At 42.8% G+C, this 121,762-nt stretch overlaps 2 protein-coding genes across 5 annotated transcripts; both read left to right on the top strand.

The window, feature by feature from the left end:
* Positions 1-11,825: 11,825 nt before the first annotated feature.
* Positions 11,826-53,042, top strand: LOC148479008 (uncharacterized). Its single transcript, XM_088455104.1, has 9 exons — positions 11,826-11,992; positions 16,017-16,846; positions 17,219-17,570; positions 19,993-20,119; positions 21,997-22,068; positions 26,183-26,251; positions 26,521-26,595; positions 46,457-46,525; positions 51,414-53,042. The coding sequence occupies exons 1-9, from the start codon at positions 11,826-11,828 to the stop codon at positions 52,950-52,952; spliced, it is 3,300 nt and encodes a 1,099-aa protein (XP_088311230.1). The 3' UTR covers positions 52,953-53,042.
* Positions 53,043-56,053: 3,011 nt separating this feature from the next.
* Positions 56,054-107,631, top strand: TRIOBP (TRIO and F-actin binding protein). Of its 4 annotated transcripts, none has more exons than XM_088455038.1 (14): positions 56,054-56,308; positions 59,925-59,981; positions 60,642-60,710; positions 64,197-64,286; positions 66,917-67,026; positions 70,318-70,741; positions 71,442-71,540; positions 73,838-73,985; positions 78,533-78,647; positions 79,008-79,167; positions 92,231-92,344; positions 97,970-98,056; positions 103,876-104,039; positions 104,185-107,631. In XM_088455038.1, the coding sequence occupies exons 1-13, from the start codon at positions 56,303-56,305 to the stop codon at positions 104,035-104,037; spliced, it is 1,641 nt and encodes a 546-aa protein (XP_088311164.1). In that variant the 5' UTR covers positions 56,054-56,302; the 3' UTR covers positions 104,038-104,039; positions 104,185-107,631. The 4 variants fall into 4 exon arrangements, with proteins under 4 accessions (XP_088311164.1, XP_088311163.1, XP_088311162.1 ...); XM_088455037.1 differs by having other exon boundaries at positions 59,883-59,981; XM_088455036.1 differs by lacking the exon at positions 56,054-56,308 and adding an exon at positions 58,883-59,717.
* The last annotated feature ends 14,131 nt before the right edge of the window (positions 107,632-121,762 follow it).

Below are 121,762 nucleotides of genomic sequence, written 5' to 3'. Positions count from 1 at the left end.
TAAATGAGCCTGTGAATATTATCTCTGAAAAAACTGCCAGTTATATATGTGCAACAATTATGCTTAAAAGTGTATACTCCGTAACGATTGATTTAGAAAAAGACGTGGCTCATTATATACCATTGTATAATACAGCTCTGTACTCATAGATATGTGTAATGTCCTTATCTACCTGTATGCAGGAGTCAAGTTCTTATGACTCTCATAAGATTGTTATAATCAATATTGAGTTACATACTGGCTACATATAGATATATATGACAAATTATGTCTACCATTCAGCAGCAGATGTACTTTTTCCCCTCTTCACAGCATAAAAATGATAAATTAGCAACCGGACTGTGTTATAAGTATATTTTTCCCCCTCTTCTATTGTATGTAATTTGGAGTGTGCAGACCAGGTGTGCTGCCTTAATGATTTATATAAGGCTTACATTTTGGAACTTATTCTGACTGACGTACATACTTTATTTTAATATGTTTACATTTGAGACAACAATTAATGTGTGTCACAGCTGTATCCCTTTAGGTATTTGACCTTATACTCACTCCAATAAGGGATTCAGAAACTTTTGCTGCAATATTTGCAATTATTTTTGAGATTGGACACAACTTTTATGTTCAATCTATAAGTGATTTTTTTTCTAACATATAGACCAGATGAATAGGGTGTGATTTTGTCAAAATTGCGATTTGTTTTTGGTAAATTCGCACATTTAGAACAACTCGCAGATGTAATAGGGTGCGGGTACCGTCCAAATCGCAAGTGTTCAGCCTCTACTAAAAATCGCAAGGGTAAAATCGCATCGAGATGTTTTCCAATAGAAAGCAATAGTGAACGCATATGTAAAAGGGTTCGATTTTACACATCGCACACAAACCTTACCAAAAATCTCCAGAACAAGAGACCAACTTCAGGCTATTGAGTCTAGTATGAGCATGTCGGAATAACACAGAAACACGCACATAGCTATGAGATACGTGCATGTTTCTGTGTGTTTTTAAAAAACTTAACATTTAAAAAAAAAAAATGTGGTGTACCCCCCAAAAAAGAAGCATAACCAGCCTCAGGCTCTGTAATGTACAGCCTGTCTTGGTTCTTAAAATACAGGGGATAAAATGTGTAGCGGTCCCCTGTATTTTAAGAACCAGCACAGGGATTTGCTGAGCCAGTCCTGGTTGTGGAAATACAGGGGACAAAATGAGTGGGGGTTCCCGGTATTTTCCAGAACCAGCACTGGGCTCTTTCAAGTGGGAAAGTAATGCCACAGCCAGGGGAACACTTTCACCGGGTCCTCCAGCCAAAGCATTACCCCTGACCGCTAGTAAGCCCAGGCCGGGGATCCCTGGGGAGGTGGTGACCCCCCCAATAAAGTGTCCCCCTCTCCAAGGCACCCCAGGCCTGTGCTGATAGCCCGGGGCTATCCCCGGCACCCCTGGATGGTGGGTGCCAGGTTGATTATGTATAGTGTAGTGTTGAAAATAGACAAACTAATATTGTCTTTTGCTGGTGAACTACAGGTCCCAGCAAGCCTCCCCCGTATACTGGTACTTGGATAACCACAAGTACCAGCATGTGAGGCATTGTATCCTTTGATGGCAACCACAAGGTTAATTGAGGTGAACCCTGCAAAGGCTACAATGCTGCGGTTCCCACCATAGACTTCAATGGATATTTCCCACCATTGAAGTCTATGGGGGAGTCAGGCTAACCCCTTTCTGGGGTCTGTAGTTTGCCAGCACATGACAATATTAGTTTGTCTATTTTTTACACTACACTACACATACTCAACCCGCCCAGGAGTGCCGGGGATAGCCCTGGGCTATCAGCCCATGCCTGGGGTGCCCTGGAGAAGGGGACCCCTGCACATAATCACAATACATATAAACAAACATATAACATTGAAAACACAACACACTATACGCTTAATGTGTTGCGGTAGTCACATAGATACTGCAACTATTACAAATACATATAATGTACTTAAAGAGATTTTTTTGGAATGCTGGGTCACTTGACGTTACAAAAGGGAGTCAATTGAGAGTGCCAAACGATTATTTTAAAGTAAATATCTACACAAACCAATGGAGATTAACCTAAAAAGGCAGAAAAAGTGAACTCTTCGTTTAGTCCATGGGGAACCATGGTTCCAAGCTTGTAGATCCAACTGCATTCCTGCCTAAGCAACATCCTGTGTCTGTCACCTCCTCTTTTAGGAGGAGGCACATGATCAAAAGGCATAAAACAAAAGTCATTGATGGAATGTGCACTGGCAACAAAATGTCTGGCCACCGGAGGCGTATTGCTTTCTAATTGTATATACGCTTTTTTAATCGACGAGCGATGCATGGATATGCGCTCCTTTAACATACGTATTGTTTTGCCCACGTATAATTTTTTACATGGGCATATTATGATATAGGTCACAAACTTGGTATCACAACACATCCTATGTTGGAGATTAAATACTGTTCCATTGGATGGATGTGTGAAAGTACTGCAAGTTCTCATAAATTTACAGTTGACACATCCTGTGCATCTGAACGCTCCGTGTTGTAGACTAAGCCAATTGGCTTTGTTAACAAGCCGGGGGCCAACATCAGCAGTAGTTACTCTGATGAACTGAGAGAAAGGTAGTCCTCTTTTGAGAGGCATGGGATGAAAACTGGATGCTTCCAAAAAAGTGTTCTTGTCCGTTGGTTTGGTGTAAATAGAAGTTGCAAACCTTCCTTCCTTAATGGTAATGCATACATCTAAATAATCAATCATATCTGTGCTACACTTATAAGTGAATCTAATCGACCCTGGTAGTCGGTTGAGACTCACAACAAACTGCTTGAGAGCCGTCTCTCCTCCAGTCCAAAGAAAAAAATAAATCATCTATATATCTAACATAAAAAGAAATGAAATGTGAAAATAATCTATTTTGCATAATGTGTTCTTTCTCAAAAAAATACATATAAATATTGGCATATGACGGGGCCATGTTAGACCCCATCGCTGTCCCCTTAAGCTGTAAGAAAAACACATTATTAAAAAGAAAGTAATTTTTATGTAGAATGATCTCCATTAGAAGCAAAATAAACTCAATGGGCGGACCTGTATAATGAGGACTGGAGGAGAGAACCTCTCGTGTAGCGTTCAAGCCATCTGAATGTACAATATTCATATAGAGACTAGTGACATCTAGTGTCACTAAGATGCAGTTGGTGGGAGGTGGACCAAACTTGTTAAGTTTGTTCAAAAAATCAGTAGTATCCTTCAGAAAAAAAAAGGAGTGTTTTGTACAACTGACTGTAAAAAATAATCTACATACTGTGACAGACTCTGACATAATGACCCCCTTGAGCTGATAATAGGTCTACCGGGGGGCTGTACAAGTGACTTATGCACTTTCGGCAACAAATAGTAAAGTGGTGTTCGGGGGAAATCTTGTGTCAAAAAACAAACTGTATGTTCATCAATCCAACTATTATTGAAACCAAGGGTTATAACAGCATCAATCTCTATTTTGAATCTGTCGGTGGGATCAAACTTCAACTGCTTGTAGCAACTGGAATCAGACAGCTGTTTCATAGCCTCACAGACATAATCATCATGATCCCACACAACCACACCTCCACCCTTGTCAGCGGGTCGGATGACTATCTGCGTATTATCACGCAGTTCCCTGATCGCCAAATCTTCCTTAACAGAAAGATTTGATCGAAAGATCTTAGCTTTCCGCACTAGGGGGAGTGTGTCATCCCTGACTAATCTCATGAAGGTCTCAATTGAAGCGTTACTGGAAGGCGGATCGAAAGTATTAGTCACCCTAAATGGACTGACCTGATCCGACGAACTCTCTTTCTTAGCAAAGAAGTCTTTCAATCTAAGGGCTCTATGAAAATTATAAAGCTCTTTTTCATAATCAAAAACATGTTGTTTGAAAGTTTTAACAAACGTTAATCCCTTGGATAAGACAGATAATTCGTCAGAAGTCAGTACATGCTTAGAAAGATTGAACACTGTCATTTACTCGTGTTCCTGGGGCCTCTGCCTCCTCTTTTTGTGCCGCTGCCCCCCTCTCCTACAATAAAAGTTTGCAGGCTATTACATATGCGAGTTCCGGCACCAGCTCAAGTTGTTTTTTTTACTGAACACTCGCACCCTATTACATTCGGCCCATAGTGTGTATATTATATATATATATATATATATATATATATATATATATATATATCAAGAAAGAAGAGAAAGGGCGCTCTAATGTACAAAATATATTAAAATACAAAATGTGTAAATAACACAAACTGAATAATTAAAAAAATCAACAATTAATGCAGCAATGAAGCTACTTCAATGATCAGTCCTAGATGTCGACACAAAGGATGAATCTCCCTTTCGTTTCACAGTGAGTACATTTATTGAGTCCTTTGTTGGTCTTTAAATGATTTTGTAGAGGTCATAAATCCTGTTTTCAGGGTTTAGCAATGATTCCTTGTAATGTTGCTGAAAAATACCCTTCCACCAAAAATACACCCAAACAGGCCAAAAGGTCACTATTATTTGAATAAAACACTTCAATCTCAATAAAAAAAGAACACTATTTATTCAATAAAATCAGTGAATCTGATGAGCTCACATCAAACACTAGTCAAAATACGATGGAGACCCAACGCGTTTCGTCCCCACATGGGACTTCATCAGGGGAACATCTTATAAAACATAAATGGGTGCATATAAGTGAAGGGTAACAGCACAGAAATCAGCCTAATAATCATCTTAATTGCTTATAGTTTGCATATTGACACATACAGAGACAATGATTATACATACCATCAAATGACTGTATTATCAGTCCTATTAATAGTCAGGAAAATGTGAACACTGATTAAACGATCCTAAGATCTGTTTGCGGAGAATAAACTGGAGTAGACGCACTTTATATAGTGGATGGATTTATACTCCCAGGTAAGAATTGCTCAGAAGCAATAATCCTCTAGAAAAACACATAAATCAGCTGTTAATATTAACACTAGCATCCAAAACCTATAGCATGATAATATGTAAATGTGTAAATAACCAAGAGGATAGTCTCTCGGTATATACATAAATAAAATAGTGACTCATTAGCAAACATGCGTAAACTTCCAGATAACTAGTTACTCTGGTCTCTCCACAAATTCACCTAAAGTGCATTCAGCATGGTAATTCTAACATTCATATAAATGTAAATAATCAAACAAATAGTCCTATAACATCCTTTTCTATAATCAATTCTACCTCATTCTATTAATACAATTTATAAATATTATTCAATTTTAGAAACAGATAATGACAAAATCTAATGTGTAAAGATATAAAAGAGCATATATCTGACTAACTTTAACATGGTTAACATGCAGCATAAGCTTTAGTATAATGCTAACATTGATAGTATAAATAATACATAAACAGCATTGTCTATCTTTTTTAAGTCAAATCCTAAATGGGAAGTCTCAGAGTGAGATAGCATAATAGTATAGGTTCAACTCACGTTCCACTCCTGCAAAATACTGCTGACAAGTGTTTCAGTCTGCTGCAAAAGTGACTTAATGCCTGACTGTTCAGCCTTATAAACCCCTTTCTGGGACGTGATGTCATGATTAGCCCTTATTAGTAAAAAATCTTAAACCAGTGCATAAAATGCACTAATCAGAAAATAATTTTTATCGCTATACTTCTAAATTTATCTATTCTAAATGCCATATGTGAGCAAACTATAAAATATTTTAAAGAAGACCTTATTATAGAGAATAATTGTTAAATTGGTGAACTAGAATCACCTGAAGAAGGTAATCTTGAACAAAATACATCTGTGCACAATGTCATTACTAATGCCTGACTATTCAGCCTTAAACCCTTATTAGCTAAAAATGTTAAACTAGTGCATGAAATGCACTAATCATAAAATGATTTTTATCGCTATACTTCTAAATTTAACTATTCTAAATGCCATATGTAAACAAACTAAAAAATATTTCAAAGAAGACCTTATTATAGAGGATAATTGTTAAAATGGTGAACTAGAATCACCTGAAGAAGGAAATCTTGAACAAAATACATCTGTGCACAATGTCAGTATTAATGCCTGACTATTCAGCCTTGAGCCCTTATTAGCAAAAATCTTAAACCAGTGCATAAAATGCATTATTCATAAATTGATTTTTATCACTAAACTTCTAAATTAATCTCATTCTAAATGCCATATGTGAGCAAGCTATTTTTGGATATAATGTTGGAAGGTGAGGTGGACCAAACGATTAGTACTAAAACTCATTTTAAGGATGTAGATGCAAATAGCTATATACCTACCGTTTGCTCAGTTTTTGAGATTGAGAAAAAATTGCACTAATATGGATCAATTTTTACTTCAATCACAAATGCTAAAAGATAGATTCATTGAGAGAGGCTATAAACTAAATGAAATCGAAGCAGCACGTATTAAAGCCTTGAATTTGGATAGAAATGATCTTCTGAAAGATAAGATCAAGAATGCAGATGATAGATTTTCTAAACATAGACCGTTTATCACACAATTTAATAGGGAAAACAAAGCAATAAGGAATATACTGGCCAGACATTGGAATATTTTACTGAAGGACCCAATCTTGGGCCCATCCTTGTCGACAAAACCTCAGTTGGTTTTCAAAAAGGCTATAAATATGAAAAACATCTTGGCACCAAGTAAACTTAGGTCTATAAATAATCGATCAATCACCCAATTAAATAAAGGTTTTTTGGCACCTAAAACAGGTTGTTTCCCTTGTAAAAAGTGTATCTGCTGTAAATTTATGGATAGACTATCTTTCCATTGGACAGATGACAAGGGCAAAAAATATACAATTAAGGATAAAATTACTTGTGATACTGAATTTGTAGTTTATAAAATCACATGTGGAGGTGGAAAAAATTATGTAGGAAAAACTAAAAGGTGTCTTAAAATCCGTATCCAAGAACATCTAAGGATTATTAAAAATAAAGTACATACTCACAGCCTGCCTAGACACTTTCAAGAAATACATGGGTCTGATACTAGGGATTTTCTGTTTACAGCTTTGGAACATATTAAACTAGACCCTATGGGGAGTAATAGGGAATTGGCATTATCCAGAAGAGAATCCTTTTGGATCTACTCATTAGATACCCTTCACCCTAAAGGTCTTAATGAGAATATAGATATAGTGTCCTATTTGACAATTTGATGGGGGTCACCATTACTTCTATATTAGAGTTCCTTAGGTCTTTGTTTCTATCAGTTCATACTATTCCTTCTGTAAGATTTTGAGTAAATGTATATGAATCTTGTATGCTTATTTGTAAAAGTTATGGTCCTAAATGGGGAGTTTCTATCCATTATCTCTCTCAGGGTATTATGTTTATGTATTTTAGTATATCATTCATAAGAATTCAGGATAAGGGTTATATTCATCAGTTAGGATCTATACATCAGTCAGCTTCTACATAAGGGGCTTTTTTCATTTCATTTTTACATCTGTCATCAGTGACATTAAACTATTAAGTTAATATTTATTATCCCCACAGCCAGGCTCATCAGGGCGCCGCTGACTGGTTGCTGTATACTGCGTCCCACTAGTTGGTACGTAAGTTGTAGTTGCATAGCAACTGACTGCTGCGAACTGGGTTCTGACTGCTGGTTGTGTATGCTGACTGGCTGCAGCGCACTGCATTCCAATAGTTGAAACGCAAGCTGTAGTTGCATAGCAACAGAAGTCTTCCTTCACTTCCGTCTAACCTATTGGAGGGCGGATGTTACTCCTGAGCATTGCGGTTCACGAGGTTGAACGCATGACGCCAACAACTAATACTGGCGGAGATCACCCGGATCTGTTTGCCATCGGCCGGTTTATGGGCGGAGGCTGTTTAGCCTCAGGCTTATTGCTCACATTGATGAGCTTGTGTTTACGCTCAGCTACTTGGGGCGTTTGTTTACTTCTGGTATGCGTTCCAAGTGTTGGAACGCGGAAGTAATATTGACATTGTGCATAGCTGTATATTGTTCAGGATTACCTTCTTCAGGTGATTTCAGTTCACCAATTTAACAATTATCCTCTATAATAAGGTCTTCTTTGAAATATTTTTTAGTTTGTTCACATATGGCATTTAGAATAGTTAAATTTAGAAGTATAGCGATAAAAATCATTTTATTATTAGTGCATTTCATGCACTAGTTTAACATTTTTAGCTAATAAGGGTTTAAGGCTGAATAGTCAGGCATTAGTACTGACATTGTGCACAGATGTATTTTGTTCAAGATTACCTTCTTCAGGTGATTCTAGTTCACCAATTTAACAATTATTCTCTATAATAAGGTCTTCTTTGAAATATTTTATAGTTTGCTCACATATGGCATTTAGAATAGATAAATTTCGAAGTATAGCGATAAAAATTATTTTCTGATTAGTGCATTTTATGCACTGGTTTAAGATTTTTTACTAATAAGGGCTAATCATGACATCACTTCCCAGAAAGGGGTTTATAAGGCTGAACAGTGAGGCATTAAAAGTCACTTTTGCAGCAGACTGAAACACTTGTCAGCAGTATTTTGCAGGAGTGGAACGTGAGTTGAACCTATACTATTATGCTATCTCACTCTGAGACTTCCCATTTAGGATTTGACTTAAAAAAGATAGACAATGCTGTTTATGTATTATTTATACTATCAATGTTAGCATTATACTAAAGATCATGCTGCATGTTAAAGTTAGTCAGATATATGCTCTTTTATATCTTTACACATTAGATTTTGTCATTATCTGTTTCTAAAATTGAATAATATTTATAAATTGTATTAATAGAATGAGGTAGAATTGATTATAGAAAAGGATGTTATAGGACTATTTGTTTGATTATTTACATTTATATGAATGTTAGAATTACCATGCTGAATGCACTTTAGGTGAATTCATGGAGAGACCAGAGTAACTAGTTATCTGGAAGTTTACGCATGTTTGCTAATGAGTCACTATTTTATTTATGTATATACCGAGAGACTATCCTCTTGGTTATTTACATATTATCATGCTATAGGTTTTGGATGCTAGTGTTAATATTAACAGCTGATATTATGTGTTTTTCTAGAGGATTATTGCTTCTGAGCAATTCTTACCTGGGAGTATAAATCCATCCACTATATAAAGTGCGTCTACTCCAGTTTATTCTCCGCAAACAGATCTTAGGATCGTTTAATCAGTGTTCACATTTTCCTGACTATTAATAGGACTGATAATACAGTCATTTGATGGTATGTATGATCATTGTCTCTGTATGTGTCAATATGCAAACTATAAGCAATTAAGATGATTATTAGGCTGATTTCTGTGCTGTTACCCTTCACTTATATGCACCCATTTATGTTTTATAAGATGTTCCCCTGATGAAGTCCCATGTGGGGACGAAACGCGTTGGGTCTCCATCGATTGAGGTGTTTTATTCAAATAATAGTGGCCTTTTGGTCTGTTTGGGTGTATTTTTGGTGGAAGGGTATTTTTCAGCAACATTACAAGGAATCATTGCTAAACCCTGAAAACAGGATTTATGACCTCTACAAAATCATTTAAAGACCAACAAAGGACTCAATAAATGTACTCTCTGTGAAACGAAAGGGAGATTCATCCATTGTGTCGACATCTAGGACTGATCATTGAAGTAGCTTCATTGCTGCATTAATTGTTGATTTTTTAATTATTCAGTTTGTGTTATTTACACATTTTGTATTTTAATATTTTTTATATTTTGTACATTAGAGCGCCCTTTCTCTTCTTTCTTGGTTTCCATTTCCCTCCATATCTGTATAACAGAGATATTAGGTGAAAGGTGCAGCCATCCACTCCATTAGATTTAAGTGTTGGTTACATATCAGTATCATCAATAATTTTAGCGCAAATATTAGGGTATCTTTGTGTGTGTGTGTGTGTGTATATATTTATATATATTTATTACCAGTCAAAAGTTTGGACACACCTTCTCATTCAATGGTTTTTGTTTATTTAAATTATTTTCAACATAGTAGATTAATACAGAAGACATCAAAACTATGAATGAAGACATATGGAATTATGTTGTAAACAAAAAAGTGTTAAACAAATCAAAATATGTTTTATATTTTAGATTCCTCAAACTAGCCCCCTTTTGCTTTGATGACAGCTTTGCACACTCTTAGCATTCTCTCAATCAGCTTCATGAGGTAGTCTCTTGGAATGGTTTTGAATTAACAGTTGTCAAGAGTCAATCTGTGGAATTACTTGCCTTCTTAATGTGTTTGAGAGCATCAGTTGTGTTGTGCAGATGTAGGGTTAGTACACAGTGGATACCACTATTTGACTACTGTTGTATCCATATTATGGCACCAACCACTCAACTCAGTAAAGAGAACCGACAGTCCATCATTACTTTAAGATATGAAGGTCAGTCAATACGGAAAATTTCAAGAACTCTGAATGTATCTTCAAGTGCAGTTGCAAAAACCATCAAACGCTATGATGAAACTGGCTCTCATGATGACCGCCCCAGGAAAAGAAGACTAAGAGTTACCTCTGCTGCAGAGGAAGTTCATTAGAGTTACCAGCCTCAGAAACTGATACTTAACAGCACCTCAGATTAGAGACCACAATTAGAGAATCACAATTTCCCTTGTTCACCCCACATGGAGGCAAGCCATCTCCAACAAACCGCAGACAACATACCCATCTGACTCACACAACACCACACGGCAACCACCCACGACCATTCAAAGCTGCCATCAATTCAACCTCCACGATACAACACTGACACCACCCTATGATCACATTCATGAGCATACAGTCACCGGAATTCTGTGGAAACAGTCGATCAGTACGGTTCCACACACAGTTCAATTGTCATTTACTAAGCCATAGTTACAGAAAACATTTCTTTATATACTGACATTGCGTTTAAACCAAGTAATCTTAAACTGCAAATTGCAAAATGTGTTTATACAGTGAATTTAATTCTCATACAGGAAGGAGGCTTCCAGCTGTGCTGTCGGAGCCTCCCTGTTTAGTCTGCCTGTGTTTGAGGAAGGCTGACTATGTACCTTTTGTTTACAAAATAGTGCTGTGAGATTTTATTTCTAAGATGGAGTCTTGGCCCTTTACAAGACAGCATTGCACAGATTCCAATTGCAAACAGATTCTGTCTTCGCCAATTATCCGGTTTTGACAGAAGGTGTGTCCAACCTTTTGACTGGTACTGTATATATACTGTGTGTATATATATATATATTATTATTACTCTTTTTATCATAGGCTTTCCTAAATAAAGGTTAAGTTTTATAATAATCATACCCATCATTTACCACTATTAATTTTTCATCTACGATACGAGTGCCCCCAAAAGGTTTTTTTGTCTTTTTCCTGCCTCTTGCAAACTGTGTTTCTGTGTCTAGGAACGCTGCTGAGTTCCCAATCGCAAATCAAGTACTTCGGAGGCCATATTTAGTCAGATTAGAGGAGATTTGCAAGCATACACTCCATCGCACCGTCCTGCACAAAATGAAGGCTGAGATTAGCATTTGCATATTCCCGCAACCACTATTTCAAGAGCGTCTGTAACTGCGGCTGTATTACCAACCGTCTCTGAACCAGGCCCTAAGTGACTGAATTACTAGCATGGTCCATTAACAGAGTTTAAACAGATTGAGGAGTTATAACTGTAAATGTATTTAACCAGCTGCTTAGGATGTTTTTATTGTACATAATAAAGGTGATTGATTATTTTCAATTAACAAAAATTAAAACCTTACTAGACATGTGACAGATACATGACTTTCACTTGCATTCAGGGCTCTGCTGACCCCTCTGACATCCAAACCCTATATTTTGACGTTCTTGCTGCTTCAGACAGTTGTGACCTCTCCAGCCCCTTATGCATTGTGTCCCCTGACTGTGAGCTATATACATGGGAAGAGAAAAGCAATAAAGAGGACAGGTGAGTTAATCATACAAGTAACCTTGTGGGAAATTGTAAAAGAGATTAAAAGGAAAGTACTAGTGCTGTTGTTTTTTATGTTCATGTCAACATGATATTTTTATTCTGCCTCCATTTCTTTTGTCACTTTTTTTAATTATTTGGCATTAAGGGGGAATTCACTTACAAGTGATACATTTTAACGGGTGAACTTGGGAGGTAGCCCTGGACTTTAGCGCCCGAGGCTATTCAATTAGGCTCCCTTGTTCACCCAATAGCTTTGTTAACTGCCGTTAACCTGTGACAATGCCCTTTAATATGTTCAGTTAACGGCAGTTAACAAACAGGATCCATGATAAGTTCACAGACTTGTGTGTTACCTGCCAGTTATCACCTGATAACTGCACAGTCAACAGGGATTTCTTTTTGAGTCTCAAGGGCTAATTGTATTGGGTCCAGTGTTCAATTAGCACCCATTAAGGTTCTAATTAAATTACCCATTATAAGTATTTCTGACATTTTGGCAGAACCTATGATGGTAATAAGTGTTAGCGATATGCGATGGGGATTAGTCCACACAGTAGATAACTTAACCAGGGGTTGGTATATTAACTTGTAGAAAGCAGGTGCACTGCTCGGTCGGGACACAGAGACGGGGGTGTGTGATGAGGCCACGCCCCAGTGTGACCAAACCATGCTCTGTCTGCCAAGGCCACACCCCCGTTCGATAAGACCACGCCCCTTTTTGTGATCGCTAGGGCCGATGCCAGGGCTGTTTTGTACTTTAACTGTAAGTTTCCTTTTTCCAGATCACTAAACCTAAAAGTTGAAGCAAAAGAAACATTCACTAATACTTAGAAGTTTCCATACAATGGGAGCTAAGAAGAAATACATTAATGTTTCGAATCAGTTGAAAATCCAGTCGTACCAGCCAAATGTGAAGCACTCAAGCTTTAGGTCTAACCATCTAACAAAATATCAAAATTGTTTTTTAATTCGATCACCATGGTGCGTGTATTATAATTGCTGCGTTGTTAACACAAATTCAAGTTTCAGTTCCAAATTTGAATTCACAGCTTGCATTTAGCTAATCCAACCAAACTATAAAATATTGTCGGTTCCAGTCTAAATGGAAAGATTTCATATAATTTTTTTAAAGTTGTTTTAATTCAAACTTAACTTGTAATGTCCTATTTTCAGATGGCAGGAAACATTTTCTGTAACCCATGTGACTCACACAGACATCAGAGATGGAATCAGTTCTACGGTAACACGAGAAGTCCTTTGTCTTATTCTATCTTAGTTTTTAAACTTGCCATACCGGCACACAGATAAATATAGTCTTAGGGTGCATGAACATACATTTTCCATGTAACGGTAACACAAGAAGTCCCTTTGTCTTATTCTGTCTTATTTTTATAACTTGCCCTACCAACAGACAGATAAATATGGTCGTAGGGTGCATGAACATACATTTTCCACACTGCTTTCCACCTGTGTTCTCCTCTATTTACCATTCACATAGTGTTGCAGAAATGCATTTTAGAAGCACCTCAGATGGAACTTGTAATATCCAAATGAGAAGTGCCTTTGATATATGTATGGGAGACTGTCGACAGAACATTGATATTAATGGATTATAATTGGGCCATTTAAAGCCGTAACCCAGCAAGTTAAAGGTTTTTTGTTTGATTGTTTTTGAAGCTTGAGGGGCTTGGTTCCAAATCGCCCTGTTCAGTCTGGGAGACCTTCCCCAAAAGGAAATGTTTCCCATTGTTCCACAACCCCATGAGCCATAAACCATTTAGGGTCATCTAGGGTCTTCAGGCCATAGTCTCCTAAGATAGGTGGGTCACTTTACTCCATGACCGATGTGTATAAAAATATTTATTGCCCAGCAACAAGGACATTGTCAAGAAAAAAAAAAGTTGCCTAAAAAAAACAGAAACAGTATGAACAACATGATACAAAAGTGACTTACAGTACAAAACATTGCAGAACATAGACAAGGTGTATAAACATTGCTGCAGCAGCAGTCATAATATCCAAATGAGCAGCAGGATGGCAAAACCCAAAGTTTGGTGCTGTTCTTGGCAGTGGGAAGGAGATAATGGTATAAGTGAGGGAAGGAAATACACATGAGGGGAGAGGGCACTTCTCATGCTAGCTTACCTTCTACAAGGGTGTGGGAGATAGACAGGGATGACATAGTGAGGAGAGACAGTGATCAAGGAGCATGGTGCGGTGGGTTAGGATGAGAGCATGTTAATTTTAAGAAAACACTGGGATTATTGGTGGAAATAGCAAAGAGATAGCTGGAGATGTGTGAGGAGAGAGGGGGAAAGGGTAGATCTGAGTGTCATCAGCATAGAGATGATATTGGAGGCCAATAGAGGATCTATAAAGGTAGAATAGAAGAGGTCTAGGAACTGAACATTGGGGGACACCTACCTAGTGGTAGTGGAAGTGGGATCATGAGGGGAGACAGAGAAAAAAAAAGGTCAGGAGAGGGCAGAATCATGCAGACCAAGGGAGTGAAGGATTTGCAGGAGATGGTGGACCACACTGTCAAAAGCAGCAGAGAGGTCAAGGAGAATGAGCAGAGGGTATTGGCTCTTGGATTTGCAAAATGCTTTATTACATGTATTAGTGTTCCTGTTCACCAGTGACAGTTTGTGCATTTTTGGCTTAGTTGGCACCTAGGGCATGCTTTACAAAATACAAACCTGCCCATTAGCCAGAGGAATATGTGATGACCTATTGCCTGCTGACCTCTAAACCCAACAGTGTGCATGGGCATCTACACCTGATCTTATCCAAAAGGCCAAGAAGTGATTAAAGGAGATTAGGCCTTTTCCATTCAAGCTCAGTAGTGGAAGTATGGTCTTGAGAAAAGATAAGGCAAGCTTGATTTGAGAGATTTATTACAATAAATATAGGGGATATTCTCATTGGATGTTGAAATTGTATTATCCAGTGAGGATATTAATGTATCATTGTTCAGACATAAAATAAACCCCAAAAGTATGTGGGATGGGGCCCTGTAGTTATAGCATAGCCAAGGGACCATTATCATTTTAGATTGTCACTAAGCAAAAAAAACACAATTTGTACAATTGTTTCCCATCTATCGTATTCCCTACTTAATTACAAAGAATAGACAGATTTATAACATATATCAAATATACTTTCATTTATCCACTCAACATAGAGATCTTACTCTCAGTGGAGGAACTAGAGAGTGGTGGGCCCAGGTGCAAGAATATGCTTTGGGCCCCCCTATGCAGTGCCCCCAGTAGTGGTCCCCCTATGCAGTGCCCCCAGTAGTGCCACTTATGCAATGCCCCCAGAAGGGGTCCCCCCTACGCAGTGACCCCAGTTGTAGTCCCCTATGCGTTGCCCCCAGTAGTAGTCCCCCCAATGCAGTGCCCCCAGTAGCAGTCCCCCCTATGTATTGCCTCCAGTAGTAGTCCCCCCTATGTATTGCCCTCAGTCCCCCCTATAAAGTGCCTCAGTAGCGGCCTCCCCCTCTATACAGTGCCCCCAGTAGCGGCCCCTCCATACAGTGCCCCTAGTAGTGGCAGTGCCAGTGTCAGTGCCCCTTACACACAGGCACAAAAATAAAAAACACAACTTTCCTGAATCCCTGCTCCTGCCGCGACTGCCGCTGTCCGCTCCTCCTGACCCGCTCTGCACTATGGCACAGACTCCTTACGTCTCTCCCATCACCCACTGTGGGGGGAGCCGGAAGGTGGAGCTCATGAGTGAGCTCCAGCCGGTTCCCTCCGTGGACTCAGCAGCCAATTAGAGTCTGTTTGACTCTCATTGGCTGATATAACAAACACACAGGCGCCAATGGCGGCGGTGTTTGTTACTGTGTGGTGCGGACCACTCTCACTGCAGTCTGCACCACACTTAAATACTGTGGGGCCCGTGGGACACTGACAGCGGGTGCAGCAGCTATGGGCCCCTGCAGCACAGCGGGCCCTGGCGCAAGCCACCGGCTGCACCGCCGCTAGTTCCACCACTGATCACTCTGTTATAGATCATATGACCATTGTTTTTTTTATACCTCTCAGGGATGGGGACTGAGAAGTATCTACAAGGAAGTGTCTGAGGTTTTTGAAGAACAAGGTGAAATGCAGTTGGCAGGAAATCATGGGAACTTTCCATCAAAATCTCCACATAGAAGTAATGCTCCTACACAGAGAAGCTCAACACCTATGAACACTTCTATGAACCAACAGAAGATGTCTTTCCATGGGAAGTCCCAGCAAAGGAGTAACTCTCCTTTGAGATCTCTGCATAGAAGTTCCTCTCCTGTAAATTTGTTGCACAGAAGTCCTTCTCCTGTAACATCTCAGCAAAGAAGTTTCTACCCTATGAGAACCCAGGAGAGAAGTTCTTCCCCTGTAAGATCCCAACAAAGTAATTCGTCCCCTCTAAGATTCCAGCAGAATGATTCTTCTGTAATGAGAACTCCACAGAAAAACTACTCTTCCATGGACTCCTACCAAAAGAATTCAACTATGAAAAGACAGCAAAGAAGTGCTTCTCCGATAAGACCACAGCAAATGAGTACCTCTCCTGCAAGAACCCAGTTGAGAACTACCTCAACTCTGAGACCACAGCAAAGGAGCAGCTCCCCAGTGAGAACTCAACCTAGGACTAACTCCCCTGTGAGAACTCCGACAAGAAGTGCATCTCCTGTTAGGTCACAGTCAAGAAGTTCTTCACCTTTTAGAGATCAGCACAGGAGTGTATCACCTCAAACTTTTCAGCGGAGCACCTCCCCTGCCAGATCACACCAAAAATGTGTGGCTGATGCTGGCCAGTCTAAGAACTTCTTCAGAAGATCTTCAGTACCAAAAACAGGTATTTCAGCATCTCTGATTTGATTAAAAATGTAGATACAATCATGTAAATTAATGTATTTTTGCTTACAGAGACAAGTATAGGTATAGAGAATTACTTGGTATTTACAATCTCTGACAAAAGTCTAACTTGCTGAAGAATCAGAGAGCTTTTTCAGACACCTTTCTCCCCTTGCCTTTATGGTTCATAGACTACATGCCTGATATACTATATTTCACATTTCAATTCTACAGATCTTTATTATGTTTAGCTTGCTAATTAGCTTAAATGTTAATTTTACACTCTGTTAGTTGTTGGCAATTCTATTATTTTGTGTCTTAGTAAAGGCTCTATGGCACCTATCATCACTCTCTTTACATGTTGAATTCACAGCCAATGCAGAACCATTCAATAAAAACTGTGCTCTGAGAGGACATGGTAATATCTCTCGCTATGGGACAGATCAAGATGCTTCCCAGTCAGTTTTCTCTAATCACATTCCATCTCGTGTAAGGCAAGATCCTCCAAGCCTCGGGGTCAGTCGTCGACTAATGTCGTCCACTAGCTCCCTTGACTCTGAATGTAGTCCACGAGGAGCATCAAGTCGAATGCATTATACCATGCTTGCAGATATACCACGAGCCAAGCTCATGAGACCAGACCTTAACCGAAATGTCAACAAGAAATCCCAAACACGCAGTCCTGGGAAAGCAGAAGTGGAGAGAATATTTGGAGAGGAACGGAGGTAGGACCAATGATGCATTAAGACATTAAAGGACGGTAGCAGATTATATTGGAATATTGTTTGGTATAGGGTTCAAACTATGGGCCTGATTCAGAGCCGCTCGTAAGTGGACGCTCGTTCGCTCCGAGCGATGTTCGCACATCTGCGCATGCGTATGGGTCGTAATGCGCATGCGCCAACCAGTCAGTGCGTTCGGAAAATGTGTGTTCGCAAAATTGCGAGTGCCTGCTAATTTCAGTGACAGGATGAGGCGTTTGTGGGTGGTAACAGGGGAAGGTGCTTGAAAACGGGGAGTGGAGATCCGAACGCAGGCGTGCCAAACGGGCATTTTAAGGGTTTGCATAATTAACAAAGCAGCGTCATCGACCATGTCACTTGGTTGTTTCTTAGCCTGAACTGTTCGCATGATTGCGGTAGGAAAATCCAACCACAAGCACTGCGAGCAGTTCAGACGCCTTTCGATGTACTCGATTAATCTAATAAATAGCGGAAATGACGTATGATGCGAGCGGCCAGGGGGCATCTTTACAAAATAGCGAGCGCATGTTTCATTTGCTCGCTCAGACATAGAGGCGTCAACAGACTCCAAAGAGCGAGCGCTCAATTTAAATAGCCGGCCCCTTTTTCTGAACGAGCGAGCGCAAATAGCGTCCGGCTCTGAATCAGGCCCTATGTTTGCTTATATTAGGTCTATGTAACAGGTGGGACTGAGGTCAGCAGGTTAATTTGTTTAAAAAATAAATAAATATATATATATAATCAGAAAACCCAGCACTCACCATGTTTAAACACTAACAATGATGTATAAATAAGTAAATAAATAATGGGGATTTGGTTCATGGATTGATCAATGCATTTAAGCCTGCAGCCCACATCACGGGACCCCACTTTTTGCAGGTCCTACACTATCCGTCACACTGATGGAAACCTGGTAGCTGCTATCGCATAGTTTAGACTGAAAATGTTTTACCTGGTTTAAAGCTCACCTGCCAGCTAATGGCTTTTAAAGGTAAGGCAGTCACCTGACATAGCTTCTATCACACTACCAAAAAGACAGCTGACACAGGTTAACTTAATATAAACGAGTTTGCACATAGGGTGCATGGGAAAGCTATGATCACAAAAGATGAATCAAAATTAACCGCATAAACAAAGTCAGAAATCCACTGCACTCGCCACTCCTAGATTTGGGGTGCAGACCTGCACTCGCCATTCCCAGGACTGGGGTGCAAGTGGCCTGTGACCACATGCTAAAATAAATATAATCAGAAAACCCAGCACTCACCATGTTTAAACACTCACAATGATGTATAAATAAGTAAATATATATACTGTGTGTGTGTGTGTATATATATATATATATATATATATTTATATATTTTGAATGAACTATCCCTTTTCCTTGAAACAACAGATCTATTGTATTCCAAGCCAAGGGGCTGAGAAGCTCCAATCCAGGTTCCAATAGGAAGGTCTAATGAATGACCTAGAACCACTTTTAGGGGCCTATTCATCAACACTAAAATAAAGTTTTTAAGGACATTTTCCTTAAATAACGTTATTTTGGTATTCATGTAGCCACTTAGCACAGGAGATATCACAGATACCTCCTTGCTAAGTTCCCCTGCGTTAATTTCCACACTCCCCATACATTAGTATGGGGATGTAGAAATTATGGTATTCATCAAATTCTGAAAATTATCAATTTTCGGAATTTGATGCAGTTACTATTCGCCGTGAGGTGGCGAATAGCAGGTGAAACTTACCTGTATCGGCGTGTGCAGGTCCCCCGACGAGTCCCTCCGGCGCTCTGCTCCGTCCTCAGGCTCCGGAGGCTGGTCGGACATGTGAAAGTTTAGAAAAATAATTTTTTTATTTTTTTTCTAATCTGTCATGTGGTCTGCTGGGAACCCACATGACAGACCAGCAGGACGGAGCCGGAGGCTGCTGCGCGGACAGGTAAGTCGGGGGGGGTACAAAACTTAACGCATCTGTAGGCAGTGCTGCGCATGCGCTGGTTTTACAGATGTAACAGCGCATGCGCAGCACTGTTTCCAGACGCGATAAGGCAGTGTAGGCAGGGAAAAGTATCTATTTCCCGAAAAGCTGTCATCGCAAAAATGACAGCTTTTCGGAATAGATACTTATGGAGAGGTGGAGTGATGAATTCCACCTATAATTAGCTAGAACTCCATGAGAATTCTAAAGCTAATTATCTCCAGAGAATTTTTATGTTTAATGAATAGGCCCCTTAGTCCTTTATTAGAACGCATTGGGTAACAAGTGTGGACAGTGTTTGCAATGCTTCCCTTCTTAAACTAAACTCTCTTGTGTTTTGGTGCTATTATGTTATTTCTGTCATGGTAATATCTCTGTCATTATTGGTTACGTTTTTTCTTTCTACCACTGTCTTGGATCTCAGAACAGCAGAAGTACTTGAGGCTTTTCAGGCCTTGGAGGCTGGACTAATAGAGGGTCTTTCTGGGAAGAACACAATAATGCAGTGGAGACGAGCAAGACGACAATCAACCCCTTGCCTGTACCCTGAGGTGAGAGATCATTGTGCCATGGATTTGCCAAATACAGTAAAACATTATGGTCATATATGAACTTGAAACAAAAATACATGTAGTGCATACATTTTACACAAAAGCACTTTGCTCCCCTACCATGGTTTTGAAAAATTGATCCTTAGGGGCAGGGCCGTAACTAGGGGTGTGCAAACGGTTCCAACACGCAGAGCCCTGTGGGCGGCAACGTTGCTGCCCCATAGCCCCTGCATCTAGAACGGCACCCTGCAGTCAGAATCGCTGCTGCAGTGCCGCCCAAAGCGTGTACAGCCACCCAGATAGTTTGAGTAGTGCTGTATTTTCTGGCGCTGACAGCACCGCCCCCTCGGCATGACATCATGCACTCAAGGGCGTGGCCAGCACAGGGCGCAATAAAGCCCTGTTATGGTGCTGCTTAGGGGGATATTTATCACATCTTGGAGACATATAAAGTGGAGAGAGATAAATTACCAACCAATTAGCTTCTGTCATTTAAAAGGCTTTAGTTTAGAAGCTGATTGGTTGGTACTTTATCTCTCTCCAAGATTTGATAAATCTCCCCCTTACTTCCTATTCTATGAAACCACTTTGCCACAGTTCATTAGAATTTAGATTTTTTCTTTTTCTTAGTACATATAGGGGCAGATGTATGAAGCTCTGGGAAGTGATAAAGTGCAGAGTGATAAATGACCAGCCAATCAGCTCCCAACTGTAATTTTTCAAACACAGCCTGTAACATGACAGTTGGGAGCTGAGTGGCTGGTCGTTTATCACTCGCTACTTGTGCTAATTATGCCCTCCTCATGGACTGGAAACCCCCTTTAGAAATCCTACATTTGCCACTGTAGGTTCCAGCTTTTTTTGTGGCATTGCTTGCATACACTTTAAAAATGTATTGTTCAGCTGATAAAAAATAAATCCTCATGAACGCTGCTGCATCCATGTCCAAATACTTTCAAATTTTAATTTTACTACCATACTGCTTGTTGGAGCCTCATATCTGTCCTGAACAAGTCATGGCCGTAATAGGACATTATGTCTATCTCTATTTAATGTGTATCATTTGAACTTTTTTTTTGTTTTTACATTGTTATTTGTACACATATAAAACCCTTACCAATATGAATTGAGTTTTGACAGTCTTGAACAGGGATGGGGAACCTCAGTCCCGTGGGAGATATAAGGCCCCCGGAAACATTTGGTCTGGCCCACAGAGCTGTTTTCTGCTAGCCTCATTTGGCTAGCAGGGTGCCTAGAATGGCATCCTGCAGCCAGAATCTATGCAGCAGTGCCGCCTGGAGCGTCCTTAGGAAGCTTCAGATGGTCACACCACTGCCATTACAGCTCCCAGGAGCATCCTCAGGATGCTCCAGGCATTGCTGTAATCACCGACGATTGTGGCCCCGCCCCTGTGTGACATCACATGGAGGGGGAGTGGCCAGCACCAGGCCCGCAAATAATGTTATATATATCAAAAATCAAAATGGCCCTCGGCAGAAAAAAGGTTCCCCACCCCTGGTCTAGAAGATGGTTCTGAGGTGGCATAAACACTGCCACCTCAGAGGCTCTATCAAAGTCAACTAATATTTCAAGATTGAAACTGTTCTGCAGGAATAAACTAAATTAGTAGCACTCCCAGAAATGTGCATTTCCCATCGATTGTTGCTTATTTATAGATCTCATCACAATCAGTTTCTCCCATCAGATGGAGAAACAGCGCTGCAGTCACCTCCACCATTATAACATAAATTTGTCTAAGAATTCAACTTTGCACAAGCATTTACTGTAATTAAAATAGTTTTTTTGGGTTTTTTACATTTACTTCGTTAATCCATTAATCGTTTCTAAAGTGACAGGCATTAATTTACTGTTTATAGGAGTCTGTGCGAATGCGCCAGGAGCTAAAAATGCGGAGAGCAAGCCTGCACCCACCTCCGAGAACGGATATGGTGAGCACACTACAGTAGGCACTGGCAGTGCTATGATCAGGTGTAAAGAGGGATTGGGCGGAGATTATTAGGAAGTTGTCTGAAGTAATCTTCACTATGCTGCCATCACTCCATTATCCTGTGGCCACAACCACCATAACATATATGAAGAGACCTGGAACTTTTCAGATCACACAGCCACTCCTGCAATTCCAGAATAAATGAAGTCTTCATTCATGCCAAACCATTGATTGTGGTTTAACATGTTTGTAACCTGATTTACTTGTGGTCTCAGGGCCTGATTCAGCATGGATCGCAATTGCAACAGCGTACGCAAAATCGACCAATGGTGCGTACCAGCAGAATGAAAGCCATCGCAGAGTGAGTGACAGGCTGTGAGCATTTGGGGATGGTGATGGGGGAGTGGTCAGTGAAACGCAGGCGTGTCTGTCCGTTTGAACGTCGTTGTATGGGCATGCATAAATTAACCACTGAGATAGCATATGCGCAGCTTGTGTACTCACTGCGTGCAACAAGACTTGCAGGTTACGCAGCAGGTCAGACCTGTGGTGGAGACAGACCAGGTACAGCGACTCCTGCTCTCACACCCTCTCCCTGTTCTCATACTATCAGCCTACTCTCACACCCTCTCCCTGCTCTCTTACTATAACCCTGCTCTCACACCCTCTCCCTGCTCTCATACTATCACCCTGCTCTCTCACACTCTCCCTGCTCTCATACTATCACCCTGCTCTCACACCCTCTCCCTGCTCTCATACTATCACCCTGCTCTCTCACACTCTCCCTGCTCTCATACTATCACCCTGCTTTCACACCCTCTCCCTGCTCTCATACTATCACCCTGCTCTCTCACACTCTCCCTGCTCTCATACTATCACCCTGCTTTCACACCCTCTCCCTGCTCTCATACTATCACCCTGCTCTCTCACACTCTCCCTGCTCTCATACTATCACTCTGCTCTCACACCCTCTCCCTGCTCTCATACTATCACCCTGCTCTCTCACACTCTCCCTGCTCTCATACTATCACCCTGCTTTCACACCCTCTCCCTGCTCTCATACTATCACCCTGCTTTCACACCCTCTCCCTGCTCTCATACTATCACCCTGCTCTCACACCCTCTCCCTGCTCTCATACTATCACCCTGCTCAGTGGCGCAACTATAAATTTTGCTCCCCCATGCCAAAAAAGTTTCAGGTGCCCCCCCCCACCCAAAGATCAAACACACCGAAACACTACGTTTAAGGTGTGTGGTTACATGATACAGCAACGTGCCTTACACATTATGACACACTATGTAATGCCACTTATAACAGTGTGCCACACCGGAATGCCCCTTACAACACATTATGCCACACCGGAGTGCCTCTTACAACACATTATGCCACACAGCAATGCCCTTTACACATCCCACACAATAATGCCACATATAACACATAATGACATACAGTAAAGCGCTTATAACAAATTTATGCCATGCTGTAATGCCCCTATTTCACATTATGCCACACTGTAATGCCACATACAACACATTATGCCACACAGTAATGCCCCTTACACATTATGCCACACAGTAATGCCCCTAATAGCACATTGTGCACACAGTAATGCCAAATACACATTATGCCAAACAGTAATGCCCATTACATCCCACCCTGACAGATCTACTTCACCAACCCTCCTTTCTGCTCCTGCCAGCCCGTCACCTCAGCTCAAGACAGGTTGCACAGTTTTTATGTCCGTGTAGAACCAGATTATTGGGAACATAGTTTATAATCTGTAAACTGTGTATCAAATTAGTGCCCCTTATACAGTGCCCCCTGTAGTTGTGCCCCAAAATGCAATGCCCCCTATACTAGTGCCCATTATGCAAGGCCCCCTGTAGTAGTGCCCCTTTTGAAATGCCCCCTGTAGTAGTGCCCCTTTTGAAATGCCCCCTGTAGTAGTGCCCCTTTTGAAATGCCCCCTGTAGTAGTGCCCCTTTTGAAATGCCCCCTGTAGTAGTGCCCCTTTTGAAATGCCCCCTGTAGTAGTGCCCATTATGCAGGGCCCCCTGTAGTAGTGCCCATTATGCAGGGCCCCCTGTAGTAGTGCCCATTATGCAGGGCCCCCTGTAGTAGTGCCCATTATGCAGGGCCCACTGTAGTAGTGCCCATTAAAGTAGTGCCCCCTGTAGTAGTGCCCATTATGCAGGGCCCCCTGTAGTGCCCCTTCTAGTAGTTAGCCCCCTGTAGTTAGCCCCCTGTAGTGCCCCTTCTAGTAGTTAGCCACTTGTAGTGCCCTTTCTAGTAGTTAGCCCCCTGTAGTTAGCCGCCTGTAGTTGCTCCCCCCCTCCGCACGCACACAAACAAACACACGCACACAAAAGAAAAAAACACAAACACTTACCGTTATCCCCGCTCCAGTGCTGCTGCCGTCCATACCCCGGCGTCCGCTCCTCGGCACTATGGGAGTGACGTCATTATATCACTTCCATAGTGCTCTGCGGGACCCGGAAGACGGAGCTCACTCCTGAGCTCCGTCCCCGGCGTCCGCTCCTCGGCACTATGGGAGTGACATCATTATGTCACTCCCATAGTGCCCTGCGGGACCCGGAAGACGGAGGGAGCTCCGTCCTCCGGCTGCCACCGGGGGTTTGAATAGGAGCCGGGCGCCCGCTGGTAACACTCAGCGGGTGCCCGGCAGATGGAGGGTGCAGGGGGTGCGACCGCACCCCCTGCACCCTCCGTAGTTACTACTACTGCCCCCGTTGCCCCCAAGCTACCCAGCGCCTCCAAGCCACTGCGGGGGCAGTAGTTACGCCACAGACCCTGCTCTCTCACACTCTCCGTGCTCTCTCACACTCCCTGCTCTCACACCCTCTCCCTGCTCTCACACCCTCTCCCTGCTCTCACACCCTCTCCCTGCTCTCACACCCTCTCCCTGCTCTCACACCCTCTCCCTGCTCTCATACTATCTCCCTGCTCTCATACACTCTCCCTGCTCTCATACACTCTCCCTGCTCTCATACACTCTCCCTGCTCTCATACACTCTCCCTGCTCTCATACACTCTCCCTGCTCTCATACACTCTCCCTGCTCTCATACACTCTCCCTGCTCTCATACACTCTCCCTGCTCTCATACACTCTCCCTGCTCTCATACACTCTCCCTGCTCTCATACACTCTCCCTGCTCTCATACACTCTCCCTGCTCTCATACACTCTCCCTGCTCTCATACACTCTCCCTGCTCTCATACACTCTCCCTGCTCTCTCTCACTCTCCCTGCTCTCTCTCACTCTCCCTGCTCTCATACTATCACCCTGCTCTCACACCCTCTCCCTGCTCTCATACTATCACCCTGCTCTCACACCCTCTCCCTGCTCTGCCACTTTCTCCCTGTTCTTCCACGCGCGCTAGGCGATGTGTTAGGAATTGCGTACGCAGTGACTACGCAGACCCATGGTAGAGTGATTGAAAGGTAGTGCCGTTTGTGGGTGGTGATGGGGGGAGGGGTCGGGTGAACGCAGGCGTACCAGTGCATTTCAACACCGCATTAATTATCCACTGCGATACCAGACGCTGCCTGAGGTCTCATAGCGTGCGCAGAAGTTAGCAATTCCTGAGTAAGGTCAGGGCTTCATTAACTGTCCAATGTTGCTCGATGTTACCGACTGTTTCACTATGTTGCCCTAGTATACGAGTAGAGTAAGGAGTATTCCCCTAGAGTAAGGGGAAGTGGGCGTCCGTATGTCAGGCTACGATCGCAATGCGAATGCAAACATTTACTTATCACCGCTGATATTAGCAATGCAGTTGAGTGCATATAAGCAGAATAGTGATCCATGCTGAATCAGGCCCAGAATGCAGTATTAATAGTGATAATAACAATTAATAATAGTCAATGTAAGCACACACAATATTAAACAAAGTACTTATTGTATTCGCTCAGGTTGTTTTATAGTTATACATATAATGCTATTAAAATGAGCCAATTAGCATTTAGAGAACTGTGGAAAAGTCAAATATAAAGTGATTCACTAAATAATATTGTAGCTGAGTGTGAATAACTTGGGAGATACTTTGGGCTTTCACATTAAGGATGTATTCTGGGTAATTTTTGTCTTTGTGCAGGAGTTCAGCAGTTCAAAAGCTAAAAGTGTAAGGAGCCGGGACACCTCACCACATCGGACAGGGGCACAGGTAAGGGTGTACAAAGAAGCAGCTGGCATAAGAATTTGGGGTTAATGAGGATAAATTGAGCACCTAAAGATTATTAAACATATTCTTTACATTACAATGTGTATCAAGATGGGACTCTTACCTCTTTATATTCCGGTTACTGAATTGTTCCAGTTGTATGTTTTATTCTTCTCCCTTATACAAATAAAGGAAAATAATTTACTATTCAAGCATCTTGTGTCATGGAAAGTATTCAGTCATATCTGATAATAACTTGGTACCTCCATCAGGGACGGACAGCATTCCCAGAGCCAGAGTGGATTAATCGGGATAAAATACTGCGACCAGTAGGAGCTCAAGATAAGGTTCTGTTTGTGTGTGATCATAACTGATTCAAAATGTGCATTTGTGATCCTCGTCTTTAAGGCTCTGCTCTAAAAGTTCAGCTAGTTGTGTTATACAGCTAATACATAGTTTTGAATAGCCCATGATCTCTTGGATCTGTTTGTTATGGTTCTGAATATTAGCCAAGTGCACAGTGCAACATTTCATATTCTGGATATAGCCGTTTATTTCCTTTTTATTTTGTCTTTTTCTAATAGTTTGACTTCTTCATAAGAGAACTTCATTATATTTGATTGTTCTCCTTAAATTAATTATGCCATGTTGTATGGATGTGGACACGTGATGAACACTAATTGGAAAATATAATGCTGTACTAACTTTCTCCATTTTGTACTAAGTACACCCCAATTGGGGATGCAATAGGGAAGCCGGCTGACGTAAGCCCGACAGCCGGCTTCCCGACTGCATTATCCCGGCGAGGGTTAAATGACAAGAGTCTAAATCTAGACGCCTGTAATTTTTCCGATGCCAGGAGACCGGCGCCCGGCATCCCGATCGAAGGGGTGCCAGGCGCCGCCAGTGGACAGCCGAGGGGGGGAGGGCTGGGTTTAGGGCTCCCTGGGGGGACTTAGGGTTAGGGACCCCCCCGGCAGGGTTAGGCCAGGGGGAGGGAGGGTTAGGCACCCCGGGGGGAGGTTAGGGTTAGGCACCCCCCCGGGGGACTTAGGTTTAGGCAGCGGGAAAGGGGGGGTTAGGGTTAGGCAAGAGGGGGGATTAGGGATAGGCACACGGGGGGTTATGGTTAGGCACCCCTAAGGAGGGTTAGGTTAGTAGATACTTACCTTAGGACGATCGGGATTTCCAGCGTTGTCGGGCTTCCGCTGCCGGGCTCTGCAGTTTTGTCGGGCTGCCGGGATTCGAACTCCCGGCCATGCGGCCGCCAGGATATCATACTGATTCCCCTTAATTGCTATGGGCCTGATTCAGAATAGCTCAAGTCCATTTTGCGCACAGATTTTGTGATTTCTCTCAGTACACATGCACCCGAACTGAGCACATGTGATTTCTCTCAGTACTCATGCACCCGAACTGAGCACATGTGATTTCTCTCAGTACTCATGCACCTGAGCTGAGCATATGTGATATCTCTCAGTACTCATGCACCTGAGCTGAGCATATGTGATTTCTCTCAGTACTCATGCACCTGAGCTGAGCACATGTGATTTCTCTCAGTACTCATGCACCCGAACTGAGCACATGTGATTTCTCTCAGTACTCATGCACCTGAGCTGAGCATATGTGATATCTCTCAGTACTCATGCACCTGAGCTGAGCACATGTGATTTCTCTCAGTACTCATGCACCTGAGCTGAGCATATGTGATTTCTCTCAGTACTCATGCACCCGAGCTGAGCATATGTGATTTCTCTCATTACTCATGCACCTGAGCTGAGCATATGTGATTTCTCTCAATACTCATGCACCCGAGCTGGGCATATGTGATTTTTCTCAGTACTCATGCACCCGAGCTGAGCATATGTGATTTCTCTCAGTACTCATGCACCCGAGCTGAGCATATGTGATTTCTCTCAGTACTCATGCACCTGAGCTCAGCATATGTGATTTCTCTCAGTACTCATGCACCTGAGCTCAGCATATGTGATTTCTCTCAGTACTCATGCACCCGAGCTGAGCATATGTGATTTCTCTCAGTACACATGCACCTGAGCTGAGCATATGTGATTTCTCTCAGTACTCATGCACCTGAGCTGAGCATATGTGATTTCTCTCAGTACACATGCACCTGAGCTGAGCATATGTGATTTCTCTCAGTACTCATGCACCTGAGCTCAGCATATGTGATTTTTCTCAGTACTCATGCACCCGAGCTGAGCATATGTGATTTCTCTCAGTACTCATGCACCTGAGCTCAGCATATGTGATTTCTCTCAGTACTCATGCACCCGAGCTGAGCATATGTGATTTCTCTCAGTACACATGCACCTGAGCTGAGCATATGTGATATCTCTCAGTACTCATGCACCTGAGCTGAGCATATGTGATTTCTCTCAGTACTCATGCACCTGAGCTGAGCATATGTGATATCTCTCAGTACTCATGCACCTGAGCTGAGCATATGCAATTATGAGTAACTACGGGCGATCCATATTTGTACAAATCTCAGCCACATCTCTTCTTGCAGCTGAATGGGGGTAATTGGGTAGCAGTGGATCATGTGCATGTGTGTCATGGGCATGTAGGCAGAGGGCCAAGTACAGTTAAGCATACACTCGCTCTGAATCAGTGCCCGCCTATTGTATTTTTAGAGCGGCCTCCTGGCCGCTCGCATAGCTGTGGGTTACCACCCACAGCTAGTGTGAGCGGCCAGGATGATGGTCGTGATGGTCAAGACCATCGCGACCATCGGATTTGCGACGAGACCCTTGTGGTTGGGTCTCGTTGACGCAAGTCCCAGTTGACTTCTTGCTCTTACAGAGCAAGAAGTCCACCCACTGACATCACTTGTGATGTCAGTAGGGCCGGCCCCATACGGAAGGCGTTCCCATGGGAATGCCTCAACTGCCCACCAAAGGGGGCATGCTGTCACTCAACATCGACAGCACGCCCCCTTTGGTATGAGACCAGGAGCGACGGTTTGCCCGTCGCTATCCGGGTCTCGCGCATGCGCACGACGGAGCCGCCGCCATCGTGCGCATGCGCACTGGGCCAACATCGACCCGCTTGCGAGCACTCAGCGCTCGCGAGCGGGTCTGAATCAGGCCCAGAGATCCATCTGATTCTATGGATAGGGCTGGAGCAAATTGGTACAGAAAAAAGCAGATGGATGGAGGTGGTGTGGCCGCATCCACGTGGCTAACTTTAAATACTGTTGAGGATCCACATTTATTTTTCAGCTTGCAGCCGGCTTGCATGCAGCTCTGAATCAGGCCCAATGTGAGAATTATGGAGGTATACATTGTATAATACATTGTAGGAACACATTGCTGCTGTGCAAGTGCATCATCTGAGTGTGTCGCTCTGTCTATAGAAATCTTCCTTGAATAAGAGAAATAGTACTGGGCAAAGTTTGTGCTATATTTCTGTATACAACAGAGGGCCTGATTCAGAGCCGGACGCTATTTGCGCTCGCTCGTTCAGAAAAAGGGGCCGGATATTTAAATTGAGCGCTCGCTCTTTGCGGTCTGTTGACGCCTCTATGTCTGAGCGAGCGAATGAAACATGCGCTCGCTATTTTGTAAAGACGCCCCCTGGCCGCTCGCATCCTACATCATCTCCGCTATTTATTAGATTAATCGAGTACATCGAAAGGCGTCTGAACTGCTCGCAGTGCTTGTGGAAGAGACAACCAAGTGACGTGGCCGATGACGCTGCTTTGTTAATTATGTACACCCTTAAAACGCCCGTTTTGACTGTTTGGCATGCCTGCGTTCGGATCACCACTCCCCGTTTTCAAGCACCTTCCCCTGTTACCACCCACAAACGCCTCATCCTGTCACTCAAATTAGCAGGCACTCGCTATTTTGCGAGCGCTCGATTTCCGACCGCACTGACTGGTTGGCGCATGCACATTACGAACCATACGCATGCGCGGTTGTGCGAACATCGCTCGGAGCGAACGAGCGGTCGCTTACGTGCGGCTCTGAATCAAGCCCAATGTGAGCATTTTGGAGGTATACATTGTATAATACATTGTATAATACATTGTAGGTACACATTGCTGCTGTGCAAGTGCATCATCTGAGTGTGTCGCTCTGTCTATAGAAATCTTACTTGAATAAGAGAAATAGTACTGGGCAAAGTTTGTGCTGTATTTCTGTATACAACAGTGTTCTGTAATAAATATCACTGTCCCTTGTGAATCCCTGTTGTGATTTATCCGGTGTTTATTGGTGTGATCTTTCATTAGAAAGTGTGAACTCTGGCCCTGATTCAGAGGTGCACGCTATTTGCGAGCGCTCGTTCTGAATCAGGGTGGGCCGTTTTTTTTTTTTTTACCCCGGCCTCCAGGCCGCTTGCTAAGCTGTGGGTGACTAGCCACAGCTTTAGCGGGCGGCCTAGCAATGGTAGCGATTATAGGGACCATTGGGCTTGCGACGAGACCCTTGTGGTAGGGTCTCGTCCACTGCAAGCCCCAGTGAACTTCCTGCTCTAATAGAGCAGGATGTTCACTACTGACATCACGTGTGATGTCAGTAGGGCCACCCACAAACGGCAGGCGTTCCTTCGGGAACGCCTCCGTTTGTCCAGCCACCCCCCGACCCGCCTACAAAACGAGGCAAGCTGTCGATCAACATCAACAGCCGCCCTGTCTTGTAGCACGCCCTGGAGTGAGTGATTTCTCACTCGCTCCAGGGCTCACGCGTGCGCACTGCCTGGCTATTGACCCGCTTGCGAGTGCTATGCGCTAGCGAAAGGGTCTGAATCAGGCGATCTATTTGTATAAAATGATTTCCTATGAAGTGTTCTGTGAGTTTTGGACTATCTATGCTATTGCATTGCATTCTTTCTCACCAATGATTCCCTAAACTTATACATAAAAGACTTACATTTTTGGTTCAGAAAGAAGAAAACTGGGATAAAACAACTGAACTTGCCTGGAAAAGTCGTGAGACCTTCCTAAAATCGGTGAGACAGTATCGGTGTGTATACATGTGTAATGTCCTCCTGTGTGCACCTGTGTTTAGTGCTTACACCTGTAGCTGACAAATTACTTCATGTTAATATTGTCTCCAAGAAATGCTCTAAAGTATTGTAGAGCTGAAAAAAAAAAAATTATTATCCTGATTAGTAAATTGAGGCTAATGAATAACAGATTTTGGCCCTCATTCAGAGCCACTCGCAAACAGCAGTACGCTCGTTGCGTTCCGATGTTGAATAACCGCGCATGCGTCGGTGTAACACTGCGCATGTGCGTACGGCAGATTGCGAGTTTTTTAGGTCTCGCTCGTCAAATACCGTACAGGAAGTGACATGTCAAATGTGATTGACAGAACAGGGCGTTTTTGGGTGTTGACGGGGGTGGAGATGGAAAAACGCAGGCGTGGCGAGGCGTTTTTGGGGCGTACATACATTAGCAAATGCGAGCGTAAAATGTGTTCGGACCGACTCATACGTCACTGGATGATCCTCTTTCCCTTCAAAATGCTCGCACAGCTTAGGGTCTGGATTACTCGACCACATTGGCGATGGCCTTCTCCTCCGTCCCGGGACTCCACGATGTTGCCATTAATCGCGGGAGGGCTGAAAAGCAATTAGTGTTGGATTGAAAACCGGCTTGGTATGTGTTTTGAAATCAGTTTTTTGGGATAGCACAAAACCGTACGCAGGTGGAACTCAGAGCTGCTAATGTCAGGATGACACAATCAATTTGCGTACATTTGTGGGGGTTTATTTTGCCCTCAATTTGGTGGTTAGGGCCTATTGTAACAATAATGTCATCATGTTTTAATTTTCGCACCATTTTATTTTTACCTCTTGAATTTGCCTCGTTATATGATTTTTTAAACGTTCCTTAAAGAGCCCATTTCTTTTTTTTTTTAATTTTTCTTTTTTTTTGCCTTTTGGTCCAGGATTAAATGTAACCCATTTGTACAATAATTTCACAATCCAATGTCAGATTTTTTGTTTCAATTTATTGCTCAAACAAAAAAATAAAAAATTAAAATATTGGGGACATCTTTTTTTGCCAAAGATATGTCCCAAAATCAAACAAATTGGCCCAACATAACTGTTGACATAAACATACATCCAAAATTTAAAAACATTTCACAAGAAAGGAGAGGGAAGTTTTGACCAGAAAGGAATATGAGCCAAGCACAGAAGGATTGTGGGAAAAGTCACCATTGCTGTCACCGTTTTTTCACCCGTTTGGATGGGGGAGGGAGGGCGCCAGACCGGGTCCGGGATGTCATCGGGCTGGCCTGTCCAGAGGCAGATGTTGTGGCCTCTGGACTAGGCACAGGGCTAGGCACATTTGGAGGATTGGCTGATGTTGTGCCAGAGGTGGAGGATCCTGATGTTCCGGCAGGAAGGGAGGTCGGCTCCACCATGTGCTGGCGAACGAGCTGCTCCAGGGCATTGGCGATGCGGATGTTGGCCCTGGTATTTTCCGCCAGGGCCTGACCAATGGTCACGTTGGCCGCAGCATTTTGCTCCAGGGCCTCAGCCACCCGTACCAGACTGGCGTCCATCCTCTGCAGAATCTCCGTATGGAAATCTGATTTGAAATTGAGTTCTGTGAGGAGGGACACTGCCTGCGAGGGGGATTGCCCTGGACTGGCTTCTGCAGGGTCCTCAGCCGGATGTACTGGTTCCTCCCCTGCCAAGCCAGCAGAAATTCGGCGGCCAAGGCTCCCCTCTGGAGCAGACTCATCCGCCTGTGTCTCTGTTAGGAAAAAAGAGAAAAGCCTCACATTAGAATCTACATATTGGCACAATAACATTTCAGAGTTGATGACATCAAAAGATTTACCTGGGACAACATGAGGAGCCGCAAAGTCTGGCATGTCCGTATCCATGTTGGACACGCCAAACACCTCCACAGGCTGCACACACCCCTGTGCCAGCTCTTCTAAATCCGTCAACTCCAATGACACAGGGGTGGGACCCCCACCTGTCCCCCTTGCATGCCTAGCCCTGTCCGCGAGTTTTTGCTTTAGGCGATATTTGAAGTCGCCCCATCTGTGGGAAAAAATGGAAGCCATTATCCTTTTGTTTAGAATGGTGTTTGTTTTTAGGGGGGGCAAGTGTTTACTTACCGCCGTTTGACATCCCGGGCTAGACGGACATAATCACCCACCCTATTGACAGCAACGGCTACCTCTTCCCACATTCTCCCCTTCTGGCTTAGACTCATATTCCTGTCTGCCTGTGGCAGGATGTCCACACACTTCTGTATCAAAACCTCCATCTCCTTTCTTGTGAAATGTGGCTGCCTTTTTTTTTTGGCAGCTTTGGCCGGAATACTGGGCCCAGCAGCCTCTTCCATGTCATCCTCCTCACCTATTTGTGTAAATATTCAGATTTCACAAAATCACAACTTGGCCAATCTTATGTTTCAAATTAATCATTGATACAAAATGCATGAAAGACTTACCGCCTGACTCTTGGGCATTGTTTCCCTGGTCTGTCGCCATGTCTGAGGTCCAAACAAGAAATACACCAGAATTTAAATGTGTTTTCGTGACGTATTTATGCATGCGTCCTTATTTTGCGGCCGCATCATTGATTGTGCGTTCCTATGATCCCTCCTTAATTTGTGCGGGAAACGAAACACTATTTATGGCTTGGTGTGTCTCGAGTCGAGGTGGCGTTTTTGGATTGTTGGCGGTTACCTTGGCTGGAGTGTATTGTTTGCGTATAAAGGAGTTGGCGTTTGGAGATTATTTTGTTTGGTAGATTTGCGTTTTTATTTTCCGTTCTCTTTTTTGCTTTTTATTTTTTGGACCTCGTTTCTTGATTTGGTAAGTTTTGTGAAGTCTAACTTTTGATCAATTGTTGTTTCATTGTGTTTCTTCGTTTTTTTAAATTTTGGATCCCTATTTTCATCTATTTTAGCTTTTGATTAATTTCGGACCCAAAGACCTTTTGATTTGGACTCTTATATATTTGCTCTTGGTAAGTCCATTTTTTATCTTGTATTTGCGAACTAATTAGCGCATTTTTACTACTTACTATTGTGACTTGTATTTGCGAACTAATTAGCGCATTTTTACTACTTACTATTGTGACTTGTATTTGCGAACTAATTAGCGCATTTTTACTACTTACTATTGTGACTTGTATTTGCGAACTAATTAGCGCATTTTTACTACTTACTATTGTGACTTGTATTTGCGAACTAATTAGCGCATTTTTACTACTTACTATTGTGACTTGTATTTGCGAACTAATTAGCACTTTTTAAAATGCTTATTAATCATTTTTATATTTTTGAGGTTGCCCTTTCGCTTTTTGTGCAAACATTTCAACCCATTTTGATGTACTGTGTGCAATGTCGTTTTGCACTTTTGCCAAATGTGTGTTTCGCATATTTTAAGTTTGGTCTAGCACAAAATTTAGAAACAAAAATGCACAGAGTGAAATTTGTAAAATAATTTTTGTGATTAATTTCAGTTTGGACGTATCATGACAATACCCCGGCATGTAAGCAGCAATGGATGGTATCATCAAGCTAAGTTGTTTTGAATTTTCTTTTGGGGTGGGTCCAAAGCCTTACATTCCAATCTTGCCATTTCAGGTTGATCTAGGGCGGATTCTGATGTTGTCTATTCTTTTTCACAGGAGACAGTGGATACCCTTGCATGCCCTGGCTGCTCACTCCTTACTTGGCTCCCACACCAGGTCCACAAAGTGAGTTTAATACCGCACTTACAGCCACCAGGCAAGTGGTGGAGCGCTGTATCGGCCTTTTAAAAGGCCGATTCAGATGCCTCCACCGCTCTGGTGGCGAGCTCATGTATTTGCCGGATATGGTTTCGAAAATTGTGGTCCTGTGTGGGATATTTCACAACATCGCCATAAGGAGTGGTGTTCCAATGCAGCCAGAGGATGCCTTACCTGAGGATGGCCCCCCCGAGGTTGGTCGGAGGTCAGTATGTGGGGGGGCCATACGCGATGATGTGGTGGCCCGATATTTTAGGTAATTATTGATCAAACAACAGTGTGTATACCCAATGTGTTCCGTTTTTTTAACGTTCATCTTTTTTTATATTAATTCTTGCACCATCTTCTGTTTGTTTGCATAATCTTTGGCACTCCCACGATGACTAATTCCTGCTACCCTTCCAAAACCTTTCTGTGGAAACTTCGGGAATATATTCTGACACCAATATTGCAACGCCATATTTTTGAAATCATGTGGACATGGACCTTCGTCAACCAGTTCTTGATTTGTTGTGTGTTTGTTTAGTTTTTTTGGTATGTGGAGTTTTTCTGATTATCACTGTGTGTTTTGTTTGTGAGTGACCACTTTGGATTTTGATTTCTGTTGTGAATAAATATTTGGAGAGTGTAATTTGTTTCCTTTTTGGGCACGTTAGAAGCAAGTGTAAACAAACTCCCAAACGTTAATTTTACCTAAGGGGTAACCCAGTAATGAAGCAAGTGGAGCTAAAATGTAATATGTTTTCGGGGTACTAACCAACACAACAAGGAATCGTGTACAATCAGTTGCCTTCGTAAGATTGTCCTGAGCAGTTTGGCCACCAAATAGGAACCTGAAAAATGGTGTAAACTATCATGTTGACCACCACAAAAAAGGAAAATGACATTGGTACTGGGAGGTGTTTCTTGTGCCTGTTTGCATTCGAAATACAACACACAATCTGTAGTGAGTTTCTGGGGCAAACCTTGCTTTAAGAGTCTACTTATGTCAGTGTAAAGAATCTTGGATTTACTCCAAACGCATGAGACAGAGCTTGATTTTAAACAGATTTATTAAGAAACAATTTGTAAAAAAAAAAAAAAAAACACTAATTCCTAAGGAGGACCAACAGATGCTCAAGGCCCTGCATTAGCCCGGTGACCTGCTCCCGCATACGGCCCACACAATTCAGAATCTCTTCCCGACGCCTCTGTTCCTCTGTGGGTGACAAAAGTTTGGGGATTAATAAATCGATAATGAAGCAACATTGTAAAAAAACAAAAAACAAGCAAACACAAACTTACAAGCTTGAGGGCCAAAAAAAAATTACACGGATAAAACCCAGAACCCCAAAATGTCGTATGCCAAAATACAAGGGCCCTAAAAAAAGGCACACAGGTGTGATATGTGTATGGTGACATCAGCAGGAAGAGGTACAGACAACCCCCAAAAATACCCTAAGGCGAAAAAAAGTAAAAAAAAATGGGGACGACACATGATTACATACAGTTTGTGGTGTCCAAAATAAACTTTAAAAACATACCGTTCTCCAAAACGAGAGAGCCAGAAGCCACTCCCTGGACCACCTCGGAGGTGGCTAAATTCCCCAACCCGAGGGGCAGGGTGTTTTCTTGATCCTGGGAGGGGGTATTTGGAGGAGGGACGGATGGAGGAGAGGGGGAATTGGGCTGGAGGGGAAGTAGTCCAGAAATATCGGCCACAGGGTCTGGGGAGGAGGGGGGAATAGAGGAATTGGGGGTTGGAGGGGCCGGGACCGGCGTCTTGTGTGGCGATGCCGCCGTAGTGTTTGCTGTGCCCCTAAAAAATGAGCAAAAAATTGTTGTTAGTTTCAACAGGAAACCAAAAAAAAAAATAAAATAAAAAAAATAGGACAGACATAAAAACATGCACATGCAGATATGACTACAATGACTCAATAGGACAGACATGAAAACATGCACATGCAGATATGACTACAATGACTCAATAGGACAGACATGAAAACATGCACATGCAGATATGACTACAATGACTCAATAGGACAGACATGAAAACATGCACACGCAGTTAGGGCCCACAAGAAAAACTTGAAAACCACAGTCCAGAACACTTACTTTCCGCAATCTGCATGCGAAAGCATGCCAGCAAGCGGGGCGTCCGCCGGTGCAGGTCCGACCACCTGCGCTCCAGTACCTCCGCATATGCGGAACGCTTGCGCCTATTGGAGATGGGTGGAGGCTGACTGGTGATCCTCCTGTCCATCACCTCCGTCAGCACCAGCAGTTTGCGCCTGGTGAATGCGGCGGATCTCATGATGGCAATGGTGTTTTTTGACAAAATATTTTTAATAAAGCACCCAAAAAAAATTTGATTGGCTAATGTATTTGTGAAATTAACAGGACCAATTCTATTGGTTAGTGTATGAGTCATGTGTTCGACAGGGCCAGAAATCTCTTGAGAGTTATGATAGGCTTGATGCAGTGACATGCGTAAGCTAATTTAAATAAAGAAATGAACCACAGAAAAATTGTGGGGAGACAAACAAATAGAACAATTGTTTAATTGGGGCTAACATGTCTTTGGAACAATAAAAGCGAAGGTTTCAGCCGTACGTATTCTGCGAGCAAATACAAACACGGACAAGATTAAAGTTTATTGCATTGTGTTGAAAAAAAAAAAAAATTAAGCTAATTGATATATTGATTGGCATGATACGATTGAGGGAGGTAGGCCGAAAAAACTAGCAGGTAATCGGAATCTGACAGTCCCACTTCCGGTTTGTACTTGTGCGTGCGTTCCCTTCAAGCCATTTCGGGGATGTACGCTCGCTATTTGGCACGCTCGTTAGTCAGAGGAGGGGTCGCCTGAGTTTGGGGCGGATTTTTAGCTGCGTAGGAAAAAACGAGCGAGTGCTTGAATTTAAATATTTTTTTACGTACGGCGAACGTGCGTACGCCCACTTGCGAGTGGGTCTGAATCAGGGCCTTTGACAGCAATGTGTTATAATACAGGGGCAAAGGAATATTCCAGGTCCCATTTCAGCTGTTTTCCTGTGTCTCAGTGGTAACCTGGCCTAACCAAGCCCTTGTCAGGCAGTAGAGAACAGAGGGACTGGGGACTAATGTGTTGTAGGAATCTTAGCTCACACCCAGCAGTAACAATGCATAGAAGACCTGATACTGAGTCGCACGCATCTGCTTTTCCTTATGCCTGCATCAGGCTTCTTACTTTCTTATGCTAATGCAAGAATCCAGCTGTGTATGCACAGACCATACATCTGCATGCGAGGCCTGTCCTATCCTGATAGGATAGAGTGGCTGAAGCCTGTGAGCTTGTAGGATGTGATACGGCCTTTGGGCCGGTAGCAGCCTTGAGGGCTGAAAGTGTCTTGGCTGGCTGTGGCCTTTACGCCGGTAGCAGCCTTGAGGGCTGGAAGTGCCTTGGCTGGCTGTGGCCTGTGGGCCAGAAGATGAGATGCAGCCTTTGGGCCGGTAATAGCGTTGAGGGCTGAGAGTGCCTTGGCTAGCTGCTGTAACAGAAGACTGTAGGAAATACCCTGGATTGCGACCCATGCCGCCAAGTTGACACAAGCCACTGGTGCTGGAGTGCAGCCTGTGTCGCTGGGTTGACACAAGCAGCTGACGCTGGAGTGTGGCTTGTGCCGCCAGGTTGACACAAGTGCGAGTACGCTGGCTTGCGTACTGAGGATGCTGGAGTGCAGCCTGTGCCGCCGGGTTGACACAAGCGCGAGTATGCTGGCTTGCGTACTGAGGACATTGGAGTGCGGCCTGTGCTGCCAGGTTGACACAAGCGCGAGTACACTGGCTTGTGTACTGAGGACTCAAGAGTGCGGACCAAGCCGTCTGGATGACACAAACTGCAGGTATACAAGACAAGCAGAAGTGCTGGATACTCGACTGGATAACAGGGGACAATGCCACAACCGGAAACACGTGAAACGCTATCATCAGCATCGGAGCAGCGTTCGAAGGCCGAAGGACATGGACACAGGAGCCAATCCGGATCGATCCCAGAATGATGGACAGGAGGTAGGCGGAGTGTTCAGCGAACGCTGGCCTGGCGTTCGCTTTGCACAGCAGTAGCAGTGCGGCGGCTTGTGACAGTACCCCCTGTTGACGAGGGGTTACGGAACCCCTAGACCCTGGTTTGTCTGGAAAGTCTTGGAAGAATCTTCCCTTCAGAGTAGGAGCATGCAACAAACTTTCTGGGACCCAGGAACACTCCTCTGGTCCATACCCTTTCCAGTGGACCAAAAACTGAAGACGTCCACGGGAAATTCTGGTGTCTAGGACAGTGTTGGCTAACCTTGACACTCCAGCTGTTATGGAACTACATAACCCAGCATGCACTGCTACAGTTTTGCTATTAGGGCATGCTAAAACTGTGGCAGGGCATGCTGGGATATATAGTTCCACAACAGCTGGAGTGTCAAGGTTAGCCAACACTGGTCTAGGATCTTCTCCTTGACAAACACCTGGCACCCTTGGACGAGTACCGGTGGAGGCCTGATCGAACGTCTAGGAGTAAACTTGGAGGAAACACCGGTTTCAGGAGGGAGCAATGAAAGGTATTATTGATCCTAAGAGTCTTCGGCTCATTCGAAAGGCCACAGGATTTACTTGGGCAATAATACAAAATGTACGTACACCACAGTATTAAACTAGACGCTGGGAGGTAGTGATATCTCTGTAGACCACCGAATGCAGCTGCAAATGGATAGCCCACCCAATATTAAAAAGACAAGGAAAATATAAGCAGCGCTATAGTGGTGTAAATGAATCACATATACATATAAGTAAAATACCTTAGTTATTAAAAAATATATAAAATATTGTATTAATCAACCTTTAATCATAAGTATCCTGTACATAATCTTATTTGTAAACATACAATGGATCCTGGAAGCCGGAATGATGGTTTCTTTCAAAGCTCTGGAGGGTTGACTGAAGGAGAAGCTTCGAGACAGGGCGTCCGCTTTAATAATATTGGATCCAGGTCGGAACGAAATCACATAATTAAAGCGGGTGAGGAAAAGAGCCCATCGTGCCTGCCTCGTGTTCAACCTTTTTGCCATCTCTATGTAGGCCAGATCTGTGAGAACTGTCACTACATGATTAGCCCCCTCTAATCAATGTCTCCAGTCCTCAAAGGCCTACTTAATAGCCAACAGCTCTCGGTTGCCAACGTCATAGTTCTTCTCCGCCAAACCCGAATTTCCTGGAGAAGAAAGCACACGGGTTCAGTTTACCATCCTTGATATCTTTCTGAGAAAGGATAGCCCTGACTCCAATCTCGGACGCGTCGACCTCGATAACGAACGGGAGCCCTGGATTCAGATGTCAGATGTCGGAAGACAGGAGCAGACACAAAAGCTGCTTTCAAAGTGTCAAAGCCTTGAATGGCTCCAGCGACCATTTTGCAACCTCAGCCCTTTTTTTGGTTCGCTCCATGATAGGGAAGACTATGGCAGAAAAGGACTTAATGAATCTGTGATAATAATTTGCAAAGCCTAGAACTCGCTGATTGACCTTCAACGTAGTGGGTTGCTCCCAGTTCTGGATGGTCTTCACCTTGCCAGGATCCATGGAGAAACCTTGCGAAGAAATACTGTAGCCCAAGAATGACACCTCCTTACCATCAAACTGGCACTTTTCCAGTTTGGCATACAGATTGTTATCCAGTAATCTTCGCAAGATCTGCCTGACATGTCTCCGATGTTCCTCCACAGACTTAGAATAGATGAGGATGTCATCTAAATAAACCATTGCAAAGACTCCCAAGAAATCCCTTAACACCTCATTAACAAAAACTTGAAACACGGCTGGGGCGTTGGAGGCCAAGCGGCATAACTAGGTACTCGAAATGTCCTGAATGGGTGTTAAAGGCTGTCTTCCACTCATCCCCTTCTCTGATGCGAATGAGGTTATATGTGCCTCTGAGATCAATCTTAGAGAAGATGGGTGCCTCACTCAGTTGGTCAAAGAGCACAGAGTTGAGTGGCAAGGGATATGCATTCTTGACTGTGATTTTGTTCAGTCCACGTAAGTCAAAGTAGGGTCGGAGAGATCCATCTTTCTTCTGGACAAAGAAGAATCCCGCGCCCACTGGGGATTTGGACGGACAAATGAATCCTTTATCCAGAGCCTCCTGAATGTATTCCTGCATGGTTTTATCGTCCGGAATGGACAAAGGGCCTGATTCAGAGCCGGACGCAATTAGCGCTCGCTCGTCCAGAAAATAGGGGTGGCTATTCAAATGAACCGTTCGCTCTTTGCAGTCTGTTCACGCCTCTAGGTCTGAACGAGCGTACAAAACTTGCGGTCGTTTTTTTGGAAACTACGCCCCCTGGGCGCTCGCATCCTACGTCATGTCCGCTATTTATTAGATTAATCGAGTACATCGACCAGGGTATGAACTGCTCGCTATTCTTGTGGTTGGTTTTTGCTACCACAATTTTGCGAGCAGTTCTGGCTATAAAATAACCCAGTGACGTGGTCAATGACGCTGCTGTATTAATTATGCACACCCATAAAACGCCCGTTTTGACCTTTTAAGCACGCCTGCGTTCGGATCTCCACTCCCCCTTTTCAAGCACCTTCCCCTGTTACCACCCACAAACGCCTCCTTCTGTCACTCAAATTATCAGGCATTCGCTATTTTGCGAGCACATGAATTTCGACCGCACTGACTGGTTTACGCATGCGTATAACGAGCCGTACGCATGCGCAGTTGGGCAAACATCGCTCGGAGCGAACGAGCGCCCGCTTACGAGCGGCTCTGAATCAGGCCCAAAGCATGTAATCTGCCCTTGGGAAGCTTAGCACCGAGTAACAAATCGATGGTGCAGTCGAAGGGTCAGTCAGGTGGCAGGACATCAGCGTTTTTCTTAGAAAAAACCTCGGCAAGGTCACGATATGGAGCCGGAAATGATGAGGCGACAGTAGCAGGTAGACGAATAGGTCGGGACAGACATTGAAAAAATTTCACCAGTCTGCCACTGGATCATGGGGTTATGTTTATTCAGCCAGGGTAACATCAAAACCACTGGGGCCAAAGGACACTGTAGGAGAAGAAGCGACAATTCCTCTCGATGTAGGTCACCAATCAACAGCTGCAAAGGAGGAGTCTGGAAGAGCACTGGGGCCTCAGAAAGACTGGTTCTGTCCATTCCAATCACCTCACCGGCACAGGAGTGGATAGTGGCAGCGGGGTCAGAGACAAAGTTTGGAAAAGGACATGTCCATGAAATGATCCGCTGCACCACTATGGACAAATGCAGGAACGGAGACTTGCGTGTTGGATTGATGGATAACTGCAGTTATAAGGACATAATTTTCTGGGGAGATGGATGCAAGACCTAGATGTAACTCCCCTAGTTCACCTAGACCTTGCCTCTTCACAACTTTAGAGGAGAAAGCTGGGCAACATGATCTCTACCACTGCAGTAAAGACATAAACCCAACGAGCATCTTCTATGTTTCTCTTTGGCCAGAGGACAAAATGCTCCCAGCTGCATAGGTTCCTCTGACTCGGATGGAGCCATCCATAACAGAAACCGAGGGTGTTGAGAACGTAACTTCTTCTCTACTCAACGTTCCCGACATCAATAGCCAGGTTCTTGAGGTCGTCCAAGGAACTCGGAGCAGGATACTGGACTAGGATATCCTTGATTTCGTCCGATAAACCCAAACAAAACTGGCTTCGCAAGGCTGGGTCATTCCAGCCTGCGTTGACAGCCCATTTACGGAACTCCATACAGTAGTCTTCAGCTACCTCAGATTTGCCTCCGCCATGGCCGCTTTATCCGGGTCATCGTAGAGTAACCCTAATGCAGCAAAAAATGCCTCAACTGTCTGTAGGGCCAGACAGGTTGAGGGAAGACCAAAGGCCCAGGTTTGTGGATCGCCCTTTAATAATGAGATAATTCCTACTTGTTGGGTCTCAGAACCTGAGGACCTGGGCCGGAGCCTGAAGTAAAGCTTATAGCTCTCTCTAAAATTAAAAAAATCCTTGCGGTTTCCGAAGTACCGATCAGGTAAATTTAATTTTGGTTCTACTACAGTGGGGGCAGTAGCACCACGAGACTCCTTCACCCATAGAGACAGTTCCTAGACCTTCTGTGTCAGTATCTGGATTTGACCAGCCAGAAACTGGGCCGGAGTCTGACAAGACTCCATAATTGAGGACCACGACAATATCCTGAAAAAAATATATAATGTTAAGGACGTTGGTTATATGTTAGTAAGAAAGTCCTGCAACCGCCTTGAGGGCAGGTATATCTTGGCTAGATGCGGCCGTGTAACAGCTTAAACAGCTGATAGGATAGAGTGGCTGAAGCCTGTGAGCTTGTAGGATGTGATACGGCCTTTGGGCCGGTAGCAGCCTTGATAGCGGGAAGTGCCTTGGCTGGCTGCGGCCTGTGGGCCAGAAGATGATATGCGGCCTTTTGGGCCGGTAGCAGCCTTGAGGGCTAGAAGTGCCTTGGCTGGCTGTGGCCTGTGGGCAAGAAGATGAGATGCGAACTTTGGGCAGGTAGCAGCTTTGAGGGCTGAGAGTGCCTTGGCTAGCTGCTGTAACAGATGACTGTAGGAAATACGCTGGATTGCGACTCGTGCCGCCAAGTTGACACAAGCCACTGGTGCTGGAGTGCGGCCTGTGCTGCTGGGTTGACACAAGCAGCTGACACTAGAGTGCGGCCTGTGCCACCGGGTTGACACAAGCGCAAGTACGCTAGCTTGCATACTGAGGAAAATGGAGTGCAACCTTTACCGCAAGGTTGACAAATGCAGCTGACACTGGAGTGCGGCCTGTGCCACCGGGTTGACAAAAGCGCAAGTACGCTGGCTTGCATACTGAGGACGCTGGAGTGCGGCCTGTGCCGCCGGGTTGACACAAACAGCTGACGCTGGACAGCGGCCTGTGCCGCCGGGTTCATACAAGCGCGAGTATGCTGGCTTGCTTACTGAGGACGCTGGAGTGCGGACCGTGCCGTCTGGATGACACAAATGGCAGGTAGATTGTATGCGAACCGTGCCTCCCCGATGACACAAACGGCAGGTATACAAGACAAGCAGAAGGACTGGATACTTGACTGGATAACAGGAGACAATACCAGAACCAGAAACACGTGAAACGCTATCACCGGCATCGGAGCAGCGTTCAAGGACGAAGGATATGGACACAGGAGCCACTCCAGATTGATCCCAGAATGATGGACAGGAGGTAGGCGGAGTTTTCAGCGAACACAGGCCCGGCATTCGCTTTGCACAGCATTAGCAGTGCGGCGGCTTGTGACACTATACAGCTCAGAGTTTGTATCCACCCCTCACAATGCCACTGATATTAGGCAACCCCACATTTGCTGGTCCTGCTCCAGCTAACTGTATCCGATAGGCAATCAACTGTCCACAATACGTCACTCACCTTTCAGCTAGACGGGAACCACAATCCCCAGCCTTGGCTTAACCATATCTTCTGAGCTCTCCCTGGGGGAGATGTATCAAACCTATGAAGGGGAGTTGTATTAAGTCTTGGAGAGAAATAAAGTGGAAAAGTAGCCCATAGCAACCAATCAGATTCTAATTGTCATTTCATAGACTGTGTTAGATAAATGATAGCTAGAAGCTGATTGGTTGCTATGGACAACTTCTCCACTTTATCTCTCTCTAAGGCTTGATACATCTCCCCTCCTGTATTTTATCACGCCAAAAATTCCAGTACACCTAGTGCAAGTTAATTCAATTGTGGACCATAAGTGTTGGCTTGCCATTTTCTACGGCACGGAAATTGAATTTACCAGGCAAGGGCTGGTAAATAGATGGCTCCGATGTGGCTAAGATGAAGACTTGGGGACAGTAAAGTGAAGATGTATCAAACCTTCTAAAGAGGACAGGTGGAGAAGTTGCCTATAGCACCTAAGCGGCTACTGGCTGTCATTTATCAAGTACATTCTACAAAATGATAGATTGAAGCTGATTGGTTCCTTTGGGCAATTTCTCCACCTGACCTACTTAAATGTTTTTATACATCTTTCCCTAAGGCAGCTAAGGTGAGATAAGCTGCCTGGAAAAAAATAGTTGGGTTAGGAGCATGCTTGCACAGATGTGTTTAACCCTTTAGTGGATTTTGTGCATTCGGCTCACTGCAATGTGGAAAGCCTATATAGAGGGGGACAATTAAAAACTGAAATAGTTGAATAAAGAGGTTGGAACATATTGGAAAACAATGGGAAGGTCACAAAGTCACACTTTAGATGAATTGGGCTTAAAACTATATGGAGAATCAGATTTTTACTTTATATTGTGCAAACAGGGTGCAAAGTGGACTTATCCTTTATTGACATGGCGGCATCGCCATGTATTTCACAAACATACCTGGCTGCAATGGTTACATGCACCTTAATTATGTACATGGATGAAGGTTGGCATTGCTGTACTTTATATTCACTATTGATTGCTAGATACATGTCTGGATGAATGGTAAAACTCCTCAATGTACTGAATTAATACCAGTCAAGTGAATGTTGCAGGGACTTTAATGTAATGACATTTTGGATATTAGTTAGAATATATTGTCAATTTCGCCGTTGATATATTAATGTTAATATATTTTACAAAGTAAAGCACCAAATGTGAGACACAATTAGTTCCTTATATTGTCATAGCACTTTAATGCAATATACGGTCATTTCCAATCCATATAAAATGGGGAAAACGCGGTACATATCATTTTGCACTAATGCGCTGATTTGTAAAACACCAATTCCTATTGGTGCTTTGGGTGCATGCTGTTCATCACAGAAATGCACCAAATGTAAAAACAACACTTCACAACCTCAGTTAAATAAAATTCCTTTATTTATTCTACAGTACTGCTTTCTGGCTCTTAATTTATGTCTTAAATGAGTCAGTACATTTTAATGTTTGACTTATATTAACTTTTGTTTTTCTCTATAAAATTATTGCATAGTAGATGGCCCATTAAAAATAATGGCAGTATTAATCGGGACAGTTTGCCTGTCCAACAACGCTTTGCAGCCACTAAACCCAGAAACACATTCTTTTATTTATTAGAATATCCTGTTTCACTAATGAAAATATAATTTGTTAATTTCAGCAGCATCAAGTGCATTACTTTGGCTCGTCTGCATTCTACAATGCCCCAATCTGATCAAAACTGTTCTCAATTGTATTCAGTGCCATTTTTACTCATATATATATATATATATATACCTAGAAATGAGCATGTATGGGCTGAAGTAGAATTTTGTTGTCACAAAAGAGGAAGAAACTGTAATTTTGTTGTAAATCCACATATTTTTGAGTTTGTATATTACCTTTAAAGAACATTACTGTGAACACTACTAATACTATATGTATTGTCGTATATTCCTATAACAGAAATTGCAATTAAACCATACCTGTGTATATAGATTTTATGATGTAACCATTAACCAGCCATGAATGATATTCTAGACTCCACAGCAGACAGAGGCCTCCCATGACCAATGGAGTCTCACTAATTTTGACAGCCGGAGCAGAGAGGTAATAATTTGGCATGTGAATTCCTCTACCTTCACACTGACTTTTTTTTTTATTGAAATAGCTTTATTCAGACACCTTGATGTAAAGCACAAGACCCATGTCACATGACAGGACTCCAAAAAATATACAAAAAGAGCCTAAAACTGTGTGTGTGTGTATATATAATATATATATATATATATATATATATATATATATATATATAGAGAGAGAAATCAAAATGCCAAAAGAGGAGACAATTGGATTAAAATAGTTGGAAGACAAGTAAGTGGAGGAAGGGGGGAAGCAGAAGAAGACAAAGATAGCATAAGGAGAGAAGGGCTCAAAGAAAGTTGTGAGAAATGGGCCAAATGGGTTCCACAAAAACAAAGGGTAATAACAGAATTAATTCAGCTGGGTAGGACAGGTCAAGACACTGCAGCCCTGAAGGATTCTAGACGAAACACAGGCTTTGTAGAAAAGGCGGAGGGGTTCCTCAAAATAACAGTCATAGTTGGTAGGCTTCAGGATTTCCAGGATACAGCAATTAATAATATGGTGAAGCTGGGAATATGTCCAACAAGTTTATTCTGGTGATTAGTAGTACCTCCACCAGATCATTCTAGCATTGAGCTCATTGGCGCTTGCTACAGGAGATCAAAGACAACTATAAAGGACTGAACTTAGATCCATAGAAGAGTGATTGTGGAGATACAGTCCTTCATGTAGAAAGCACGGTCTGTTTAAGAGGCAGACCATTTAAGAAATGTAAAAGTATGTAATCTGCAGACACTGCTGTAACTGACTCCTAGAAACACCATATGGTATCCTGAAGGTCTGCAAAGGATGGTAAATAGACTTATGTCACAATGCTATTTAAAAATCTAAAGTTCTCTTTATACCAAGACAGGGCTACATTTAAGGAGTGTCCAGGGGAAAAGTCAGGATACTTCACAGTGGTTAGAAGGGGATCTGAAATATAGACCTTTCATAGCAGATCCAAATGGTCAACGACAGCTGAATTAAAAATTGGGCACTGGATGAAAGAAGGCCATAGTACCGAGGTTAGACAGTGGAGGATGCAGAGAGTAGTTGATAACAAAGTGGCTGTTTCAATATCCAGCCATGCATTCATTCAATGAGAAAATCTCAGATTTGGAAACAGAGAGATCTGTGACGTAGATGGGATTAAGTAGGAGATCTCATCTAGGCACCAATAGAGTTACTTCTTCAGGAGGTTTGCCAGCTCATTTTAGAGTGACTCCCTGAGTGATCTATCCAGGAGAACGGAAGCCTATTGACACTCTCCAACTTAGAGAACTGAAGAATTTTCACAAATATAATCAATAGATTTTATGGGCACAGGAATAGAAAGAAAAGTCGCAAACATCACCATTAGCTGACTGCCAGGAGTATTCCATAAGTACCACATATTGTTGTGGTCTTTGAGAATAAAGAGGGTCAATGTCCTCAGAGTGGGTGCGATCCCTAAGCATTATTGTCAATTAGCTGAAAAAGTGTGGAAAGAACTTTGCCAATTAGCAACAAACCAAAATAACTACCAGGTGGCATTAAGGACCTGATTCAGACCCGCTCGCTAGGATGCGGTCGCACCCTGTACATAGACGCCTCTCTAGAATGAGTGACAGGACGTGCTGTTTGTGGGTGGTGACAGGGAGTGGTCGATGGAAACGGAGGGGTGGTGGTGCGAACGCATGCGTATCTGCGTCAGAACGCCATTTCAGGGGCGTGCATAATTAAGACGCAGCGTTAGTGTACACGTCACATGGCTGAAATACACACAGCGGCACTCGCAGTGCTTGTGGTAGGGTATGGTCAGCCACAAGTGCTGCGTATGGGTCCGATGTTACTCAATGTTACGGATGTTTAATACACTTCCTGGAGATGATGTGTGTTACTAAGGGAAAGTGGCCGTCTTGTGACAGGCTGGTGGGCGTCTGAATACATACTGCGATCGCACGGCAAGACAAAGTGGTCGAGCTAATGTCTTGCTAGCGATTGCGGGATTTGCATACTTTGGCAGCTGACGGCTGCGTGCAAACGCATCCTAGCGAGCGGGTCTGAATCAGGTCCTAAGTGCCTATCACTATAATGAATTTACCATGGAATAGTAAGCCTGAGAAAACACTTTTCCCTGGAAATATGGATTACTGGGAGAATAACGATTCCCTTCCAGAAAGACTTGGTAAAATTATACTTTTCTTAGTGCTTGGAGTATAATGGATAAGTTTTGAGGGATGTTCAGCCCTTTACAATAAGGAACATTGTATATGATTTAAGTGAGAGTAACTGTGGAGGGAAGGACATTTGTGATGAAATGAAAACAAGTTATTTGAGTGGCATGAAGGGAAAGGGAAGGCAGAATAGGAGGGAGCAAATAATTAGGGAGAGGAGGTGTATTAGAAGGTATTAGTGCCTGGTCACATTTGAGGTATTACTAATGTGACTTGTTTTGAAAGCTAAATAGAATATATTTATTATCACAGTTAAGGTGCCCATCCACTAGGCGATTAAATTGAGTGATTGAACGATAATGACGTTGTTATCGTTCATTAATCGTTTCAAGAACGTTCACTAAAATGTCTAAAACCACCAGCGATGCAGGTGCCCGCTGGTCGTTTTAGACCATCTATCATCGGGCAAACATGCTGGTCAACCTGACGACAGCATGTTAGCAGATGATTGATGTTCCTACACTGAACGAACAGCCGTTCATATAATAAACAGACAGACAAACGACTGGATGATTACAATGTCTATAATCGTGCAGTCTTTTGCCTGTCTTCTAGTGGATGGGCAGCATTAGGCCCAAATGTCTATGTCTGCTGGAGTTTTCAGGCCAACAGTAAAGTTATCAGATTAAAACTGATCTGGCATCATGGTAAATTTGATTAGAAAATAACTGCTGCCTGTATGTATGGTCATCTTCCAATCACATTAACAGAAGCCATTCATGTCATGTGTGATCCAGCCAGGGGCAACTTAAGAGAGGAAGGGGCTACTTCCCGTCTTGCGGGTGGTGCAGATGAGTAGACTCTGACACTGTGCCAGAGGCTAATGCATATGCGCCGGTCTCCGGGAACAAGTCGCCCACTCCACGTTTCCAGTGATTTTTCTATTACACATGTGCAAATCTCTGGGAAATTAGCATTTTCCAAGTGATTCAGTAACGCCATCAACAAAACGGGACTCTGGAAAGGTAAGTATAACACATGGGTGCATTGTGTGCAGTTGTGGGTCGACATAGACCTATATGTGCATCGCACACCTTGCACCTACTATGGATACGCCACTGGTTCCACCCACTCAGCCTCTATTGCTCAACATTTGTGTCCAGTGGCAGGATCATCCCATTTGATGGCAGCTTTAATATTATATAAACATTATAAATTGCTGTCTATGGGCCTGATTCAGCACAGATCGCAATTGTGATCGCAGCTGCGTAATTGCACGCAGTGAATCTGCAAAAATATGCTAATGCCTACCACAGCTCAGCCAGCATAGAGACGCCCACTACTGCTTTGTCACACCTGTAATACCTCGCAGTTCTGCATATACATCGGTACCATCGAAGCACATCGGCCCATCACGCACAATTACAGCAGCTCTGACCGGTTTCAGAAATTGCAAGTCTCATCGCACGCAGTGGGTACACATTCACAGTGGCTAATTTATGCACGCCCATGCAACGGTGTTTAAAAGGACAGACACTCCTGCGTTTCTCCAACCACTCCCCGTCACCACCCCCAAACGCTCATGGCCTGTCACTCACTCTGCGATAGATTCCTGTCTGCGTGCGTGATCGCAGTGCAATTGCAGCACACAGGCAATGCGGTGCATACACATGCGCAGTACTGAACAATCGTCCGATCTGTGTATGCAGTTGCAATTCATGCTGAATCAGGCCCTATGTCAGAAACTGGAGACTCTCCACTGAGGGAAGTAACAATTTCTGGTGTAACCTGACATCTGCAGGTTAGAAAAACAATATACAGGGCAAAAATAGAAATCAGGTTTTTTAATATAACAAAAAAAAATTTAAATAATCCAAAGATCACTTATATTAAATTTTATATACGGTATTAGACAAAACGTCTGACATTTTTTTCTTTAATGGACTTCTGTTCTTTCTCACCTTACATCAGTATGTTACTACAGTACTATCTAATAATATCTACTTGCAATACAAAATAACAACAAAGCATAAATGTCATAACCCATAAGGCTCGATTCAATTGAACGCAAATTAAATAGCACCAGGAGGGAGCACCCAGAGCTATTCAATTCAGCGTGCTGTTAGGTCAGAGAATGCCCGTTCTCCCGCCCCTTGCGCCTTAAACAGGGTGTTTAGTGGCGAGAACGGGCATTCTCCAACTAAACTACCTGGCGCAATGCTGTTTCCACGGCACTAAGGGCAGAAAACAGCATCGCGCCTGTACTTTTGTTGGAGATCCGCTCACACCCATGGAGGGGTGCGAGAAGAAATCCTTAACAGCGTGCTGAATTGAATAGCTCTGGGAGCTCCCTACCAGCGCTATTTAATTTGCGTTCAATTCAATCGATCCCATAGAAACAAATAAAACATTTACAAGTGTTGTGCTTATAACACATGCATTTCATTAAAGGATACATTTACTGGACAGGTTTTTATGATTTGCAGGGGAAAATTAACCTTTGATCATATATATGTTTCCATCTATGAATGAGTGAAATAGCCCCTATAGATTTTCTTGAGATAAAAATCAATAGATTTCAGCTGAACAGACCCTCCTGTTGTCAATAATCTGAAAACGAATAAGTTAAATAGACGAGTGTTGGAAGTAGACTTGTGGTAATCATGATGTGCAATACATTTCAAAAGAAATTTTTTTATAACAATTTGTTCCAGAGTCGTCGAGCAAGTGTCCCCAGAACATCTGAGAAAGCTCCAGTTAGCCATTCATATGGCTCCCAATACCAACAGCTTGAAAGGCCACAGAAGATGGAGCAACAGTATAAAACATCAGCCTCTAATAATCCAGAGTCACATTACATGGGATCCAAACATTCTCAGCAAACACAGAGCCATCGATCACCAGGTTCTCTTTCTGAACAAGAAATACTGTACACCGAGACCAGCTTTATGCAAGAGACTAAAAATAATGTCGGGTGGTCTGGATACAAGCCTGCAGGGCCTCTTTCTTGTCACACACCACAAAACCAACATATGTTGGGTTACTATAATAGTACCGAAATTCCATTGTCTAAAACTATATCAAGTGCATCTGCGTTGCAAACAAAATGGCAAATGTCACCAAATGTTGCTGTGTCACGCCCTACGTCTCCCCATGAATTTGGTCGCAGGAACTCCCAGGGTCTGCATTTCTTATTACCTGAAGTTAGGTCTCCAAATGTTAGCAATGCCATGTTATTTCTACCAGACAATGAGAGCAAGGCTCACACTCCAGCAGAGCCAATGAAAAAAGAATTACATAGACCACAAACACCTACCTCAATTACTATTATGAGGAGTTCCGAGGGACCACACACTCCTTCACCAGGACCAATTCATGGTGATTTGAAAGAGTTACACATATTAAATACTCCTGAGATTAACTGCAAAAGCTTTGTGAGTCCAAAGACAGCATCTGTAAGATCTGAGGGGCGGCCAGCTCACTATCCTAAAAATGAACATTCACACACTGAAGGAATTAAAGACATCCACCACAGTGAATATTCCCCTGATGACAGGAATCCTCAGCAAACACAACACCACATACCACCAGGTTCTCTTTCTGAACAGGAGCCGCCTTACGTTGAGACCAACTTTGGACAAGAGACAACAAATCAAACAGGGTGGTCTCGCTACAAACCTGCAGGGCCACTTTCTTGCTACAGACCAGAACCACAACCCCAACAGCTTGTGGAATGGTATAGTGGCACTGAAAGCCCGCTGTCCAAAGTTGTACTGAGGTCAACTAGAACATGCACAATTCAAGAAACTGATTATAGTAACTCTCAGAACCTGGACACATTAACAGAACCTAGGCCAGAAAATGTGTGTGAAGGGAAAATATCTCCACAAGAACCTGAGAGCAGATCTAAGAGACCACATACTCCTTTATCAGAACATAATTCATTTGATATGAAGGGGTCACATATATCAAATACCACTGAGAATATACAATATGACTCCCTGACCCCATGTTCTGTAACATCTCTATGGACTTCAGGTTTCGAATCTTCACATTCTAAAAATGAAAATTCACAGACTAAAAGAAATACAGAATCCCACCAGAGTGAACAGTCCCCTGCTGAGAGACATACTCCAGAGTATGTTGAGAACTGGGACATGTACTTAAATACCACTGCAAATCCTATCAAGGTGTGTAGGTCCTCCCCCTGCTGTGTTATATGTCTGTGTTTTGTCAAGTTTCAAGATACATGAAACCTTTTGTGTCAATAATGTGTATGGATTTGCAGACTAATATCCATGTTTCTGTCTCTATAAATGTTTTCTTCTTTTTTTGTGGCAAGAACGAACATAATAGGAGTAAGCAAAAATGATAACAATACCCTATTTAATGTGAAATGTTTTGTATGTTTACTCTGTACAAGGCTACATACATTTTGTGGCACCTTATAAATAAAAGCTATTAATAATAATCTATATCAGCAGGTAACAGTAGTTTGGGACAAATTTAAAAAAATGTCGCCTTCTGCACACACAACGAACATTTTTATGAAAAAACATAAATGAACATAATTTACATGCTAACAATACCCAGGTAGGGCCTTAATGATACAGTATTCTTTGTACATTTAGTCCTGGTATTGTTAACTGTGTTCTACACCCTGAAATCATCATCTGGCTTCCACTTGCCAAACCCTAAAGAGTTGGTCAAATCTGAAATTTCCTACAAATTCTTAGTATTCTATCAAATTACAAACAGAATACTGGATGTAGCATATCCCTACATAAAATAAACAAGTTTCAACATAGAGGGGGAATGACGGGTTAGGTATGAAAACCCGGCTGTCAGGATGCCGCTGGTCAGAATACCGACAGTGGCGTCCCGACAGCCAGAATCCCGACATCCATAGGAATGGGATACGTTTATGATGCCGGTGGTCACAATGCTGACTGCCGGCATCCAGACTAAAGAATCCCGGCAAGGGTTAACTAACCTACGCCGGGAGACCGGCATCCCGATCGAAGGGATGCCAGGCGCCGAGTGCGGACAGCCGCGGTGGGGGGGAGGGTTAGGTATAGGGTTCCCGGGGGGGACAGGGTTAGGCACCCCCCGGGAGGTTAGGGGGACGGAGGTTAGGGGGACGGAGAGTTAGGGTTAGGCACCCCCCGGGGGGACTTAGATTTAGGTGGCGGGGAAAGGGGGGCTTAGGCACTTAGAGGGGGGATTACGGTTAGGCACAGGTGAGGAGTTAGGGTTAAGCACCCTAAAGGAGGGTTAGGGAGTAGAGTTAGGTTAGTTTATACTTACCTTCAAGATGATCGGGATTTCCTTCCATGTCTGGCTGGCGCTGCCGGGATTTGAACCATGCGGCTGGCGGTGTTTCATACCGAATGCCATAGGAACTAAACGTAAGTATTTTCCTAACCCCTACCCTAACCCACCCTCCCCGATGCCTAACCATTCCCTTCCTAAGTCTAACCTCCCACTCCCTGCACATTAAACCTAACACCCCTCCCCGATGCCTAAACCTTAGCTCCCCCCCTGGTGCCTAAACCTAACGTCCCCTTACCCGCACCCTAATTCTAACACTCCCTCCCCGATGCCTAATCCTAACCCTCTCCCTAGTGCCTAAGCCTAACGTCCCCCTAATACCCTTATACTTAACTTCGGGATGCCGACAGTCGGGATACTAGTGCTGGGATCCCGACCTGTCGGGGTTTCGGCGCCTGTATTTAGCCGACTACATCCCGGAATGATAAATGGTGGCCGGCAACATTGCGCCTGATTCTGAGTTATATACTATGGCAACGCCGGAATGGGTATGAACTCCCAGCGGCTGAATTGCCGCCGATTCATATCCCAGTGCCAGTAGCCCGAAGGAAGAAGATCTCAATATGGCAGGTAAGTATCCTATCCCTACCTCTCTCCTCCCCAACCCTCCCTTAGTGGTGCCTAACCCTAACCTCTCCCCAGGGTGCCTAACCCTAACCCTCCTGGGGGGGTGCCTAACCCTAACCTCCCCTTGGGGGCACCCCGGACTTACCTCGTTCTGGCTGGCGTCCTTCGGCGTTGGGATTAAGATAGGCGTACTTCAACGCCTATTTTAAGTCCTTTCTCGGGATTCGATCTCGTTATTGATCCCGGCGGCTGCATCCCGCACTGCCACTACTGAGTCTGTATATGCAGCTGCAATGAGAAAACATGCAAATGTCGCAGCCATCGGGAGAAGTATTGAGATGTCCAATTGGGGCTTTGCAAATCCAAGTATCTGCGTAAAAAGTTGCAGCATCTGCTTACAAAGATGCTACATTGGTCGCAGATCATTCGATGGTGGCAGGCCTGAGTGAGTTTATGGTCCCGCAGAATGGACCTAGGAATTGAAACTCCGGAGTCATAATACTTGCATATGAGCTCGCAGTCGCAGGGTGACATGGCCCTCAAAATGGTTTTGACATGCCTGCATTCCTTGCCATCACTCCCCGTTACCTCCCCCAAATGCTCCCTGTCAATAACACTGAGAATAGTCGCTGTGAGTGACTACGGTACTGTACACCTTTACTGTATTAAGCTTGCCTTGCCCCTCCACCCCTCCAGACTGTCCAATACGTACTTTCAGGTCTTCAATCCTGCATATGGGTGCATTCGCTTTCTGAGCAAGTGCTGAGCGGCATCCTACTATGAATGCTGATGTAGTACTCACTTTGCATCAGTCCCTTTTATATTATACAGTATATTTATTATATATTAATGTGAACATGTTATGCACTTACAAGATATAATTATCTCTTCATTCCATTTCCAAATCTATAGCCATCTTCCACTACACTACTGGAGGGAATGTGTGCTTCATCTGTTTGCTCCTTCTTAATAGAATGAATGAGTGATAAACCCAATGAATATTTAATGGATGGTCTTTGCAGAATAACTTTATAATAAAGGATGCACTTCATTTCCTATGCATGCAGCCCAAGCTGTTGTGACTTTAGATTAGGCTTCCTGTGCCACTCCCACGTTTATGGACTACAAGTCCCAGCATGCAATATTAGAGTCTACACAATACCACAACATTGCTACAGTCGTGTTATGTTTCGTGCTTTGGTAAAATGACATGCCCCTATCTGGATCACAGCATGTGATAGCTGTATATAGAGAGATATACGGTGTATGCTTCCGGTGTTTTGTATCACAGCTATGTGCATTGTGCATGACTCCTTGCAGCAGCAGCAGTAGGCGGCGTTCCTCTGTGCGTCTGTCTCAATGTAAACTTCCTAGTATACTTTTTTCGCTTCCCTCATTGGCCAGGGAGTGGGACCTCTCCCCTCCTCTAGGCTTCCCCCCTCCCCAGCTGATACCTCCTTCCTAGCTGGGTTAGTTTTTCCTGTCCCCTCCCAGGAAGTTTGTAAAAAAAAAAAAATAAAATAAATATATATAGGAAACAGAGATAAAAGGTTACTAAAAAAGAAAAGAAGTTGGAGACTTTCCGTGAATCCAGGGGAAGAGACAGGGAGGGGGCCGCCTTGCCCGGGACAGGGCTGCGATCTGCATCCCATTGAGAACACGAGGAGGCCAGATCATCTATCTGACTGCAGGGCTAGGCACAGACATGACGGTGAGAATGACAGAGTGTTCAGCTCTACCTGTCTGACTTTATCTGTGTGCTTTGTGGATGTAGCCATATTCAGTGTGTGCTTTTCATATGGTAATCCAGGGAGTCCTCTAAAGGATTCTTGTTTCTTCTAATTCTATATGGATATATGTCAGCTACATGCAAACTAGTATATATTGGTGTGTTTATGAGATGGACTTTTGTGAAGCAAATGGCTTGTGATTGTGTCAATAGGTTCACTGGCTCTAAGTTCTATTTCATCTTAAATATAAATAATATTGCTACACATTTTACTTATATTGTCAAAGGCTGCATGTATGTTTTGTAAAATGCTGTTGAGAGGACTGACTTGATTTAATCAGTGTATTGTCAAAGGGTCATTTCTGCTTATGTTATGAATATGGAAAATGTTCAGTCATTTCTCCTATTGAGAACTTTCAGTTTATTTACTCATAGTAGTTTACATCTAAGCTTTGTGGGCTATATTATATACTCATGGTGCACATGTTGTAAGTATCGCTTATATCATCAACATGAACCCAACTTCCTGGTTATTGCCTCAATTAAATTGTGAGCAAGCCTTTATTTTAAGTTGTTTTTCAGTGAATTGTGACTGGTGTATATACATATTTTTTTAACAGAAAGTGATGCAGTGGGGTTAAATGTAGAGATGTGCGGTTCGGTCTTCCTGAAAAACGAACACACCTGAACTTCGGGCTTGCCAGTCAAATGGAGTCCTGGTTTGGAATCACTTTGGGTCACTTTGGGGTTCCAAGAAGAACAGAGGGGGCGATTCAGACCCGGATGCAACGCAGCGCACTTTCGCAGCAGTCGGGCCGGGTATGCAAATTCCGTGATCGCACTGTTTGGTTAAGGACGCCCTCTATGTCTTAGAGAGCGACGGCAGAGTGAGCGCACGCCGGTGTAAAATGACGCCCACTTTTCTTTCTTAGCAGACGTCCTCCCAGGAAGTGTATGATTAATAAGTAACATCGAGAGCCATCGGCGCTGCACACAGAGCTTAAGGTAGACCCTACGCCACCGCAAGCACTGCGATCACAGCAGGCTGAAATACAATCAGGTGATGTGTACAAGGACGCTTCCATGCTAATTATGGACGCCCATTAAACGCCGTTTTGATGCCCAGACACACCTGCGTTCGCACCACCACTCCCCGTTCACAAGCACCTTCCCTTGTTGCCACCTACAAACGGCACTATCGGTCACTCAAAGTAGCGTCCAGTCTGTGTACTATGAGCGCACGATCCCCGGACGCAGTGACTGGTTCGCACATGCGTATTTTGCCGCATGCGCAGACAAGTGACAATCGCCCATATCGAGCGCAGTGTTGCATCCGGGTCTGAATCAGACCTAGAGTCCTGAAACGGGTCTTCTCGTATTTTGGAACTCTAATCTAAAAACAGGATCTCGTGTATTTTTATTGCATTTAAGTCACTCCTTTGTGGTTTCAGGTGCTGTGAGGTGTTCAGAATTTACTGGAAATTCATGTTATTGATGTTACTTAGTCTACACTCTAGGTCCGGCGCGTAGAGAGAGCACTCTAGTGCGCGCATGTCAGAAAGGGGCGTGTTCATGAGAAAAGGGTGTGTGTATTTAAGACACGCCCCTTTCATCACTATTGGGGGCGTGCCCAGCATATCTGATATGCCGGGCCGCCACCAAGTTCTCCTGCGCACGGGATCTATTCACCGGCGGTGATCGCAGTTTTTTCCCACCCGCTGGACACTGCGGCCAGTGGGTGGGGACGGCACCTGGCGTATTGTTTTAGCGGGGCTCCGCCAAGAGGGCAGGGCGCATTCTGCCCTTTGGAAATCGGCCATCGGGAAGGCTGTTACTAATACTATAGGAACAAAAACCGGTCCAAGTTAAGAAGAAATCCAAAACTGAATTCCGATTCAAAACCCATCTCTAGTTAAAAGTAGTGTTGAAATGTAGTTTTATTATTATTATTATTATTATTATTACTACTACTACCATGGACAGCTGGAAGACGGATGTATATTATGCATTATCCATGATGTTAATAGAGCTTAAGATGACTCTGTGCTCCCATTGCAATACATGGTACAGCTTCTCTCACTTTATAAATCTAATTATTTGTCAAGCGGTATGACTAATAACATCAGACGTCATATATTTGTACTAATATTTTTTTATTCATTGTGTAAGCTTTGTTGTACTGTATAGTTTGTTTACTGTAGTTCTGTTATATACCATAATCTATGTAGTATTAGTTTAACACCTTTCTCATGCATCAAAAACACTATCAGACATTAGGCTAATGTACATCTGTCTCCTACGTCTTCATATTTACATCCTGTCTGTTTTGTCTGAATTTTACTATGTACTCCCAGGCCATGTTTTATATTCATGTTGTCAGCCAAAATTATATCTACTATTGCTGCTCACCTATTCTCCAATTAAAATAGTTTGTTTCCATTTCTTTAATGCAGATCTTTCTTGATCTCACTACAGATGATCTTTGTGTTACCTTTATCCTATACAGTACCAGGTGTCTGTTATCATATATGTTATACCGTTTGTTTAATTTTTCTGTATGCCATTGATGCATGTTAATTTTTCAAAAAGTTGTCATTGCTAATTTAGTGTTCTCATTATGGCTTAGAGTACTTAACCCTATGTGCATGTCTTTTATTGACCAGCTGTATGTTGAAGTTTCTCTTTTTAGTTTTTCTGTACATAGCGAGTGTCTTTTGTATCCCTCTGTGGTGTTGGATGTCTAAAATCCTGGGTCATGCTCTGTGTGGTTCAGTCTCACTTTCCGGTAGTCTCTCTTGTGGTATTGAAAGGGTGAAATAGAATCTGCCTAATATCTCAGATGTCTCTCTGCCCCCCTTTGCCCTCCAACCAGAGGGACTTTGGCCAAGGGGTGGGATTCGCTGGAGTCCTTTCTCTTAGAGACAACCGCTCAGTAATTGGAGAAGGAAAGGGCTGAAGAGAAGGACAGAACTAAATGTCAGATAAGACAGCGCTGGTCCTGGGGTTAAGAATTAGTGGCAGGTTATCAATTTAAATAGTTAAAATGCATAATACATCCTTCATGCCTCTACTATGTACGGTTATAAAATGTGGATTATCTCTAATGAGATGAGAGAAAAGTAGCAGCAGACAGATATATAGACATCAGAGACCACTATATGTGAAGGTGAGAGAACCAGTTTCTTGTAGCAGTTGGGTACACAGTGCGAGAGCTATGTGGCCTGTCTAAAACATGAGACCTCTTACTCCGAGGGAAACAGGGAAGAGGGACAGTCGATCAGGAGAATATAGGTTACCGAGACATATGTAGAAGTTTAGGTGAGACGTCCACATGTTGCCCTGTAAAGTGTCTTCTGCGTCCACAGAACGAGGGGCCAGCACCGACCTGGAGGTATGAAGTATCAGTCAGGCATGGAAAAGCCTGGTTAACCCAATATCTACAGGACTCTGTTGTTGTATCACTTTTTGTATTTGGTCTCTGTTGTACGTCTCATGTTCGTACCTCCTGCCTCATTCCATTGCTCTTCCATCCACCTGTCCCACTCTTTGTATACAGCTGAATGTTCAGTTGCAGTCGATGTGTGTTTCCTCCCTACAGCCAGACCTGCTGAACTTCAAGAAGGGTTGGATGTCCCTGCTTGACGGCAATGGAGAGGTGAGAACATACTTTGGTTGTTATGACACTCTGTTGGTTATTTGCTGAGTTTGTGCCATAGGAAAGGAGTGGGCTGTAAGTACAGGGACGCACGCAATTTTAAGTGTGTGTTTTAAATGCTTTAGGATAATGCAATATACTAGTTTTAAGTTTGATAAACATAATGACCAGTAGTTGTATTACATGGGTTAGGGTCAAAACCTGGTGGGGAGAATTACAGTTCAGTGTTTACTGTATCTAAACCAAAACATTACTACCTGGCTCCTTGATTAAGTAGCATGTACTACAGCAGAAAACATATTTATTGTGTGTATATATAATGGTGCTTCATGGTGTTTGCTGTATAAACAAATCCATAGCCTGCCTAGATCCTTAACCTAGGAATCATTTGCTGTAAGTGTTTAGCTCAAAATAAGATGAACTCCTTTAGAATAACCTATGCTTCAGCTGTGTAATGTTTCTGTTTTATAACTGTCCCTCTCGCTGCCACCTTGGACATGTGCCAATGGTCATGTCTGTAATGTAGCCGTGCTACATATAGCTAGCATGTATAGCATTTGTACATGGAAGAGCAGTGTCCGATTGCAGCCTGCAGTATGTGAATAAATGCTATATAGGATTGTTCACATTTTTTTTTTTATATTTATTTTTTTCTTTTAGTGGAAGAAACACTGGTTTGTTCTGACAGATTCCAGCCTCCGATATTACAGAGACTCCAATGCTGAGGAGGTAAGTAAACAGCTTTGTGGACAGATACGTCTTTATTGTGTATATGCTGGCAGCTGTTTGCATATTTGCAATATTAAATGGTAATGGCATCTGGCATGCTTTCTTGCTAACCGTCATTAGTTAGTTTTACTGTGTGAGTGAGGCAGGAGATAGAATTATCCATCATTGGCTTATTTGTGTGTAACTTTGGAATTGCTAAGGATATGTTGTAGATGCTATTACAATTGTGATGTGTTGACACAAATGAATTAATGGAACACTGCATGTTCTCTAGACTTACCATGGACTATGGTAACAAGTACTCTCTATTTAGAGCAAAGACTAAATACATATTAACTAAGGGCCTGATTCAGAGCCTCTCGTAAGCGGCCGCTCGTTCGCTCCGAGCGATGTTTGCCCAACTGCGCATGCGTACGGATCGTTATACGCATTCGCGAACCAGTCAGTGCGGTCGAAATTCATGTGCTCGCAAAATAGCGAATGCCTGATAATTTGAGTGACAGAAAGAGGCGTATGTGGGTGGTAACAGGGGAAGGTGCTTGAAAACGTGGAGGAGAGATCCGAACGCAGGCGTGCTTAAAGGTCAAACCGGGCGTTTTAAGGGTGTGCATAATTTAAACAGCAGCGTCATTGACCACGTCACTGGGTTATTTTATAGCCAGAACTGCTCGCAAGATTGTGGTAGTAAAAACCAACCACAAGAATAGCGAGCAGTTCATACCCTGGTCGATGTACTCGATTAATCTAATAAATAGCGGACATGACGTAGGATGCGAGCGGCCAGGGGGTGTATTTTTCCAAAAAATGACCGCAAGTTTAGTTCGCTCGTTCAGACCTAGAGGCGTGAACAGATCGCAAAGAGCGAACGGTTCATTTGAATAGCCACCCCTTTTTCCAGAATGAACGACCGCAGATAGCGACCGGCTCTGAATCAGGCCCTAAGATCCACTGCTTTATATTGTTGCACCATTTATTGTTGCAGTGTTTTTTACCATCTATAACCAACAGCATGCATAAATATGGTTGAAGAGCATAAAGCTGATATTTGACACCTATATAATAATGGCTGTTATACTGACTACATCAAATGGCCATAATGCTCCCTGTCACACTTAGCAGCAGGCTGTCACAGGGCTGTGCTTTATCGTGGATTAATTCACAAGGGCAGGTAATGTTACTGCGTCTTAGATCACTAGAATTTCAGTTTGTCATAAACCATTAGGACATCTTCCTATAGATATTTGATGTAACTTTTCCCATGTGTAAAGGACAGGGAAGGTATTATATTAAACATTGTTTTTTTAATTTTTTTCTTTAAGTTGCCATATTCATTGTATATTTACCTTTTTATATTTGATATTTTTTGGGGTTTTGAAATGATCAAGTCTGAGCATCAGATATGTAGTTGTCTGGTTTAAGAAAACAACTTGTTGCAATATTTAACTTACTGCAGAAATATATTGTGTAATTGAAACCACATGTTACATGTGTTGAATTTGTCACTGTGGTTTTGCTTATTTGGTAATGAGAATGAAAAGTTTTTGTTTGCTAAAAGCCAATTCCTAATTCCATACAAAACTGAAAATTCAGGTTAGGGTGATATTCCACAAGATAAACATTCTGGGGTATATTTACTAAAGTGTGGGTTTTTTAGAAGTGGAGATGTTGCCCATAGTAACCAGTCAAATTCTATTTCATATTTATCTAGCACCTTCTGGAAGATAATAGCTATAATCTGGTTGCTATGGGCAACATCTCCTCCTCTAAAAACCTGCACTTTAGTAAAGTTACCCCTAAGTGCGGAAAGTTATTTATGTGGGGTCTGGTGTTTCACCCAATTCGGGTGTCCTGCTGAAGCCCTCACTGGGGACCCACATCTGGAGTTGTAGCTAGGCTATTCAGGACACAGCGCCCTGCGCTGAGATTATGAGAGCCATTACCTTTCTTCTTCTTATTGGCTGGCCCCTCCCGTGGGACCAGCCACCAATATGCTGCATCCCCTTTCATGCCGGCATCTCCCCACCTGTCTCCCTTCCTCCTTTTCACCCCTCACGACACTCTGCAGCAGACTTGGCTTATCAAGGTGGTCCCTTTGCCAGTTATGTGAGTGCAAATCGAAAATTGTAGATCAATATCTTAAGCCAGTAACTTCTCATTTCTTTACCCCCTTAATAAATATATATATATATAATATATTCTCATTCTGGGCTCTTAGACGTTAAACAAAATAAAAGTGGTCCCGAATTAGTGCTTGCAGAAATCTTTTTGATCACTCCTGCTCCAGCCACAGTTTCACCTGCTGTCTCTAATTGCCTGTTCTTCAGACCCAGAGTTAGTATTGGGTGCATCTAGGCCAGGGGTGGGGAACCCTTTTACTGCCGAGGGCCATTTTGATATAACATTATTCGAGGGCCAGGTGTGAATTCACATGGGGGAGGGGCCTCAATCGCCGGGGATTACAGCAATGCCCGGAGCATCGTGAGGATTCTCCGGGGAGCGGTGAGGGCAGTGGTGTGACCGTCTGAAGCGTCCTACGGATGCTCCAGGCGGCACTGCTGCATAGATTCTGACTGCAGGGTGCCATTCTATGCACCCTGCTAGCCAGATGAGGCTAGCAGAAAAAAGCTCTGAAGGCCAGAACAAATGTTTCCGAGGGCCTTATTCGGCCCCCGGGTCTGTGGTTCCCCATCCCTGATCTAGGCAATCAATTAGTGCACAAATACTTAGGAGGTGTCTAAGAAATAAATGAATGACATATTACAGTTCTAAAGTGCAAAGGAGTATGCTGGCACTATATAAATGTTAATAAATAATAAAAATGGTCAGTCACACAGTGCGTTTATGCCATGGTAGAAATTAAGCAATTAATACTTTTTGTTTAAAACTGAAACAAGTCAGTTGAATTTTTCATCTTCCTAGTAGTAGTTGATAGACCACAGTATTTTATCATTATTGGGGAATATACTCTTTCCCCTGATGCATCAGTTATCTGAATTTTGGGAAAATTATTTTTCCAAGTTACAGATTTCCAGTGCGCTCTTTAATATATGTGGGTATATTATCTGGAATTGAATCTGTGTATGTGTAGGAAATCAGAAATTCCTCGTTTATCATGATCTAAGTCTGCTCTCTGAAGCTGATGATAACGTGCATACAGAAGGCATTTTCTATGGTCTGTAGCTATGAAGGTATTTAGGAATTTTTGGTTGATTGAGCGTTTTGAATACTATGCTTCTGGCATATTGTATGCTGTAGAGAACTATGTTATTGCAAGCAAGCTGCAAAAGTCTGCTCCCGGCTCTGCCACCAGCTGAAAGTAGTGTTCCCCGGATGATCCAGATCTGCATTTAATGTTTCATGAAAGCACAGGGTTTAGCCTTTGTGCCTAAATGTACACGTGATGAAAAACAAGCTTGCCGATAACCATGTACAGTATGAGCGCACAGGATTTAATACAAATTGTTTATTATTTTTGTTTCACCTTAGGCAGATGATTTAGATGGAGAGATTGATCTCCGGACTTGCACTGACGTGCCTGAATTTAACGTACAGAGGAATTACGGCTTCCAAATACATGTGAGTGTCGCATAACCCAATCCCTAGGAATTTTATGCTAACCAGTGTATTAATATAAATGTGATAATTTTTAAAGTTGAGTTTTATGACTTCTTTTATATTGAGGTTTGTGTCTCCAGAAAACCAGTAGATAACCATTGTCCTGTACATGTGTATCTAATACAAGAATGTTATGTCTGTCTGTTTGTTCCAAGTTGGTGCAAAAACTTCTGAACTGTTTCATCTCGATCCATCAAGTTAAATCTGAGCAATAACAAAAACAAAATGTATTAACATTAGCAATGCATGAGATAGGAGTGGCACCATACGCGTGGTGGGTAAGGGGTTGAGTCAGAGGTGCTTTGTTCCCGCGTTCACTTGAATAGGATAGGCTACATAGCAGTTTGTGCACAGGGCACACAGTGATATTGGTGTGAGTGGTGGGTGAAGGCGCTGCTGCCACCAGTCTGCATAGCGCTGCTGGTCACATGGGCAAAGCGATACAACTAGAACACCTCAAATAAAAAAAAGTGTTGGCAGAAGCGATTTCATCATGGGCAAAGCCACGGGCAACAGCTAGACTTGAATATTTCTAATCCTACTTAGGAGCATAAATCTTTGACCCACCATACACTTTAAATTTATTTTCTCTTGTCTTTTTTCTTATCTTTTTAATGCATGTTTAAATGTTATCATACTAGATAACTGAGTCCAATTGTTATTATAATTCTGTAAAATGCTGATTTCCACATAGAAATTATATATAGGTTTAAATATGTCAATTTAAACATGCATCCTTTTGGTTGTCATTAGGTATTTGACTCATTTTTTATTTCATTGGAAATTCCTATTTAATTTCTTTTTCTCTATTTCTTTTGCTTGTACTGTTATATGCTCTCCATACTATTAAACACCATACCACATTCCCCTTGATATGCATACTGTCTCATAGTGGGCGATTCAATTCAATGGAATGAGTTCCCAGAGTTGTTGAATTGTTCCCATCGCGCCCTGCAGTTAAGTGGGGAGATGCAGGTTATGGTGACATCATGCAGGAAGATGATTTACGAGTGCCTGCGCTTGACCTGCTTGTGCGTGGTGATAAATAAGTATATATACCCCTAATTCCTATGAGAATGAAGCTAGTAGCAGAGTAATTGTCAAAAAATCTGTTTATTGTAACAATTGTTATCAGGTGTTTGTGTTTGCAGCAGAAAGATTAGGTTCTCAGGATAGTCACAATGCTTCCTTATCCCTAATGCAACTGCAGTTGGGCAAAAGAAACAAATGTAGGGTGCAGGGGTAGGTTGGGGGGGATGGATGTGGAGATGAAATATAGGGAGGTAGTAACAGTTCAGTTTTCTGATTGGAGGTGATGTGAGACAGACCTGGGTGTGGGTACTGTCCCCTATGTGTAAGGGAAAAATTAGTGAAATAATATCCACTTGCTCCTAACCGGAGAAAGAATTAAAAGTCATGCACGATCTGTTGATAGTAAATAACATAGTTGCAGTTGTTGCGCTCTAGAGGGGCGGCGTCCTGTGCCCTCTGGTCCGTCAGCTTACCCTATGTCTTGTAAAATACCACGATCCTCCACTGTCCTTGGTGGTAAACGGCCTGCTGCTTGAGTGTGTACCGCGTTACACACTCGCTGTGGTTCCTTCCTGTCCGCCGGCCACGGGGACGTCTGATGGAGCCCACGCTTTCTTGCGGTCACGTGGTCCTGGCTGACGACGCGGCCGCCCGCTCGACCCACCAGCCAGTGGGGAGACTTGGGAAATGTAGTTCTATTATGCAGCTACGGGTGTGCACATATACTGTGTGCCGGACGAATTCAGTGGGTTCGTTGGTGGATTCGCTGGCAGTAAATCAATAAAGATGATGGTGTGTGTGTGTGTGTGTAAGACTGTCTCTGTCCAAAGCGTAGCAGCTGGTTAGTCTTCTTCAGGGACTTGAATCATCTGTGCGCAGGTTCTAAATAACCCATTTATAAGGCATAATGCAGGAAGTTTAGTCGCGGTAACCTGCATTCTCCTACTTAAGTGCTGGTCACGTTGCTGTTGGCGCATGTGCTAAACCCGAAACCAGCGGCGCTAGTCTAGTTGGATTTCTGCTCGCACCTCAGGAGAGTGCGAGCAGGACTCATTCCCGGCGCTATTCAACATCACATTTAGTTGAATTACCCCCCCCCATGAATGGGGATAGATTGGTTTATCACTTTTTCACTCATTTGTAGTTGTCATATCCTTTCCCGAGACTGGATTATTGAAGATGTAACAATATGTATTGTGTTTTTACAAGTTTCCAGGGGAAAATGTTGACATTCATAAATTTGTCTGAACTGGTAGACTTTGTCATTACGTCATTGTTGACATTGTGAATGCGGACATTATCGTGACATAATGAGTGTAAGCATTCTGATTGTCCTCATGCCATACCAAACCCAATACCAGGAATATACTATTCCTAATACTTGTGGTAGTCTCTTATGTTAATACTTCTTTTTGAAATCTAGCTCCATGCAATAAAGAGGAGCAGCTCATGTAAAAAAGCCGTGACTATGAGGATGGGTAAATAAGGTTACAGGTATTGTGATGGTGTGCTCACTGCTTTCTGGGGGTGACCTTTCCTTACTCCCTTGTGCCTTGCAGACCAGTGAGGGTGTTTTCACACTTTCTGCTATGACTTCTGGGATACGCAGAAACTGGATTGAGGCATTGAGAAAGAACGTCCACCCAGTTTGCATACCCGATGTGACCAAGTAAGTCATTAGTACTTGGGTAGTAAAAAAATACACTGTGTATGAGAGACTGAAATTCACTGGTTGAGATAATGTTATCAGTTGTGTATTGTCTTTTTCCTCTGCCCACTTGGTTAAATGAGGTGGCAACATATTGTGAAGACTGCATAATTGAACATAGCATATGCAGTTGTCAGGAGAGGTTTACACAAACCGCAAAATGGGTAACGGCACACACTATGGTGTAATCCTTCGCAGCCAATTGGATATTTGTGTTGCATTTTCTACACTGTACTGGAAAAGTGACCAACTCTAATTGGTTGCTTTGGGCTATATTATCTCTTATGCAAAATAACTTGTGTACACTTTAATAAATGTGTTCTGCCATTTCGTTTTACTGCATCAAAGACACTGTTTGAAAAAATATAATATGCAGCTGGATAACTCCATATCCCTTCAATGTAAAAGATCAGTTTAGTTTAATGATAGTATGGTTTGCCACGGATTTTACAATAAAGGTATAGGGATAGATTTACTAAGCAGTGGCTTTTACAAGCCGGTTTTGAGTCTGAAATTTAAAACTGTAGTAATATTAGATGGAAAACCAGGTGTGCTGTGCATTTAATGTAATTACGGTTTTAGGGTCAATACTACAGAGTAGCAGCGTTTTCTGGAAGTACGCTTAGTAAATCTACCCCAAAAACCTAAAATTGATTTATAACTTTTATCCAGCCCTAGTGCTGACTGTGTAAGGAAAGGTAGGCACATACTGTAGGGCCGAATACAGACTTGGCAGTTAATTCTGTGTACTTTGTTCAAAAGAAACATGCACAGAAAAAAAAAAATATATATATATATATATATAGAGAGAAGAAGCCACGGCACTCACAGGACTTATTCGATTAAAGAAACGCACAACACCTAGATCTTCTTCTTGTCGTCTACGTTTCAGTTTATTCAACTTTCGTCATACACATGTATGTAGGATGAATGGGTGGCACTCTCAGTATCATGTCAGCATCAAATAGAGGTTCCCAGTCCTCTCTCTCTCTCTCCCTCTCATGCAATTTAATTATTTCAGTGATATCATTGTAATTTGTAAATAGAGTTTAAGAACAGGCACATTTCACTGTTAATTACCAGCTCAAAGGAGGTACGTGCAGTAGAGGAGCAAAAGATTTAGGCAGGGCTGCTGTGTGATTTTTCCGGCAGGGCTGGACGGGAGTCACTCGCTCCGCCGTGGCTGTAGAGGCTGCGGCAATAGCCTAATGTGCTTCTCTGTGGCTCCACCCATGGCGTCGACGCCATGGGGGAGCACGTGTCAGAGGTCACTTCTTCCTGGTTGACTTGGCAACCAGGAAGCTAGGTGAGCTACCAAAATTAAGGGGTCTATTTACTAAGCAGTGTTAGGAGGCAGAGTGAAAAGTGATAAGGTGCCAGCCAATCAGCTCCCAACTGTCATTTTTAAAACACAGCCTGTGAGATGACAGTTGGGAGCTGATTGGCTGGCGCCTTATCACTTTTTACTCTTCACTTTCGACTTCTCCTAACACTGCTTAGTAAATAGACCCCTAAGGCCGCGAGCTACGGGTTGGAGACCACTGCTCTAGTCCAACGTTTCAAATTTATTATACAATTTTCATCAGGAACAATACAAACAAATTCTTACTAGGGATGTGCAGGCTCGGATAGGTTCGAGTTTGCACGTGGAGTTCGGATTTTTCCCTCCAAAAAAACGGAACTCAGAACGAGGCAAAACGTCATCTTACATGGACGAACATCATCATTCCTGGACAAAAGTCCAGGAATGATGATGTTCGTCCATGTAAGATGACGTTTTGCCTCGTTCTGAGTTCCGTTTTTTTTGAGGGAAAAATCCGAACTCCACGTGCAAACTCGAACCTATCCGAGCCTGCACATCCCTAATTCTTACCTTTATATAACAGTGCATATCCCCCCCCGATCATGCTCTCCCCGTGGAGCTTGTGCCCGGACTTCCGCTGACATCACTCGTTTGCACCATGTCGCGACGGTCATGATGTCAGACGCCGGGACCACTGTTGCTTAGCAACGCCCTGCCATGTATATCCAACACCATGGTAACATCAACACAGGCACCCATCATCTTCACCTAAACTGGATAAACCAAACGTACACTATAAACCTGTCCCATTAAGTAGACACAATCCAAACAAATATGTATGTATAGTAAAGTTAAGTCCACAATTATAGAAAACATGTCAAAGAAAAGTTTTAATTTAGGCCAATGATCTCCAACAGGCTGAAATGAAAACTTTTCTTTTACATGTTTTCTTTAATTATGGACTTGCTGTACATGTTGTTGTTTTTTTTACTTCAATGGAAGTTCGGGCACAAGCGCCATGTGGAAAGCATGATCTTGGGGGGATATTCACTGTTACATAAGGTAAGAATTTATTTGATTTGTTCCTGATAAAAAAAAATAATAATAATACTGTTGGACCAGACAGAGGACTGGAAACCTTTATTTGTTGCTGAAATTATACTGAGAGTGCCGCCCATTCACCTACTTGTTTGTACTTATCCATTGGGGAAGGCATCCAGGAGATTTTCTGAAGAGAAGGCAGGAGTGCTGAGTATTCTGTGGTGGATATATATATATATATATATATATATATATATATATATATATATATATATATATATATATATTAGTGTGTGTGTGTTTTACGCATCTGGATATGTGGTTACTCCTAGTCTTTATCACCTGCCATATACTAGGTGCAAAAGATAGGCCTTTGCATGTATATCTGCTTTTGTCCAGGTCTGTGCAGCTCGCGTTTGCATGAACACGCTTTCATTGAACCACCTATGTGAGAATTAGGTCACATACCTCTTCGGACGTAAATGTAGATGCGATTTGAAATGTGTACAACTCAGCATTGTCCCATAATGTTTTAGTTATAGTTACAAGAATGAAATGAAAAGTTCCATGTATTGAACTCCCATGTTATTGTTGTCCTTAATTTCATACGACTGTCAATTTATGCAAAGATGTGATATATACAGAGATATTTCTCATGTATTATTAGTGTTCATTCTAGCACCCTGCACCTGTCACAAGCCATGCAGTTCCTTTCTCCTGCATTGTCGCTCTCTGCTCTGGTGCTTCTAGCACACTCAGCTGATGCAACAAACTGCTGAGATACAGACCAGAGTGTGCTAGAAGCACCAGGGCAGAGAGTGACACACCAGCAGGAAAGAGGAACTACACGGGTTGTGACAGGTGCAGGGTGCTAGAATGTACATTATATTAACATTTCTAACTTTTAGGTTGTCCGAGGGCAATAAGGAGAACACATTCGTACCCTCTCGTCACACTCAAAGGCCTGATGAGCTGCGACTGGTTTCAGAAGTCAGACAGAGAAAAGTGGAGCTGACAGGATCTCGGCAAGGTTCATTTGATTATGTAGAGTTGTCTCCGCTCTCCCCTGGGGAGGAGCGGGATCAGAGGACTGAAGAACGCAGGCGCTGGTTTGAAGCTGCTCCTGGAGGTGACACGTCTTCCACTCGTCGCATTACCCCCACAGGACTATCTGAGGAGCAAAAACAGCGACTTAATGAGGACATTGAGGCAAAATGGAAAGAGCTTGAGCGCTTGCCTTTGCGGGAGACAAAACAAACATCCCTTACTTGTTTGCTGGGTGGAAGCAGAAGCAAAACTGGGGGGGAAAACACCTCAGCTCTTGAAAGACAGGTGAATATTGTGCTTATGAGGACATTTGTATAACCCAGAGAAGTCCGTGAAGTGTGCTTATACTTCACTGACTGGGGTTTCCCCGGCAATTGGTTCTTATTTTGTTGTCTTTCTTTGCACAATAAAGAATACAAGTTTAAATTTTGTGTTGTGCATGGAAAAACTTCTCAGCTGCTGCCAGCCATGGATGTAGGACTACTGTGCTTAGTACTAAATCCACACCCGTTGACAACTGAGAACAAGCCCTAGGTGTTATCTTTTCTTTTGGCACACTTAAAAATATATGATTATATGGTAAAAGTGAGAATGTTTGTTTAAGAAGAATTTTACAATTTGAAGCCTTTTAATTAGTCTGTTAGACCTAGTAGGGGACGGTTCTAAGCTCTGTGAAATGCTTTACGAAATGGGACATACGACAATGTTCTCACTTTTGAAATGGCAATTTGTCTACTTATTTGTGGTGCTTTGGCCATTCTTTACCTTTGCAGACTGGTTGCTTGGCAGTTATCTTCTCACAAATGATTGCTCTATTTAATGTGCATGCGGGAAGGATAGGGGTCTCTGATTTACAGGTTCTGCTCACAACCATTTCTGGCTACTATTTGCATATGTTAATGGATGAGGGTCAGTAGCTGGATGAAGAGTAAATTTATGTATAATGCTATGGTCTTTTAGGTTCCATATTTCTCTCATTTTGCAGATTCAGAGTTTAAAGATGCAGCTGGAGAAAGCCAAGAAGGAAATAGAAGCTCAGAAGGGCGAGGGTGAGAGGACAGTTCCCCAGGGCTTCATCTCTCAGGTGAGTCACCCTGTTACCCAGAGGACTCTTGGGGGGTGGGGGGGTAAATTTACTAAAGTGAGTGTTTTTTGAAGTGCGTTTTAGAAGAGATGTTGCCCATAGCAACCAATCAGATTCTAGCTATTATCTTCTAGAAAGTGCTAGTTAAATGTTAAGTAGTATATGATTGGTTTATATGGGCAACATCTCTTTTAAAAGTCATTTGTAAAAACTGTCACTTTAGTAAATGTACCCCTTGGACTCCGGTAAAGTGCATGGACCTTAATATGCTGTATTGCAGAATCGCTGTCCCTCATTTAACCTGTCTATTTTTATCACAATGAGGCTAATTCATGCGAGGCAATTTTTCCTTAAGTATAGTATTTGCAGATGAGCAAGCCATGTTACACTGCAAACAGACATCTTTTGTATATTTCATACATCTACTGGTCATCTGTTTTGGCACTGCACTTTAGCATTGGGTTAGGCAGCACCCCCTTCTACCACAATCCTAAATAAAGTTGTGAGTTTTAGATTTACCCCACTACAGCACAGAATGGCTTAGCCATGTGCAAATATGCATCACTTAGCTGTACGTATTTCCTTCAAACTCTAAATAAGCCCCAATTCGTAGGTCATACTTTGTGAATTACATTTTTAATGGGGGTACACAATTCTCAGCGATGTGTGGCTACTTTGTTCGAATATGGTATCCTAACCTCATCAATTTTCCTGCGCCCCTCTATGGTGTGTAAGGGAAAATGGTTGTGCTTTTATACACTTTCACATAAACCATGCTGCAAAGACCCTGCTGAATATATGGACAACACCCATATCAAAAAAGGCAATATCAGTGGCGTAACTTTTATATAATCTGTCCAAAATTCAAGGGAGACTTAGAATTCTTTCCATCAAGGTTATGAACAGTTTGGAAAACTATCCCCCCCCCCGCCCCACCCATTTTAATATTTGACTACTTTTTGTACTCTTTTTCGTCTCTGTAATGTCTTGCAATGTTACAAGTTTTGTAACAACTATCTACAAGCTTGTGAATCATTTAAGGGATGTGATTACAATTATTTGATGTAAATGTTTGAAGAGCATTCAATCCAGTAGCTTGGCCCTGCACTAAGGAAGTATTGCAAAATAAAAAAGTTTAAGTGGATAACTTTTTTTTTTTTTCTCTTTCCAATTCATATGCTTTTCTATCGACGATCGATATATGGCGAGTGCATCAGCGGGTGGGCAGACTGGATATGTGTGTAATCTATGTAGTTCACAGACATATCGGGTTGGCCCATGCCTATATATCGGAAAGATATATATTGGTGCATCTGGCTGTGTGTACGGATGACCCGCCGAACACCTGCACACTTGCTGCATGGACCGCTGACACCGACCTCTCAACTGGACGGGCAAATTTAAATGCCCGCGCAGTAGACACCACAAGCGGCCGATTGGTAACTGTGTATAGCTTACCAATCGGCTGCTAGAACGCCAGATCGATCTGCTGACCGATCCTTCATCCTAGTGTGTACCCAAAGTTTGTTTGTTTGGTGTGTGTGCTTTTTATTTTATTTTATTTGTAATTTAAATGATTGCACTTGTGGGCAATATATTTATGTACTTGTTTTGCAGTGTTGTGCTTTAGCTGTACACTGTTGGCTATATATAAATGGTGCTTAGTTCAGCACTGTGTGTCATGTATCTCAGTACTGTTTTGACTTTGCAACGTTATAATTTTAGTCTTTTAGATGGCACTTCAGTTAGCTGTCGCACGTATTATGGGCATAACTAATAGATGGACGCTTTCGCACAGCGCTGCATCTTTGTATGCAGTTGCTGTGCTAACATTTAAAAAGCTGCAGGAGGTGTCTTGTCTAGACATATGCCCACTGCTGGCTTTTGTCATCCATTGCTGTGTACGAAGACGCAGCATCTGATCAACTGCGGCAACATTCAAAATCTGATATCTGAGTAACCCTTAGGTTACTCCGGATGTCCATTGAATTCACGCTGCCAGTGGAGCTACGTCCAAGGACGCAACCACTGACTTTGGCATACCCAGAAAACTGAGCTGACATGCTCCCATTTTGCCCTCCCCCAAACAGCCGCATGTCACTTATGCTGCGGTGTTTAGGGCACTGTGAATGACCTCACAGCCCCAGATCTGCACAGTGCGGACTCTGCACATGCGCATATATAAAAACCATCAGGTTTACGTAAATGTCTGTATCAAGCCAGATATGTCATGTTATAGGGTGCTTTTAGCCAATATGTCAGTATGTGTTGGTGCAGTCATTCTGTCTGTGTTACAGGAAGCATGTGAGTACAGTCTCTCTCAGATGGAGAATTCACACAAGCAGCTGTTATCTGAACTTCAGAGACACCACAAGTTGGAGATTCAGAGACTTCGACAGGAGAAGGACCAGCTATTAGCGGAGGAGACTGCAGCCACAGCCTCTGGTGAGTGCTGGACTGATATATAGAAAAGATGACCTCACGCACTGGAAAATGGTTATTTCGATTTAGTGTGAAAATATTCCTTCAATAGTGATAATCTATACTATACTAATATAATAAGAACGTTGTGTCCCTCTGTTCCAAGTTGGAACAAAAACTAATGAACTAATTTTCATGAAAATGCATCATTTTGTAGTGGAAACTCCTAGAAATAACCTGCACTCTGTTTCATCTCGATATGTCAAGTTGAAGCTAAGCAATAACAAAAGCAAAATGTATCGACATCATCAATGCAAGAGAGAGGAGTGGCCCCATGTGTGCGGTGGGTAAGGAGTGGGGGGACAGGTGTTTTGGGCCCGTGTTCACTTGTTTATGGATAGGCTACATAGCAGTCTGTGCACAGGGCACACGGTGACATTGGTGTGAGTGGTGGGTGAAGGCGCTGCTGCCACCAGTCTGTATAGCACTGCTGGTCACGTGGGCATCTCCCGTGACAGGGCACCTATGCAAAGCAATACAACTCTTAACACCTCAAATAAAATAAAATATTGGCAGAAGTGAATTTATCAAGGGCGAAGCCACAGGCTGCAGCTAGTCAAGCATATATTCAATGTCCTTGTTGTATTGTTTTGTGTTTTTAATCTATCAACAATTGTATTGTACAAGAATAATACATACAATGCAATGACGTCAAGATAGTCAATAAATCAAGTACGTACAATGAGTTTACATAGTATGTTTCTGCAATAACCAAACAAAAAGAAATATTAAACAAAGAGCGAGGGGGGACATCACTTTGAGTATAAAGAGTTAATCAATAGCAATATCAATAATACTGTACATATGAGAGGGAGAGGCGGAGGGCAGGGTAAGGCTACTAGAGGGGGGGTAGAAGTATGAATGAAAACATACACAGCACCACAGCTATAATATATAATGAGAGACACATAACCATTCTAGTGACACTACCAAAATCGGGCATCGATTATGTAATCTGACGAAGAAGAAACCATTTAGTGTGTTCAAACACCTTCATAATGTTTGTGTCTGTCTGCTCTGGAAGAGACCCCACAAAGGGACCTGAGCTTTTCTAAAACATTGACACACCGGGTTTTTGCGCATGCGCAGTAGGGAAAACACAGGGAAAATGTCTGTGGCACCATTTTCCCGGTGACATGTGCGTGCACTGTAGACACTGGGAACACTCCAGTACCCAGAGTCTACTGGTGTGACGCTGCGCTCAGTGTGCAGCTGGAGAGAGAGAGAGGAGGGGGCCCTGGACAGACTGCACACGGGCCCCCTCCTCTCTTGAAACGCCCTTGACAGGACTTTAAAGATTTGTTTGTGCTTAACTGAATTGGTGGGCCTGACCCAAGGGCCTAAAAGAGGGTTGAGCTTAAATGAAAGTGGACAGCATTTCTCCCAGGAGTGTCCGGGATGAGCTGTGGTTTAGGCCGGTCAGGTGTAGAGTTTTTGTCCTAATTATGCATACCTAAGTGCTGGGAAGTATGCTTAAATATCAGATGTGTTAACTGAAGTGGATAACGTCACTGCTGGGATTGTACCTTGTATTATTCTTTGTTAGTGAAGCACAGTGTCTGTGCCAATAATATTTACCTTTTGCAACTGTATTATGTTGTATCAATTTACCTCGAAGTTTATTGCAAATATTAACTAAACTAGTTGTAAAAATAAAATAAACTTGTCCTCCTTCAGAGACTAGGCATGTCCTTTTAGGCCTTCTCTCCTTTTTTGATCTTTGAGTCCTTTCAGAGTGCTGCTCACATAAAATGAGAGACCAATTTATCTTTATTGGGGCTGCAAAAGTCAATTATTAAGAGCATTTAAACAAGTCCATAATTCAGATACGCGTATTATACCATCTGGCAGAGTGTGGGGTGTGTAGCAGTTAGCTTGTGTTTGCACTCATGGTTTAATTGTTTAAGTCCATATTTCGGTGACTTCCCTTTTTGTTTTTTTTTGCTTTTTTAAATGCGTTTTTGTTGGAAATTACGTTCCTTTTTTGCTCAGTACTATACACATTGAGTTGCTTTCATTTTTATCAGTTTATCACTTAATGGACCGCTAAGCATATTTCTTTGAGATTCTAGATTGGAGGCCTCTTGAATTGTGCTGGGCAACAAATTCCATAGTGCCTCGGATACAAAGCTAATAGCTTGAATTCCAAATGAAGAACATCGAGTAACATCGGCCCCTCACGCACGATTACAACAGGTCAGACCTTACTAAGAAATTGCTAACCTCATTGCACGCAGTAAATAATCAAGCTGCGTATGCCGTCACAGTGGTTAATTTATGCATGCCCATGCAACAGCGTTCAAACAGACAGGCATGCCTGCGTTTCTCCACCCACTACCACGTCACCACCCCCAAACGCTGACGCTCCTTCCCTTGATCTGCAGTAGCTTTGTATCTGCGTAGGTGATGCCAGTGCAATTGCAATGCCAACTCGCACACGTGCACTGCGGTGCATGTGCAGTATGCACCATCGGCGGATCTGCATAAGCTGTTGCAGTTGTGATCCGTAATGAATCAGGCCCTATGTGTATTTAGCTCCTTCCTGCTAATTTAGCTGGATTGTTGAGCACTATTTGCCCACATTTACTAGCATTGAGTGGTCTGTGTGCATGTGAGTATTTGTACTTCTACTCTGTGTCTGTGTACTTACTGTGGTTACTGAGGGGTTCTCCAGAAGAGTCAATCAAACCATTCTCAATGCTAAGAAGCCTTCTTCAGCAAGGATCTATCACCGGGTTTGGCGTACCCATTTTGCTTGGTGTGTGACTAGGGGTCTTAACCCCAGGTGTTTTTGCCTTTCCCGTGTGCTTCCCTTTCTACAGACAGGTTTGGATTTGGGCCTCCTGCTCTCTTCCTTGAAGGTCCAGGTTTCTGCTTTGTTGGTTCTTTTGCAGAGACAGATAGCACTGTTGCCTGATATGTGTACTTAATTCCAGGGAGTTCTCCATGTTCAACCACCATTTATGTCACCTGTGGCTCCCTGGGACCTGTGCCTGGTTCTCCGGGCTCTCAAGTTGGCCCCCTTTAAACCATTACAGACGGTTGAGCTACGTTGGCTTACGTCTAAAACAGTTCTTCTTGCTATCGCGTTGGCCCGGAGGGTGTTGGATTTGAATGCCCTCTCGTGTCACTCCCCGTTCCTAGTTTTCCATTCGAATAGGGCTGTGCTGCGGACTCGCCTTGTTTATCTTACCAAGGTGGTGTTGTGCTTCCACATCAACCAGGATACCATCTGTGCAGGTTTCAGATTCTTCTCAGCCGTAAGCCTCTTTGGATGTTGTGCGAGCTCTCCGACTTTACGTGCAAAGGACAAGAGATATTCTCAAGTCTGTTTCTCTTTGTTCAGTATGATGCTCACAAGAGGGGCTGGCCAGCTATTAAACAGAATTTGGCCCGCTGGCACTGTTTCACTATTCTCAAAGCTTACACATTGGTGAATCTCCCTGCCGTGGTGACGGCCCATTCCACCCGGTCAGTGGGGACTTCTTGGGCAGGGAATTAAGGTGGACTGAGATAAATTACCAACCAATCAGCTCCTAACTGTCAGTATACAGACTGTGTTTGAAGAATGACAGGAGCTAATTGGTTGATGAAGAGTAATTTCTTTACTCCATGGATGTCATCCTCTTTGATGCCCTTCTTTTGTACACTTATATTGAAGTGGGGAAATTGTCCCTTACAATGTGAAGACTCAGTCTACTAGATCAGTGGGCTGTGTCGGTGAATTCATAGGCCTCAATTCAAATGTACAAATTTCCATCAGTGGCATCACCCGGTGTGTAAGCCACGTGCCTGCAAAAAGGGGGTGTGGCCATACGATAAGGGGGCGTGGCCCTGGGGGTGGCTCGGCTGCGCCGATTTTAGGGGTGTCCTGCGCTCTGGATTTGAACCCTAGTATGTTAGGGACCTACCCTACAGAGGTTACCTGGATATGGTGGGTAGGCCCATAACCTTGACCATGATTATGCTAAAATCCTCTATTGATTGCAAAATGTTATTGCATAATGTATTTATATATAATCAGTAATTTGGAGTTGTGCACCTGTGATCTGTCTGTTTCTGTGCCCACATTTCCATCAGTGGCATCACCAGGTGTGTAAGCCACTCGCTTGCAAAAAGGGGGCGTGGCTGTAAGGTGGCGTGGCCACTTGGCCCGAACCCCCATTTTAGTCTCTCTCGGGGGTCCTGGAGGTGCAGACAACCCACCGAGGTCCAGTGTTTTTGCAGCACCCGTCTCCTGTCAATGAGGCGGGAGTCAGCACTTTGGTGGGGTTGTGTGGTTTAAAAAAAAAAGCTGCTTTTGGCTAGAATGACCTGTGTGTGCTCTTATAACTACACCAAAGAGTGTTCTGGGGCCACACCATTATAGTTATCAATTTTTTTTATTTTTTTTTTATCGGTTTATGGCATGAAACTTAACTTTTTTTTTAATCTAGGTTTCAACATTAATAATGTTGCCCATGTGGGGAGTTGTTATAGCCAACTTTATTTGCCTTCTCTTTATCACTCAGTCATTGAGGCAATCCGGGCTGCCCACAAGGAGGAGCTGCAAAGAGAAGTAGAGAAGGCTCGAACATTTCAGCATGGGGGGTCAGCAGGAAATGAGATGATCCGGCGGCAGCACCAGTAAGTTCTTTTCTGTCCATAATTCCCATGTACACTTTTTGTTCATTACAATAGGTTATACTGTTGATTGTAACTGTCTCTCATGATTCTGCTTTTCTTTGGTGAGTTTGTACAAATTAACTATTCATTCCTTGATATTACATATTGCAAAAAGGTTTAGTCAACAACTGAATGCTTCCTTTAGGTGTCTGAATTATTAAAGCGTCAAAATGTTTGTACCATGTCTATGATCTATCATTCAGCAGGAGACACAAAACAAGAATTTGTAGTACATTCACTCTGGCTTATTGTTACCTATCATTTTCTGTAGTGCTTGGGTTATTGTTGTAACTTATTATATCGTCCTCCTTCTCTAAACAGATCTGACATGGAAGCCCTAAGACGGGAACTGCAGACCTTATCTGAGCGTTACTCACAGAAGTGCCTGGAGATCGGAGCATTGAACCAAGCTGCAGCAGAGCGGGAGAGAGAGATGCAAAGATGCCAACAGGAAGGGCAGGAACTATTGAGGCAGAATCAGGTAAGTGCAACAATGATGAAGAATATGACTGGGCAGGATTTAGATGACTGGGACTTAAGCTGGATACACACTAGACGATATCTTGAACGATTTGGCTGATTCTGACGCATCAGAACATATGCGTTCGTATCTTCCAGTGTGCACGCACGATGCCGATGCGAGCTCCGGCGGGTCATCTGTCGCATCCTCAGATCTTTTGTACATGCAGAAAGATCAGAGGATGTTGCTAGCGATGTCATGCTGCCTAATGCAGCACAGCTCCCGCTACCCCCCCTACCGCCGTCGCTGCTGGCATCGGCAAGTGCTTATGCACCCCCGCCGGGTCCCGTCACTCACAAAATCGTGCTGGGTACACATTGTGCTGGATTCACATTGCCATTTCATACCGCCGGGCGGTGCTTCTTATGCAGTGCCCCCCTGTAGTTGTGCATCTTATGCTGGGCCCCTTGTAGTTGTGCCCCTTATGCAATGCCCCCTGTAGTTGTGCCCCATATGCAGTGCCGCCCTGTAATTGTTTAATGTGTACCCAGCTTAAAGTTGCCATACAAATGTGCATGTAGCATTTAGCTTATGATTGACACAACCTGTTACTACCAAATCACATCTAGTAAATGCAGAGCACAGTGCTGTGAGCTGCTCCATCTGCTTTATAATATCTGTATACTTCCCCACATGTCCTTAGACTCCTAAACATTGGAAAGGTGCTTCCTCTAGTGACTGTTACTAGAATTTTGCTTCCTTTTGTAATGTGTGAATCTGTAATGCATTGAGTACACTTCCATTCTAAGAGGATTACTGGTTTACAGTGGATGAACTGGCAATGAAATCTCTTCATGGGATAACATTGGGCAAACATTACAAGAGAATTTTAGGTCAGGAGATGAATACTGACAGGATGAGGACGGGAGGATTGGGTGGGTGACCAAGTTATCAGTCTGATTCCTCCAATATCAAGAAGAAATGGAATGTGGTATTAAACTTTATTGATTAAATACAGGACAACCCTGTTAACCTATTCAGGGATCGGTATGCAATACCGCCAGGCGGTGCTTCTTATGCAGTGCCCCCCTGTAGTTGTGCCTCTTATGCTGGGCCCCCTGTAGTTGTGCCCCTTATGCAATGCCTCCTGTAGTTGTGCCCCAGCCCAGTACTTGCCTCATCGGGTCCCCGCTGTCAGGGCTCCCGTTCCTGCTGCCACGCTGACTGGATATAACTAGATCCTGCAGGATCCTCACGTCACCCGCGCTCTACATCACCGGGAACGATGGCCTCTGAAGTGATCAGAGGCTTCTTTAGCCTCTGATCGCTTCAGGCGCCAGGTCTCACAGTTCCAGTGGGGGGTCTGCCGAGCTGCATCCCAAAAGCAAAAGCCGCATGCGGCTCGAGAGCCACTGGTTGGTCACCCCTGATCTAAGTAATACCTCAAATTCACATTTTTGTTTTACTATAGTCATAGGCGTATGCAGAAGCCAGTACAGAGGGTGCTGCACCGTGACCCCCCCCCCCCCATTTACTACCCTCCTCCCTCCGGAACATAGACTAGGTCACGGTGCGGCACCCTCTGTACCGGCTTCTGCGCACGCCTATGACTATATAGTTCATTTTAATATTTGAGATAATTGAATAACGATACTATGAAATGGATGAGTTTAATTCTGCTGAGTATAGTAATAACAAAAGGGGCTATTTAGCAAAATGTTAAGGAGCTGTAGAAGCTTGTATTTTAGTTTTCACTATATTTATTATTTATTAGTATATAGTCACCCACATTACGCAGAACTTTGTAAAGAATTTATTGAGTCATTTACGTCATTCCCTGCCCCAGTGGCGCTTAGTCTAAATTCCCAAGCACACACGTGTCCATTTTTGTCAGCCCACTTTTGTACAACTCAGAATGTGTTAATGCTGTTGTGTATAATATATATCTGGACATTTTAAGCCATTGGAGACTCCAGTAAGTCTCTAATTTCTTTATTTTTCAAGATAGATTAAATACTAGTTGTACTGTACATACTGTTTGTTACTTTTGCAGTAGATTTGTAGTTGCTATTAGATCCATATCAGCGTGACTCTACTAGTACTGCCTTGTTAGGAATAGATGATTGTGCTATTCTATGCAGTATACAGCCCTGCTTATGAGGAGGAAATCCCTTGTGATGTCAGTGGGATTTCCTTTGACTATGTGTTAGCACTTGTTTACAAAATGAGGAGGACACCGACATTTCGGCCTGTTGCTGAATTGTGTATCTGGCACATCTTGTAGTTCTGAAAAAACAATAACCCCTGTCATCACTGGTAAAAGAAAAAAGAATGAATAGAATACCCATTGCAAGTGTGTAAAAATGTTTTTGTTACAGTTGCCAATCAAATATGAAGGGTGCTCAGCTCTGCAAGTGAAAACAAAACAAACGAAAGTTTGCAATCTGTGTAAATCAAGATATTTGCAGAAATCCTAGTACCCTAAAAATAAATGGGTTAGTTATGAGAGTTAAAATTTCTTCTAACATGAAATATTTAATTTCAATCTTACTTAAAAAAATACAAATAAGGTGTCTGCGCTAATCACTATATAAAAAACATAGGCTGTGAAAATTCTAAATATATTATTATTTTATTAAACATATGAAAAAATTAACTGCAGTTCAACTCTAAAAACATTTATAAACATTGCACATTGAATGAAAAAAGAAATAAAATATTACATTAATAATCTAAACACATACTGTTTCCAATATATCATAGGAAAAAAGATAGATGTTTTAAACTCTATGTAGAGCCTTGATGGTAATCAGCATATGTTGCTATTGGCAACCAGAATGATATCAATCTGTAAAGTCGGTATAGTCACTCTGTTGAAACCTGATCTAGGGTATAGTGACTCCCTAAATTAAGGAGCCGTGGAGCTAACAAAATCTTGTTATGGTGAATATAATAGCGGGGGTTCTCCAGACCAAAACCCGCAGTCTAACCTGTCCCAGTGGACTCAAAGCTCCAAAGACTCCCTAGGGACCAACTGCTCCTGCGACTCCCAGACAAATAGAAACAAGTAGGTGTGATGATGGTCCATGTGACCAGCGCCGCTCCGGCGGCTAACTGTGGGACTGTGCGTAGCTCCAATGACTCACAAGCAGGGAAGTCGTGCAGGATGGTGAGCCATTCGCGCCTCAGCGACTCCCGATCAGGCTGCAAGGGGTGAAGGCTTTCATATGTTTAATAAAATAATAATATATTTATAATTTTCACAGCCTATGTTTTTTATATAGTTATTAGCGCAGACATCTTATTTGTATTTTTTAAGTAAGATTGAAATGAAATATTTCATATTAGAAGAAATTTTATATCTCATTATAAGTATCCCATTTATTTCTCAACAAAACGGCTCATGTGCACGCGTAGATTCCTGATAATTGGCAGTCTGCGTTCAGCATTGCACATACATGCAATGCTGAATAACGCCCTTTTATGCACACTTAATAATACCAACAAAAGTACTACTCTAATGTCCCTGGTACACTGAGTGTCTTTGTACAAGGCCACGATGTGACTTAGAGGCAAAATTTCGTAAAATGTAAACATTCGTACTCTCGCGACATATGGCACAAAAGTGCTAGGTATATGACTCTATTGTACTGAAACTCTCCAAAACGATCTCCTGCCCCATTTATCTCCTAATAACATACCAGTCTGTACTGTCCCTTTTCTGGTTTTCTAAGAATCAATGTAAACCTATTTATCTATGTAAATTGTTACACAGGTGACACTGCATACGTTTCATAAACATTTTTGTACTTTGGATACAGTATTATACATAAGGTGCCTTTTTCCAGCTATATCTGCAGACCGAGTGATCTAACTGCAGATGATTGTTGTTCATACACACTGAACAACCATCATCTGTCTTATGGTCGCTGGCCAGGGGCATGTCGCGTCCCCCTCCCCGCGGCCTCAGCTGAAAGTGTACGGGCGGATATGTTGGGCATCAGCTGTACAGCACTGCCAATGCGATGTTTCTGAACGGCATCGTTCACAGACCGCTTAGTACACATTGGCCGACGCACACAAGATATATTGGCCGATCAATTGATCGGCCAACATATCTGCCAGTGTGTACCCAGCATTAGTAGGGGCATTCACCCTACCCAAGTAAAACTTAGCTTTTAATATTAATCGTTAAAACACATCCATAGTAGAATACTGTAGCAAGTCGAGGTTAAAATAATACAAATTCAAAAACAGTAAAATGAAAAACGTATAAAATTCTGAATGGCAGACAGTGATCCCGCCACTTATCCACATAGAACGTGGGTATCTGCCATCTGTCAGAAACATCTGAGATGTAATCGTCTCAGATGCAAAGCAATCATATGAAATCTTTGATGTCTCGCTCACCAAAGCACGGCGAACATATATCCAAACTATTATTCAATGTAGGTGGGGACAAATCCCAAAATAAAGTTAATGCAGAAAACAACTCATTGACAAAAATGCTAAGTAGCTCACATATATCATGTAGAATATATACCTAAATTGTGAGTAAATCAAAGTATCCCTATTTGCCTATGTGGGCTAATGTTCCAAAAGCTTATCTGTGGGCATAGGTTTACTGCATTAGTTAATTTACAATGTGTAAGGTAAGAAGTTGCGGTCTCAAAACTTTCATCTAACCACCCATTTACATGTCACTGCAGCTGTATATTACATATGTAACGGAGGGAGGTTCATTTGTGAGACAAACTCTATCCCCCAATGCACACCAATGTTTTGATATTTAATTCTTGTAACAATTAGCTGATATTGCCCGTAGGCACTAACACATGTGTATGCAAAAAGTGAGTGCAGAGATTTTGACACAATGACATCTTTCTAATATGTGCGTTAATCCTTGTAACAATTAAATGGTATTGCCCATAGGTGCATAAAGAATCCACACACAATTTAGAAAAAAATACAACATGTATGCATATACATAAAGTAGGTACATAAAGAATCAACACAGAAATAGAGAGATGGCAACACATATATATGCAAAAGAAGAGTGCAGAGATTTTTACACAATAATATATTTCTAATAAAGTGCATATGTGTTAATTCTTATAACAGTTGAATGTCATTGCCAGTGGGTACATAAAGAATCCACACAGAATTTAGAGAAAAAATTTTCTCTAAGGTAAATTAGTTTTTGGTATGTATAGACATCAAAGATGTATCAGTCTTTTAAGATTTGCAGTCGAGGGAAGACCTTTCCAATTAAGGGCTCTTCCTTTCGGTTTAGCCACAACCCCTTGCTATTTTTACAAAAGTCATGACAGGACTTTTAAGGTCTATCGGGAAAAAAAAATTGTTCCCTATTTAGACAAATTGCATTTTAAAGCCAATTCAGAAAATCCTCTTTTGTCTGTTAAGGGCAGTGAAAATGCTAGAGTACTATGGCTAGGTTATCAACCACCAAAAATCCAAGATGATTCCCTGTCTGTCAGTGCATGAATTTGTTAGGTCTTGTTTTTAATTACCAATTATCCAGGGTCTTTTTGCTAATGGAAAGGATCGGAGACATTCTAAATCTAGTTTAGAAGAATTTGAAAGTCAGAAGTCTAGGGTGTATGAAGTTATTTCGGAAAGATGCTGTTTTTATTCGAAGCGGCCCAGTTTGCAAGACTGCATTCCTGGAATTTTCAGTTAAACATTCTGAAAAGTTAGTTGCATTCCAATCATCGATTATAGGCACAATTCATGAATCCTTCACTAGAGACAAGACAGTTTCTCAGGTGGTGGACCGTGTCCGAAAACTTGAACAAAGGCAGGAGTTTTCTAATACAGGATTGGTTTTAATCACGATGGATGCCAGTCTCCAGTAATTGGGGCAGTTGTACTGAACCATCATATTCAGGAACATTGGTCCAGAAAGGAAACAAGATTTACAATCAATGTGTTGGAACTAAGGGCCTGATTCAGAGATGTATGCTAACCCGATTGGTGAGTGCTCTGCGCATGTGCAGAACGGGTCCCCTGATTTCACCCACAGACCCTACCAAACTGCAGCATGATTGACATGCTGCGGGGTTTGGGGGCGGAGGGGGGATGTGGTTGGTCATTATTCCCAGCTTTTAAAAATAGAAAGTGTTATTAGTTTATTTTTTTCAATTAACAAAATGTAAAAGTGAATGAGCAGAATAGAAATCTAAATCAAATCAATATTTGGTGTTATCACCCTTTGCCTTCAAAACAGCATAAATTCTTCTAGGTATACTTGCACAAAGTAGGATTATAGTCAGGTGTATGATTAATCAATCATGCCAAACAGGTGACCATGATCATTATTTTCATATGCTTTTTGAACTAGTCATTAACTGAAACAAACAGCTGTGTTGGAGGCTTAAAACTTGGTGAAGAACAGCCAAACGCTGCTACAAAGGTGAGGTTATGAAAGACTGTTTCATGTCACAGGTCATACACCATGGCAAGACTGAGCACAGCAACAAGACACAGGGTAGTTATACTGCATCAGCAAGGTCTCCCAGGCAAAGATTTTAAAGCAGACTGGGGAATCAAGATGTGCAGTTCAAGCTCTTTTGAAGAAGTACAAAGAAGCGGGCAACATTGAGGACCGTAGACGCAGTGGTTGGCCAAGGAAACTTAGCGCATCAGATGAAAGACACATCATGCTTACTTTCCTTCGAAATCTGAAGATGGCCAGCAGTGCCACCAGCTCAGAACTGGCAGAAACCAGTGGGACCCAGGTACACCCGTCTACCGTTCGAAGAAGTCTGGCCAGAAGTGGTCTTCATGGAAGAATTGCGGCCAAGCCATACCTTCCATGTGGAACTGGGGTGCAGAAAAATGGCAGCAGGTGCTCTGGACTGATCAGTCAAAATTTTAAATATTTGGCTGAAACAGAAGGCAGTTTGTTCGCCAGAGGGCTAGAGAGCGGTACAATATAAGTGTCTGCAGGCAACAGTGAAGCTGTTGGTGGAAGTTCCTAGCAAGTTTGGGGCTGCATTTCAGCAAATGGAGTTGAGGATTTGGTCAGGACTAATGGTGACCTCAATGCTGAGAAATAAAAGCAGGTACTTATCCATCATGCAATACCATCAGGGAGGCATCTGATTGGCTCCAAATTTATTCACCAACAGGACAACGACCCCAAACATACAGCCAATGTCATTCAGAACTATCTTCAGCGTAAAGAAGAACAAGGTGTCCTGCAAGTGGTGATATGTCTCCCTGATCTCAACATCATCGAGTCTGTCTGGGATTACATGAAGAGACACAAGGATTTGAGCAAGCCTACATCCACAGAATATCTGTGGTTAGTTCTCCAAGATGTTTGAAACAGCCTACCTGCCAAGTTCCTTCAAAAACTGTGTGCAAGTGTACCTAAAATAATTGATGCTGTTTTGAAGGCAAAGGGTGGTCACACCAAATATTGATTTTGATTTAGATTTCTCTTCTGTTCATTCACTTTTACATTTTGTTAACTGAAAAAAAATAAACTATTAACACTTCTATTTTTGAAGCATTCTTACTTTGCAGCATTTTTTCCACACCTGCCTAAGGTTTGCACAGTGCTGTACATTTTTCTTAGTAGATAGTGAAAATATATATGTGAAATACTAATTAATATGTTGTATTAAATATATAGATCTTGATATTTTTTTTGTATATTTTTTTTTCTACCTATTTATATATACGTGAAATCAATGCAATAGAAAATGAGTTTTTTTTGTTGTTGATACTTGTAGTTTGAAGCTCTGCACAGCTTAAATTTTCACTTGCAGTGGGCACAGAAGTGCTCTTTAACATTAAATTACACAGGTGCCAAGTAGTGATACTTGTATTTTCTACTTATGTTCTTTTTAGTTATGTAGAGTAGCTACATGGTCCTCGGTACATACATTCACCACATTTTACATATTTCTTGACTTTACCTCCATGGATGCTACTTTTGGACAGAAAGTATTGTGTTCAGCCAAGGTGATCATACCTTCCCTTAGGGGCACATTTTGTACATCCCCCACCCCCATTAGTTGCGCACGCAAGGGGGATCTCTGAGTACCCAGAAACCCCCTCCCCTGACAGACGTGAGAGTCAGCGACATGTAATTAAGCCCCGCCCCTTGCGACAAAATGCAGCAATTCGCAGGTCAATCGGGAGGGAGCGGAAGTCAATGTGACGAGATTCTTAGAATCGGGTCATTTGACCCCCCCCCCCCGATTTGACCAGCGTATCACGGCATTTTGCAGCTAGAGGGAGGGGAGTTATGACACTACCAGGCCCAGTCACCATCTACAACCCGCAGCTGCTGCCAGGTAAGTGTGTGTAATGTATGTGTGACATATATGTATGTTTGTGTATCTATATGCATGTGTATGTATATAATATATGCGTGTGTATATAAATTGCTTAGTCCCTTTATCTGTGAAGCTCTTTGAATATCTCAGACTAAATAAGATATTCATGTCATTCATTTGCGACGGATTTCAATCAGCAATAAATTACAGAATTTGGAATAAAACCAGAACACAGAGCCGGCACAGTGACCCGTGGGAAGCTGGATAGGGGTGACCGCCACCGGCTGCTGTTCTCACGCACTACTAGTGGTCTGTGATCTCACATGGACCCCGGCGCCCTAGCCATGTGTGGACACTGTTTACGTTATGCCCAGTTCGGCCCCTGATTAGTTGCGTGACGTAGCTATTGAATAATGAGGGAGGGCGCGCGAGCAGCACAATACGTGAGGCTGCTGCCGTAGGGGGGCACTTTTCCCTCACCTACTTTCTCCAACACGTCGATTCCAGGCTTGCAACTCCCAGCCAGTCGGCACTGGGTTTGCGCCTCAAAAGCAATGCCTCTTTTGTCTGCTTTCCACGACAGCTGTTGGCAGCTGCTGATTGGCGGGAGGCTGGGGCTCCACTTGCAATACTCCCTGGAAACGGTCCTTTTTGCTTCAGAGTCCATGGACAAATATATCATTGCACTTACAAATTGGCAAAATGTTAAAATAAAAAAATCCCCAAAAACCCTAAAAGGGTGTGGCTTAGCCATTTGTTTCACACACATCTTTTATTACCCAATAACATATGATCTAGCTATTATCTAGCGAAGCATTTTCCATACGTATGTTCTGGGTTCAAATTGGCGATTTGTTCGCCACAGAAATACTAGTATATATAATAACACCCCCCCCCCCCCCCCCCCCCCCCCCCTCCCTGTAAAAATCCTGCTTTGCCCATGGTCAAGAAGTGTCCCCCTGACGGAGGAAGGAGAATATAATATTTTTGGTACTTAACAATAAATCTATTTCAGTCAATCTGGGGGACACTATGATCCCTCCCTTATTTAGTTTGTGTGAGAAGGCTGTGACTTCTGTTATTGTTAATGTTCAACCTATTTTGGGGTATTTTTAAGTTTACACTGAGGAAAGGGTTGGAGGGGATGTGCTTTTCTTCCAGAAAAAGTTAAGCAGTTAAATGAGAGATGGCCACACCATTCCTCATGGACCCCTAAGGGCTATTTCACACACGCCGGTTTTCACCTGCCGTTTTTTTGTTGTGTAGTAAATTTTAATAAAGTCTGTAAACGGATGGGTCCTTTCAGACGGCACGGTCGCCATGTTGCAGCCGGAAATATCCACTGCCGAGGACAGCTGCCGTACCGTCACAGCACAATTTACAATGTTTCCTTTCACACACACCGACTTTTTAGAGCTTGTACCCGACCACAACTCCATGTGCTGCTGCTGCTGCTGCTGCTGTGCATGTCTACTACATTAAGATAACTAATCACCACATTAAAAACGTCTCAAAACCGTTGCATGTGAAAGGAACCGATTGCCGAAAAAAAATGACCGGCTTTGGACCGTTTTTTTTGCTTGCCGGCGAAAACTGGCGTGTGTCAAATAGCCCCTAACAGTTCATGTTTTCCAGACCACCTGTGGATCTGAAGAATGTGACCGTTAGTAATGACTACACCTGTGCACCAGCTATGTAGTCTAGAAAATATGAACTGTTAAGAGATCTCGAGGACCAAGTTGCCCATTCCTGAGTTAAATGTTAGTTCCTCAACCGTCACTACACCCTATGTTCAAGAAGTGTTCCCAAGATGGAGGAAGGAGACTTAACGTAAAGATGTGTCCTCATACACTATTGCCGTCGTCACGCCAAACGGCCCTTTTTCGGGGCGCCTGGTCCTGTGCGACTCTGCATGCACCGAGCATCTTTTTCACACATGATGCGTCTTAGGGCCATATTCAATTGCCAGCAAAGTGCCGGACTTTTCGCTGTCATCGCCAGTTTGGCCTCCAGAAAAGTATCGCGGTCATCACCGCAATTCGCCCTATTCAATTACAAAGGACGCGCACCGGCGAAACTGAGAGTGGCGAAAAGTACTATCAGTTTTGGGGAAATCAGCCTGACGCCCCCCAAATGATGCACTGACATGGGGGATCACTATGGATACCCCCTGAATAGCCCTGCTAAAGATATTTGGGGTGCTTTTAATGGTCTCAATTGGTGCTATTTAGCATCTTTGCGCAAGTGGTGAAGAATAGCATTTAGTTTTATGGGGGAAAAATAAGTCGTTCCTGCAAATTTGGGGTACCTGAAAATGGTTATAAGCATTGTTAAAAATCGCTAAAGTTAATTTTTAAAAAAGGTAAAAAATGCACATTCAAAAAAACAGCTTGGGCATACTTGGGGGAACCCCGGGAGTCTTATTTCGCTACCTTTTTAAGTTTGTACCCCAACTTTTTTTTTTTTCCACCCCAAAACGAAAGTACTTGTTTGGGGTAATCTAAAGTGTTGTGTTTTTTTTTTTTGTTTTTTTTTAACGCAGTTAACCTTTGGGGGGGACTGTCCCAAGGTGGCAGGTGTGTTCCCGCAACTTTGCACCCTAAACACCCAATTCTGCACTTTTTTCTGCCTCCATTCACAGGCGAATCTTTTCCGCTGGTTACAAGGCGCAGACTTTTCGCACCGTCGTAAAGTCATTGCAATTGAATACAGGGAAAAGTTCTCGCCTGGCGAAATGACGTCAACGGCGAGAACTTTTCGCCAATCTTGGATTTTCGCCAGGCAATTGAATATGGCCCTAAGTCGCACTAGGATGCTACAAACAGCTTCACGAGACTGTACCGATACATTTGATATGCACTTGTATATCTGTACGTGACTGAGTCTGAATCTGTATATAAAGTGCTGTGATCACGGCTTTATTTACGTCAAGTTATGTTGTGCTTCGTATACAGAGTCAGATGTACACAGGTACTGTATACAAGTGTCGCATGTCAAATTAAGCAGTACAGTCTCGTGAAGCGGTTTTTCGCATCCGTTTAGGACTGAGGTGAATTTTATGGCTAAAAGATGCAAGAGACAATCTGCGCAAGCTGAGTCACGCTGGACCTGGCGGCTAACTAGCTCCAGGCATCTCGAGGCTAGATGTACTACATGAGGACACATCCTAAGTACCAAAAATCTTAATGTTCCTAAACTAAGCTCCATCTGACATTTCCCTGTCATTTCCCAATGTGTTTACTTCTCTAACCATATACTTTTCTCTTCTGTGTTAATAACCCAGTATAGTTTAGGGTCTGCAGCAAGTTTCTACACATGATAGACACCTACAAAGTCATTAATAACTATATTCCATCCAAATGTTACATTATAACCCACTTTTTTTCTATCGCTAATCTACATTTTTATATTTCTGCACCCAGTCAGCGTTTTATCTTCTTATTTACTTGTCTGTCATGTGGCAAAAGTGTGCAGTGATTTACTAATAATCCAAATATATCACATCCAATCTGCATCTTAATGGGGGGCATCCACTAGACGATTTTATCCCTGTCCAACCTCTTAACGATTTTCCGTTGAAGTTTCCCTTGAAATATGATCTTCCACTCTGCAAATCTTTTGCAAATTGTTCAAACGATTTGCAAACGATTTGAAAAAGATCTAACAATAAACTATGTTGTTTTAATCTGTGATTGAGAGCTTTCAGCTATAGTGGGCAGACAGTGGTTCATCGTTTGATCGTTCAGCATGAACGATGTGTAAACTATTTGTAAGCAATCAAGTGAAATTGACCTGCATGTTCAGTCGATGGAGGAGACGATCAAACGACCAGCGGGAGCGTGCATCGTACATCGTTAGAAACAATTACTGCACGATGTTCAAACGATGTTTGAACGATTATCGAACGATTTTATCATAATCGTTCAACTTTATCGTCTTACCTCTGTCTGTTATTACCCTGTTTTGTTCTATCAATGTTTCCAATTGTAAAGCGCAACGGAATATGCTGCGCTATATAAGAAACTGTTAATAAATAAATAAATAAATAAATAAATAGTGGATACCCCCATTATAGAGTCTGTGTGTGACCTGTCTGCTCATAAAAATGAATCATTTGTTGCAATCAGGCCTCCAGGATCACAGGTTCACCTCTTTGAGTTTATTTTGTATAATAAACTTCCAAATAGCATCCTTTTGAATCCCTTTAAAATATGTTTTATATGGTATATGTCATGCTAAAAATATTTTGCTTGAGGAGAAATATCCCAAAAATGTTTGGACCCAAATGGTTGTATTTACTAAAGTGAGAGTGTTTAGAAGTGGAGATGTTGCCCATCAGATTCTAGCTATTCCCTTCTAGAAGGTGCTAGTAAAATGTTAAGTAGAATCTTATTGGTTGCTATGGGAAACATTTTCACTTCTAAAAACTCTCACTTTAGTAAATATTCCCCAAAACATTTTTAAAAAATGTGTATGATTAAGTGAATATGAATAGTTCTATCAAGAGAATCTCTATTTGTACAAAACATCGCAAATCTCTACACTAGGCCTTTTTTTTAACAAACATTGTATAAAAGTGCACAATTTTACACTGAACCACAGCAACTAAGCACTTAAATTTGATTCTGCTGATGCTAGTTAGATAATGAAAGTATGTGTCTGGTTGATATGATTTAGCGTAAATTGTGCACCTTAATGCAGTGACTGTGTATTGTATTTTTATTTTAGAGACTTGGGGTTATTTCACTAAATTCATGAGACTTTTTCTTTTCTAGGAATTAAACAGCAGACTGTCAGAAGAGATCTCAAAACTCCGCTCATTCATGGCGGGTAATGGCCCAAATGAGGGACAGTTACAAGGAGGAGAGAAAAGCAGTGCTGAGCTGGAGGTAACTGGTGCTGCCTCCCATATCTTTCCTCACACACTTGGGGGTCAATTCAATTGGATGCAAAGGGAAGGAGATGGTGTTGCAATGCCGTGGGAATGTTGGCAATGGCACCGCAAGTTGTGGACCGATCTGGCACATTTTTGTATGCAGCCCTATGGTGTTGCAAACAAAAATCAGCAAGACTGATATCGTAAGTGCAGCATATAGCACTTACTCGTGGCACTAGCTGACCCGCCCCTAATTGAATTCCTCCCCGATAATGTTACGTGTTTCTGTTCAAGTAAATACCTTGAGTCATGCAAATAAAAAAACATCTCAATTTGGGAATACTGAATTTTTTTTTTTTTTTTTAGTAGGCAACATTTACTCATGTTTACAGTCTTGCACTCATGGAAGCCAAAGCAGATCCAAAGGACATGCTACTAAATATTTACTGTTTGCATGCAAGTACTGAATAATTTTGTAAAAGAAATGTTACATATGATTGTGACTGTTACAAAATGTTACCTCCATCACCCTATGGGGACTCTGGGGTATAGAGTGCAGTGACTGGAACTTGGGCACTTTAATTTTACCTGAAAAACTAAAACTCCTCCCGTTGCCTGTCTGGGGGATGCGGTCAAGATACAGACAGTCAGGATGTTGGTGCTTAGAATGCCAGCTCCAGAATCTCCGACACCTCAGAATCCTGGCGCCAGCATCCCAACAGTAAGTACTGGGGTTAGGCACTAGGGGGAGCGTTGGGGATAGGTTTAGGTTGGGGGGAGGTTAGGTTTTGGCACTGGGGAGGAAGGATTAGGGGTAGGGAGAAGGGAAGGGTTAGGATGCTGACCGACAAGTGTCTGTATCCTAACCCTGTCTGGATGCCAGCATCAGGATTCTGACCACCGGGATCCCGAGCACCTGCGTCCAGTTACCCAACCCCTGTCTGGGATCTCCAGTATTCTTTCGTGCCCACTGGAACTAGGCACTTAATTTCTGACTGCTTACAGCAACCACTTTGCTTTTAGATTTATTTTGGCTTTTTATTTTACTCTGGAACTACGATCTCTAGTGATGTCCGCTCCAGAGGAGCCAAAATGTGCACCTTTTTCTGTGACTGTTTGCTTCCAGCATGAGATCCTTCTGGGGGGACCTAGTCACTACAGCTGCAAGCAGTGACTGGAATCGCTGTGAGTCCAGTGATTAGCATCACCACCAGTCATTATTCTAAGGACGTCCAAAGGGACGTCCTTAGATCAGCAGTGGCAGTTTCCAGGGACTTTCCAAGCTCTGCAGGAGTCGGCTCAGAAATTTCTTGCTTCCTGCTAGACCCCCTAATCTTAACCCTCCCCCACACCCGCGGCTAACGCTAAGGGCACCCCAGACTTAGCTTTGTTCAGGCTGGCGTCCTCAGCGTTCCGGCGTCAGGTGTTGAAATACTGACGCCTATATTAATTCTATCTTGAATTCCTTACCGGGATTCCGATGTTGGGATTGAGACCGGCGGTCTCATAACTACATCCCCTCCTTAGACCTAGTGTGGCTTCAGCTTGGGTCAGAACGCCAATGGAGATGTGGATGGTCAAAACAATTGACTGAGGGTCTGGAATTTGGTAGACCAAAAGCATATCTGGTGGTGCATATCCATAAGGCCTCTGAATACCTGGTAGAAGTCATTGATATGGGACTCATTGAGGCTAGAATTTCAGCCGCAACAGTCGTGGCACAATGTGTCCCAAGGCACAGGTACTTAGGAGTCCTTCCCATACTCTGTGGTCCTTTTTGATCCCAAACTGGATAAAATTATTTCTAAGACTTTTCTTCCTGTTAATGCCCCTAATCCAAAGTGTACTAGCTTTTTGTACCTTTTTGTTACTGAGGGAAGAAAAGCAGTCTGTCCTCTAAGGGTCAGTACTCCACTCCTTGTGGAGTGCTACAGAGATGGAAACTGGCTTGGACAGCTAGTTGTCCATCACCCAAGCCCTCTGATAAGCATTCAGCTTGATGAGCCTGCCCATGCAGGAACTCCTGTAGTTGAAGCCTGTCTGCTGCTCAAGAGCCAGTGGTCGATTCCAGCAGAGATGCCTGGGTGTGAAAGGCATTGTAAGACTGTGATACATCATGGATCTCCTGAAGCTAGGCAGTTTTTCACCATTGGTTTTCCTGATGACAATACAATTTGCCCTAAAGGAAGCCATCCTGTTCTTTTACTACAGTGGGAGTAATTATTCCAGTCCTGGGACAGCAACAAATGTCAGTCTCTCCCTGATACAGAAAGTGGAGTTATTTTTACCTATCCTGAAATACTCAGAGGGTAGACAAGTTCATGATGCATACTTACATTTTCCATTATGGGAAGGACCTCACTGTCTCCTCAGTTTTTCAATTAAGTCCCATTACTTTAAGTTTCAGGCCCTATCCTTTAGCCTGGCCATCTAGGGGAGGTGAAGGTCATCCCTTATTTGGACAATTTGCTGATAAAGGATAACTAACTGGCCTTGCTGCAGGCTCAGGTTCTGGAGACAGCCCAGATCTTGGAATCTCACATTTGGATTCTCAATTTGAAGTAATCTAACCCGACACTTTCTTAGCATATGATGTTCCTGGAGATTCTGTTCTTGCCAGAAGACAAAATAATCTTGTTACAGGGACTGGTAAAGTTCCCTTTGGCTCACATACATCTGTTGGTTCACCTTTGCATGAGAGTTCTAGGAAGAATGTGCCCAACTAAGAGGTGGTGGAATTTCCATAGTTCCATTCAAGGATGCTACAGATCTTGCTGATTTAGAAATGTTACCGCAGAAGAAATCCAGCTCTTCAAATTGTATCCAAGGTGTGTCTATAGCATGCTGGTGGCTGAGAGGTGACAAACTCAAAGTAAATTTTTTAAATAGTTGCCAGCTTTAGTGGCAGTGTGGCTATTTCTTATCAATCCTGCTTTTAAACATGCTGGGTCAGTGGAAGCCAGTTCTTGTGAAGAAGGGCCATCAAGATTAATTCGGACAATGCCATGGCAGTGGCTTACACAAATCACCAAAGGTCTACCAAGAGTGTCCTGTTCATGAGAGAGACCAGAAAGGTCATACGTTGGATGGAGTAAAATGTTTCAGCCATTATTGTGCATTTCACCCTGAGGTTAGAATTCTGGGAAACATATATTTTCTCAGCTGACAGACTTTTCACCCCAGGGAATGTTCCTTTGATCCAGAAGTCTTCCAGTAGGTTGTGGAAAGGTGGGGCAGCCATATGTTGACCTTTATGGCATTGAACAATCTGCTTCAGGATGAAGGATCCGCTGGTGTTTCTGGTAGATGCCATGTCTGTTCCTATGAACTTCAATCTGATTTTACCTGTTCCCTCCATCAGCAATGCTTCCACAGATGCTCAAATGTAAAAAGGGTGTTTGGGTGATACTGATAGCATTGCACCGCACTGACCAAGAAGGTCATGGTACACAGTCAATTCTCAGCATGGCAGAAGTTGGTTTAGCATGCAGCCTGCCACCAGGGACAGAACAGTAAAGTTAGGACGCCTCCCCTCAGCAAAATTTACCTTGTCTGGCTTTATTGATATAGCTATTGTAGCTATGGTCCATAGAGCTAAATGTTTTTCTGACAGTGTGGCTTAGACCATGTTCAAGGCTCTGAAGCTTTTTTTTCAGCTGAGAATTAACACAGGATTTGTGTGAAGCTATTTCTAGCTCTATTTTGCATTTGAACTGGTTACTTCTGTTTTTGCAAGATGTCTGACAAGGGGATTTAAAACTAATTTCTTTGAGAGTTCAGTTCCAGAGAAAACGGTGTGCCTGATTCATTATGGATCGCATACAGGTCTGCTGCAAAAACATGCTAATGAATGCAATCGCAAAGCCGTCGCAGACCAACCTAAAGACGCCCACTTCCCCTAACTCGCATCTGTAATACCATGCAATCCAGCAAAAAAATTGGTACCATCAAGTAACATCGGAGCCTCATGCACAATTACAGAAGGACCTTACTCAAAAATTGCTAACCTTTATGCACGCAGTGAGCACTCAAGCTACGTATGCCGTCGCAGTGGCTAATTTATGCACGCCCATGTTACGGCATTCAAGCGGTCAAACACGCCTGCGTTTCTCCGACCACCCCCAAAAACGTTCACTGCCTGTCAATTACTCTGCAATGGCTCTCTGTGGTCTCCGTGATCGCAGTGATACCTTCGCCCTGTCCCTTTTACCTGAAGTGCAGACATTATGGAAAATGATAGATTTGCATCCTCAATATATTCCTCCAATAGTTCTTTGGAATCTTGAACTGGAGCTGACAGCATTACAGCACTCTACTTTTGAAACAGTCGTTATGATGGTGTTAAAATCCCTTACCTGTAAGACTGCCTTTCTGTTGGCTATCTCTACAGATAGGAGACTTTCAGAGCAGGGGACTCTGGGCCTGAATCAGACTCTGTCGCAAGCGCTGTGCGCTCGCAACCGGGTCGATGGTGGGCCAGTGTGCATGCGCACGACCCGGATAGTGACGGGCACTCCGTCGCTCCGAGTCTCGCAACAAAGGGGGCGAGCTGTCGATGTTGAGTGACGGCTCGCCCCCTTTGGTGGGCGGGTGCCGGGGGAGTGGCTGCCCAAACGGAGGCGTTCCCATGTGGGCGGCCCCACTGACATCATGAGTGATTTCAGTGGGAGAGATTTCGGCTCTGTTAGAGCCGAAATCTCTCTGGGGCTTGCGGCAACGAGACCCTACCACAAGGGTCTCGTCACAAGCCCGATGGTCTTGACCACCGCGACCATCTTCCTGGCCGCTCGCTATAGCTGTGGGTGGTCACCCACAGCTATGCGAGCGGCCAGGAGGCGGTTCTAAAAAAAAAAAATAGCCCGGCCCTGATTCAGAGCAAGCGCTCTGTCAGAGCGTCCGGCTCTGAATCAGGGCCTCTGTCAGAGCGTCCGGCTCTGAATCAGGGCCTCTGTTTTGTAGCTACCCATTCCTTAACTTCCATAGTGACAGGGATGTTTTAAAACCAGATTTTCTTTACAGATGTGTGCTAAGGAAAGTGGGCGTCCTTATGTAGTGCAGCGGCTGTATAGCGATCGCAATGAATTGGCATACTATTGCAGTTAACCTGCGTGCGTAATCCGTAGTGAGTCAGGCCCTTAGTAGCATGAAGGTCCCATGCAGCTAAATTGCCTACTGCACTCTATACCTCAGTCTATATACATTGTCCCCTATAGGACTTGAATTACAAAAATGCCATTTTCTTTTTCTCATTCATTTTAGAATTTTTGTAAAACTTTATTATGTTGAGTTGAACTAGTATATTACATAGTTGCCAACTTTGTAAAATAATTTGCATTGACTGTTGCACTTGCATCTAAGCATACTATGTAATGTAATGGGCACTACAATTATACTTAGTGAAAAAATATTCACTTACAAACACACAGAGAATGAGTTGATATTAAGAATGGTATGGCATCCAAAGCAGAAAGTAATATTGTACTGATTAGTTGGTCACTAGTTGAAAAATCCCAAAACTTTAGGCACCAATCTTTAAAATTGGAACTGCCGCAGCAAAATGGCAGAAACATTACATGCATACGTAACTGCAATTCTACTCTCTTGTGTACTGTAACAATAGTTTCTTTCTCTCCTTCAGGTTTTACTACGGGTAAAAGAGACGGAGTTACAATATTTAAGAAAAGAAGTCTCTTGTCTACGTGAGGATCTCCAAAACATGCAGAAGGTAGGAACCCGAAGGAATTGTTAGCAGAAGAGTATTTTAGTAAGAGTGGTAGATGCTTAAAAGAATGATCCATCAAAGGTATTTGGAAATACAAAAGGATATGAAATGTTAATCTGGTTAAATACAGCCCCTCCATAGAAATAAGGTATAACTTGACTCAAAAGTGAACATTCCATTTTGCATGGTGCTCAATAATTCAAACAATAATATTAGACGAGATGTTTTTGTGCTATGATTGATATTATACATGAGGGGGTTTTAATGGGGTAGCCCTGGAATATGTATGTGTAAATGATATCAGGAACAAGCATATCGGATCTGTAGGGAGCATAAATAGGAGGGGGCAGTTTCAAGTCAGCTGTGCCTTGACAAAGACCCGTGGAGGGTGGAAACGTGTCGGAATACAGCTGACTTCAACAGTGGCCATATACAGAAAACTTCTTTTATGCCTTATGAATAGTCTGAGAGGAGATAAGGTGGAAGGAGGAGTAGAACCGACAGGTGGCAGCTTTTGGGTGAGAACCAGAGCTTAGACGACCGTCACTATTATACAGTGCATCCGGAAAGTATTCACAGCGCTTCACTTTTTCCACATATTGTTATGTTACAGCCTTATTCCAAAATAGAATAAATTCATTTTTGTCCTCAAAATTCTACACACACGGATTCAAATCTGGGCTCTGGCTGGGCTGGGCCACTCAAGGACATTCACAGAGTTGTCTTGAAGTCACTCATTTGATATCTTAGCTGTGTGCTTAAGGTCATTGTCATGCTGAAAGATAAACCATCGCCCCAGTCACTGTGGTGAAAATAATCACATAAAGCTTGTATAACACTGCACCACTTAGAAATAAGGGCTCGATTCAGACCCATTCGCTAGTTGCGTTCACACGCAGCCAAAGTATGCAAATCCCGCAATCACACGGCAAGGCATTAGCATGCCACTATGTCTTGGCGTGCGATCACGGTGTGTATTTAGACGCCCACCAGCCTGTCTTAAGACTCCCACTTTCCCACGTCATCTCCAGGAAGTGTATGTAACAATCGGTAACATCGAGTACCATCGGAAGCGTACGCAGAACTTGTGGCTGACCATACCCTACCTCAAGCACCGCGAGTGCTTCAGTATGTAAAACAACCATGTGACGTGTACTATGATGCTTCGTTTTTATGTACGCCTCTGAAACTGCGTTAAGACACTCGGACACGCCTGCGTTTGCACCACCACACCCCCGTTTTCTTCGACCATCCCGTCACCACCCATAAACGGCTTGTCCTGTCACTCATTCTAGCAAGCTGGCTATGCGCAGCGAGCAAACTCTTCCCGATCGCATGGACTAGTTCGCGCAGTGTGACTTACACGCATGCGCAGATTGCAAACACAGCCTAGGGAGCAGGTCTGAATCGGGCCCTAAGATAGGAAGTGGCTATTCCTTGCTAAGGTGCAGTTGTCAAGCATGTAATCCCTAAATAAAAAGATTCAATGAAAATTAAAATAGTCCAGAGGTGCTACAGCGCTGTACCTTAGATCTGTATCTGTACTGGAAGTCCGTGAGTGAGGCCGCTGGTTCCAATGCTGTGCCTTAGATCCATGCACATACAGTGAGCGGGGAGCCGGCAGGCAGCTCAGCCGTGTCTCCGCTCCAAGAGCGATGTATGTGTTGGTCCACACTTGTGCTGGAGTCCGTAGGTGCAGCCGCAGCAGGAGGGAAAGCAAGAGATCCTCAGGAGCTTTCTTTACCTACTAGCAACAAGCAGTTTGGTGTCCACAGCGTAAGATTACCCTAACGCTTTTCTTCCACTAAGGAGTTCTTCAGAAGAAATCCTTAATGGAAGAAATTTGCCAATTTCCTTGCTTCGCTGCTTCTTACTTGACTCTATCACGCATAGACTATATCTTTATTCCCACCAGATTGGTCCCTTTGATCACTGCTATTGGCTATTTGCCTAGAGGCATCTCTGACCATTCTCCTGTCCCCACTAGTCTGAATCTCTCCACTGAACATGGTATTAGGTTATGTAAATTAAATTCCTTTTGGCCCACTTTGATGGGGGCAGGTTCAGAACTTGTTGCGGATTGGGATGGCTTCTTTGGTAATAACCTGATCTCTGTCAGTATAGTAGTTACATGGGATGCCTTTTAAAGTTTTTTTTTTTTTTTTTAAGGCTGTCTTTTATTAACTGAATTGCTAAATTTAAAATGTTTAACAGGCAGCAAGAGACTGTATTATAACAGAGATGCAACAGCTTAAAATACTTATGTTTTCTCTGGTTCACTGCAATTACATGGCAATGGGACTGGACTGCTGTTTATTTTATAAATCTATGAGACTTCTGCTTTTTTCTCAACATAATCTCTACTTTCAAGGCGACATGGGTGGTGTGTACTTAGGGCCTGATTCAGACCTGGTCGCTAGCGCTTGCAACCGGGTCGATGTTTGCCCACTGGACATGCGCACGACGGAGCCAGCTCCGTCGTGCGCATGCGCGAGACCTGGCTAGCGACAGGTGCTCCGTCGCTCCGGGTCTCGCACCAAAGGGGGCGAGCTGTCGATGGTGATTGACAGCTCGCTCCGTTTGGTAGGCGGGCAGGGGTGTGGCTGGCCAAACAGAGGTGTTCCCGAAGGAACGCCTACCGTTTGGGGGCGGCCCCACTGACATCACCAGTGATGTCAGTGGGAGAGCTTCCGGCTCTATTAGAGCAAGAAGCTCTCTGGGGCTTGCGGCCACGAGACCCTACCACAAGGGTCTTGTCGCAAACCCGATGGTCTTGACCATCGCGACTATCAACCTGGCCGCTCGCAATAGCTGTGGGTGGTCATACACAGCTATGCGAGCGGCCAGGAGGCCGCACAAAAAAAAAGAAAAACTCCCTGATTCAGAGCGTCAACTCAGTGCAGTGAATTCGATCCGCCCATTCCTAATGAGAGACTCAGTCTGGACCCTGTAACTGATCTTTTTTAAGTAAGTTACGTGTCTATCATCACTTACCATTAGTGGGATATTGCCAAAGTCAGTCTCTTTAAGATGTCTTTGCAGCCAAAATATTCATTCTCTAGTGTATGCAATTTATGTTAATTGAGAACCAACAATCAATAAAATTTGAGGTGTCTGTATTAGTGAAGACTTGACAAACTATTAGATCATATAAAATACAATATGTTACATAAAAGGTATATGCGTTAGTTGGATTGCATGTAACATTTAGTTTTTAAACCAGACAGTACATAAAACAAATACAAACAGACAGATGGGGAGTGGGCACAAAAGGGGAGGGGAGAGGTGAAAATGGGGGGGGGGGAACACATCTGCACAGGAATGGGGTGTAGAGGTACGACTAACCCACAATTCAGTCCCGTGGCGTTTTCAGGGGCGGCAAACATGGATGGCTAGGACATCCACCTCACAGCCCCCTTCAAAGCGACCGGGAATTGTCAAACTCCTTAAATCGGAGCCATGGGTACCAAATTACGACATAAAATCTTGGTGGTCACCTGTCAAGGGCAAGATGAGGTTGTCCATGGACATATAATGACCAAGCCAAGTCTGTCTAGTCATGGCTCTGGGAGACGCATCTGGGAAGCTTGCCAATCTGAAACTGAGACCTGGGCGATATCCAGAGCCAAGCAGAAATGGACAATGTTTTCTGGAGAACGAAGGGAGGCCGACCTGCCTCATTAGTAGCTGTGAGACTGATAGCCCCAGCAGTATTTCATTTTATAAAAATGTACGACATTTGTCAGGGGTTACAGCTGGCATACTTTTGGAGGTTTGCCAGGAAAGGTCCTGAAATACCTGGATTGTTTGACCATTGAACTCCAGGCCATCTGATCCGCGAAGCCGTCAAAGTATCTCATCCTTCTGGGTGAAATTATGGAGGCGGCAGATCACATCCCTCAGACGGTCGAAACAGGAGACTCCTGGCTCTTAGTGCCTTGTGGGCCCTCTCAAAGCTGATCGAATCGTGAAGGTCGAGTCCCAAGATTTCATTGAACAACTTGCAGAGACCCTGAGGGGGTTAACCTCTGGGATGCCTTGTATATGCAAATTACTTTGATGGCCTCTATTTTCCAATCGTCAACTCGCTCCTGCAGTATTTTTTTTCCCAAGGCATCTTGGAAATGATCAGTCACCTCCCTGTGGCCCTCCCAAGTTGTACTACAGGTTCCCAAATGTGTCAAGTCAGGCTGAAGTGTAGTTGCAGCCTCAACTCAAACGACTCAAAATCCACCCTGGAAGGTGGTTTCAATTTAGTAGGGAGGGATTTGGGAAGATGCAAGATCATCTGGATGTCCTGACTGTCACTAGGAGCAGGCCTGTCAGGGGCATCCTTAAGGATGCATGGAGACTCTAAAGCCATGGATGGGGCTGTTGATGCACAACCCAGGAAGGTGCTCATGGAAGAATCTTTGTATGACTGAAGAAGGCACTCTCAGCAGTCCAAGGAACATCTGAAGAGCCCCTTTTCTTATGCCTTCTTATGTATAGAGGGCACCACGACAGGTACATGGATAAAGAGTATTAGAAGTGAATGTGGGCAATCTTTTGTGCACAGTAACAGCATTCCTGCTTGCTTCACTATCCAGTCTTCTGCATGTCTGGAATCACTATGGAGATAGAATAGTAGAGCGTTGGCAGCAGTCGCGTGGTGGAGCAGGCATGAAGGCTGTCGCTGGGTACCCATAGTGACACACTGTAGCTATTTAGTTCTCCATTCCAGCCTTGATAAAAGGGCGCTTAGCGGTCCTGAAACGTCAGCCAGTGAGTGGTGAGATGAGCCTCCACACTTTATGATGTGATATTACTGCATTTATCTATGAATTGAGACTGCTGTTTGTGTTCAATGGATACACTATGGTGTCTAGTGCAACAGGTTCTATCTAGGCTGGACAGATTTTTGAGACCTTGTAAAGTTGTTACTTAACTACAGTGTTAAAATAATTTTTACATGGAGCAATACTATTATACACCATAAATTTGGTGTGTGTGTGTGTGTATATATATATATATATATATATATATATATATATATATATATTAATTAAAGTTTAGGTCCAGCTGCCTTGTGAAGATGCATAGCAATGTGTGGAGTGGAGGCCCTCCTCTAGTACAAACAGGAACTCAAGTGGAATGATAGGCGGCACTACGGATCTTTTTGAAATATAAATATTTTATCTCATGTTACTGAACCATCACCATTTCAGGACCCTGAACGTTCTTTCGTCAAGATAACATATACAAATTCATGTTCTTACCTTAAGTAGAAACACAAAGCCAGTGATTTCCTCCATGTCTGGTCCATTGCGCTTTGGTGTCCGGCCCTGATGACGTGTCCTTCTCACCAGGCTTGCTGGTAACCATGACAACCAGCAGCATCTAGTCTCGGTACACACTCGCTGGAGATAAAATGTAAACAATTATAATAAATTACAATAAAGATTAATCTACTTAAATGCAGGGTGTATGTTGCTAGTGTCCATGCGGTGTACCTATAGTCATTACTTATGTGTGTATAGATGCTGTACTGTTTTTTCCCTATGGAAAAAGGTACCAGTACTCCCCTGAAGTTGGTAAAAGATTTATAGTAGCCTCCATATTCCCGGATAAATTTTCATAAGCTTATTTTATTCATCTCTGAAATTTTCACTGATTTCTTCCTGTTTATAGAACTAGTTATATGAAAATGATACTACCAAAGCTGTCAGTACTGTGTATTGTGTATTATTACAGTAAAAGCACTTTGTGTATGTATATACAGTATCTTTTAGTTTTCTTAATATGGTTTGTACTCCCTTTTTTTTTTTCCCCACCTCTTTAAGGATAAGCGGTATGCCTCTGAAAAATATAAGGATATCTACCTAGAACTCAATAATATCAAGTCTCGGTCAGAGCGTGAGATTGACCAGCTGAAGGAGCATCTGCGACTCGCTATGGCAGCTCTACATGAAGAGGCTGCTCTGCGCAACAGTATAGGAGAGTAATGGTAAGTACTGCTCATACCTTTTCCTGTAAGGCCCCCAATAAAGTGAGCCAAGCATAATACGGGGTCGTAGTAACATTAGTGGGATGCAGTACATGAATTGTGAAAGTGCACCACTAACACTTGCTTATTTTTATGCTGTACACAGATTAATTTGCTGCCTCATCATCACGATGGATATCGTACACATGCAGACACTGTGACATCACCGAGGTTCCACCTACGCCACAAAACTGCTTTTTTTTTATATGTGAATCACAGAATTTTATACAATTCATTATTATTATTATTGTTGATGTTGTATTATTATTTTTATTATTAAACGGGGGGGATCCTCTTCCGTATGTCTGCGACAATGGCACTAGGTCATGTAGCCCAAATGAGGTGTCATCAGGTTTAGGGCATTCTAGCATACCTACCTTTACTGTTACGTATGGGAAAATGATTGTATTTAAAGTTCAACTGTGCATGTGGATATGTGGGCAGGCGGTGTAAATGCACTGGGGGTAATGATTGGGAAATGTGGTAAACCACTGGCGGTGGTGGGGCAAAGTAGACATAAGTGCACTGTGAGCAGTGTCAGTAAGCTAGTGAGGAGGGAGTAGATAAAAACCATAGCAAGGTAAGGAGGCCCATACATCTCAGATGTGTTGCCCCAATTCCCTGTTCTGCCGGAGTAGTGGATCTGGGAAATTCAACATGTTGAAAAATCTCAATTCACTGATCCCGACCTAAATATGGTCGGAATAGTCAGGTAGGATCGGCCAAATCTGGGACTGGGACTCGCATAAAAGTACAAACACTGATTGTATATTGAGGGAAGGCGTGTAATATCTTTGGAACTGCAGACCTTGGATGTGTAAATTACTTGTTCGTAAAAGGAAAACCAGCATAAGGATGTACAGTGTGAGACACGAAAGCAGTGTATTGTTGCTGCATGCAATCTTATACCTGGTATGTGAGTTCTTGGCTTATAATTGACCATTGTAGTAGCTGGGTGTTTTAAAATGAAACCAATCAGTGCTGAGTTTTTGTGGTCTGCAGTGTGAATGGCGGAAACATATGTTGGTGTAGTCTACATATTTACCAATGCCGACATTTACAAAGGGCAACTGCAGTTAGCATTAAATTATTTGTATACTAAAGTTAATTGTTTTGAAGGTCCTTGATATCTTCACCTTTGTGTACATGTAGTTCAGTGTACTAGCAAACAGACGTGTTCATCTTATTAGTACATTACAATATGATGTTAAGATGACCACACACAGTGATCTGTTAGTTCTTAGTTTGGGAATAGTGATCAGATAATGACCAGCTATAACCGCACACAAGCCTATGCAGTCTTAAAATAACAGGATTTTTCCATCCTAACCGCTGAAATTATGATACATTTATGGTTATATTTAAATGGCAAAAGAAAAAAGGGGACTAAGCGCTGTATATACTTCTCAATAATGAACCCCTCCGAGGGAAAAAACTTTTTTTAAACTTCTATTCTGGTCTGCAGCTGCTATCACAGATAGGTGTGTGCTTAACCCTATACCAACAACAACAAATACAAAAGGATATGGACAGCGCTTAAAGACAAAATGTATTTTTAATATTTTATATACCCATGTTAAAACTTAAATTTAATATCTTCCTATATTTTATAGGAAGATGTTTAATTGAAGTTTTAACATGGGTACCTAATATTTAATGGAGCCTGTGACCCTATTATTTGTCAAATTAGCTCATTGTGTAAATGCTTTACAGTACTAACCTTGTAAATGTACACAAGCCTCCCCTGTAGATAGACTTGCTGTGGGGAATCCGAGATGCCTGCATGGTTACACAGCAAGTTATAAATTACAAAACATCTTCATTCAAATATTAAACGCCTACACACAGTGGAAGCGGCTGTTTGTACGAAATTGACAGGTTAATTTTAAAGTCCTATAAACCATTGTTCTTGAATAATATTATTTGCTATAACACTGGGGTGTACATTTTTTTGAACTGAACCAATATTGTTGGAAAAGCAATTTATTGGAAATGAGTGGCTTCATCTCATGCCTCAGTTATATGAATAGTTACTAATAAACTCATAGGGCGGAATTGAATTGATTACGCGGTCCGGATCTCCCGTCTAAAGTGACAGGAGATCGCGGGCCGCTATTCAATTGCTACCATTCTTCGCGCTGATCGCTCCCATAGAGGTCAGGTTTAGCCACGTAAAGCAGCTAAACCCGACCAAAGTGCTGGTGCGATCGCGAAAAGTGATGTTTGGGCGCCCAAACATGTCACTTTTCGCACATTTCAGCTCTCATCCCCCAGGGGCTGCGAGCTGAAATGTAGCGCTTGGCAGCTGATCGCGCCCGACAGGAGCAAGAATAGAATAGCTCCGTCGGGCGCGATAGGGGCTGGAATGAATTGAATTCCGCCCATAGACTCTAGTCCTACATATTTATTGATAGAGTGAATATTAGGTCGGCCTACAAAAAGTCTGCTTTCACTGTGTCTAGAAAATTGGTACACTTTAAAGTTGCACAGCAAAAAAGTTAATTGAAGGATTAGCAATATTTAGTGATGTTAATAATTGCATGGCATTGCTTTCATTTCTCATTCCAGGGCTTTTAGTCTACTTTGCCAGGCTAGCTAAGCATTATATGCAGGGATCTCGTTGAACACAATCAGCGGGTTTGTTATTACAAACCTTTACCAGGGATTCTGCAGCAGTCTTGTATGTGTAACTGGAACCTTTGAAAAAAATGGATTGCTAAAATTAATTGAAAACTCTTAAATAAGATGTAATCTTTATAAAGTGACCATTTTAAAACTGTCACTAACATTGACGTTCATTTTAATCAATAAATATTTTTTTAAATTTTAACGAGGCTAATTATTGTATATCTGACCAGCTCTTTCAACTAGAGTTGAAAGCTAAATGGCTGCTTATTATAGGCTTATGCTAGAACTAAATCAGAGATTGCAAAACACTTGTAGTTTTTCGTTCTGGTATAAACGCCACTATAAATATTGTTTTGTGGTATATCTGTTCACTACAGACGAACAGGACTGTTTTCACACGTCATTCAGTCCCTGGTAACGATCATGTTCAGCTTGATCAGTAATTAGAGCCAAACTGCACTGAAGCTGCACAAATCCAGAAATTGTACCAAGGCATCTACTTAATATAACAATGCATTTTCCTCATGTATAATATAATCATGACTGTTTTATTACTCCAAATATGCTGATGTACTATTTTTTTTGTAAGTTTTATACACTGTCTCTTATATATCATCCAGGAACCCGTATGATTATTAATAGTATTGCTGTTATTGTTATTATAATGTCTACCCCACTACTGGATTTGTTAACTTCCAAGATTGCACTGGATTAGAAATAGGATGTTTTAATAGCTTTACTCGTAAGAGTGAATGACTACATTGCCTTTGTGCCTTAATTAAAGGGTGGAAGATTGCCTTTTTTAGCTTGTGATATCCCCGGATTGATAGCCATAAAGACAACCCACATCTCTACCACATCCTTCATCCCAAAATGTTTAACCCTCATCACTCACTTTTAATAAAGTTCCTATCTATTTTACCTATTTGGTGTTTGTTGTTGCATTTTAATATGACTGCTAAAATAATGTTCCATTTTCATCTAATACTGTATGTTTCTGTAAGAGGGTCTGCTTATGTACTATGTAACCAGTGACAACAGTCATGGATGATACTGTCCAGGAGCATTTCATATTTAAAATACGTTACGGTTTTCACCAGGAGTAACTACAATCCCCACAATGCAAAAGTCACAAACTGCACATATGTACAGTGCCACATGCTTCATAAAGATCTTAAATAGTAGATGACCTTCTTAACTATATATTCCTTCACTTACTGACTGTTGTGGGTCTCTGCCCCTTCTACCGAATAGCCACAATCCAGTTCAGAGAAATATTCTGTCACTAATGCAAAATAAACATTCTTACCAGTGATTTCATATATAAATATATAATAAACCAAACATGCAGTAATTTCCATCCATCTGCAGAGGTCAAGATGCGTTGTAGACGTCAACCGTAGCAGACACGTCTTCTATACACCAGGCACACCTTACAGACCCTTATGTCCCACCTATGTTGTAAATCATTTGTTTCATGTCCAACAAACACATTTAATATTGGCCATCAATAAAACTACATAAACCTCTCTAATACAGCAGAAACAACTGCATACTCTCCACTGCTTAAATATGCTCTCAAAAACAATTGCATGAGCGCACCCTGACTGTGCTTGACCTACATTATAACATCCATGTACACAATATGCTAGGCATGTGTAATTTAAATTCTCACTGGCCATAGTACGCTAAGTGGCATAATACTCGCACTGCATCAGCCCCAGTAACTCATAATAAATGTGTATGTATGTATGTATATATATATATGTGTGTGTGTGTGTATATATGCATTCTACCATAGAGAATTCCTGAGGGGGGCATGGTGTTCAAGGGGCTACACCTCAAAAACTATTGGAGGTACTGAGTTTAATTTTGGCATGGACGGGTAGAACTGTCGCTTGGTGCTGCATGCCAAATTTCAGGGCAATAAAATTAAAAATGGGGGATTTTTGGGAAGGCATAAATCGGGGTACGGAACGAGTGTAGACTTGCGGTTTGTTTTATTAGGTAGCTTTTGTTCCAGGGTAGGTGCTTTTGGGGTTCAGGTACTTGAGAAAGTTACAGTTTTTAAGCAAATATATATGTGTGTGGTCTATGTCTATATATTTAACAGTACAAGGCACAGCAGTAGAGTGGACGCACGCCTTGGCGCTGTCGCACTAACTCACCTCTGCACAGGAGGACACAGCAGGTCAGTAAGAGGAGACCGGTCCAGATCATGCCTCCGGGCGCAAGGCAGGGGGAAATGACCGAAACTACACCTCCAGGGCTTCGGGAGTAGTGGGCTGCACCGATGAGAAACAGCAGCAGGGGATAGAGGAAAGTGGGCAATAAGGCGCCTGCACATCTTACAACTTCACACCGAAACTCCTGCTGCCTCTGTGTGTGATGCTGATCTCCTGGAGTGATGCCACTGTGCTGAGCCACCTGTGTCTGCCCTCGGGGAGCATGTTCCTGTCTGGCAGTGAGTAGCAGTAAGCACTCCCTCCCTGGTGCACATTTCTGTTGCCATCGACCAGATATTTCACACAGCTGAACCCCATTGTACACCGTACAGTACACAAGTCAGGGGACCTTCCTGGAGACCATGCAGCGCAGTACAGAGCTGCCTGCAGGACCGGGAGGGGAAACATGGCGTTCTATGTAGATAATAGTTTCAGACGGGCTGTGAGATGAAGCCCCCTGCTGAATGAGCCCTCAGGTATGAAACACAGGGTGGCTGTGTGTGCTGTGCGCCAACTGTGAACGACAGCTCTCTGTGGGAAGTATATGTAAACTACGGTCATGGCGGGTCCGGGAAGATGGCGGCGTCCAAGGACACGCCAGGTCAGAAAGATGAGGAGACCGGTCCGAAACATTTCTCCGGGCGGAGGGCAGGGGGAAATGCCTGGATATCCTGGTAGCAGTAGCACCGCCCAAGCTCAGGTGGAGACTGATCTCCAGCTATTAAACAGATCAAAACTACGGTGAGGGTGTGTCCAGGAAAAATGACAGCGTCCGACAGCCTCATCTCCCCCCCTCACCTTCGTCATAGATGTATAATATACATATGTGAAGTGTTAGGACATGTAGATGGTATGTTATATGTGTGTATGTATGTATATATATATATATATATATATATATATATACACACACACCTACTAATCTATACATGTCCTGTCATCCACACCACCTAATATATCCAATACATGTCCTGACAACATATATATATCTATCTATCTATAGGAACTGGAATAGAGCGCCTTGTGTGCTTTAATACCGTTTTTCTGTATATATAAGGGTATATAAGTCCCTAGTGGACTTTACAAAAAGTGCTTTAGTGCAAGAAATAATGCATTAGGGGATATCTCCCAAACAATGGAGTAACCGCAATGAATATCAACAAGATTTCATGAAGATGTGCAATTGTGCATTAATTATTAAAGTGCAAAGTTATGAAAGTGCAAACAACTCATTTAAAAAAGGATAAATTAGTTTTAATCAAAGACAACAATAATATCCTTCCACATGAAGGATAAAATACATAAAAAGCAAAAAATGCACTATATATATATGTACCATAAAAAATCAGAGTAAATAAGGATAAAAAATATATAGCTTATCTCATAAAAAATGGCAAGTTCATGAATGGGTAGAGAATAGGAGCATCCAACGCGTTTCGTCCGTATCCTGGACTTCTTCAAGGGATAACCTACATACAGTATATATATGTCGTATACACCTGCTAATATATCCTATACATGTCCTGTCTCATATGGTGCATAGGAGAAACCAGCACTGGGCACTGCCATGTGTGCCCCCCTGCTCCGTGCCAGCGCTGCCCCCTCTGCTATGTGTAACTACACAGCAATGCCGTCCTCCTCATTTTACACACAGCGCTGCGTATAGAAGCAGCAACTCATCAGCACTAATGGTGTCGGCTCAGTCACTGGTACCCACCTGTAGCTGGTGGTGGCGACAGAGGATGGGACGGGGATGCTGAGCTGGTTGTCAGTCTCTGGTGCGATGGGTACTGTAACTCCGCGAAGGATGTGTTGAGCTCTTGCGAGCAGGGCCCTCTACCCTCTTGTGCCTCTCATTACTATATGCTCATCTACTTCTTACTCACCACTAGGACACCTAACACTTGGTGCCTATGCTTTGCTGCTTATGTGGGTGCTATGGCCACCTATGTATCAATGTATATTATCCATGTCCTTGTCCTTCATTGTATTGTATTTTACTGTAAGTCACTTTTTGGTTTTGTACCTTGTAAGGCGCTGCGGAACACTTGTGGCGCCATATAAATAAATGATAATAATAATAATAATGTGTTACTCAGTTGAAGCCATTACTAAGCAGCATGCAAGAAACTACAACTCCCAGAGGACATAGTGCGCAGTGCATTCAACTGTCCTCGGGCACTCAGTGATAGGATGGAGAAACGCATGTATATATTATATTCTAGTTTCTGTGTGTATTGTGCAGCTGTACATTGCTGGTGTGTAGACGCTGTTGCTGATATATACAGCCCGCATGGCCTCTTTGTAAGATATTAATGTGCATGCCTAGCAATCCCATCCTACCCACATTCACCGCCGCCCTGTCTTCTTGCATCCGTGCCACTGTTTCCTTCCATCTGCACCACTACCTTCCCCCCAGCCACGCCACACTACTCTGTCTTCCCCTCATCTGTGCCACTTTCTTCCTTCTGCACCATTCTGCCACCCCTCCACCCGGACCACTGTGTTCCCCCTCATCCGCACCAATATGTCTTCCCCCAAATCCCTACTGATGTGTTTTCACCCATTGTGCTAGTCTGTATTCTCTCATCCTACCAATCTGTTTTTAACTCATCTGTGCTGCTCTGTCTTCCCACGTCCATGCCACTCTGTACCCCCATCAATGTTGCTCTGTTGTCCCAAACCGTGCCACTCTGTCTTCCCTGCATCTGAACCACTGTTTTCCACCCATCTGCATCACTTTGGCCTCTCCATCTGTGCTGCTTAATCTTCTCCCTCTCTCCATGCCTATCTGTCTCCCCCATCCACACTGCTTTTTCTCTTCCCCATCCACCCTCCTCTTAGCCCATCTGTGTGCTCAGACATCAGTTGCATAGACTGCATGTGTGTATTCCACTGAGCACAATTCTGTGAATTAGCAGCTCCACCATTTTGTGAGTGACAGCAATCTCACTCAGTGAGAGTGCTGAATCTGCAGTTAATCACAGGGTGTGATGGCATACCATATCTGTATTGCGCAAGGAATACGTCCATTAAGGCGTCCATTCACATATAATCAGCACAGTCTCCTGCTGTGACCAATTAATCGGCACAGTCTTCTGGTGCATCCTAGTTGCATTGCATTGCAGCTTAGAAACATTTTGCGTCAAAAAAAGATGCACAGTGCTAACAGAGTGGCATGGAATCTAGTGGCACACTCATGCCAGGCATATCGTGCTGCATGGCATATTGATGAGCATGGACACATCTGTATGTACAGAAAAAAGTTCTCTCTTGTTCAAAGCTTTACCACAGTAAGCCAATGACTTCAAAGTTCTGATAGGTGCTCTATGGCTGCCAGGATCATAGGACTTATGTGAGGTACACTGCTGAATGACAAATTGTTAGATCAGCTGACCGTTCTAACGATATGGCAAGGTTATGCACAAACAACTGCTGTGATGTCATTATCGCTGGTTCCTGTGGCCAGCATAAGTGCCGGTTGGTTGTGTGTACACACAAGCAGATGTGAAAGATATTTCTTTAAGATATATTGCATCTGCCATGCTTCGCAGCTGATGCAATGTATCTGTGAAATACAGATATAGGGACCAAATGTAATAGGGTGAGAGTTTAGCAGTAAAACTCTCACACTAATAAATTGATTGAGTTGTATTTTCAAAACAGGAAACACCTGGATGAGAGTTTAAATCTTCAGAGTTTTTTGAGTCTGAAAACATGCAAGTTGGCATGTTCTGTGACTTTATTACACTGGCAGAGTTTAAAAATGTGAGAGTTTTCTCTCACATTTTCTAAACTCTCACCCTATTATATTTGGTCCATAGTTTGTGTACACGCTGCCAGATGGCCTGAACAATATATCATTAGTCAGCTGTACAGAGCTATATGAACGATATATCGTCTAGTGTGAACCCAGCATTAGTCCATAACACAGACTGACTACTTAGTAAGCGTTCAATTCGTCTTGGTTCTATGTAACACAATTACATCAGATTCTCAACAAATAAGTAAACCGTTATTATCTTGTGCAAATAGAAACCATAGAGAGAGGGGGAATTTGCAGCAGCCAACCAGCATCCATAGAATTCTCTAAAGAAAGGCAGGATATCTTGAAAGTGGAACTCCTTTAAAGCTCAATGTGATACTTGACATGGTGCTTAGGATGGAGTGGAGTGAGATCAACAAATTGAAGCAATGGGTTTTTAGAAAACTACAGCAAGAAGGGCTCAGAGACCAATGTTTGAAACCACAGTGCTGGAGATGCTGTCATGTGTGTCATTTAGCCCATGTACGCACATCATACACCAATAATACAACCAAACCTTGCTTCAGATGAATTCGTGGAATATGGCACAAATGTTGCTAACCCAGCAAAGAAAGCTCTCAAAATCTGCTCTTTTTCATCCAATTCCATTCTGTGTATAAATACAAGACTAGATGAAGAGGCTGAAGACACAGGTGATATGAGGAAGCTGTATAGCCACATAGTACACATGCAATAGTCATAAAGGAATGCTCGGCTGGCTAAGGGAAAACTCAAGGCCATGAGCGAACATTGGTAACATTTGGGGGAAGATGTCAGAAATGCGAAAACAATAATTGATTTATTAAGACGTCCAAAAATAGCTAGAATGTTTATATTTTCAGCCAAATTCATACTGTATGAATAGGCTATATTGGTATCATTTATTTTACTTAGATATAAGTTCAATGAATATATAGCAATAGCAATGCTAGTTAACCATTTATATTTAACAGTTAATGTTCAGGCTGTGTACTGTAATGTTGCTATTGCCAACAAGTTATATGTGGGCCCATTATATTTAGAAAGCAGCTGAAGTAACGTGCTGTCAGAAATGACTGCAATCTCCATGTATGGGATACGGGAGCTTTGCTGGCACCACCTCATTGGTTGAGAGGAGGGGCTTGGTTGGAATCTCAGTTGTGGCTTGTAGCTGAATAGACCAAGTTAGAAAATGTAGGTGGTTAGAGGATGGGTTCTTGGAAGAAAACCGAAAAATCAGTAAAAACATTTGGTGTTAAAATTTTAAATGAACATCTAAAGAAGAAGCAGTTAAGTCTGTTTACAAGACATTTACAGTAGATGCCAATTAATACTATATGATGTATTATAAGTTTCTGCTAAGGCACAATGCTCTGTAAAAATCAATAAAAATGAATACACAAAGCGGTTTGTATCTATAACACAGCAGAATTTACAGTATTTTGGGGTTGCTGAATGAAATGAAAGTAGTTTATTTTGAATTGCCTCATGTTCTTGAGATAATGGATACCTTAAAACAGGGGTTCCCAAGCATGGTCCTCAAGGCACACTAACAGTCCATGTTTTAAGGGTAGCCTACTTGAGCACAGGTGACTTAATTAGTACCTCAGTTACTTTGATTTAACCACCTGTGCTGAAACATTGATATCACTAAAACCAGGACTGTTAGTGTGCCTTGAGGACCGAGGTTGGGAATCACTGCCTTAAAGTAATAGGGAACTTAGCCATAACACGTGCATATGGTGATAGAAGGTGATACACGTGGATTTTCTAGGTGTTCACTCCGCGATCTTTCAACAATATTCCCCATCCGTATATAAGTGATCGGCCAACAAGCAGTCAGTTGACAGTTGTCTGTTGTGTTTTTCTTGTTTTTTGTCCATGTATCTCAAAAATTAGTGCCAATCTAGCAAAACCAATGTCCTATTCGGAATCGACACCACAAAGTTACCTCATAATCGCTCTAATATGATTGGCAATAAAATGAGTGTTGATCAGTGTTCTATAAAACAATGGGTACTTGCAATGGGTACTTGACCCCTTAAAAAGTGGGAGGCACATATAGAAAACGTTGTAATTCCTACACCGTTCACCTGATTTGGATGTAATTACCCTCAAATTAAATCTGAAAGTCTGCAGTTAAAGCACATCTTGTTTGTTTCACTTCAAAGCCATTGTAGTGGTGAATAGAGGCCAAAATATGAAAATTCTGTCAATGTCCCAATATTTATGCACCTGACTGTATGTCCGCTCTGGAAGAAACCCAGACAGGAGTCACATTTGACCACTTCGCGGAACCACGATGAGGGGGCGAGGCTAAATAATGCGTTTTTACATCATTTACCCCCGCCCCTGCATACGAAGCCGCGATTCCCAGCAATTATCTCCAAATCCTGCCCCCTTTGTTAGGAAGTGGGTGGAATGTGGGGGATCGGGACAGTCTACCAGGGGTACGGTGGGCTATCCAAATATTCAGGAGCAATTACGGGAGAGTAGGTAGGTATGCTTTAAATACAACATGCTTACAATTCCCAGTGTAGGCCCCCGCACAGCAGCACAGATATGCAGATGACAAGGGACTACTATTTGGATGTTGCCAGAAAGCAATATGGAGAGACAGAGGCAGGCACGAGCCCAGTCAGTTGATAGAGCTTACTGATAGCTGATCAGTTGAAGAGAAGAACAGCAGGAGGTGTGAGTCCATGTCTGGGCTAGTATAGTTACTGACCCTGTGAGTACACTGGAAGATCCACAGCAAGACTTGATATGGAAACATCAGCCGTATTACAGCTTACCAGGTACATTGGCAAGACTTAGCATAACAAGCAGTTGTGTGAGTAAAGCCTATTGTGCAAAAGGTGGTTCAGGTAAGTGTTGTCTATAATGGCCAGAGCTATTTAAACTGACCAATTATACCACTACTCTAACATCTATAATTATTCAACACTATAGAGTAGATTTATCAAACCTTCTAAAGAAGAATACAAGTGGATAAGTTGATAATAGCAACCATGCAGATTCCAGCATTCATTTTAAATGATCACTAGGATCTGATTGTTTATTGGTAAACTTCTCCCCATGCATCTGGATTCCAACTGTCACAACTGGGCTAACACTGTGATTGGAATCCATTTGAGTACTGCATTGTATCTGAGCATTGATAGCCTTCGTACTCCTACAAATATATAGTAAGACTGCTAATTCAAAAGGCTTCTTATGAATTACAATGTCACATGCTTTTATCATCCAATTTAATAAAAAGATATTTGCACCACCCACAGTGGCCCATGAACTGTTTTGAATATTTGTGTTGATATAATTGGTTTATGGGATAAATGTGTGGTTGTAAAGCTGGGTATGACGGTGCGACCCAGCGATGCGGCAAGCAATGTAACGATACATCATGCACGCCGTACACACTGCACGATCCAACGCATGATGGTGAGATGTATCTTACATCCTGCTTGTAACTACACCATGTTGTTTATTGAATCGTCCCATTGGAGGTGCAGCAGACCCAATCCGACGCTGCAATGAACAACGGCTACGAATGACGGATCGGCGAGATAATTAAATTCCGAGCTTCAATTAGCTCTCTTTTTGTAGTGGGCTCCTTCTTTGAGATCTCATACAAACATTGTGTCACAAATATTCAATTGGGTTAAGATCAGGAGACTGTCCAGGCCAATTAGGCAACCTGATAATACGTGACGCGAACCAATTGTTCACGACTGTCCTCCATGGCATGATGCATTGTCACCTTGAAAGACGAGGTCTTCATCTGGAAACATTTCTTTCGCAGCGGAAAGCACTCTTGTCTCAATGTTGTGATATATTTTGCTGCATTCATCATTCCTTCCATGATTTCAAGGGATCCAACACCAGTGGCTGACATGCATCCCCAGACAATGAGTTTTACAGTATGCTTCACCTTCACACTTAGACACTTGGGATAAAATTCATTGTGCAGAAAAGATCAAACATATTAGCTTGCTTGATTGACAAAAAGGCAGGAGTGACTTACGTCACTAAAAACGAATTTCTGCCATTGTTCAACAATCCAGGATCGATGCTCCTTTGCCCAGGCCAGTCGATGCCTCCTTTAAAACCTTGTCAGCAGTGGCTTTCCCCTTGCCCTCCATCTTTGGCGACCTATCTTCTGAAGTCATTGGTGCACTGTTTGTGATGTTACGCTTGAAACATCAAGGGTTAATTGTTTAGGCTAATGCTATTTGCAAAATGCAATCTTAATTTGGGTAAATCTTCCTAGTTCTCCCAAATCTTTGCAGATCATCAGAAGATCTGGTTTCCTTAAGTTTGGCAAGAATCCTGGCAACAATAAATTGGGCACAGGCAATCTTTTTAGCAATCTGTCTTCCAGAATACCCCTCCTCCACGAGCACAATCACCTGGGCACAGTTTTCTTTGTCAACATGGGTCAGAAGCATGGAGATAAAGCAAATTAAAAATATCAAAAAGAGTGCACATGATGTACAGTTTATATGCCTCCTGACACTGTCAGATCAGTCAACTGATGGTGGCACCTGATTGGTTGATGGATATAGTGGCCTATCAAAAAAATTTGCATAACTATGTTTGCTTCAACGCAGTTTTTTGGTTGTAACTTTCGTCTACACAACGATATATAAAATTACACTATAACTCAAAGTAAAATGCACAAAGTGTTCCCTCAAGCCTGAAAAATTGTGAACACGCTAGTGATGCAAGACCTAATGCCACTACTGTATTTATTCCTCTTCAGTTGGTATTATGTAGGAAACAAGTTAAGATAGAAAAATGTGAGTTTGGGATGGAGGAAGTCTAATTTTTGGGTTCACAGCCAATGGTTTTACTATGGACAAAGGGAGAACTCAAGATTCAATGTTGGAAGGCTCTCTCTAATCTTAAGGCTCTCCAGAGGTTTATGGACTTTGATACTTACTAGAGATGATTTAATAGTTCATTTTCAGCATGTTGTTCTACTCAGAGTTATGAGCAATAAAAGAGCTGATCCCACCAAATGGTCTGTGAAAACTGATAGTTCTTATTTTTTTAAATTAAAGGAAAGTTTTAGCTCTGCATCTGTTTTGTGTCATCCAGTGTTGGGACTACCATTTATTGAAGATTGCATCCTTGTGCATTTTACTTGTGGAAATTTTCCACCACTGAAATGGATTATGACACAGGTTTTCAAACTCGGTCCTCAGGACCCCAAGCCGTGCATGTTTTTCAGGTCTCCTCACAGAATCACAAGTGAAATAATTAGCTCCACTTGTGGATCTTTTAAAATGTGTCAGTGAGTAATAAATACACCAGTTCACCTACCAGGAGACCTGGAAAATGTGAACTGTGCGGGGTCCAGAGGACCGAGTTTGAGAACCACTGGATTATGACATAGGTAACAGGGAATTGCTCCCTATCAAATGGGCCTTTGAAGAATGGCGGAATTGGTTGGATGGCTCTAAACACTGTCTTTACTGATCACAAAAATGTATTGTACTTTGGAACTGCTAAGAGGCTTATTCATAGACAGGCTTATGGGAGCTGTTTTTCTCCAGGTTTAATTTTGTGATAGCTTACAGGTCATGGCCAAATAATTTGAAAGTCTGATGCCTTTTACAGGTTTTTTTGCAACAGCATTCTTCCCCCTTGTACTTCTATTACTGCAGCAGAACAAATTGCAGTGGGTCTCATAAATTATTTGTGCTATTGAATTACAGTACCCTCAGAGATAGGCTTCTTCAGATAGACTAGCGGGTAAATGGTCTATTCCTGAAAAGTTGAGATCACCTACCTCGATTGAGAATTGCTAAGAATCATGGTCAATCAGAAGTGAGAGTTATGTTTACCATAGAAACCTGTCACTAGAGGACATTCTATACCTTTGATAAATAATATGCCCATAAACCTGTACAGCACATCTCTCTCTATCTCTCCCTATATATATATATATATATATATATATATATATATATATATATAAAGTCCACAGTTTAAGGGTCTGTCTGTTTGTTTGGGCTAATCTCTTGAACCACTGGATGGATTTTATGTGTTTTTCACTATTCTATACAGTACTGGTCGAGGAAGGTTTAGGTGTGTGAACCATTTATCTGTGACAAAAGGGAGCCAAACAGTGACGATTTTAGTGAAGCAACTCTCAGAAAAAAATATTGCCCCAAGCGAGCTAAGGGTGCTGAAACAGCAAGAGAGCATCTGAAACTGAGGATTGGAATGAAGCAGTCACAGAAAAAATTGCTCTGTGAGTGACTCACTGCTGCTGCAAGGCTAATGGCTGCGCTGATTGGCTCTCTGAGACAGTGAGAGCCAGTCAGAGATAGTAATGTGCCCTGTTGCTTAGCAGCAGCCTAGGGAGGGGAGGGAGTCAGGGCCTGAGCAAGGTCACGTCTGAGGCAGACAATGAGAGACAGCCTCCAACAAACCCATGAAGATGCCCTGATGCAGACACAGTAGCCAGGAAGGAGCCAGGGGAGGCATAGCTATCAGGAATTTAAAAACATAAACAACCATCAGAACACCATTGAATGATTTCCATTAGATGGTGGCAAACATTAGACCGCCACCATCCAAAGGTAAAAACACTAGCATCAGATCAAAAACATCAATGGTTAGTAACCGTCAGATTCCGATGCTGAACCCACTGAACCTGCAGTGTTCCATCGCCAGCGTTATGTTCCCACTCAGCCACACACCCTCAGTCAACAGGAAGCACCTCCTGTGGAAGTGTTCTCGGACAGGGGCAAGGAAACTCAACAGGAAGCCCAGGAAATACAGGGAACATTGTGCAAAGAGGATATTGCCCTTCACCATGTTTGGAAGCTGGGGAGGGGTGCACATGGAGGCTGCTGAAATATGCACAGGTGCCCCAGCCCCAGGGACATGGTGCTGATAATGCTTATGGCAGCTGCAATATAAATCTCTCATCCATAATCCTGCTGCCCATCCCAGTGGCCGGGCCCCAGTCAGATGCAGAGCAGCAGTGGGGGTTGTGGCGACACTGGTGAGATGCAGGGGGCAAGAGTGAGAAGCAGGGGGTTGTGGTGAGATGCAGGAGACTGTGGTGACATAGCATAGGTTGTTATGAGATGCAGGGGGCTGTGTCGAAATGAAATTGCTCCCGTAGATCTTCTATAAGCCTCTTCAGATAGGAGACCCAGTCACGTGTGTGTTGTTTACATCACGTGATAGATGCTTCTGCGATCCAATTTTCAAATCAGTGAGGATATTTTTCAGCATTATTGTAAAATACTTAATATATGTGTATAACTTCACTTGTAAGATTGCTTCCTCTGAGTATTCCTATAAACTCTATTTTGTTATGCAGTTAGATAGAAGCATATGTTATGATACACATCTGTGTCATGTTTTTTAATTAAGCTCTGTGTATTTAAACTGTTCATCTTGCAAACATCTATACTTGCCTGAAGAAGCTGGGGGTCATAACCCCAGGGAAAAGCGTCAGGCTGATCTTGTGATGCAACTGTGGTGAATTGGGAATATATAGCTCTAATATCCGTACCATTCACGACATCAGAGCCTTTTGTTCCAGCACAGGATTTCCGACAGCTACAGAACCATTGCGAGTACTGTTTTTAAGGGCTCTATACAACAAGAGTGACAATGTTACCCCAAATATTATCGGGCAACATCGGCACAATTTTTTTTCAATTACATTTTATGGCTGCTAATCAGCATTTTTTTATGCAGGGACAGAGGTTGCGTTAATACGCTGTACCTGCAGTGTTGCAGAAGGCATTGTTTTTGGGATTCCGAAAACAAAACCTTTTGTCTCTTCTTCTGCGCATGCTCGGTCATACGCTGCAAATAGTCTCCGTCCCTGCTTTGGTGTGACTGCCGAGGGTAAGTCCAACTCAAGCCTGTTGAAACTGTCTAAATTGTTTGAAATGTGTGCACAGACTTTATATTAGTCTGTATGCATTTATATTTATGTGCTTCATAACATCGTCACTGACAGAATGTCGAATTGTCAGAATGTCGATAGACGATTTTAGGGTTAAGATTAAGGTTAGGCTGTGGTTAGGATTAGTTAACAAGTCAATGGAAAAAAAGCATTATTGATACAGTGCATTCGGAAAGTATTCACAGCGCTTCACTTTTTCCACATTTTGTTATGTTACAGCCTTATTCCAAAATGGAATAAATTCATTTTTGTCCTCAAAATTCTACACACAATACCCCATAATGACAACGTGTACAAAGTTTTTTCTGATGTTAATAAAAAAAACAAAAAAAACCTGTCTGTTTCTCTCTGTTACTGGGTGTCAACTGGGCAGCGGCTGGGCGCACACCCGTAATAGAATAGTCTCATGGGTGTGTAGCCAGAGTTACACTATATTCAGAGTCATGCGTATGCTGACGGGGCGCCTATTTCACTTGTATCTATTGCATCTAGCATGGGGTAGGTTAAAGTGCTGTTAATGGTGATGACGGCTGCATGTGCAGTTGTGGTCCAATATATGCACTTGGAGCACAATCCTATTCTGCTTTTTTAGATTCATCTGCATAGATGTTGTGCTTCAGTTTGAATGCAGTGTGTGTGGCATAAAAGATCGACAGTAAGGTCGATAGTCAATAGGTCGACACCAGTTGGTCAAAATGCAAAAGGTTCACATGGACAAAAGGCTAACAGGTACAAAAGGTCGACTGGCAAAAAGTTGATGTTGCAAAGGGTCGACAGGGTTAAAAGGTCGACAGGTTCATATGGTTAACACAAAAATGGCTGACACATTTTTTTTCTCTTTTTGTATTTTAACCTTAATCCTAACCCTACCTCCAGTGCCTAACCGTCTCCGACAGCTTAACCCTAACTCTCTCCCAAGTCCCTAACCCTAAAAATGTTGAAAAACCATAAAAAGTGTGTCAGTCTCTGAACCCTGTCAACCTTTTGTCAGTCAACCTTTGGTCCCTGTCAACCTATTGCATGTCGACCATCTGGTGTCAACCTATTGACTGTCGACCTATTAATCACATTTATTTGCGTCTGATGTTATAAATCACTGTTTCTAATA

This window comes from Taudactylus pleione, unplaced genomic scaffold (assembly GCF_031769625.1).
Source record: "Taudactylus pleione unplaced genomic scaffold, aTauple2 ptg000642l, whole genome shotgun sequence".
NCBI classification, from domain to species: domain Eukaryota; kingdom Metazoa; phylum Chordata; class Amphibia; order Anura; family Myobatrachidae; genus Taudactylus; species Taudactylus pleione.
The sequence above is the reverse complement of the archived record's forward strand: the minus strand, read 5'-3'. Positions and strand labels throughout refer to the sequence as shown.

Bases quoted from the DNA above. Each gene is read 5' to 3' on its own strand.
- LOC148479008 (XM_088455104.1), top strand. From the start codon at position 11,826: ATGACTTTCACTTGCATTCAGGGCTCTGCTGACCCCTCTGACATCCAA. The intron at 16,847-17,218 runs GTATTTCAGCAT...TTGAATTCACAG, and splicing joins ATCTTCAGTACCAAAAACAG to CCAATGCAGAACCATTCAAT. The intron at 17,571-19,992 runs GTAGGACCAATG...CTTGGATCTCAG, and splicing joins ATATTTGGAGAGGAACGGAG to AACAGCAGAAGTACTTGAGG.
- TRIOBP (XM_088455039.1), top strand. From the start codon at position 59,658: ATGTTGCCCTGTAAAGTGTCTTCTGCGTCCACAGAACGAGGGGCCAGC. The intron at 59,718-59,882 runs GTATGAAGTATC...CTTTGTATACAG, and splicing joins GGGCCAGCACCGACCTGGAG to CTGAATGTTCAGTTGCAGTC. The intron at 59,982-60,641 runs GTGAGAACATAC...TTTTTCTTTTAG, and splicing joins TGCTTGACGGCAATGGAGAG to TGGAAGAAACACTGGTTTGT.